Source organism: Delphinapterus leucas, chromosome 10 (genome assembly GCF_059928025.1).
Source record: "Delphinapterus leucas isolate spDelLeu-1000000601 "Yukka" chromosome 10, BTC_Dleu_Yukka2, whole genome shotgun sequence".
NCBI lineage: Eukaryota > Metazoa > Chordata > Mammalia > Artiodactyla > Monodontidae > Delphinapterus > Delphinapterus leucas.
In genome coordinates, this window is record NC_143138.1 from 29,459,265 (window position 1) to 29,587,546 (window position 128,282).

A 128,282-nucleotide genomic window follows, 5' to 3' on the forward strand; every position below is an offset into this window, starting at 1 on the left:
AATCGTCTGCCTTTCTATCAGTTTCTACATCTTTCAGAATTATAAAATAGCCAAAAGAATCAAAGGTATAGACCTCTATAGACTCAGTGCCTCACAGAGGGTCTGCAGACGATACTCAACGTCCTGTTGACAGGGCACCCAGTCATCTTTCTCCACTTTAACGTCTTTCACTATGTTTCTCAACTATTCCATCTTCAGTGGAAGTAATGCCTATTAAGTAGGAGCAAAATTGAGACTCCGTGAAGAAAATTTAAACCGTTGGTTTAAGGAATATCTTTGCTTTATTATAGATCTCTGCATATACTAGACTACAATTAACTGCACAAAACTAGATATTCAGAATAATGGACTTTTACCTTATCTTTATAGATGTTAGATTATGCATCTCCACTACTACAGCTTGTGCTCCAATCCGACAGCCTCAGCTGACGCCTCTCAGCTAAACACAGCCCTTATACATACATGAAGTGACCCTTTGGTTCATAGAAACTATGACAAATGACCAGAATACACGAATACAGGCTCGGAAATTCTAGCAGGAACATTGTCACAGAGCATTTACAACCGTGAAAAGAAAACTAATTTGGTGACTTACAAAATGTTTCCAAATCCAAGCAAAACACAGAAGCTACTTTCTGTGTCCTCACAGCAGCTCTGTGGCACAACCCTCGACCCGCTTCTGCATATTGGGTTTTAGAAAACACCAGCTTGATTTATCAGGGAGCACAGGAAAGGCACTGGGGAGTCATGGAGGGAACAAGGAGTTTCTAGATGCTTCTAGATGAAACGGTGACCTGGAGAGTCACCCCCCTCCATCCCTCTATCCCTCTACCCCACGGTTTCCCAGCCTTTGCTGGACCCTGTGTTTCTTCCCACCTTCCATCTTTACCTGTCTTCCCTTCCCTCCTCCTACATTCCCCCCTCTTCTTTCCCTCTTTCCTTTCCTCTCTCCCATTTGGCATCCCCCCACCCCCTTCTCACCTCCAACCACTTCCCATTTTCCTTCACCCTTTCTTTTAACTTCAGTCCTCCATCCTCTTGGCATGTCCAGAGCTTCAGTTTCTGAATAGAGGTCATTTTCTACTCATAATACAGTCCCTGTAAGAACAGGGACGGACAGCACATGACAAACTGTGGTGTTTTAATAATAACTCCGCCGTATTGCCTGTGAAATCGCTCCACTTTTTCTGCCAGAGTTTAAACTGTAAAACCATAACAACAATCTTATGTTTTCCTCTGAGTCATATGTTTTCCCTTTTTCAAAAAGTGGAGAGCTGTAATTAACAGTGCCTTTCCTGCTAATGCTCACCTTACACAAATAACGCCCTCGTGGGTCCTAGGTCTAGGGGTGTAATGCTGTAATAGATGCCGTCCATGACTTTATGGAATTTATAGCCCAGCAGGAGGCGTGGACAAGTAACAGACCTTCACCACTTCCAGTTACGCGTGTTCCGGGAGAGATAAGCATGGTCGGCTATGGAAGCACACAGAAGGGGCCCAGGAATCAGAAAAGGACTTTCTAGAAGATGTGAGATTCAAAGGATTAGGGATTCGTAGAGGGCATCCTTCAGAGAGCAATTTCCAGGAGAGGATAGAGGTGGAGATGGAGAGAAGGAAAAGGGGGGGTGGAGAGAGAGAGGGGGAGGTGGGCTTTGAGGTCAGGTGCAAGAGGATAGCCAGTTCTGGTCCTGAAGGGGCTGTGAGCCATGCGCAAGCATTTGGCCTTTATCCTTAGGCTACTGGAAGAGTTTAAGCATGTGATAATTTCATGAAGACAGCAATTGAGAGGGTGCTCTGACTTCGGGGAAGAGAATGAATGGGTGTGAGGGTTGGACCCAAAAGCACTCAGAAGACCACTGGTGGGATTTTAACCCAGGGATGTGTTTGTGGCCTGTGCCCGCTTACAACCACAACCCAGCTTTTCCCCCGCTTTGTACCGGCTTCCGAGTACATGGCTCTTCAAAGGCTGACTGTCACCCCTCAGAACAAGGTGGCAATAGTCCAGGCCTCTTGATAACACAGCTTGTTAAAACCAACACGCCCAACCTTCCAGCCTTCTTCCTACTGGAACCGAGCAGGGCCCTATGGGGCCATCCCAGGGCGGACCCCTCCCCCATGACCTCTGCTTTAGCTCCTCTCTGAAGTACCCAGATAATCGTATTTCATGCATATTTCCTGAGTTTTTCAGATGCTAAAAACAACCACCGGATGGAGGAAATTAACTACTTGATGATCATGAGCATGTAGCCCCCAGGACCTTCTGGCACCTAAGGATGGATAATGTTCACCCCTGTGACACCAGCCCATCAGAGAATTGTGCACAAGCTGATCACATACCCTCGGACACCCGCCCCTACCCCCCCCCCGGGCCTCACTCATCTGGCCTTTAAAAATGCTTTGCTGAAACCCTTCGGGAATGTGGGGTTTTGGGGACATAAGCCCCTCGTTCTTCTCGCATGGCCCTGCAAAAAAACCTTTCTCTTCTCCAAACTCCGATGTTTCGGTTTGTTTGGCCTCACTTGTGCATCGGGCACACAACTTGGATGGGCTTCACAGATGTACCACCTACATAAGCCGCAAACAGCCCTGTGCTCAGAAGGGCCCGCACTGGGTTTAAGGATCTGCTGTCATCTAGAAATCCTTAATTTCTGAAGGAGTGACCTCACATTTTCATTCTGCACTGAGCCCCATCAATTATGTAGCGGGCAGTCCTGCTTCTAGCAATCTACAGATGTTTGCCTGTAGAGAATTCTTCAAACCCTAGGGTAAAACGGCCCGAGGACTTGAGGAAGTGTTCCAGAATTAGACACAGACCGTCATCAGCGTTTCCAGAGACAGAGCTGAGAGAGTCTTTGCCTCGGCTGGCAAGCAGACCCTTCTCAGGCCTGTTCTGGCCTGCCTCTTACCAACGGCTCTGCAGCACTGCATCTGGAGTGTGGCCGGAAAATTCTTCAGCTCCGTGGAAGAGGATGAGGACATGCTTGACTTTTGCAGGGTTGAACACTTGCAGAAACTTCAGGAAGAAAGCACTTGGTACAAGGTAAAGCTAACTGGCCCATCAGCCCCCTGCCTGCTGCCCTGCTGATTCTCATTTCCACGATTCTTAGCATGTTTATTCTCTTCTTGCCAGTGGCCAAAGGACACATTTAAATGTCTTATTTCCTCTGGGGAGCCTGGAGAGAGGCAACAGGCACCTACTACAGGAAATCATGTGGAGAGGATCTCTTATTTAATGCGGTTCCCAGACTACTTCCCTTCCCCCAGCCTCCAACCCCCACCTCCAGCCACACCGAGTCACCCAGTTTCTTCCTGCAGCAGAGATTAGACGGCAGTTCACCTCTGCTCCCTGAGGTCCCCGTGAGCCAACGAGCTGAAGTCTGGTCTTGGGCAACCCCACCCTCTCCGCGGCTGTGATTGAAGGGGAGGCCCTTCAGTTTCACCTCCCCAAAGAGGTTCTTGGGAAGCTCTCCAGTACAGGGTTAAACTTCAGGAGGCTGCAAAGCACAGACGAGAAAGGTAGGTTCCTGCACTCTTTTCTTTTGCCTTGTACTGTGAACCAAGCTGTTCTGAAGTGTGTGTCCATATGGCTTTTCCAGTTGGCTGCATGTTTTCAACCTCTGTGTCTGGTTGAGGTTTACTCATTTACAGGATGTGGGGAAAAAGAGTGAGAGGGGAGATGACTCTTGGGGGTTTTGCTTTTGTACATCTTTGGATACAGAATGCCACCCAGAATAGTACCTAGAACGCGAAGCTGATTCTTCTTTTCTTTGGAGGGAAATCCCATTAGAAGCTGCATTTTGGGGGCTTCAGTATATGAGAAAAATGTTTACCACCTGCCTTTCCTTTCCTTTTCAACAATGTAGACCCTTCCCTTGATTTTTTTTTTTTTTTCACTCCTTTCTGTGTTTTTCCTTTCAGTTAAAGATGGCTTAGAGCGGATAGGGTATTTTCTGACAGCAACATAAATAGGTGTTTCTAATTTCGGGTACCTATGAGTTCTAAGAAATGAACAAGCACTGTGTTCAAGATCAGGTGGACTGCCATGTTATTTTCCAGAATTTGCTATGAAACAATTGTTCTTCCTGAAACTGGATCCAAGTGTCTCTCAAGTGATGGCTGAGAAGGCTGATTTTATTTGCTCTGTTGTGATAATTGTCTGCAGGGATGCTGCGCCCCTTAGCTGGCTGCTTTTTCAGTCATTACCGGGGCTAGAGATGACGTGTCCACTGAGACCCAGAGGGGGGTCTAGACTTATTCAAATAACACTATGTGCTTCTTTGACTTTTTTTTGCCTTTATGCTTTCATTGTTTCATCTTCGTCCTCACAAGCAACCTTTCCTCTGGGAGAAATATTTTACAGTGACTTCATAGAATACCAGTCTGCACCTGTTTATTTGAACATTGACTGTTCTTTCCTAACTTTATTTAGTTCAAATACTCAAAATTTCTTGCCACTTCTGTATTTTACCCCAGCAGAGTCTCCCTCCATTCCGTCCTCCATACCCTGCTACAGGGTTCTTCGGAAAATGTAATTCTCTTAATGTCACTCTCTTCACTGAAATATTTCCATTGCATCCCATTGCTTACAGCCTTGCTTCCTAAAGGGTAGTCCAGGGACCAGCTGCATCAGGCATCATTGGGCAGCTTGTTAGAGATGCAGGTTCTCTATCTGCTCCTCACATTTACTGAATCTGCATTTTAACCAGGTCCCTGGGTGATTCACATGCATTAAAGTTTGTGAAGCCCCAACTTAAGGAAGGTAGACAAGACCTTCAAGGTATGGTCCTTATCATACAGCCAGCCTTACCTCTCACCCTCTGACTTTCCAGCTGTACCCAATACCTTCCATTTCCCCAATATGAGAGAGCTCTAATACCTACCTATGTCTGTGTGTATGCTGTTCTCTCTGTCCCCATAACTTCATTCATCTTCTCCACCCAACTACCCACTGCAGCCTGATTGTTCCTCCCCCCTCCCCCCATCCAGCCCACCTTAAACTAAATGCCCATCAAGTCTGGTATTTTATGGCAACTTAGCGAAGTGCTTCTGCCATAGCCCTTAGTACATTAAATGATCGTTGCTAGGTTTATTATTTTCATCCTTGAGGAGTTACTGGAGATTAACTTCTGAATGCATAGCACTTGAACCAATGCCAGGTACATAGCCTGTGCTCAGTGTTTTTGAATTCATGAATGAATGAATGAATGGATGGACAAATGAATGGATACATTGTTTGAAGAGGCCCAAATAATCCCCAGATTGAGGTCTGTAGTTTGAAGTCTTCCAAGGAGATTGCCACTCTCTATAATATTTTCCCACACTCTCCTTTATGAGACTTGGCTGGATTCATTTTTTTCACCAAATATTTTGAGTACCTACCCTGTGCCATACCTTTTCGAATCTATTTCTTTACGTCGCTGTGAATAGTCTCTCCCAGAAGGTGTTTCTCTATCAGTGCCCCTCATTCGCCACCACTCCAAGTCAGAGACTTACTCATCTTTCAGCAAATAGGTACTGAACACCTTTCCCATACCAGTTGCTGTGCTACCTGCTACAAATTCGATGACCAACGACACAAATGCGAGCCCTGCCTCCATGCAGCTCCCCATAGACAAGATGTGCCTTTTCATCCTCTGTCTTGCTTTTCCATATAAAGTCTGAAGGAAAACTGAAAGCCTCATCTTTAACCAAAGCTGCCACATCCAAGTAAAGACAGCAGGAGCTTGAAGGCAGAGTGATTTAGTACAAAGGAAGCTGGGCTGTGTTTCAGCACCTTGATTTAGTCCAGCACCTGCAATTCCCTAGCCAGGTGACCCTGGGTGGGTCCACATCCATTTGCTGGACCTGGATTTTCTCAAGTGGTGAACAAGATGGAGAATTAGAAGGAAAAGAGGCCCCTGCCTTCATGAGTGTACAGAGAAGATAATATCCAGGGAGCCTCTGCACTCACTTCTGTCATGTTACGTGATGATTTGAAGGGCAGGGCTCTGTCGTTCTCTGGGTCAAACTGGCAAAGAGGAGATCTTAAGGGAGACATTTCATGACTATGGCCACGAGCTCAGCTGTGACATTAATGTTGTCCTTTGGCAACTTCCATCAAACACTATGTGGCAATGGCTTCCAGGGAGCAGCGCCCTGCAGCTTAGAGGAATCCACTTGGTATTCACTGTTGGGTGGAGAGCTGGTTTGAAGTAGGGCAGCTGAGGAGAAAGGCAGTGTCATCCTCAGGCAGTCTCTGCTTTTGGAAAGCAGTCAGGAGAAGGGAAGGAAGTAGCTCCACCAAGTCGTGCAGGGCATGCACAGCTGGGAGGAAACAAATACTTTCTATTTGTTCTCCAGATACAACCACCAGGCTGAGGCTGCAGCAAACTCTTTAGGCACTCGCAAGGGTTCACCCTTTGCCTGTCTGAGCCTTCTCTTCCTGCTTCATCATGTGTGCAGCTTCCAAACGAAATGCCTTCCAAACCTTCTGAGTTCCTTCTTGCTTCCTGTTCCTCGTGTATCTCTTTGCCTCCAAATTTCCTGCACACCCACCCTGTGTATAGTTGCCTCCCAGCAGGCAGTGTTTTCTGATGGTCATTTCCTAACTCCTCAAGTTAACATCAATCTCTATCAGTAAGCACACCTTGTAGCAACAAAAAAAAGAGGCTCACCTGCATGGGAGGTTTCTAATGACCTACTGCAGATCTCGGGATGTATCTGAGATCAACCTTGCCTGTACCTGACCAACATTTGTTTTTTCATCAGCGGCATGGAGTGGGCTGGAAAGAGGTAGACCCACTTCTGAATCCTCCATCTGCCATCTCCTTCAATAAGTGGTTGTATCTCATCAAGTCTTAGATTTGTTTCTGAAAATGCAGATAATATTTACCAAGCAAGGTTGTAGAGAAGATTAATTAAAGTACCTAGTATGTTGCCTCAAAAAATACATCAGATCTGAAAAAGGGAGGTTGACCAAGATGGTGAAAATGAGAAAATTGTCATGTGCAGAATAGTTGAAAGAACCAGAGGACATTTGAAGTAAGAAGTAAGTCTTGCAACTCATGAAGGTTGCTTTCAAATATTTAAAGATTGCTCAAGGTGGGAAAAGGGGTCAACAGAGGATGGATCAGTGGCAATTATAGGGTGACAGGTCCTAGCTCAATGTACAGAAGGATTTACCCACCATTTGAATTGTCTAAAACTGGGTGAGCTGCCTTGTGGCAGGGTGAACACCCTGTCCTGGGCAGTGTTCCAGCACCTTGGAAGACCATGGCCAGGGTGTTCCCAAAGGGATGCCCGCACTGGGTGGAGCCTGGGTGATGACCTCGAGGTCCTTCCCACTCAAAGCTACCAAAAGTCTCGTGATGTCAGGGTTCCAGCCCAAGCCACAAAATAAAAGTCTGCAAAAAAAAAGCATCAGACTACAGAGTGATCGGGGCTGCCTTTTGACTAGCTAGCCCTACACATCAGCTGAGATGCTTTTTAAATAGGGTCTTTGCAGCAACAGTCAAAAGGTTGGATTTCCAGGAAAAAGCAAAAAAGAAACGAGAACAATGAGACGGGAAGAGTTCACTCCAAACCGCTCTTCTTGGGTTACTCTTTAACTAGATCGTGGGTTACTTCTTGTGCTGCAATCACATTCCTATTTGATGGAAAACTGCCACATTTTGGTACATTTTCAGCCAAACTGGGATCAAGCAAGTTAACAGCAAGACTCCAAGCTTTGTCCCTGAGTTTTGCTCTATGTATAAAATGAAAACACGACGATATGTCTATGTATTCTTTGCCATCTCGAAATCTAATTTTAAAAAGTGCAAAATAGGGCTTCCCTGGTGGCGCAGTGGTTGAGAGTCCGCCTGCCGATGCAGGGGACACGGGTTCGTGCCCCGGTCTGGGAAGATCCCACATGCCGCGGAGCGGCTGGGCCCGTGAGCCATGGCTGCTGAGCCTGCGCATCCGGAGCCTGTGCTCCGCAATGGGAGAGGCCACAACAGTGAGAGGCCCGCGTACCGCAAAAAAAAAAAAAAAAAAAAAGTGCAAAATAAATGGTTCTACCATCCTCTAAATTACGGGGACTGTGAATGTGGAATTTGACTTTTGGGGGGAGAGGAAAGCTGGCTGCCTCTGGCTGCCTGCTCTGAAGTTCATCAGCCATTGTTTTCCACCCACCTTTCCTTTTCTGCTAAATGAGCCACATGATAACAGCCTCTCTGCCCGCTAAGGACCTGGAGGCTTTTACGAAAGGGATAATTTAGCTTAGGGGGAGAGGGGCCTGCACACATGACTTACTGCTCCAGGTCCCCTCGGAGGCTTTGCTAATACTTCATCCTTCCAGGACTCAGAAGAACTTTCTGGTCTTGCAGTTTGGGACCCTCACATCTTTTCTGCAGTTGCTTGGGCAGCATCTCCACGTGCTTTTCATTTCTTCCATCTTTGTTTTGAAATCTCAGGGAAAAGAAGCTGTCGTTCTTTCAGTAGAAATGGATGTCAGCAAATGCTGCATTTTGTCAAATTGAAACAAAACTACAATATATTTTATTCTCCAGGTTTACCCAGGCTCACTTTCTCGAAAACGAAATTTTTAAAAATCCCTTGAAATATAATCAACTATGCAGGACAAAATCACAGAAACCCGTGCAGACCCGCATGTTTATTTTTAGATGCCGGCCCAGCATGGCAAAGCAGCGGTCTAATGTCCAAACTAAGGCCCTGGGAATTTCCTCTAACAAGCCTGTGCTTCCGCGCATTGTCACAGTACAAAGGGCAGCGGGGGGCTTGAGTGCAAGGCTCCGGGTAACCCTGCCCCCATGAAATCTGGAACTTATCGTTCCCTCGGTCTACATGGTCCTCAGTGCTGGGGTCACCATGCAGGTCGTCCGGCAGCTCTGGGCACATGCAAATGAGTAGACGTGTATGATTATCTCATCTAAAAATATCCCAGAGATCAGTAATGGCATTTCGGAAATAAAGTTTCAGCTTTCTATTTGTAGTTGAGGATCTACTCAACCCTCACCCTTGTCGTGAAGTGGATTCAGGTTTAGCCCAGAAACGGGGTTGTCATGCTAAGATCCTGGGTTAGATTGCAATTAATAAAGGGGTTTTAAAGCATATTATAGTTTTTAAAAAGCATAGGTGCATGTACACACAGCGCCAACACACACACACAGAGGAGAAAAGACACCTGAGTCACCTAGATCTTTCCTATTATCCTAGACCAGTTTCTGATCCTTGATTTATTTATCTACAAAATGGATGCAATAAACCTCACATTCTATTAGTTTTGGGAGAAATAAGGTGCAAAATTACAAATAAACTGACCCAAACTAGACTTTTGCTCAAAGTTTTGCATTTTGGTCTTAATATGCTTTGAGCTCCTTCCAAGAAATTTTTGTAGGAATATTTGCCATCAAGTCTCCAGGGAGGTTTGTTGTTGTTTGGGGGGTTTGCTATTTTGTTTTGGTTTCCGTTAGGTTTGTTTTTTCTTCCTCCTTGCAGAGGAGGAAGCCTAATTTGTTACTTAATGCACACACTTTTCTAGAAGAGGTTTCATGCCTTTGTCAAGCGCTCCCCACTCCTGGGAAGGTCACTGCACTGAGTCAAGGTTGCAATGCTCAGGCTTGCGTCTGGGGGTTACTACGGAGGAGGAAAGGTGGGTCTCAGGTCTGCACACAGTGGTCCATACCCACCCTGTGCGGGGTCTACCATCTGCATCCCAGCAGCCTGCTGTGAAGATGGGGCCCCTGCACAGAGGCCCCAGGGGCCAGGGGGCTTGCACATAGAAACGCCAGCCGTGAGCCTGGACAAGATGGTTGGGCTTTGCCAGCAGGTGGATGACCAGGCCCCCTCTGGGGTCTGCAGATGCAGGAAAAGCTGTTCTAGCCCTTTGGTGGAAAATGTGCAAATGTTAGTAAAAAAACACCTTTATGGATTGTTTTGTTTGCAAGTGTTTATTATCAGACACCCCTCAGGGGTCCACAGGGCAGGTCACATGGGGCCTGGGAATTTCCTTCCACAAAGGCTGTGCTTCCTCTCTTTGTTACTCCTCAAAGGACAAGTGGAAGCATTGCTCCAGATCCTTATTAACCCTTTCTCCCTGCCTGCCACATTGCAGACAAATCCTGCTGCCAGCCTTTGAAGGAGCAGAAAGATTTCAGACTTGGGCTGTGTGTGGGCACCCGCAAGTGCATATGCAGAACAGGCTGTGTGTGTGTGTGTGTGTGTGTGTGTGTGTGTGTGTTGGTGGAGGAGATAGGCAATAAAGCATAAAACTTACTTTTTTTTTTTTTTAAAGCTCTCATTCAATATCACAGCATACACCCAGTCATTGTTCAGACCAGGTAAAATTTCTGCTTTATTTACCATAATAGACTTTTGTACAAAAACTGCTGATGCAATTTCAGTTCCCTGTCCCCAGGGCGGGATCCCTCTAGAACGATAGTTGCTCTTCCCCTTTGGAGTCAGGCTAAAGCAGGGGCACGATGAGTGGAAAGATCTTTCATGAACCAAGTTCTTTATGGAGCACATGCTACATACCTGAGCTCCACCAGGAACCCAGGGAAAGTAGAAGTTCTGCCAGCAAGAAAGTGCAAGCACATCTGAATTTTTATACCTAAATCCAGACACACACACTCATGCGTTGTACGGGAGAGCACAAAGCAGCCAGGGAACAGTGTGATCTAAGTCCAGAAATATCAGAAGAGGCACCTGAGCCCTCGTGCTGCTGGAGACGCTAATGATTCCCAGATACATTTCCCCACCCACGCATGGGGGACACACACACGTACGCACGTGCACACACACCTCACTCTCGGGAGACAGCTTTGCCATCTCAGAGGAAATCGCTTCTCACCACCAACTCCACGAAAGCATCTCCTCCCACACCCATCTCTTCCTCCTCCTTTCCTGCTTCAAGGGAAGAGACGGCCCTTCCCTGCATTCAAAGCTGGCTCTCACCCCCTCCCACCCTCCCCATCACTACGCTCCCCTCTGATTGGCTCTTTCCACTGTCATTTAAATCTGCTTAAGACCGCCTCATGGCAAAACAACCTTTGCCGACCATGCAGCTACTCTTCCATCTTCCTTTCCTCCCCACCAGGAAATGCATGAAAGAACTGTTGATGACATCCTCGTGTCATCATCAACCATTCACCCAGGAAACCATTCTATTCTGTCTCCTCATCTGCCCGACCCACTGGGGCACCTTAGCTGCACCTTGGCACCTTAGTCTTGCCAAGACTCTAACTTCATTGTCTACAGCATGTGACCTCATGGACTACCACCTTCTCTGCTCTTGTCCTGCCACCTGGCTTCCCAACTACTACTCAGTTTTCTTTGCAGGTTCCTTTCCCTCTGCTGTTCCCTCCACTTCCTGATGGCCGCGATCTGGACCACCTTCCCTTCTCCATCTACATCACCACCCAGCTGCAATTCACCTCTCTGTCCAGAGTCCTCTTTTCTCCCTTGTCTGTTAAGTAATCTATTGATCATCCAAAGCCTATTTTATTTTATTTTTTTTATACAGCAGGTTCTTATTCAAAGCTTATTTTAAATGCCACCAGATTACTTCCTTTTTACAAGTCTCTCCATCCACGTGCAGATCTGACCTCTCTTCTCGGAGCCCTCACATTCCTTCGTTATAGTGCTTTTCGTATTTGTATTCTCAGTAATTGTTCCCATGCACTTCTTTCCTAGGACATAGAGACGCCACCTTATTGATCTTTTTATTCCTAGCCCCCAGCACAACACCTGGCACATTGGGTTTTCGATAAATGTTTGATAAAGAGTTGGGAACATCAAAGTGTCATTTAACAAACAGACATTTTGGTGAACTTATCCCTGAGCTTAAATAACATCTTTGCTCTTTGAGGGTAAAAGTACTAGTAAATTTTTATTTAAATACATAATTAAAAATATAAAAATTATATTTAAATATAATCTTTAAAGTTAAATTACTCACATTTAGACTACTAACAATATTTCACTTTTCCTTAAAATCAAAATCACAGTTCCGAGCACTTCCTATCTGAGTGTTCAATCTCTGTTTAGAAGCCGAAAGGAATGACAACTTGATTTCATGTTAAATTTAAATTTCCCCTCAGGGAAGATGTCTGAATGTGTCATGAATGACACCGTATTTTCGTGCACCTGAAGTGGGGTTGCCAGGTGGAACAGAGCTAATATTTTGTCAAGGTTTTGCCACTTCCCCGTGCAGCTGGCATTATGTAAACTTTCCACAGCTGCACCTGCAGGTCCGTTGAAGCCACAGAGATTGATTTGCCGAGTTGTTTGAAGGAGAACCAGGGGGACCCCAGGAGAATCAGCCTGATCACTGAGTCAGGGCTGAATCCACCCAAGGTCCTGTCTCCCGGGAGCACGTAGGGCAGGGATGGGTCTCAGAAGGCAGGGCAGAGAGGCTTACCCAACCCTGGGCGGTGACAGTATTCTGCATTCTCCCAGGGGCTATGAGGAGAAAATAGGAGAATCGCTATTTATGTTGAAAAAGGTCATCCCTTTAAAATCTCTGTTAGGTTTTTGTAATAATGCTTATAAAATATTAGCACAAAACAACAGAAAATGGCTATATGAGAGATACAAAGCATCGTTTGTCCAAGTGTGATCTAGAGATCACCAAGAGGTGAATGGACTGGGGCACTGGTCATTATGCAAATTGCCACGCTCTACCTGGATCTATTAAATCAAGCCTGTAGGGGGAAGTGAGGCTGGGGGTGGAAAGGACATTTTATTACCCATCAGTAACAATATTTAGGAAATGCCTGCCAGCTTCTGTTTAGAAAAGTGTCTACACTGGGCCTCCTTACCCTCGGTGTATCCCACTGGGTAGGTTAATGAGTTGCCATCTGGGCTCATCTTTGCCGCGACATCCTTCCTGCTGAATTTGTAGCCCTTCTCTGGGCCACAAGTTTGGAAGAGAATCCTGTACCGCTTTGTACCATCCTTCACACCATCGTGTGTTTAACTCTTTGTGTATTTAAATCTTGGCAGCTCGTCTCAGAGCACGAGATAGTATAGAGGCAAGAGCTGGGTTTGGAGTTTGGATTCTGCCTCAAATTCTTCCATGTGACCTCCAATCTACGTTGTTTTTTAAATGGGGCTTGGCAAGTTGAGTAACCTTTCCAAGACTCCCTCGAGTGGGAATAGCTAACCAGTTCCCAGATTGTTGTGAAAATTAAATGACATCATGCACACACAATTTTTTTGAAAGGCACTCAGCACAGACCCTGTGCCAGAGTAGTCTCTCAGCAAGAGAGAGCAATTAAAAATAACAAGTAAACAACAAGCTCCCACTGTATAGCACAGAGGACTATATTCAATAATCTATAATAAACCATAATGGAAAAGAATATAAAAAAAGAATGTATATATAAATGTATAACTGAATCACTTTGCTGTACAGCAGAAATTAACACATTATAAATCAACTATACTTCAATAAAAAAATAACAACAAAAGTTTCATCAACACCATCCACGGAGGAACAGAGATGAAGTAATTTGTCCAAACTTACATAGCTAGTAAATGGTAGAGCTAGGACATGAACCCAAGTAGTCTGGTGCTAAAGCCCATGCTCTTAACAGTTTATAGCACCTCTAATAATGTGCCACCTGGGGAGTCATTCCTAACAAACAGTGATGGAGCACCGGCCTACACCGTGTTAGATGCTAAGCACCCAGCAGTAGACAAACAAGGCCTCGCCTTGGCCGAGAAGGTGGGCTCTAGGAGAATCATAGGATAGAGGAGGAGCTCACAAATAAGCCTTTCTAATGCAGTTCAGGAAATGCCTTGATGGAGGGAAGTGATGGGCAGAGATGTACACACAACTAGACAAGAGTCAAAGCAGATTCTTGCCTGGAATGACCTTGACCGGGGCCTTGAAAGACAATGGGTATTAGACCAATGAAAATGGGGCAAGGTGGCAGTTCTAGGCAGAGGCTGGAGGACACAGTGCTTGCAGGGCACTGAGGGGCTACAGAGAGGGGAGAGTAGGAAGAGAAGAAAGTGATGGAGAGAAGTGAAGATGGCTGTGTAGGCAGAAGCTATAATTATTCAGGGTTTTAGCTGAGGTTAGTTGTATGTCATTTTAGAGAGAGGAGAGACTTTCCTCGAACGAATCCAGCAGCTATCTATCTGCCAGTGTTTCTCTAAATGTAGGCAGAGCTTCTGATTCTACTGGCCTGGACCAGGAGACGAGGCATCAGTACTTTTGCAAAGTGAGAACCACCATGGTAAAAATAATCATGCTATATCTCACTGATTAGTAAGCTTTTGTGTGCGTCAGAATCACCTCTGAGAATTTGTTTAAACACTGCTGACTGGATCCTACCCCCAGAGTTTTAGATTCTGGAGGTCTGGAGTGGGCTCAAGAATTTGCATTTCTAGGGAATTCCCTGGTGGTCCAGTGGTTAGGACTCCATGATTTCACTGCCAAGGGCCCGGGTTCAATCCCTGGTCAAGCAATTAAAATCGCACAAGCCGAGCGGTGCAGCCTAAGAAAAATAAAGAGTTTGCATTTCTAGCAAGTTCCCAGGTGGTGCTAAGGCTGCTGGTCTTTGGCACTTTACAGAGCAGAATCTCAGAGTGTGAAGCCAGGAAGCCAGGAACTTAGGCCATAGTATTTGGGTGATTCTTAAGCTGCACTAAAATCTGAAAATTCCTGGGAGGAAGAGTGATTGAAATCTCTTATCTTCTTTGCTGTAATGCTCCTTTAACTTTTTTTGCGGGCCCCTCACTGTTGTGGCCTCTTCCATTGAGGAGCACAGGCTCCGGACGCGCAGGCTCAGCGGCCATGGCTCACGGGCCCAGCCGCTCCGCGGCATGTGGGATCTTCTCGGACCGGGGCACGAACCCGTGTCCCCTGCATCGGCAGGCGGACTCTCAACCCCTGCGCCACCAGGGAAGTCCCTCCTTTAACTTTTAAATATTTCTGTAGCTTAAGAAAATCGAACCCCAATATTCTTGATATTCTGGTTCATTTTGCTCTGTAAATGGTCAAAAAATGGTGACATGTAGGGTTCTTTGGAATTTTAAACATCAGCCCTTTGAAACGTTTGTTTGCAAAGCAGGAAGTCACTTGCTACCCAGGGCAAACACTCAGGTGGAGGGTTTGTCCCTTTGGAGGCTTTAGCTCTGCAGCTTTTGATCAAGTTTCTCTATGTTGTTTTTTGTTTTTTACGTGTGTGTGTGTGTGTGTGTGTGTGTGTATATATATATATATATATATATATATGCATCTATTACCTATCATCTATCTATCTATAGCGAGAGACCAAAAGTGTACTGTATAAATGAATACTAGTAATGCCTGCTGCTCTTAAAATATGAAATATTTAGTGATCTGAACTTGATATCTTGGAACAACAAGCCACCATGCATGTGCTGCACCTGGCCACCAGTGACCCAGCCATTAGGTACGTTCTTGAGGCAGAGACAGCACTTGCATTACAGTAAACAAAACAAATAAACAAACAATAAAATCACTACACTCAAAAATTTTTGTTGATTCCCTGGATAGTTACTTCCTTAAGTTAGCAATAATCTTAATTAATTTGTTAGATTTTATTTATAAATAAGTGAGGAAAAGTAATCCTTAAAGTTCTTGTGATGTTTAATTTTTTTTAATTTTTGAATTTTATTTAATTTATTTTTTTATACAGCAGGTTCTTATTAGTCATCAATTTTATGCACATCAGTGTGTACATGTCAATCCCAATCTCCCAGTTCATCACACCACCATCACCACTGCCCCATTGCCTTCCCCCTTGGTGTCTACGTTTGTTCTCTATATCTGTGTCTCAACTTCTGCCCTGCAAACCGGTTCATCTGTACCATTTTTCTAGGTTCCACATATATGCGTTAATATACGATATTAGTTTTTCTCTTTCTGACTTACTTCACTCTGTATGACAGTCTCTAGATCCTTTTACGTCTCAACAAATGACCCAATTTCGTTCTTTTTTATGACTGAGTAATATTCCATTGTATATATGTACCACCTCCATTTGTCTGTCGATGGGCATTTAGGTTGCTTCCATGACCTGGCTATTGTAAATAGTGCTGCACTTAACATTGGGGTGCATGTGTCTTTTTTTTTTTTTTTTTGCGGTACACGGGCCTCTCACTGTTGTGGCCTCTCCTGTTGCGGAGCACAGGCTCTGGACGCGCAGGCTCAGCGGCCATGGCTCACAGGCCCAGCCGCTCTGCGGCATGTGGGATCTTCCCGGACTGGGGCACGAACCCGTGTCCCCTGCATCGGCAGGCAGACTCTTAACCCCTGCGCCACCAGGGAAGCCCGCATGTGTCTTTTTGAATTATGTTTTTCTCTGGGTATATGCCCAGTAGTGGGATTGCTGAATCATATGGTAATTCTATTTTTAGTTTTTTAAGGAACCTCCATACTGTTCTCTATAGTGGCTATATCAATTTACATTCCCACCAACATACAAGAGGGTTCCCGTTTCTCCACACCCTGTCCAGCATTTGTTGTTTGTAGATTTTCTGATGGTGCCCATTCTAACTGGTGTGAGGTGATACCTCATTGTAGTTTTGATTTGCATTTCTCTAATAATTAGTGATGTTGAGCAGCTTTTCATGTGCCTCTTGGCCATCTGTATGTCTTCTTTGGAGAAATGTCTATTTAGGTCTGCCCATTTTTGGATTGGGTTGTTTATTTTTTAATATTGAGCTGCACGAGCTGTTTATATATTTTGGAGATTAATCCTTTGTCCGTTGATTCGTTTGCAAATATTTTCTCCCATTCTGAGGGTTGTATTTTTGTCTTGTTTATGGTTTCCTTTGCTGTGCAGAAGCTTTTAAGTTTAATTAGGTCCCATTTGTTTATTTTTGTTTTTATTTCCATTACTCTAGGAGGTGGATCAAAAAGGATCTTGCTGTGATTTATGTCAAAGAGTGTTCTTCCTATGTTTTCCTCTAAGAGTTTTATAGTGTCCGGTCTTACATTTAGGCCTCTGATCCATTTTGAGTTTATTTTTGTTTATGGTGTTAGGGATTGTTCTAATTTCATTCTTTTACATGTACCTGTGCAGTTTTCCCAGCACCACTTATTTAAGAGTCTGTCTTTCCTCCATTGTATATCCTTGCCTCCTTTGTCATAGATTAGTTGACCATAGGTGTGTGGGTTTATCTCTGGGCTTTCCATCTTGTTCCATTGATCTATGTTTCTGTTTTTGTGCCATTGTCTTGATTACTGTAGCTTTGTAGTATAGTCTGAAGTCAGGGAGTCTGATTCTTCCAGCTCCTTTTTTTCCCCTCAAGACTGCTTTGGCTATTCGGGGTCTTTTGTGTCTCCATACAAATTTTAAGATTTTTTGTTTTAGTTCCATAAAAAATGCCATTGGTAATTTGATAGGGATTGCATTGAATCTGTAGATTGCTTTGAGTAGTATAGTCATTTTCACAATATTGATTCTTCCAATCGAAGAACATGGTATATCTCTCCATCTATTTGTATCATCTTTAATTTCTTTCATCAGTGTCGTATAGTTGTCTGCATACAGGTTTTTTGTCTCCCTAGGTATTTTATTCTTTTTGTTGCAATGGTAAATGGGAGTGTTTCCTTAATTCCTCTTTCAGATTTTTCATCATCAGTGTATAGGAATGCAAGAGATTTCTGTGCATTGATTTTGTATCCTGCAACTTTATCAAATTCATTGATTAGCACTAGTAGTTTTCTGGTGGCATCTTTAGGATTCTCTACGTATACTATCATGTCATCTGCAAACAGTGACAGATTTACTTCTTTTTTTCCAATTTGTATTCCTTTTATTTCTTTTTCTCCTCTGATTGCTGTGGCTAGGACTTCCAAAACTATGTGGAATAATAGTGGTGAGAGTGTACATCCTTGTCTTGTATCTGATGTTAGAGGAAATGCTTTCAGTTTTTCACCATTGAGAATGATGTTTGCTGTGGGTTTGTCCTATATGACCTTTATTATGTTGAGGTAGCTTCCCTCTATGCCCACTTTCTGGAGAGTTTTTATCATAAATTGATGTTGAATTTTCTCAAAAGCTTTTTCTGCATCTATTGAGATGATCATATGGTTTCTTCTTTAATTTGTTACTATGCTGTATCACATTGATTGTTTTGCATATATTGAAGAATCCTTGCATCCCTGGGATAAATCCCACTTGATCATGGTGTATGATCCTTTTAATGTGTTGTTGGATTCTGTTTGCTAGTATTCTTTTGAGGATTTTTGCATCTATATTCATCAGTGATATTGGTCTGTAATTTTCTTTTTTTGTAGTATCTTTGTCTGGTTTTGGTATCAGGGTGATGGTGGCCTCATAGAATTAGTTTTGGAGTGTTCTTTCCTCCACAAGTTTTTGGAAGAGTTTGAGAAGGATGGGTGTTAGCTCTTCTCTAAATGTTTGATAAAATTCACTTGTGAAGCCCTCTAGTCCTGGACTTTTGTTTGTTTGAAGATTTTTAATCACAGTTTCAATTTCATTACTCGTGATTGGTCTGTTTATATTTTCTATTTCTTCCTGGTTCCGTCTTGGAAAGTTATACCTTTCTAAGAATTTGTCCATTTCTTCCAGGTTGTCCATTTTATTGGCATAGAGTTGCTTGTAGTAGTCTCTTAGGATGCTTTGTATTTCTGCGGTGTCCCTTGTAACTTCCCGTTTTTCATTTCTAATTTTATTGATTTGAGTTCTCTCCCTTTTTTTCTTGATGAATCTGACTAATGGTTTATCAATTTTGTTTATCTTCTCAAAGAACCAGCTTTTAGTTTTATTGATCTTTGCTATTGTTTTCTTTGTTTCTATTTCATTTATTTCTTCTCTGATCTTTATGATTTCTTTCCTTCAGCTAACTTTGGGTTTTGTTTGTTCCTTTTTCTCTAGTTCCTTTAGGTGTATGGTTAGATTGTTTATTTGAGATTTTTCTTGTTTCTTGAGGTAGGCTTGTATTGCTATAAACTTCCCTCTTAGAACAGCTTTTGCTGCATCCCATAGGTTTTGGATCGTCGTGTTTTTATTGTCATTTGTCTTTAGGTATTTTTTGATTTCCTCTTTGATTTCTTCCATGATCTCTTGGTTATTCAGCAACGTATTTTTTACCCTCCATGTGTTTGTCTTTTTTACGTGTTTTTCCCTGTAATTCATTTCTAATCTCATAGCAGTGTTGTCAGAAAAGATGCTTGATATGATTTCAATTTTCTTAAATTTACTGAGGCTTGATTTGTGAACCAGGATGTGATCTATCCTGGAGAATGATCCGTGCGCACTTGAGGAGAAAGTGTAATCTGCTGTTTTTGGGTGGAATGTCCTGTAAATATCAATTAAATCTATCTGGTCTATTGCGTCATTTAAAGCTTCTGTTTCCTTATTTGTTTTCATTTTAGATGATCTGTCCATTGGTGTAAGTGAGGTGTTAAAGTTCCCCACTATTATTGTGTTACTGTAGATTTCCTCTTTTATAGCTGTTAGCAGTTGCCTTATGTATTGAGGTGCTCCTATGTTGGGTGCATATATATTCCTAATTGTTACATCTTTTTCTTGGATTGATCCCTTGATCATTATGTAGTGTCCTTTCTTGTCTCTTGTAACATTCTATATTTTAAAGTCTATTTTATCTGATATGAGTATTGCTACTCCAGCTTTTTTTTGATTTCCATTTGCATGGAATATCTTTTTCCATCCCCTCACTCTGTCTGTATGTGTCCCTAGGTCTGAAGTGGGTCTCTTGTAGACAGCATGTATATGGGTCTTGTTTTTGTATCCATTCAGCAAGCCTGTGTCTTTTGGTTGGAGAATTTAATCCATTCACGTTTAAGGTGTTTATCGATATGTATGTTACTATTACCGTTTTCTTAATATGTTTTGGGTTTGTTTTTGTAGGTCCTTTTCTTCTCTTGTGTTTCCCACTTTGAGAAGTTCCTTTAGCATTTTTTGTAGAGCTGGTTTGGTGGTGCTGAATTCTCTTAGCCTTTGTTTGTCTGTAAAACTTTTGATTTCTCCATCTAATCTGAATGAGATCCTTGCCGGCCAGACTAATTTTGGTTGTAGGTTCTTCCCTTTCATCATTTTAAGTATAACATGCCACTTCCTTCTGGCTTGTAGAGTTTCTGCTGAGAAATCAGCTGTTAACCTTATGGGAGTTCCTTTGTATGTTATTTGTCATTTTTCCCTTGCTGCTTTCAATAATTTTTCTTTGTCTTTAATTTTTGCCAATTTGAGTACTATGTGTCTCGGCATGTTTCTCCTTGGGTTTATCCTGTATGGGACTCCCTGTGCTTCCTGGGCTTGGGTGGCTATTTCCTTTCCCATGTTAGGGAAGTTTTTGACTATAATCTCTTCAAATATTTTCTCGGGTCCTTTCTCTCTCTCTTCTACTTCTGGGACCCCTATAGCGAATGTTGTTGAGTTTAATGTTGTCCCAGAGGTCTCTTAGGCTGTCTTCATTTGCTTTCATTCTTTTTCTTTATTCTGCTCCACAGCAGTGAATTCCACCATTCTGTCTTCCAGGTCACTTATCTGTTCTTCTGCCTCAGTTGTTCTGCTAGTGATTCCTTCCAGGGTTTTTTTTCATTTCAGTTATTGTATTGTTCATCTCTGTTTGTTTGCTCTTTTATTCTTCTAGGTCTTGTTAAACATTTCTTGCATCTTCTCGAGCTTTGCCTCTATTCTTTTTCCAAGGTCCTGGATCATCTTCACTATCATTATTCTGAATTCTTTTTCTGGAAGTTTGCCTATCTCCACTTCATTTAGTTGTTTTTCTGGGGTTTTATTCTTGTTCCTTCATCTGGTACATAGCCCTCTGCCTTTACATCTTGTCTATCTTTCTGTGAATGTGGTTTTTGTGCCACAGGCTGCAGGATTGTAGTTCTTCTTGCTTCTGCTGTCTGTCCTCTGGTGGATGAGTCTATCTAAGAGGCTTGTGCAAGTTTCCTGATGGGAGTGACTGGTCTCTCTATGTTTTTAGAACAACTTGAATCTGGGTTTTGATGGAATGGTCTGTAAATGTAGAAATGTGAGATGTGGAATGTAGAAATGTGGGTGTCTTTGAGGGTAGCCATGGCTAAGGCCAACATGTGTCCCAAGGGTTGTTATTTCTTCCTTCATAGATAAGGCAGGAAGAGGCTGGGAAACCCAAAGTCACCTTGAACAAGAAAGGAGGGGGCTTCCCTGGTGGCGCAGTGGTTGAGAGTCCGCCTGTCGATGCAGGGGACACGGGTTCGTGCCCCGGTCCGGAAGATCCCACATGCCGCGGAGCGGCTGGGCCTGTGAGCCATGGCTGCTGAGCCTGCGCGTTTGGAGCCTGTGCTCCGCAACGGGAGAGGCCACAACAGTGAGAAGCCCACATACCACAAAAAAAAAAGAAAGGAGGGAAAGGATAGATGGGGGAAAAGAATCCTGGATGTTTAATGTTTCCCCTTTGCCTATAAAAAACAGAACCCCCCCCCAAAACTACCATTTTTTTAAATGTCATGGTCACAAACTAAATTTCTCACACCAAAGATTTAGAAGAAAATATTCATGTGACCAAATTAACAGTCTTTAGTACAAGTGAGTGGTGAATCAAAGCAAGGGTCCCTGGAACAGAAATAACTACAAATCATAAAAATCCAAGTTCCTCTGAGGGTTTTATTACCAGTCTGGTATCTTAAACTCCTCTGTGTGGAGTATTGAAATGCAAATGCCATGCTGAATATCTGGAAACATCTCTTTCATCCAAAGTAGGATCAATTCTATTAACTATCTCTGTTTCAAAAGGAAGAAAAGGGCTAAGTATATGCTTTAAGACTTCTCAGTACTACACAATGTTTCGCCTTCATTTACCAGGAAAATTAATTAGTGGAGTTCCACATTCTATATCCTACAATAAAATTCAACCTTTACTGAAAGTCACTTTGGAGTTTTGAAACAATGAGGTCAAAGGGAAGTTACTAAAAATAATCGGAGTGAACTGTGATTGTATGAAAAGGAAATAAGCAGAAAACTACTTTCATTGAGTCCAAGAAACAAACTTTTATTAACTTGCTCTTTCCCCTCATTTGTTTAATTTTCACCTAGGGATTTTAGTGGAAGTCCCCCAAATATACCAGTCTGGTTGTCTAGTTACCCTGTGCCTCCCCAAGCTCACAGGTGCCCAGTGCTCTCACGTTTCCTGATGTCTCCCCCACACCTTTGAACTCACCTGGGTTCCAGCCCCAGCTTAGCCCTGTCTGCTTGTGTTCAATCTAAATGCCTGGAGCTTGGCCACTCGGCTGACCATGTTATGGCACGATTCCTACACATAGAAAAGAATCCCTAGTTAAACGAGAGAAGAGTGAGTCTCTTTTGCTTTGCAGTCATCTGAAAAATGGGGGAAGAAAAGGAAAAATAAGGTGAATTGGGGGGAGAGGTAAAGGCCCCTGCAAAGCCCTTTGTGGTGGAACAGGGTGGGTGGCCTCTAGGACAGTACTTCTCAGAGTTTAGTTTGCACAGGAGTCACCCAGAGAGCTTGTTCATAATGATTCTGGACCCCACCCTGAGATTCTGGTGAGAAGGTTGCAGGCAGGACCAGGAAGTCCCGGTCAGTGGACCACGTAGGCGTATTAAGTGCTGAACGGTACCCACCAAGAGGTTCCCTCATATGGTGGGAAGAGCAGTGGGCCCCAAGATCTCACCCATGGATCTGAGGTGCAGGGGAGGAGAACAACAAAAAATAGAGAAATAGATGAGCGTGACTTGGCAGTCAACAGGTGGTGGAGTCTAAGGCCAGCAGAAAGGCAGGGCAGGAGAGGAAGATACTTTGAAAGCACCCTGAGCATTGTCCTTTTTCTAGCAAATAGTTTGCAGAACAAGTATTGGAATTTGTTCTGTGGGCTTTCCATGGTTGAAGAGTGTACAGGCTTCCCAAACACAGAAAATTAAACTATAAGTCATGTTGACTCACAAACTACATGTCATAAAAAACATTTCTGTTAGTCGATAATTTGTACTATCACCTCGGAACTAGGATGGTAACCGGTGGAAGGCACTTTGCTTGGGAAATTGGGATACACATTTGAAGGCTGGCGCTGTCATAGGCTGACCTGCTCTGGTTAATACAGATAAGAAAAATTGAGGACCCAGTGGAAAACCCAGTAACGTGGGATTTGAGCTAGTGAGGCTGGGGACGGATGTGGCGAGGGTTGGAAAGGGGATTTCCAGTAACTTGTTAGAAAGAGGGGCGTGATGCCACCTCCACCAACACACGTGAATACACACACATACTCCTTACTGCCTTTATGTTTCCATATAGCATTTTTGCTCATCTGGTACATAACTTATTTGTTTGTTTATTGTCAATATTACTCTATCAGTCAAGGCCACACCAGGAAGGAAATCACTCTCAAAGGTTAACTGAAAAGGTGAAGGCATTTTGTCAACAAGCCACTAGCAGTACCAGGAAGCCCTTGATCACCTCCCGTAGGGCAGGAAGGGGCCAGATGTTTTGGGTGGGGTGTCAGAGGAGCCTGGCAAGACCTGTGGATGTGGGAGAGGGGGTCCCCCAGAATCCATGGCAATGAGGCCATTGCCAAACTGTAGCCCCAAAAGGAGGGGGGGGGAGTACATCCCTGGCTCCCCTTTCCTCCCATCCTACGATCTCCTGCTGGCGTCTCCTGCTCTCCCAGAGGACAAGGCACTGCAGGGTGTGGGGTGGGTCCCCCGGGGCACAGAGCACGGCAGAGAAGGTGGAGATGAACCGAGAGGCCAGCCAGCATGTTCCTCCAGCTGGAATGAAACTCCTCGGGGACAGTTGTGTTAGTTACTGCTTCTCTCCAAGTTCTCCATTAGTGTCTGGTGCACAGGTTTTCAACAACATTTGGTGAAGGAATGAATGATGCATGACTTGGAAGAAGAGGCATATTGAAGAGGCAGAATGTGTGATGCAAACCCCCCACACCGTCCCTATTATGATACTTAATTCATCCTTGCTCACAATGTTTTCATGCGAAGGGATATTTTGAGGGGCAGGTACAGCAGGAAGACCTGGATGTAAGAGTGAGAAGATGCCCGGCATCTGATGATACACATATTATACTAATAAGTTATCAAGAAATTCACTTTGCCCATTTCCTTTTTTTATGTTTTTAAAAAATTTTATATTAGAGTATAGTTGGTTTACAATGTTGTGTTAGTTTCATGCCCACTTCTCAGTCTTGCTCTGTGAGCAGCCAGACTTGATTCACTCTAATAGATGGGCCCCAATGCTGTACATCCAACAGCACAACAGCAGGTTGTGAAGGTTCATGCTCTGGTTTCTACAGATGCTAGAGGCATGGGAGGGTTCACCCCCAGCCAACCCTACCCCAGGCAGGACAGATAGGCCTAGGACATGGGCTGCTCTTGTTCTATCTTCGCCAACTCAGAGGCTCTGAGGCTGAGCTTTACAGACTTCCTGTAAAATGGGGATGACAATCGTGCCCCCCTTTCAGAGATGTGAGGCCCAGCTGGATACTGACCCACTGCCTGGCAGTATGTAAACACTTAGTAGTAGCCTTAAGGATTGTTTCTTGTCTCTGCTCCTGGGAGAGGCGTGGGACATGCGGCAGAGGCTCTGTTTTCTGCACTGGATCCTTGATCAGGGAGAGGGTCAGGAGGGAACAGGATAGCCCGTCCTGGAGGAGGTTTTGCCCAATCCCCAAAACAGGGCTTCCTGCTTCCTTCCTTCAGGATTAAGTGGAGCAAAAGCTGCTTTCCCTTCTGACCCCCAGTCAGTACCACACACACACGTTTTTGTTTTTTTGTTTTTTTCCAGGTGGCCTAGGGTGGCTTAGAAGTGCACTGAGAAAGAGACTGTGCAGTTCTTCCTTCCACAGGGTCAGGGAGATGTTCCCAGAGGGAGCTGAAATGAGGAGCAGGTGGGGGACTCTGGGAAGATGAGCTTCCCTTGGAGAAGATGGGCAATGCCTTTAGGGTCTGGGGGTTCACGTGGTCTTCCTTTGCCAAGGGCTCTCCACCACTTACATTTGCTGGTGGCAAGCCCTTCCTCCACGCTCTTCGGGTCTGTATCGCTAAAATGACTGCTCCAAGCTGTTACAGTGGAGGATTACTGGACTGAATGTCAATATTATGACATAGAAAGAAATATATATATATATGTGTGTCATCTTGGGCATGTTGCTTAACTTCTTGTTTTATATGTAAAATGGGATAGTAGTAGTAGTGTTGGGAAATTATGTGAGATAGTATATGTAATGTAGAGCACTTAGAATGGTATATGGTTCAACCAAAGACTATATATGTGTTTGCTTTCTCCATGGTATTTTATTGTGTATATGCAATATAATTAATTTAGCTAGTTTCCCATTGAAAAAAAAATGACTGCTCCAAGTTAAAACAGAGGAGGCTGATAAAGAGAAAACGAGCTACCCTTTGACACCAAGGTCTCCTGTGGTTGCGTGACAAGCTTACAAGAAACACTCTGGAATCCGGGGCACGAGGGTTGGTGGTGGGGAAATGTCACCCCGGCTGCAGGCAATAAGGTGGTACATGTCTGGAGAGAACTTAAAATCAATAATAAAACCAACTAAAAGTCTTTTTTTTTTTTTTTTTAATGATCACCATGCAGTGGCAATTCCAAACAATGTCAGTGGCAAAATACTCTTCCAAAAAAAAATTTTTGTTGGTCTAAGTTCTAAACAATTGCTGTCATCACGGGTGAGTTTCAGTAATAGAATCTAAGCTGCTAGTTACCATATTTGTATTACTTATTTTTTATTCATTTTTATCAGAGTATAGTTGCTTTACAATGTTGTGTTAATTTCTGCTGTACAGCAAAGTGAATCAGCTATACGTATACATATATCCCCTCTTTTTTGGCTTTCCTTCCCATTTAGGTCACCACAGAGCAGTGAGTAAAGTTCCCTGTGCTATACAGTAGGTTCTCACTAGTTATCTATACGTAGTAGTGTATATATGTCAATCCCAATCTCCCAACTCATCCCACCCCACTTCCCCGCGCCCCCCGTATCCATATGTCTGTTCTCTACATCTGTGTCTCTATTTCTGCTTTGCAAATAAGTTCATCTGTATCATTTTTCTAGATTCCACATATATTTAATAAAGATTGTGTTCTACATAGAAGTTGATTCAGAAAACTCAGTCATATACTGGCTCCCGGCACAGAGGGACTCCACTACATGTTCGCGTTCCAAGAATAAGTTCCTAATGGTTTGGAACTGTCTGAGGTTGCTTCAAGTGACTCTATCTCCTGGGGCATGACATATCCCTGCATTTGAACAGCAGGCTAAAAATAAGTAACATTAGCACAGTAATTGTATAGACAAATAAGCGGAACAAGAGTTGCTTCAATTCTGTCATTCTATGGGACTTCATAGAGTTTTGATTTGTGTTTAAAATTGAAAACAGTGAAGGAGAGTACTACCCGCATGGTGTACTCTTTTCATTTGACAACTACACGTTTTAGCTCACACCTCAATGTTTTACCGAAAATTAGCATTTAAGTGAAAATTTTTTCTCTTTTTTAGTTGTTTTAAATCTAAAGAATTAATCAAGAAAATAAGGACTATTACTGAAAATATTGTTCTCATATAAAAGAGGGTAGAGTTGATAAAAAAGATCTGGTCCAGATGTCAAATATACTAGATGCTTCCATGGTCCAGAATTATGAGTGCAAGCTGTTGCCTTCTTCAATCGGATTTTACAATGCAGAGAAGTGAGTGTGTGAGAGAGAGAGAGAGAGAAAGACAGACAGAGACAGAGAGAGGGAGGTGAACACATGCATTCGTGTGCCCGTGTGCATGTGTGTATTCATGGGTGTAGGGAACCAGTTTTCACTCTTTGTCGTTATGTGATTCCTGGGAAATGTTATGATGTCAACCATAGAAGTATACTTAAATATTGCTCCTGTTAGTATACATAAATATCCCTGATCAGGCATTTGTTGTATAAGGTGCTTCTGGCACTTAAGAAGGGACGATATGGGAACATTTCTCATGTAGACCAGTAAGTGATCCAAGGGCTGGAGCTCATTCATAAGAGTGCCCTTGTTTAGTGAGGGTCCAGCCGGTTCAAATAAAGAGTCCTAGGAAGAGGTACGTGTGTGAATATCCCACTGGGTAAAGCACAAAGTCCAGATCTCACTGACCCTAAGTAAAATGGAAAATGGAACATTTGAGGAATTCAGGAAAAGACTAAAAATATCAATATATGTTGTTTTCCCTATCTTAATGTTCCAGGTCAGACAAGGTAAACTGAAGGGGTGTGGTCCTGGAATCACCATGTAATTGTTAATAGGTAGCTATGTTTTGTGTAGTATGCATCAGGTCTAAAAATAGCTCAGTGGTCCCAAGAGGCCAGCTTTGAATTATAGGTGGTGATGTAGTTAGGAACAGTCTTGAACTTGGAAACCTGGACTCATTGTTCTGGGATAGGTGGTGGAACTGTGGGGAGCTGGGCAACTTCCATGCGGCACAGTGACGGTTTGCACAGTGCTGGGCCATTGCCAAGGGCTGTAGCAGCCACTGTGTACACCTTTCCCTTCATCTCTTAACTCCGTCTGTCCCTGAAACACTCAAAAAGTACGGGCTAGAACGCAGGGCAACTACACTTTGGGTTTACCAACTTGATCACCAAGCACACTGGAAGGTCAGACAGGGTCTCAAGAGTTTGCCATCATGGTATGAAATGGAACAGACCAGTGAATAAAGGAGATTCCAAAGAGATGGCTTATGCACAACTTAGATTTGGGGAGACAGAATTTCATAAACCTATGGGTAGGGCACTCGAAGTGAACAACTAATGCTTTTCCTAATATTAAAACAAGCAAGTTGTTTTGAACAGGAGCTAGTTTACTGAGTAATATGTGTAGTACCTGGAAAGTGTGTGCCTTTCCATTTTCTTTAAAAGATTCACTTCAGGTAAAATCAAAAAGTGGCCTAACAAGGTCTTACTAATGATGGAATGGCTCGTTTCTCCAGGGCTCAATTACAAGCTATCTGGTTTTCCAGCATTCCACATCTCTAGGCTTTTAAAAGCATTTCCTGCTCCCCAAGCAGCTGAACCTCAGAAATGTTGATTCATTCCCATTTGTGCTTCATTTCCCATTCTCACCACTGTTCTCCCAGCTTTCTGCTTCTCCTCGGCGAGCTTATTTTAGGCCCCTTCTTGGGGCTGGAGTTCAGAACCATTGCTGCTCACGGACACAGGCATCAGCCCAACCTTTTCTGAGTTCTTTCTCAAACAAATGTTGTCATTGTGCCCGACATAGTATGTATTCTTGAAAGAGCATTTTCAAAAGAATACATCATGGCTCTGAAGAACTGAGGGAAGTGGTGGTGGAGGGACCCCACTCTTAAGACGTGAAGCAGGAGCCACGGAGCAGGGACTCAGGAGGGAGGTGGGATGTGTCCCTGGGGGACGGGGAGTGGCCATCTTTAGCACAGGGATGGCCTTCGCTGGTTGACCAGAAGGTGATACTGATCTAGTAGTGTTACCTTTGTATTGTAGGTCTTGGGAAATTTATTGAGCACCTCTTACGTGTTGGGGATTTCTAGCTCTACCTTAGAAGTTATTTTCACTCTTTGGTTAAGATGGTGGAATACCTCCCCATCTATGTAGGGGGACTCCTGCAACCCTACTGGGGGGCCTTGGTGGGCATGGTGTGTTAGCAGCCATAACCACGCCGTGACTGTGCCCTTGAAAGCACTGGATTCTCCTGACGGTATAGACATCCTGGCCCCCAAAAACGGGATGAGCCGTAAAACAAAATCTCCCCTTGATTCAGTCATTAAAAATGTATTCGTTGAATACCTACGATGTTCCTTGTCACAGCTACTTAGTATTTTCATATTTTCTATTATAATCTCACCTCCAAATTAGTCATTTTTAACTAATAATTTAAAAAACTAATAGTTAAAAAGTAGATTTTAAGTGATCAGTTCTTGAGTGTCCATTTTCCTTTCTTAACTACATTATCTTAAGTTCATGGGCGTCACATGAATAAAATTTGGCGGTGCGTCCACAGACCTGAATGGGAAAAATATATTTTTATTTTTACTAACCTCTAACTGCAGGTTAGGATTTCCTTTAATTAGGAACCTAGGTAACAAGCCACAGCAGTATTAGCAGTACCTATGACTTTGTCGCCAATAGAAATCACAGATCATTACTATGTTGCAGACCCTCAAAAATCTAGTTTATTCCCATCACCACATGAAATGTGTGATAGTCATTAAAGCTGCCTCATTAAATTTTTTAATTGAATAAATTAAGAAAGAAGTAAATATATTACTAAATCACATTGTTTTAATATTTTGATAACTATATTTCAATATCATTATTTTCTCTTGTAATCCTATGTATTTTGTTCTATACATTTAAAAGCGCTATTCAGAGAAGGAATCATAGTCTTTGCCAGATGGCCGAAAGGGTCCATGCCCCCAAATCATTTTTTTTTTTTTTTTTATCCTACAGTCCTTTCATCCAGGGCCAGGGAGATACAAACTCTTTCAGTCTTTATATGTCTAGAAATATCTTTCCTTTGCCCTCATCCATGGATGTTTTTTCAAGTGTGGAACCAGGTGAGGCCACCCTGGAAGAAAGTACAGGTGGAAAAGGATGGTGGGACCATGGACAAGGCTTGGGGCAGGCTACATTTAGAGGGCAGGTAGAGAAAGAAAGGGCACCAAGGGGATTGAGAGGTGGGAGGAACCCATGGGGTAGGAGGAACATCAGAAGACTGGATGCCAATGGGATTTCAAGGAGGCAGGAGCAGCCAGCTCTGTCACATGGTGCTGCAGAGTCAAGGAGGATGAGAGCAGCAAATGGACCATTGACCATGGTGATGTGGAAACCATGGTGACGGTCATGAGAGTCGCTAGTGCAGAGCTAGGGAAGGAAGATGGATTTGACTGACTTGGGAGCCAAAGAAGAGGGGTGAAGAAGTGGAGACAAAGTCAATGTGTTCAGCTCTTTGGTCAAGAGTTACTGTAAAGGGGAGCAGAAAAATATTGCAGTCAATGAGGAAAGAGACAGATGTCAAAGGCTTTTCAAGAGAGATTCTAGAACATGTTGGTGTGCTACTGGGACTGATCCAGTGCTGAAGATGAAAGAGGAAATGGCACCCAGAGCCGAGTGGAGGAAGAGGCAGGTCGTCGGCAGGAGCCAGGGCTGAGTCATCCTCTCAAACCAGAGGGCAGTTCAGGTGCAAGAGTGTGGGAAGTTTGCACATAGGAAGATGAGCGTTTGATTGATTCTGTTTTCTCAATGAAGTAGGAGGCAAGACTACAGCCAGGAGTGAGGAGAAAAGAGAAAATGTGAAATGGTGATTTGGAGGAGTGAGAAAACCAACATAAATAAGAGGATTGTCAGGCCACGTGATTGTAGCAATTCCACCAACAATTAGCAGGATAATTTTAATAAATAAGCTGTTTGTCTGCTCTCAGACACAGATAAGAACTGCTCTCTGAAATACTCCCCCCTTTCCACTATCCCCCACTTCTCTCTAACCCCGTTGCCCTCTTTTTAAAAAATTTTTTATTGGAGTGTAGTTGATTTACAATGTTGTGTTAGTTTCAGGTGTACAGCAAAGTGACTCTGTTATACATATACATATATCCACTCTTTTTTAGATTCTTTTGCCATATAGGTCACTACGCAGTTTTGAGCAGAGTTCCCTGTGCTCTGCAGAGTTGATCCTTATTAGTTATTTATTTTATGTATTGTAGTGTGTATATTGTCAATCCCAGCCTCTCAATTTATCCCTCCCCCCCTTACCCAATTGCCTTCTTGTTATTAAAGCCTCTCTGATGACTTAAACTGATTCATACTTACATGCAACTCATTGGAAATGGACAATATATCCACCTTTCAAAGGCATGTGAGTCAGAGCAGAGGTTGTTCCTTCGCTTAAAGCAATTTGTCTCTAAAGGTGTAAGTTTAGGAATTAGAGGCAGGTGGACATAGGTTTATCTATTGCTTCTCAAATCCTCCCACAGAGGCGACAGTCTACACTGCTGATGTTACCTGGCGCCATATTTTTCAGACCACTATGGTGCCCTTCACTACACTTTCAGTTCAACTGTATCCTAATACAATAGAAAGAATCATTTAACCTTCTTTCTTGAAAGGATATAGGCTTTGGCATAATTTACTTAGAGCATCATTTCTGGCACTAATTAAATTGTGGACCAAGCATCATAAAGAAAAGACTACAGGTTTAACACAAGTTTAATACTGTCTCTCTCTACTCAGAAATCATCACTGTATCTTAGGCATTAGGTATAGGGATCAACCCCTACCTGTACCTGGGGAATTGTCTTAATTTAGAGGTAAGAAGAAAGGGTATCTGAGTATCCAGAGGGGGTTGGGGCAGGCGCCAAGGCACAATGTTAAGAGTCCTGCCTGGGAAGACAGGAGATATCAATTCTAATTCTGGTTCTGACACTAATGGGTGTTGTGGCCTTGGTGAAGCCTCTCAACTCCCTCTAGCATGGTCGCTGGAATGAATGATCACCAGGTCCCCTTGACTCTCAAATCCTGTGACTCTGACTTTTCTCTTGGCATGTATGACTCTTCAGTTCTCATTTGTCTGGTGCTTTTAGCATCATGGCTATTCACTCATTGGCTTGATAAATTCTGAGGAAATCACCTCTCCGATCAAAGGCAAAAATGGGGGAACCTTTGTTTTGGTGGCAGAGGAAGTGTTGAGGCCCTGAATCGGGATGGAAAGTGCCCTTATGGGGACTAGGGATGTTAGCAGATGCCCTCACTGCTGCCTGAGGCATGTGACACCTGCCGATGCAGAGCACCTGCACCCAGGACACACAGTGAAGGAGCAGAAGTTAGAAGAGGAGCGACCACCCACGTTCACGTACAAAGGAACTTGCACACTTGAGACCAGATTCAGCTTCCTTCAAAACAGCTTCCTTCCCAGACCAAGACAAGAAGGAATGCCCCTGTCCTCAAATACCTATTGGCTCTTCTCCATGTTGCTGAAAGTAAGGGTAGTGGGGATGGGGGCGGGGATAAAGGAGGAGGAATCAGTGATACATGTGGTCCATCAATAACTCTGACATCCGTGCACGCCGAGGCTGCAGCATGTGGCTGACATATGGGCAACAGTATGCTCTTCCTGCTGCATGGATGGGCTAGTGGGTCACCTGTAAGAGCCAAAGGTGGAATCCAAAGGCTAGGGATGATTGCCAGGCCACTGACGGTCAACCCTGCATAAGAAAAGGTCAGCGAAGGCCAAGAGAAGGCTGTTGATGTCACCTCTACAGATCTGTGTCCTGCATCTGTCTCCATTTTCCCATATGCTGTCTCTCCCTCTTCCAAGAAAAGGCAGGGAAGGTAGTCTTGGCCGTGGTCCAAAATAGGACTTCACTTGGAGGGTGCTTTGGATTTCTGACCGAAGCTAGGACCATCACGGGAGACATAAGAAGGTGGGTAGACTATGGCAGTCAACTGTATCCAGTTGGTCCAAAAGATGGAAAGCTTTGGGATCTACCACAGCAAAATAATATAAGTATCTGAAAGATACTTATGCCAAGAAGGCATAATAAATCTGTCTATCGGTGGAATGGATCCAGTAACAGCAAATGCAAATAAAACCTGAGAGGCCGCCGCTGAGTACAAATATGACCAACCCCAATTAGCAGAGTCTCTGCCAAGATACGCACACAAGATAAGAATAAGACCATTTGTATAACATAAAACCCGCCCAATTTTCTGTCGGTTTCTTCCTTGCATAAGGACAGGTCAGTGCCAGAGGGGAATTTTCCTGGCCTCGTTATAGAAATAACAAAGGAGAGCTGACCCTGAGTCACACTGGGTCAAAAGTGTTACCAACATCTGGTTGTGGATTAAAAAAGACAAATAGGGCGTATCCTGCCAAGACGTGGAAGTGTGAGTGTTTTACAAGTAGAATAATTATGGACTTTGGTGTATACCTCTGCTGTGTATATACTAACATCGTGGCATTCTTACCTTTGCTTTCATGTTACACTTTCAAATATGCTTCTTTAATGAACCAAATAGGCATCTCCCCTCAGGGAGCTTACACCCTAGTGGAGGGTTAGAAGGTGGAGACAGCCAATAAAATAAATAAGTACATTATAGTGTATTAGAGGTGATATGTGATATGGAAAAAATTCCTCAGGGAAGGGGGTTGGGAGGACTGAAGTGTGACATATGGTGGTCAGGGAAGGCCTCACTAAGGAAGCAATGTTTGGGCAAAGGTGGGAATGAGGTGAGGGAGTGAGACACGAGGATATCTGGGCTAAAAGCATCGAGGCAGAGAGAATGGCCAGTGTCAAGACTCTGGGATGGAACAACCTGGCTCACAGGAAAGCCAGCATGGCTGGAGCAACGTGGAAAGAAGGAGAGGAATTAAGGGAGGATATGGTGGGAGGAGCAAAGCTGCCAATGGTCTAGACCTTCCAGGCCACTGAAAAGACTTTCACCTTGACTGTGTGAGATGAGAGCATGGCTGAGCGCAGGTGAACATTACATAGCTTAGATCTTATGAAGATCATTTTAACCGCAGTCTTACACAGAGACCAATTAGAGGTAAAGATGATCATCCAGGCAAGAGGTAATGATGGTTTGATAAGAGTGATAGCAGTGGAAGGGGTAAGAAATACCCAACCACGCGTGTATTTTGAAGCTAGACAGGATTTGTTGACAAATTAAAAAGTGTGCAAGGGAGGACTCAAGGATGAGTCTTCGAGTTTTAGTCTGGCTAACCTGGAAGGATGGAGACGCCCTTTACTGAGATGGGAGAGACTGTTGGAAAAGCTAGCTTGGGAGGGAAGACCAGGTTTGTTTTGACATGTTAAGTTTGAGAGCCTATTGAAGATCCAAGTGGATTTATCAAGTGAGAAGTTGGATGTACTGGTCAGATATGCAGGAGTGAGGTCTGTGATTGAGGTAGATGTTTGGAAGTCACCAGCACAAAGATTTAAACCACAAAACTGGTGGAGATCACCTGGGGAATAAGCGTCAACAGAGAAGAGTTCCAAAGACTGAGCCATGGGACATGCCAGTGTTAAGAGGAGAACCCAGCCGTGGAATGAGATGAAGCAGTTTCCTTATGTTTGCCTTTAAAAAAAAATTTTATTGGAGTATAGTTGAGTTAGCTTCAGGTGTACAGCAAAGTGACTCAGTTGTACATATACATATATTCATTCTTTTTCAGATTCTCTTCCCATATAGATATTACAGAATATTGAGTAGAGTTCCCTGTGCTATGCAGTAGGTCCTTGTTGGTTATCTATCTTATATATAGTAGTGCGCATATGTTAATCCCAAGCTCCTAATTTATCCCTCCCTCCCCACATTTCCCCTTTGGTAACCATAAGTTTGTTTTTGAAATCTGTGAGTCTGTTTCTGTTTTGTAAATAAGTTCATTTTGTATCATTTTTTAAATTAGATTCCACATATGAGTGATATCGTATAACATTTGTCTTTCTTTGACTTACTTCACTTAGTATGGTAACCTCTAGATCCATCCATATTGCTGCAAATGGCATCATTTCATTCTTTTTTATGGCTGAGTAATATTCCGTTGTATATATGTACCACATCTTCTTTATTCGTTCCTCTGTCACTGGACATTTAGGTTGCTTCCATGGCTTGGCTATTGTAAATAGTGCTGCAGTGAACATTGGGGTGCATGTACCTTTTCAAATTATGGTTGTCTCTGGATATACGCCCAGGAGTGGGATTGCTGGACCATATGGTAGTCCTTTTGTTTGCTTTTATGGAGCAGCTAGGACATGCCAGCACCGAGTGAGGAGCTGGGCATACGATAAAGAAGATGGGGCCCGGCCCTCAAGGCACTTACAGTCAATGCATTAAGCATTAAAATGATCATTTGAGTGCAGTCTGGTACCTGCAGAAAGACACATACCTGATAGTTTGGGGTCAGGGAGAGGAAGCACATGGCCCAGCCGGGGAGAGTTAGGAGGGTCCTTGGAAGAAATGACATCTGCAATTTAACTGGACATTAAAAGTTAGCCAGATGAAGAAGGGGGAAGGGCAGAGACGTGACACAGCCTGGAGCATGCTGGGAAAGACACATTTATTTGGTGCTGACATTTCTGCCTGAGCAAATAGCTCTGTCTCCAATGAGGTTATCCCCTCAAGCCCTAAGAGGTGCCTCATACTAACGCAAACATAGATTAACACGACTAGTGAATTAGTTTCTCAGGCTGCACCATCGCAGTCTGGTTGAAGTCTGGGTTCAATTTGCCACCAACTACAACATCTTAGGACTCAGGAGAAGGGCTCTGTCCCAGCCAACGGCAGGGCAGCTGTAGCTGCGACAGGGCAAAGTCTTCCCATCAGCAGTGAATTCCGGGTTGCAGCCGAGACCATATGGTGGTCCCGTTTTCTGTTTGTCTTTGTTTTCATTGTAAAGTGAGTGCCACGAGCACAGAGTGTTCCTAGCAATAAACAGGACTATGGATGAGACAGGAATTGCTCTTCAGTGAGGCAAAGGGACAGCCACCTTGACAGCGCCCTGTCCCATGTCAGAGTTGATGGCGTCCCACAAACCAACGCAAATAGGGAAAAGACAGCGCTTTCAAAGAAGCGTTAACCCAGGAGCTGACTGACAGCAGGGTGTTTTTTAAGACAAGATGCATCTGAGTCAAGGTCCCCCACGTTGTCACTCTTTTTTGAAGTATCAAGGTCTGCAAGCTTTCCTCTCCCGGAGTGGGCGATCTCTGCCACCAGACATTTAGTTCTCTCTTACAATTACTTTCCAAAGCCGTCAGCCTGCAAAGTTCTTTTAGTGTGCTTTACCCCCATGATAACGTACAGGTTCCTCCTACGTTTTCTTCATTCCTTCCAACACAGCTGGTGTCATTCATCTACATCTATACTAATCCACTCAAGATACCCCCAAAGGAACCACATCTCATGACAAACACAAGAAGGTATATTTTAGAGGCATCTTCAAAGTGCCCATCTGTACGGAACCAGAGGCAAAGCCAGCAGAAAACAAAGGCAAAGACAGTACCAAATCCCTACATGATATTACAACAAAAACCTCTTTTCTGCAGAAATAGCAATAGCTAACACACATGCTCACTAAATGCCAGGCACTGTTATAAGCCTTTATACATGTACGGAACTCATTTAATCTTCCCAACAACCCTGAGGTAGGTCTTCTTATTAATCTGATTTTACAGATGAGGAAACTGAGGCACAGAAAGATGAAATAACCTGTTAAGTTTCTGAGGAGCTACTAGTGGGCAGATCTGGTGTCCACATGCTTAACCCCAGGCTACTTTGCATTCTCAAGACTCAGGTGTTCTCTACTACTTAAATTTAATATTATAGGTTTTTAGTATAAAAAAGAATTTGGAATGTCTTTGTCCATTTCGTATAGAAAAAGTCAATACCACAAATATTTAGTGTAAGAAATTTGGAATACCTTTGACCCTTGAACAGCGTAGGGGTTAAGGGCACTCCCCCCACCCCCGCACTCAAAAATCTGTGTATAACTTTACAATCAGCGCTCCGTATCCTGGTTCCACATACAAGGAGTCAACCAGCTAACTGTGGATCGTGTCATACAGTCATGTGTAGTTAGTGAAAAAAATCGGCATGTAAGTAGACCCAAGCACTTCAAACACACATTGTTCAAGGATCAACTGTATTCTAAGACATGATTTAAGCTGTTTGCCTCTGTGTGTATGTGTCTTAATATTTTTCTTATTTATTTATTTACTTATTGGTCAAGGGTAGTATTTTATTTATTTTTTATAGAATTATTTTTTAAATTGAAGTATAGTTGATTACTATGTTTTTTAAAAATGTATTTAAATTTATTTTGAAATAGAAATTCACAGTTCTTGTTTGTGGGTAAGATTAGGCCATGTTTTCTTATCTGTAGGGATGTTATTTTGCTCCTTCTTCTTTTTTAAAAAATTTTTTATTGGAGTATAGTTGCTTTACAATGTTGTGTTAATTTCTGCTGTACAGCAAAGTGAATCAGCTATATGTATACATACATCCCCTCTTTTTTGGATTTCCTTCCCATTTAGGTCGCCACAGAGCACTGAGGAGAGTTCCCTGTGCAATACAGTAGGTTCTCATTAGTTATCTATTTTATAAATAGTAGTGTGTATATGTCAATCCCTATTCCCAATTCATCAAACCCTTCCTTGCCCCCTTGGCAACCGTGTTTGTTTTCTACATCTGTGACTCTATTTCTGCTTTGCAAATAAGTTCATCTGTATCATTTTTCTAGATTCCACATGTAAGCAAAATTATATGATATTTGTTTTTCTCTTTCTGACTGACTTCACTCTGTATGACACTGAGTATTTTCTATAGAATCAAAAGATTTATTTTTTATAGTGATTCACACTTTACTATAGGTAATGCCGTTAGAACTGGATTAAATAATAAGGCCCTTTACTGTGCCACTGACAGTAAATCCAGAGGTAAAGTACATCCACAACGTGCCACATGTCCAAGCACACCCAGGGCCCGGCAAGGAGAATGACATCACTGTGATTTAAACCTATCACAATGCACCCCCTGAGCACAGCCAGGCCCAAGCTGGCAGCAGGGAGGAAATGGAGGGTAAGCTGTCAGAGGGCAACCAACAACATCTTCCACAATGGCATGGAGTGGGCTGGAGGATACAATTTAGAATCAGTACCGAGAAGTAGAATAATAATATTTTGAAGTTTCATCTTCTTTTTGCCAAAATACTTCACCATTGCCCCCAGCCTGAGTACGACTGGTGGTTGCGATAGCTCTGGCTGGAAAGGAAGGCTGGTGAGGAGGGAAGGAGACGGTGTGGGACAGGGAAGGCCCATGAGCTTGGAGGATTCGAGCCCAGGTCTCCAGTTCTGGAGCTCTTCCTCTATGCCAGGCTTTTACCAGAGCCTATAGAATATACTGCCTCAGCAGTATTATTATTCCACTTTCACACATAATAAAACTGAGTCTCAGTGAGGTCTCATAACATGTCCAAGGCCACAGAAATAGGAATCAGTGGCCCTACGGTTTGAACCCCTACAGTCTGACTCTGGGGTCCTGGCACTGACACACAGTCCTGACACTAGGAGGGTTTCTTTCAATGGGATCTGGGGACGGCCTGCGTCAGACTTACTGGAGCACTTACAATGCAGATTCCTGGGCTCTAGAACAGGAGCCATTCATCAGACTTTCTGTGGGCAGCGTTTTAGAGTAGGAAATTGAAGATCATTCCTCATGCTGAAGTTTAAGAACAATTAGATGACCACCTATTACTTCCCATCTGTGTTCTGACCTTGGGCAAGTCATTGTTTCTCTTTGAACCTCAGTTTCCTCCCTTGTAAAAACAGGATGAGTAAGGTCACTTTCAGCTCAAAAACTCTGATTCTGATTCTAATTCATTTAAAAAAATTTTTTTATTGGAGTATAGTTGCTTTGCAATGTTTTGTTAGTTTCCACTGTACAGCAAAGTGAATCAGCTATACGTATACGTATATCCCCTCTTTTTTGGATTTCCTTCCCATTTAGGTCACCACAGAGCATTGAGTAGAGTTCCCTGTGCTATGCAGTAGGTTCTCACTGACTATCTATTTTATACATAGTGATTCTAATTCATTTTAAACCCAACCACCTGACTGCAGCCTGCCAACCTGCCTTTTTCCAGGTATCTCCTTATCTTTAAACATTAGTGTTATTGAGATGATATTTTAAGTGTTATAGAATTTGTAGTTAGATGCACAAATATTCATAGAGTTTCCCTGGAAATCTGGGAGAACTGGATGCCCCTGAATGTGACATATTTGAAGTGCAACCCTCCCTTAAGCCCAGGGCTAGGACTAAACAAACTCACTAGGTCTTCTCGTATTCAAGATTTTTTTAATCTCTGATTTCTTCGTGCCACTAGAAATGAAACTCATTGATAATTGTAATTTCCTTTCTGAAAGTGCAATCTCACTTAGTGGACATCTTTCAAAGGTTTAAACGAGGCATCCTACACCAGCCATGAGCTCTAACACATTTGGGGTTCTCTCTGGTTTCATTTTCTGAACTTTTTCTTGGAGAAAGGAAAACAAAAACTAGGGCATTGGCCAAACAAGTCCGGCCGCTCAGTGAATAGGTTTCTAGATAAGAATGACCTGAAGGACTTCCCATGGGCGTGAGGGAAATCGCATGCGCCATCCAGGGAAGAGGACCAGAAATCACTTCTTGCTTTCAAACAGCGGCTAGCCACCAGGGATGGCCCTGTGAGGCTCGGAGGACCACGGCAGGAAGGCCCTGGTCAGCAGCGAGACTAAGCTCGGCTTGGAGCTGCCGGACCTGCCTGAGCCCTCCCGACGAGTCCTGCTTGACTCTCCCTTCACCGAGCATGAGGCTGTGGGGTGAATGGCCTCATAGTGGAGACCTGGAAGTTTGTTAGACGTCTGATCAGAGCAGGAGCCGGCCTGGGACAACGGTGCTGGGAAGGTAACAGGCATTTCTCCTAATGGGGGTCTGTCTCCCTTTGTAGCAAGATCTCAGGGGCAGCTAGGTCACTCTGACACTGCTTTAAGTCATCTTTCAGTTACGACCCTCTGCCTGATTTTCTTTTCTGTAGCTGTGACATGTATGTAGGGAGCACAGAGCATGTCTGGTCAAGGGCATTTTGCATGCAGGCTGTTGGTTAAGTTGGTGACACTGTGTTTAGGGAGACTGAGTGTCAGGCAGTGAGCTGGGATGCTTTTAGGATTTCCTCTAAAATAAAAAAAGCTTTCCTTTTCTTTTTCTTTCTTTTTAATGAGGTTTCCCATCCCTGAGCCAGAAAATACCTTAAAGACCAAAGCATTTTTGAATTGCTATGTGAGTGTTTCCATGCCAGGCAGCAGGGGAGGCTACCCCGAGTGTAGCAGGAGAGGCACGGGTATCCTCAGGTCCCAGGCAGTCCTGGGAATGTGAAATGTAAGATGCTGCCCCACCCAGACTGAGGGGAAAGGGGTTTGCAGGTCAGCGCTGGGAAGGATGTCAGGAAAAGTGCTGGGATCAAGAGCAGGCAGGCTTGTCTTCAGTGTTCTAGAAGGAAGGAAATGCCCTATGATGTGTGGTTTGCTTAAACCATTTTTTTTTAACATCTTTATCAGAGTATAATTGCTTTACAATGCTGTGTTAGTTTCTGCCGTACAACAGAGTGAATCAGCTATACGTGCACATATATCCCCATATCTCCTTCCTCTGTGTCTCCCTCCCACCCTCCCTATCCCACCCCTCTAGGTGGACACAAAGCACGGAGCTGATCTCCCTGTGCTATGAGGCTGCTTCCCACTAGCTATCTATTTTACACTCATGCCACTCTCTCACTTCGTCCCAGCTTACCCTTCCCCCTCCCCGTGTCCTCAAGTCCATTATCTATGTCTGCGTCTTTATTCCTGCCCTGCCCCTAGGTTCTTCAGAACCTTTTTTTTTTTTAGGTTCCATATATATGTGTTAGCATACGGTATTTGTTTTTCTGTTTCTGACATTTCACTCTGTGTGACAGACTCTAGGTCCATCCACCTCACTCAAATAACTCAATTTCGTTTCTTTATATGGCTGAGTAATATTCCATTGTATATATGTGCCGCATCTTTATCCATTCATCTGTTGATGGACACTTAGGTTGCTTCCATGTCCTGCCTATTGTAAATAGAGCTGCAATGAACATTTTTGTATATGACTTTTTTTGAATTATGGTTTTCTCAGGGTATATGCCCAGTAGTGGGATTGCTGGGTTATATGGTAGTTTTATTTTTAGTTTTTGAAGGAACCTCCATACTGTTCTCCATAGTGGCTGTATCAATTTACATTCTGATCCACAGTGCAAGAGGGTTCCCTTTTCTCCACACCCTCTCCAGCATTTGTTGTTTGTAGATTTTCTGATGACGCCCATTCTAACTGGTGTGAGGTGATATCTCATTGTAGTTTTGATTTGAATTTCTCTAATAATTAGTGATGTTGAGCAGCTCTTCATGTGCCTCTTGGCCATCTGTATGTCTTCTTTGGAGAAATGTCTATTTAGGTCTTCTGCCCAATTTTGGATTGGGTTTAAACCATGTTTTCTTGTACTTTGTAGAAAGCCAGGCCACACCACTTCACTGCAGCTCAGTTTTTCCCTTCATAAAGGGCTAATGTTTGGGGCCTTTCATTTTTGAATTACACAAGTAATGCATGACTATATTCGTACTATAATAGACTATGCCTAACAATTTTTCAAGTCCCGCACACCCGATATGCATTAGTTTTTTTCCCTCCCCAAAGTTATCCCATCAGTTGTTTGCTGTGTATGTTACCAGTTAAATGACTTGTTTTTCTGTCTTCCCAGCTCTTAGGACAAGTCAGGGCACATAGGAGTACAAGAAATTCGCATTGTCAGATCCATGTATTGTTCTTTAACAATACCTTCCTCTCACTGGAAAGAAAAACTAATACATGGGGAATGTGAACAGCTCTTTTAATATTTAGAAAAGTTTGGAAGAGTTTTATTCATTTTCAGCATTATTATTTTTGTGTTGGTTTTGACTTTGGCAACTAATAGTATTCATAACAATTTCCCAGGGATTAAATTCTAGATTTTTCAACTAGTAGTTCGGGCCTCTCTCCTGAAGGCCATCAAAGGCATTCTGTTCTGGAAAATAAAAGAAAAGAAAATTAACCTGATAGATAGATGGATGGATGGATGGATAGATAGATAGATGATAGCTAGCCAGCTAGATTAAGTGGTTGGCTCTGGGAAAATGGGGAGAGTGTGGGAGAGATTCCCTTTACATTTAGTGGATAATAGTTGGGTTTAACAGATGGGTTCATTTTCTATTTCTTTTAGCTTTCTGTAAAAAGGTGGCCTTTTTTTTTTTTCCTTCCATACATTATTATGAGACAAGTGAATAAGAAGAAAGCACAGTGAACTAGTCGGTATGGGTCATGGAGAGAGGATCTGGAATGAAGTTGCATGAGCAACGTCCAGTCCAAGAATAATCACAAAATACTTTCAGTTGCTAGTTGGCATCTTCTTGCCCTTCCCAAGGTTTCTCTACCCCAAACTAGAGGGCCAGCTGGCCCTGCTGATTTTGGACATTCTCTGGTGCTTTCTTGACCATCCTGTTAAATTTGCCTGCCTTGACTCTTTCTCAGGGTAATTCAGTTAATCATTTCACCCTACTGCACAGTGCTAGCCCCTGATAGAGAACGCCTCATCCTCCACCATGTCATAGGTAAAGCAGGTAGCTTGTTCGCATTTTATGGAATACAAAAATGAGAGGCTCAGAGGTTTCGTTGTTTGCTCAGCATCTCACAATTAATCTTTTGGGGGCACTGAAATAAAAAGAAGCCCAGATCTCTGCCTTTCCAACATAAGGATAAAAGTCATGTGGAATAGAGAATGAATGGGATTGGCTAGATTCTATCAACTTGGTAGCAACATGGACTCCCAGTTGTGCTGGAAGTCTGTAGACAGATTAAGCTATTGCCTGGTCCAGATTTTAGCAGATTCTAATGCCTTCTGTCCATTGGTATCACCCCCAGAAACTTAACAAAAAGAAGACGTTGCCCAGACACTTCCCTGGAACAACTGAGTCAGAATCTCTGGGGAAATGGCTTGGGCATGGTTTATTGTGTGGTTCGTTTGTTTTTAAACCTCCAAAGTGATTCTGTTATGCAGTGAGGGTTGAGAACCACTGAGTCCAAACTGTAAGAGATAAAGTCTAAACTGAGAAGCAGAAGTGATAACCGCTTCATGGAGCCGAGAAGTTGGGGGCAGAAATCCCAGCAGCTGTGAACATCATGGATTAGGATTCTGGCGGCTCCTATTTATGAGAGGAACAATCCCGTCTCGCGTCTGCAGGTGAGAATGAAGAGGCATCTCTACTCCCCAGACAATGGCACTGCCTTTCAAGTTTAAATCAGAACAACCCCACTGGCTTCCCTGCAGATTCATGGGCTCCCTGTTACTTGCAGAGTTTACAAAATCAGATGAAATGTTCTAGGTAAACAGGACGTGCTCTTCTGCCGCCAAATGACTACGGGGGTGGGGGTCATCTATTCTACTCAGTGTCATTTTAACATGTGTCTCAGTTCCCAGAAAAAGAAATACTAATTATCCTTTGCATGATCTGCCACTTTCTGGATTGATCTATAGATGGACAGACAATAATTCAGAGCTGTTTGGTTTTTTTTTAATAGATTTTATTTATTTACTTATTTATTTTTGGCTGCGTTGGGTCTTCGTTACTGCGCGCGGGCTTTTCTGTAGTTGTGGCGAGCGGGTGTTACTCTTCGTGGCGGTGCCTGGGCTTCTCATTGCAGTGGCTTCTCTTGTTGCAGAGCACGGGCTCTAGGTGCGTGGGCTTCAGTAGTTGTGGCACGTGGGCTCAGCAGTTGTGGCTCACGGGGTTAGTTGCTCCGCGGCATGTGGGATCTTCCTGGACCAGGGATCAAACCTGTGTCCCCTGCATTGGCAGGTGGATTCTTAACCACTGCGTCATCAGGGAATCCCCAGAGCTGTTTTTTAATCAGAAGATGTGTCCCTAGAAACTTCCTCGCTGACATTTCTCAGTAAAATCCAAATTAGTATCACTCATCGCTGTAATCTTTGTCTCCTTTATAAGGGGCACTGGGTGTGGGGGGGGCTCTCAGCCTCAGTTTCCCCAGGTCCTGGGAGTTTCAACACAGAGTAGGTGCTGCAGGAAGGCTTGTTGGGTTAAATATCTGTGTTGAGGCGCTATGAATTCACACGTTATTTACCAGCTCAGCATTTCAACTCACGTTGTCTGATTCTAGTGATGATGGTTAAAGTAACTGGCGTCTTGCCTGTTTCCTAAAAGATAATCACAAAGGTGAAACCTTTAAAGTCACAGCTTAGTGGAAGCATTTACGGTGATAGGTGTGCAAAGAGCTGTGGAATTACAAAGACAGAGAATCCTTTCCTTTAATCAGCTTATACTCAGAATGGGAGGCAAGGCACAGGCCTTGGGAATTTTAATAATAACAGGTAATATTTACTGAGTACTTATTATGTGCCAGGCACTGTGTTCAGTGCTTTACAAAGACTGTTAAGTCATATAGTTATTCCAATAATCCAATACCTCAGGTACTATTATAATACGTACTTTATAGACAAAAGGACACAGAATTTTAAGTAAGTTGCCCGAGGCACACAAAGCTGGCAAGTAGGGAAGTTGGGATTCCAGCTCAGGCAGTCTGACTTACCAGTCCAGAGGCCTAATTACTATGCTGTGCTCCAAAAACCACAACAGTGCTGCAAAAAAATCCAAATGCCAGGGCCAGCAGAGTAGCGGAGGAAAGAAATGCAGTGTATTCCAAAGAATGATGTATTGCTCGAAAAGACAAGAAAAGAGGCATGTGCTATAAAGGGTAAGAGCTCAGATTCGGCAACAGAGTTGGCTACATACTGTGTGACTTGGGGGGTGTGATTTAATTTACCGAAGTCTCAGTTTCTCCATCAGTAAAATGGGGATATTGCTACTTCAAACAATATAGGATTTAAGGATTAAATGAGCCTAGTACATGCAGAGCGCTTAGTCTAATGCCAGCATATAGCGAGGGCTTGATAAATGATAGCAATTGTTGTTACTAAGGGAATAAGCAAGACCTGAAATAATGAGTAAATCTCAGAAGGGAGGAATGGGTCATTTCAGCTGCCAAGAATAGTGTGAGAAGAAGCTAAGAGCTAGCAATCCATTCAACCAATATTTGTTGTTAATATTTAGGACACATTTTGCAAAAAAAGGTACAATAACAGCTTGTGAGTAGGTCAGCCTGTTCTGTATCCAAGTGTCATGGAAGAAAAATGTAGCAGGGCTGGGTTTTCCTTAGGTTGCGGTGACCATGCTTGCCAGGTGAATTAGTCCAAATATTCTCTGGGCATTTGAGAATGTTCAGAGTACTTGAATGTGGTACAGTAGCAATCTATGAAAAATAGTGTTCTAGGCAAAAGAATCAGGTGATGGTATTGGATATTGGACAGGGAGGAAAGGAGGGAGGGTTCAGGAGATTGCTGCAGTCATCCCGGTGATAGTGATAATGATGAGATGGTAATGTCCACACCAATATGGAGGCCGAGGAAAAGGAAACATGGCAGTGGAGGTATTTACAGCACTTAGCGAATGGTTAAATTGCTCCCCCAACTCCTGCCCTCGATTCTTGTAACCAGGAATACCTGTGGGGTTGTGAGTCTGTGAAACTGAAGAATGAAGCCAGCAGCTGGCAAACCTGGGAAGAGGTGGGTTAGGAGAGAAGAGACACATTAGTTCTGGATGAGCTGAATTTACACCCAGGTGGAAATAGTCCAGTTGGAAAGATGCTCCTAATATTTAGCAAAGAGATCAAGGTGGAAATAAAGTTAAACTGATAATTGAAACTATAGCTGTGGGCTTCCCTGGTGGCGCAGTGGTTGAGAGTCCACCTGCCGATGCAGGGGACAAGGGTTCGTGCCCCGGTCCGGGAAGATCCCACATGCCGCGGAGCGGCTGGGCCCGTGAGCCATGGCCGCTGAGCCTGCGTGTCCGGAGCCTGTGCTCCGCAACGGGAGAGGTCACAACAGTGAGAGGCCCGGGTACCGCAAAAAAAAAAAAAAAAAAGGAAATACTTTTTTTTTTTTAGAACATCTTTATTCGAGTATAATTGCTTTACAATGGTGTGCTAGTTTCTGCTTTATAACAAAGTGAATCAGTTATACATATACATATGTTCCCATATCTCTTCCCTCTTGCATCTCCCTCCCTCCCACCCTCCCTATCCCACCCCTCTAGGTGGTCACAAAGCACCGAGCTGATCTCCCTGTGCTATGCGGCTGCTTCCCACTAGCTATCTATGTTTGGTAGTGTATATATGTCCATGCCACTCTCTCACTTTGTCCCAGCTTACCCTTTAGAAAATACCTTTCATAATAAGGTGAGGACTAAAGTCAGACTATCCAGATTAAGGAAGTTTTGGAATGGCCATGACTTCTCAGGGTACTGTATTTGGGGGGAAAAATAATACTTTTTTCATTTTAAGTAGCACACATACATACATTATTCTTAAAGTCTAACAAAATGGAAATTTAAGAGAAGTGAAGTCACTGGCTAAGGACACCAATGCCTGATGTCAGAGATATGGAGTGAATGGGGGCTGGGAAAGGAGGGAACACAGAGGGCTAAGATGGCCCTGCCAAATATTAAAATGTTGGAATAATTGAAACCACAAGGTAGATAAATAACTACTGTCCCGGGGCCCCTGGATTGTCCGAAGTGCCCCCTCCCACCTCTGCCTCGGTCACCCAGTTGCTTGCCTTGGACCCTTGCACAGACCTCCCCACTAACTGGCAATGAGGGCCCTGAGGCCTCTGCTCTTGCAGCGACCAGGGACTGCTCTGATTGGGCCACTATTGTTGTTATTAGAATACTCTATTATTTTGAATCTCACCTCGTAGAGAGTAGAACCACGGAACTGTAAAGGTTTGGACCAACACCCAAGTCCCCTGAGGCTCTATACAGCCTGGCAGCCAACCCCAGGGCCACCCTCCATGGCAGTCGAAATGCATTGTCTTGCCAGGGCTTAGGGAAACCCCTCCATGTGGTAAATGAAAGGAGCAAGATGGTTGAGATAAGAGCAGAGTTAGGAACTTAATGTTTTCGTGGAGATGGCAATCTCTTGCTCAAAGGTTAAAATCCTCCAGTGATTTACAACAAGGAAAGAAGGATAAAAGGTTATCAATGCCACACACATGTGCAGTGTGTTTTAGAAAGCTTGACCCCATTGTGTACAAACAAATGTTCCTCTGTAATCTGATAGGACTGAGCTACCCTGACACAATGCTACTGCAGGACTTTATTTTAAGGCAAAGGAAAATTAAATAGAAAAAAAAATTTCAAGGCTGTTCTTTCATTGGTATTGTGTTTCGTGTTTGTGTTAAATAAATATTTAGCTTATAGTTCTGCATGTGTGACGGATGAATCATCTCATTAGATAAGGTCAGCAAAGGTAAGTTTTATCACTTCTGTGTTTGAAAATACAGATCTGTGAAGGCGGGCTCTTAAAGCAGTCCTTGAGGACTTTTAATCTGCACTTCTGCAATTCAGGAGGGAGGTTATTGATGACATCCTGTCTTAATTGCAACCCTGAGCAAAGAATAATAATCTCAGTCAAATTTGCAATGGAAGTCCTGAAATTTCATACTACCATTCATCACCTGCCATCAGGAGGAACTCTGCTTTGAATTATTCTCTAGTAGTAGCGTAATATAGATATATATACTAGTATTCTCTAGTAGTATTCTCTAAATATAGATATATGTGCCCCAGAACATAGGGAACGGGCATAGGAAGATATACCATTGGCGTTTTTAAAGGATACAATACCTGTCTAGTTAGTTACACACAGGCCAAGGATTAGTAAGGTGCATGGCTTCCCCTGTTAGTGTCCTAGCATGCAATGCAATTCTTCCTTTCTTAAAAAGAAAGCCATGCATATAACGTCACCTTCTGTGCATGACACAGAAACCAAGCAGTTTACCTATGGGAAGAATCGCTACTCTCTCCTCCACTTTTTAACCAAATACCTTGAGTTTTACGTGCCCACCACATTCACAAGTCCTGACCTCCCATTTACAGCTGAACAGAGCAGGGAATCCCCAACCAGGAGGCAGTCATATGCCTGAGCATTAAAGGGTGGATAGAATTTGAATATGTGGTGATTATGTTGAGGCGAAGGGACAGGAAAACAAGGGAGACCAAGAAACCAAGTAAATGATGACAGGATTACTTTCGTTTTGCCAAACACTGAAAAATAGTTTGACCATAATAACTACCCTTCCCCACTCCCAGGATTAAGTTTCAAAGATTAATGTTCATATTATTACTTTTGCATGAACACTGGGAAATCTCTTGCACTATTTTAAATTATGAAAAAGCAATCAGCTACAGTAGTGAAAATATGATAGGTGCTTATTAAATAAGCCAGCTCCAGGTCATGAGGCCTTCAGCATCGGCAAAAGCCATTGCCTTTGTTCCGAAGGCAGCTGGGAGCTGAACAGAGGTAACACATGAGAAGAGCACTTCCAGAAGGTCTATCTTGCATCCACATAGGTAGGTGATGCACAGAGAGGAAAAGAATCCAGCCATTGCAGTGGTGCATGTGAGGGGCAGTAAAGGCCTGGACTGTGTAGTCACCCAGAGATGTGAGAGATAAGTGCAAGAGATAGTTACGATTAGGCTCAGAAGCCTAAGTGAGGTTACAATGGATTTGAAATAATTGTGAGAAATTTTGGCACCTTCAGAGGACAATTCCTCTACCCCAAATTTGAAATCACCAGGGGCCATCAGCTCCCTGGCTTTGCTGAAAAGAAAACTGAGACTCAGAGAGGTGAAGTGACTTGCCCCACTTCACGAACCAATCAGTGCCAAAGTGAGGCTAGAATTCAGTTGCCTGGTCTAAGGTCTATATAGAGAAAGTTTTTCATTTATTCTTATTGATATCCCACTGAGAAGATCTCATAGGCCAAATGGTACCTTTTCCCAATGGAATAGATTGCAAATTTTATAATTTTGTCACTACCACATATCAACTGTGCAATCTTGGTGAGCTACTCATCCTTCTAACCTTCCATTTCCATTTTTGAATATGGAACAATTAGGGATAATTTAGTGGTATCACAGGATCATTGAGAGGGTTAAATGACATAATCCTTGGAGAGAGCTTAGCACCATGCCTGAAACAGATCCAGTAAGTGACAGGGATCTGTCACCATCAGCATCACCATCAGCATCAGCATCACCATCATCACCATCTTCATTGCTGGTAATTATTCTCCACCATCCTATCACAAACAACTTGTCTGACTGTAGGACAACATTATTGTCTATTGATAGAATTTTAAGAATCCTTGGTTGAGTTCTTCAGTCCTGACTGACTCAACCCCTAGCTGCCTTTGAGACACATAGCCCTTGCCGGGCCCTAGTTTTCTCATCTAAAAAACTAAGAGGTGTGTGTGTGTGTGCATGTGTGTGTTAGTATGTGTGTGTGTGTGTTTGTAGAGGGCTGGCAAGAGTGCTTGAACTAGAGATGAATTCTCGTTTGTTTTTCAATTTTAAACTGTGTATGTTTTATGCTCTATTCAGACACACCAATAATCCATTTTTCAATTTTCATAAAAACATTCCCAGAATAAATAGTAAATACTGGGCAGCAGACCAGAGGGCCACACTCACACTTTTTGAGTGATAAAAAATAAAAAGAGGTATCATTTTTATTGAATTCTATATTAGTTTGCTAGGAACACTGTAATAAAGTCCTGCAGATTGGGTAGCTTAAACAACAGAGATTTATTTTCTCACAGTTCTGGAGCTTGGAGGTCTGAAATCAAGGTGTTGGCAGAATTGGTTTCTTCAGAAGCCTCTCTCCTTGGCTTGTAGATGCTGTCTTCCTCTGGTGTCTTCATGTGGTCATTCCTCTGCTGGGTCTGTGTCCTAATCTCCTCTTATACGGTCACTGGATATATTGGATTAGGGCCCCACCCATATGACCTCATTTTGATGCAATGACCTCTTTAAAGACCCTGTCTCCAAATAAGGTCACATTCTGAGCTGCTGGGGTGTTGGAATTCAACACATTAATTTTGGAGGACACAACTCAGCCCTTAAGAAATTCAGCTGTGACTAGGTTTTCTTGTGCTTCGTGGGCACAATCTCTAATCTTTACAACAGTGCTGCAAAGCGGGTACTGTGATCCTCATTATTCACATCAGGAAACTGAGGCTCCATGGGGTTAAGTGTCTCACCAACAGTTACTAAGTGATGGAGCTGGAATCAGAACATAGGCCTGTTTTGCATCAAAGCTAGTGCTCTTTCCACTACAGTCTGTTATAGGAAGGAGAGAATCACTGGACCCCTAATGTCATTACATTCATTTTCTTTCCAAGTCAGAGCAAAAAATAGCTCTGCCTTCTCCGTTGATGGTGATTGCTCAGGAGAGCAATGCACACCCAGGGACCGTGGCTGAGTCTTCATCACAGTGGCTGGACAAGCTGACCAAGGCAACGTCCACAAGGAATTCAAGGGAAAACTAAACATCGCCCTTTGGGCTGCTTTGTTCCCTTTAAACAGAGACAAGGGCCTCTGCTTATGCTCTCCTCCTTTGCCTGGGATTCTCTTTTCTTGCCCCGTTTTACATTAAAACATTACCCATCCTTCAGGGTCTGGCTGGCGACCTCGGTCACTCCCAAACTCACCCAACTTCCCCCTGTCCAACCTCCTCCAGTCATCTCATCCCTTCACACTGCAGCTCACGTTGGAGACAGACCAAGTTGGGGGCGATTCTCACTCTGTTCCTTACTAGCTGGGCGGCCTGGGTCAGTACGGTAACCTCTCTGAGAGCCTTCACGCTCTCATCTATGAATTAAGATTAAAACACCTACCTCACAGGCGTATTGTGAGAGGCAAATTGAGTGAATGAACATATTAATCGCACTGAGGGCTGTGCCTGGTAACCAGTAGACGTTTAGTAAATAGCATCTTTTAAACTTACATTTTTTCTTCCAGTCTCTGTTTCATGCCTTCCCGATGAGATTGAGAACTTCTTAGGAACAAGGACCATGACTCATGTCAATTCATGAACGCGTGGCACGAATTTACGCCTACAGAAAGATCTCAATGTTTGTTGGTTCGTAATTGTGCACCATGATTGATTCTATGTGAGATATATAATACAACCTCAAATAACAGACTTGGCTGCTTAATTGCATCAAAAACTATTGGTAGATCACATTTGAGTCCATAATCCCATGAAACCATTCATTCATCCACCATTGACTGACTGTCTCCTAAATGCATCCCCCTTAAGATTCTGTTTCTGTATAGTTTCTTTAGTAGACAGAGGACTATAGGCTGGTGATGGAAAGTGACAGGAGTGTGGATAGAGCAATGGGATGCTGAAAATGTGGACCTGCAGACCTCAAACCTCCCTCTGCATCAGAAACAGCTGGGACAGATACAGATGCTCAGCTCCCTACCCTGCCAGAAATGCTAATTCAATTGGTCTGGCATGATATTAAAACAACAAATAAACAAATGAAAAGAGGAAAAAAAAACAAAGAGAAATTCCCCAGGTGCTTGTTCTGACGTGCAGCCAGGGATGAGGACCATTTAATCAGATGATGCTCAAGTACTCTTCCAGGGTGGTGGTACCCAGGCAATGTTAAGGGGAGGGGCTGTGCTCAGGGACCAAGCCAGGGGCAGAGCCCTGGACTGGAGGAAGGATGAGGCACCTGGGCAGAGGCTGATCAAATGTGGGCTTGCTTTCACCTCTTGCCTTCCCTCTCCCCAGGGGGAGCCAAGGAGAGTATCAAGGCTGGGGTCCCCAGGGCAGAGGGGCCGAGAACACCAGAGAGCACAGGAGGGCAGAGCTGTGTAGAGCTTAGGAAATCATTCCCAGAACGAGTCTCAACGATTGCCCTATTTATACGGAGCTTGGAATCATAAATTGATGATGACATTGGGTCATCAGACCACACAGATGTGGTCATTTCAAGAACAGGCTTCTAAACTTGCAAGGTGTACAAGCCTCTTCACTCCTGCTCCCACCCCCTCCATCAAATCGCGGCAGCTCAGGGCTGATGAAGGGTTTCCTGGAGACCAGCTGATCTGAAGCACTGGTTGTTTAGAAGATTTGGGAGAACCCTTCCCTGATGTGTTTCAGGTCAGTTTCACAATGAATGTTTCTGGTGCACATCCCTCCAAAAGAGAATGCTGTTAAAGACTGCTCCAAGGAACACAGGCCCTCCTCCTCCAAGTGCAGTGATGCTGAGAATCCTGGCGACTTCTTCCTGGCATATGAGGCTTATGATGTCAGGGTGCTTGATTTCCCTCCCCCTCTTTCTAACTTCACAGACAGGAAAACAGAGTCTGAGGAACCAGGAAGTTGCTCATCTCCCCAGGGTTACTCCTGAGCATGGGGTCATATCTCCCAGCTTTTTCTAAGATACAGCAGGCTCATATAGGTTGGTGAGTTTTAGTAGACAGTGTCCAGAATTTATAATGTGAAAGGAGAAAGAAATTGGAAATGACATCAGATATGTTTCTTTCCCTTTCTGCCTCTGCTTGTCTCTGAGTTTCTTAGTTGTGCTCTGCCATTTACTCCAGCAATTTGGAATAAATGTAAACTTCTCAGGGATTTACCATTAAAGGGGCCCTACTGAAGATATATTGCCTTGACGTGGGGTGCTACTCTGGGCTCTTCGTTGGATGGATTTGGATTCTCTTCCCTGTTAGCCAAGTTAAACAGCCTCCACTAGATTCCTCACTGATGAGAAGAGCTGGACGGTTACTGAGACGTTATTGGTATAGGTGAGAATAGTGCATCTTCAGAAGGCTCTCCCCACACATAGCAGGAGCCCTAAAAACTGAACTGATCTTCAGTTGCTATCACTGTTCAGATTGGTCAGGCTCGCGCCATATTGGTTGTCAAATATTTTCAATATTACCTCTCCCTCAAAACGTATGGCCTTCTTCCTTCAAGTGGAGGACCTGCCCTTCACCCTTACCATGTAACTGATGCCTGTATGTAGCTGTTTTCTTTCTTCTGTATCCAGAGAACATCCCCTCCCCACAGTGCAGTCCTTCTTATATCCGTATTTCTACTGAATTGTGATTTTGTGGCCACAAAATAGGCCAACAGAGAAAATGATGTCAATTTCATCAAGAGCTATGTCCAGGGAGGCTGGGGGAAGATGGGGACAGTGGACAGTATTGGCCAGTGGCTATTATACAAAAGGACCAGACATGACCATTTAGGTTGTGACCATTTATTTGGTCATTATCATGACCAAGATAATCCTTGCTAACTCTGACAAAGGCCCACATTGGGACAAGAGAAGGATGTGGAGTCAGCTTGAATTCCTTTAATGCCTGAGGCCCTCCATGGCTGTCACGTACTAAGGGAGGCTCATTAACTATTCAGTTACTAGCTCTCGTCTCCTTGATTAACTGCCTCAAAATGGAACCAGCCAGTCCAGTGCACTAAGTCAATGCCTAAAAAGATTAAATTCCCTCCAAAATACCCGATTCATCCCCAAAACAGTTGTTATCCCCAGGCTAAATCAGCCTGCTCCACACTCACAAAAGCCTACTCCCTTCAACAAGGAATGAGTGGTTATGCTTTCCCTGCAGTAGATGCATCTGGTCTTAAATATCTATTCCTGTAACCTAAATTGCAAAGCGTTTTCCAAAAGCCGTTGAGTTGTAGAATTTTAAAAATGTATTTGATTGCCAGATCTGCAAATTGGCTCAGTTTTCCAGGGCCTTATTCTTCCTTCTTTTCCACTGGGGAAGAGGAAAAGGAGACAGCGACAGCTGGTGATTGAAACACAGTCCTCCCTGGCATGTAAGTCTTGGCTGTCTCTCAGTGTGTTATCCTGGCCAGGTCCCCTGGTGCCCCCAGCAACGCCTGGACCAAGGGCTGTCCTTGATGGCGGCTCTCTGGATTCCACTAAGGTCAGGGTGAAACCATTGCAGCCGGCATCCCTGGAGCTCTGCACGGCTTTTAGTCACATCTGAGCCTCAGAGAAGTCTGTGAGAGAATTAGAGGAGGTCTAAGTATCCCCATTTCATAGATGAGCAAACTGGATGCAGACAAGTGTCAAGGATGCAATTAGTTTGTAGTCATCCTGGATCCTAACCCATATCTCCTTAGTCAAGTATTCTTTTCACAAAAACACATGGACATAAAAATGTCAGTAAGGAAAGGAATCTACACAAAGTAGTTTGTCATGGTCCTCAGACCCATGAGAGGTGGGATTATTCCACGTGATACTCTAACTTTCAAACGCAACAATGATTAATCTGGTCGCTGAAAAAGTTTGTTTTCATTACTAGCATTGTAAAGAGATAGCTATAAAAATCAGTATATTGAGATATATTATATGTCAATGTTCCATATTATACACTCTAAAAATCTCTAAAATACAACTTGTATTTTTATGACTGAGTCCAGAATTTTTCATACTAATGGGTCATAGCCCATTAATGTGGGTCATAAAGTCAATGGAATGGTTTACTGCCAGAATTCAAAGAAAAAAATAGTGTTAGATAATAGAATAGAATTGAAAATATCAGACTGTGTTGCACATAGCAAAGGAAAGTACTGTTTTCTTAATCCTATTGTTCATATGCTATGTATTGAGCCACAAGGTTAAAAGTACTTTGTACTGAGTAGTCTCTCCCTTTTTCTTGCTTTCCCTCTCTTTTCTCTTTCTCCTTTCTCTTTCCTTCCCTCTCTCCTTCTCTATGTCTCTAGGAAAGGTACCCAAACATCTGCCATCTTTGTGCTGTTTGCGGGTACCATCCCCAGCCCTCCCAACCCCCATCCTCCCTAACACCATCCTTCCCTCACCCCGGGGTCTGGAGCAGACACTGTTCTCTACATTTGATGTATTTATGCTTTTTCCTTTCTCCCCTTTACTGAAAAGGTCCTTTTGTAGTGCAAACTTTGAGACAGGGTTTGCTAGTTCTTTCTGTGTTTGATAAATGAATCTAAACCATCCTATTTCCATTTCAGGCAAGGCAACTCAAACTTGAAGACATGAAATCCCCAAGGAGAACCACTTTGTGCTTCATGATTATTGTGATTTTTTCTTCCCAAGCTACACTGAACTTGAATTTAGAGTCTATTGTTTATCCTTCGGTGAGTAAATCCGTGTCTGCTGTATTTTCCCTGTCACATTTTTCTGATTTCCTGGGAATGTCACAGACGGAAATTGCTTTAAACAAATGTTTAAGGTCTTTGAGAAAATGTGACAAATGGTGGGAGGGGGTGGTGAACATAAATGGATGTTAAGGTATCTACTGGGCTGCACCTTGCCACACTCTGAAATCAGTGGTAGTGTCAAGGGAACATCCTCCTGGCTTCCCCCCTTAAAAATTTGCCACTTCTAGGCCTGAAGCTCCAGCCTGTGAAACTGACAACAACACCTATAAAGCAGGTTTTGAGGACTGAGCAGGACCTATGTTCTCAAAGTATTCACTTGAACACGAGCATCAGACTAGAACACATTTCAAAAGGTGTTAATTTGTGTCTGTGTTATAATCACAGACTGATATAGTTGAAAGGGCCATAGATATCATCCAGGCTTTTTGCTAACAAATTAGCCAAGTCGTTTACCTTTGGGAAGTTAATGGGAGTTTAGCTCAACTCAAGAGGGTGATAAGTACCCCCTTGTTCCTTGTGGGAATCCTTGGGATCTTCTTTCCTTAGGCTACTCCATGCACCAGAGACAGGGCATGTTACTGGTTATGAAATCTCACAAGACTAATGTGATTCTGTGTCTCAGTTTTCTCATCTGTAAAATGATGAAAATAAGAGTATTTATTTACTGATCTCTATGAGAATTAAATTAGTTAATATTTATAAGATGCCTTAGAACTGCGCCTGATACATTTTTTCACATCCTTATTGGAGTATAATTGCTTTACAATATTGTATTAGTTTCTGCCGTACAACAAAGTGAATCAGCTATACATGCACATATACCCCCATATCCCCTCCCTCTTGTGTCTCCCTCCCACCCTCCCTATACCACCCCTCTAGGTGGTCACAAAGCAACGAGCTGCTCTCCCTGTGCTATGAGGCTGCTTCCCACTAGCTATCTATTTTACATTCATGCCACTCTCTCACTTCATCCCAGTTTACACTTCCCCCTCCCCGTGTCCTCAAGTCCATTCTCTACGTCTGCATCTTTATTCCTGTCCTGCACCAGTTTCTTCAGAACCATTTATTTTAAAATTCCATATATATGTGTTAGCATATGGTATTTGTTTTACTCTTTCTGACTTACTTCACTCTGTATGACAGACTCTAGGTCCATCCACCTTACTACAAATAACTCAATTTCATTTCTTTTATGGCCGAGTAATATTCCGTTGTATATATGTGCCACATCTTCTTTATCCATTTATCTGTCGATGGACACTTAGGTTGCTTCCATTTCCTGGCTATTGTAAATAGTGCTGCAACGAACATTGTGGTACATGACTCTTTTTGAATTATGGTTTTCTCAGGGTATATGCCAAGTAGTGGGGTTGCTGGGTCATATGGTAGTTCTATTTTTAGTTTTTAAAGGACCTTCCATACTGTTCTCCATAGTGGCTGTAGCTATTTACATTCCCGTCAGCAGTGCAAGAGGGTTCTCTTTTCTCCACACTCTCTACAGCATTTATTGTTTGTAGATTTTGTTTTTTGTACATTTTTTGATGATGGCCATTCTGACGAGTGTGAGGTGATACCTCGTTGTAATTTTGATTTGCATTTCTCTAATGATTAGTGATGTTGAGCATCCTTTCGTGTGTTTGTTGGCAATCTGTATATCTTCTTTGGAGAAATGTCTATTTAGGTCTTCTGCCCATTTTTGGATTGGGTTGTTTGTTTTTTTGATATTGAGCTGCATGAGCTGCTTGTATATTTTGGAGACTAACCCTTTGTCAGTTGCTTCATTTGCAAATATTTTCTCCCATTCTGAGAGTTGTCTTTTCATCTGGTTTATGGTTTCCTTTGCTGTGCAAAAGCTTTTAAGTTTCATTAAGTCCCATTTGTTTATTTTTGTTTTTATTTCCATTTCTCTAGGAGGTGGTTCAAAAAGGATCTTGCTGTGATTTATGTCATAGAGTGTTCTGCCTATGTTTTCCTCTAAGAGTCTTATAGTGTCTGACCTTACATTTAGGTCTTTAATCCATTTTGAGTTTATTTTTGTGCATGGTGTTAGGAAGCGTTCTAATTTCATTCATTTACATGTAGCTGTCCAGTTTTCCCAGCACCACTTATTGAAGAGGCTGTCTTTTCTCCATTGTATATTCTTGCCTCCTTTATCAAAGATAAGGTGAGCATATGTGTGTGGGTTTATCTCTGGGCTTTCTATCCTGTTCCATTGATCTATATTTCTGTTGTTGTGCCAGTACCATACTGTTGTGATTACTGTAGCTTTGTAGTATAGTCTGAACTCAGGGAGCCTGATTCCTCCAGCTCCGTTTTTCTTTCTCAAGATTGCTTTGGCTATTCAGGGTCTTTTGGGTTTCCATACAAATTGTGAAATGTTTTGCTCTAGTTCTGTGAAAAATGCCATTGGTAGTTTGATAGGGATTGCATTGAATCTGTAGATTTCTTGGGTAGTATAGTCATTTTCACAATGTTGATTCTTCCAATCCAAGAACATGGTATATCTCTCCATCTGTCTCTATCATCTTTATTTATTTATTTATTTATTTTTATAAATTTATTTATTTTTGGGTGTGTTGAGACTTTGTTGCAGTGCGCGGGCTTCTCATTGCGGTGGCTTCTCTTGTTGCAGAGCATGGGCTCTAGGCATGTGGGCTTCAGTAGTTGTGGCTCGTGGGCTCTAGAGCACAGGCTCAGTAGCTGTGGCACATGGGCTTAGTTGCCACGCGGCATGTGGGATCTTCCCGGACCAGGGATTGAACCCATCTCCCCTGCATTGGCAGGCGGATTCTTAACCACCGCCCCACCAGGGAAGCCCTCCATCTTTAATTTCTTTCATTAGTGTCTTATAGTTTTCTGCATACAGGTCTTTTGTCTCCTTAGGTAGGTTTATTCCTAGGTATTTTGTTGTTGTTGTTGCAATATTAAATGTATGTGTTTACTTAATTATTCTTTCAGATTTTTCATTATTAGTGTATAGGAATGCAAGAGATTTCTGTGCATTAATTTTGTATCCTGCTACTTTACCAGATTCATTGATTAGCTCTAGTAGTTTTCTGGTAACATCTTTAGAATTCTCTATGTACAGTATCATGTCATCTGCAAACAGTGACAGTTTTACTTCTTCTTTTCCAATTTGTATTCCTTTTATTTCTTTTTGTTCTCTGATTGCTGGGGCTAAAACTTCCAAAAGGATGTTGAATAATAATGGTGAGAGTGGGCAACCTTCTCTTGTTCCTGATCTTAGTGGAAATGATTTCAATTTTTCACCATTGAAAATAATGTTGGCTGTGGGTTTGTCATATATGGCCTTTATTATGTTAAGGTAAGTTCCCTCTATGCCTACTTTCTGGAGAGTTTTTATCATAAATGGGTGTTGAATTTTGTCGAAAGCTTTTTCTGCATCTATTGAGATGATCATATGGTTTTTTTCCTTCAGTTTGTTAATATGGTGTATCACATTGATTGATTTGCATATATTGAAGAATCCCTGCATTCCTGGGATAAACCCCACTTGATCATGGTGTATGATCCTTTTTATGTGCTGTTGGATTCTGTTTGCCAGTATTTTGTTGAGGATTTTTGCATCTATTTTCATCAGTGATATTAGCCTGTAGTTTTCTTTTTTTGTGACATCTTTGTCTGGTTTCGGTATCAGGGTGATGGTGGCCTCATAGAATGAGTTTGGGAGTGTTCCTCCCTCTGCTATATTTTGGAAGAGTTTGAAAAGGATAGGTGTTAGCTCTTTTCTAAATGTTAGATAGAATTCCCCTGTGAAGCCCTCTGGTCCTGGACTTTTGTTTGTTGGAAGATTTTTAATCACAGCCTCAATTTCATTCCTTGTGATTGGTCTGTTTATACTTTCTGTTTCTTCCTGGTTCAGTCTCTGAAGGTTGTGCTTTTCTAAGAATTTGTCCATTTCTTCCAGGCTGTCCATTTTTTTGGCATATAGTTACTTGCAGTAATCTCTCATGATCCTTTGTATTTCTGCAGTGTCAGTTGTTAGTTCTCCTTTTTCATTTCTAATTCTGTTGATTTGAGTCCTCCCTTTTTTCTTGATGAGTCTGGCTAATGGTTTATCAATTTTGTTTATCTTCTCAAAGAACCAGCTTTTAGTTTTATTGATCTCTGCTATAGTTTCCTTCATTTCTCTTTCATTTATTTCTGATCTCATCTTTATGATTTCTTTCCTTCTGCTAACTTTGGGGTTTTTTTTTGTTGTTCTTTTTTCTCTGATTGCTTTAGTTGTAATGTTAGGTTGTTTATTTGAGATGTTTCTTGTTTCTTAAGGTAGGATTGTATTGGTATAAACTTCCCTCTTAGAACTGCTTTTGATGCATCCCATAGGTTTTGGGTCATCGTGTTTTCATTGTCATTTGTTTCAAGGTACTTTTTGATTTCCTCTTTGACTTCTTCATTGATCTCTTGGTTATTTCATAATGTATTGTTTAGCCTCCATGGGTTTATTTTTTTTACAGTTTTTTTTCCTGTAATTAATATCTAGTCTCATAGCATTGTGGTCAGAAAAGATACTTGATATGATTTCAATTTTCTTAAATTTACCAACGCTTGATTTGTGACCCAAGGTATGATCTATCCTGGAGAATGTTCCACGAGCACTAGAGAAAAATGTGTATTCTGTTGTTTTTGAATGGAATGTCCTATAAATATCAATTAAGTCCATCTTGTTTAATGTATCATTTATAGCTTGTGTTTCCTTATTTATTTTTATTTTGGATGATCTGTCCATTGGTGAAAGTGGGGTGTTAAAGTCCCCTACTATTATTGTGTTTCTGTCCATTTCCCCTTTTATGGCTGTTAGCATGTGCCTTATGTATTGAGGCGCTCCTATGTTGGGTGCATAAATATTTACAATTGTTATATCTTCTTCTTGGATTGATCCCTTGATCATTATGTAGTGTCCTTCTTGTCTTTCGTAATAGTCTTTATTTTAAAGTCTATCCTGTCTGATATGAGAATTGCTACTCCAGCTTTCTTTTGATTTCCATTTGCATGGAATATCTTTTTCCATCCCCTCGCTTTCAGTCTGTATGTGTCCCTAGGTCTGAAGTGGGTCTCTTGTAGACAGCATATATGCGGGTCTTGTTTTTGTAGCCATTCAGCCAGTCTACGTCTTTTGGTTGGAGCATTTAATCCATTTACATTTAAGGTAATTACCGTATATATGTTCCTATTATCATTTTCTTAATTGTTTTGTTTTTGTTATTGTAGGTCTTTTCCTCCTCTTGTATTTCCTGCCTACAGAAGTTTCTTTAGCAGTTGTTGTAAAGCTGGTTTGGTGGTGCTGAATTCTCTTAGCTTTTGCTTGTCTGTAAAGGTTTTAATTTATCCATCAAATCTGAATGAGATCCTTGCTGGATAGAGTAATCTTGGTTGTAGGTTCTTCCCTTTTATTACTTTAAATATGTCCTGCCACTCCCTTCTGGCTTGCAGAGTTTCTGATGAAAGATCAGCTGTTAACCTTATGGGGATTCCCTTGTATGTTATTTGTTGTTTTTCCCTTGCTGCTTTTAATATTTTTCCTTGTATTTAATTTTTGATAGTTTGATTAATATGTGTCTTGGAGTGTTTCCCCTTGGATTTATCCTGTATGGGACTCTCTGAGCTTCCTGGACTTATTTCCTTTCCCATATTAGAGAAGTTTTCAACTATAATCTCTTCAAATATTTTCTCAGTCCCTTTCTTTTTCTCTTCTTCTTCTGAGACTCCTATAATTCAAATGTTGGTGCGTTTAATGTTGTCCCAGGGGTCTCTGAGACTGTCCTCAATTCTTTTCATTCTTTTTTCTTTATTCTGCTCTGCTGTAGTTATTTCCAGTATTTTATCTTCCAGGTCACTTACCCGTTCTTCTGCCTTAGTTATTCTGCTATTGATTCCTTCTAGTGAATTTTTAATTTCATTTACTGTGTTTTTCATCATTGTTTGTTTGCTCTTCAGTTCTTCTAGGTCCTTGTTAAATGTTTCTTGTATTTTCTCCATTCTATTTCCAAGATTTTGGATCATCTTTACTGTCATTACTCTGAATTCTTTTTCAGGTAGACTGCCTATTTCCTCTTCATTTGTTTGGTCTGGTGGGTTTTTACCTTGCTCCTTCATCTGCCGTGTGTTTTTCTGTCTTCTCATTCTGCAGATTACTGTATTTGGGGTCTCCTTTTCACAGGCTGCAGGTTCGTAGTTCCTGTTGTTTTTGGTATCTGCCCCCAGTGGCTAAGGTCGGTTTAGTGGCTTGTGTAGGCTTCCTGGTGGAGGGGACTGGTGCCTGTGTTCTAGTGGATGAGGCTGGATCTTGTCTTTCTGGTGGGCAGGACCACGTCCGGTGGTGTGTTTTGGGGTGTTTGTGAACTGAGTATGATTTTAGGCAGCCTCTGTGCTAATGGGTGGGGTTGTGTTCCTGTCTTGGTAGTTGTTTGGCATGGGGAGTCCAGCACTAGAGCTTGCTGGTCGTTGATTGGAGCTGGGCCTTAGCATTGAGACGGAGATCTCTGGGAGGGCTCTCGACAATTGATATTACGTGGAGCCGGGAGGTCCCTGGTGGACCAATGTCCTGAACTCGGCTCTCCCACATCAGAGGCTCAGGTCTGACACCTGGCCAGAGCACCAAGACCCTGTCAGCCACACAGTTTTTAATTCTTCTGATTTCCACAGCTCTACTTCCCATCTGTGTTTCAGCCAGTCGCACAGCTGCTAGTGTTGAAGGGTCTCCTGCTGAGGTGGGGGGTGGCTGTGGCTCACTGTGGGGACAAGACACTGGCAGCAGAAGTTCTGGGAAGTACTCTTTGGTTTGAGCCTTCCCGTAGTCCCGATAATGTAGTTTTTATTTTTGCAATAAATCTTTTCAGTAGCAGTGAGCAGAGCCAGGAATACGCTTGCTCAACAAAATAATGTTGAGCACAGTCCTCGTAAAATCTGACTGCAGCATCAATAAAAGTAAAATTATAATGATGGAGCAGAAAAAGAAATTATAAAATAGAATTTTGGAGACAAGAAGACAAATAGTCAACTGGCAATCAAATTGGAAAACTCAAGAAAGCTGAATCTTAAGCCAACAGTGGAGAAAGCTAACTTAATATTCATCAAAATGTTCAAGAATTGATGAAACCCTCTGAAAGTGGGGCATGAAGAGAATGCTGATACAAGGAGACTGGTTGAAGGATGTGTGAAAAGTGGTTGGGTCCCTATATCCCCTCTCCCATGCCATGAACTTGGGCAAGCTGCCCTTCCTCCACCCCGGCAGAAATCTGGAAGTTTATTCTCTGGAGAGGGTAAAATGCAGGGTCTCTTTATCTGATACACTCGAATATAGCCACAGATGTATTCTCCCAGAAGCAGAAACACTCACGACTGACTCACACAGGTTACATGAAATTTTCTCCAACAGGCATTCGGAAAAAAAGAAAAGAAGTATGAGTCCTGACTGCCCTCCATCTCCTGACCCAGTAAACTCCCTGTGCCTGATACATTTTTTAAAAGGCTCTATCAGTGTTTGCTATTATGATTTCTCTTCTTGTAATAGCATTTTTTCTACTGACTTTTTAAAAAGATACTTTAGTGCTACTTTATCCAGTCTGTCACTATTGTTAGAGCTTCACTGGTAGATTTTACCGTGAAAAAATGTCTCTTTTTGCCCTGCTTGGTACTTTTCAATTTTAATTCTTTGTCTTATATTCCAGTGGTCAGTTCTGTTTTTTATTTGTGTTTGCCTGATCTTTGTTCTTTATTTTTTGTTTAGCTTTCAGTATATTCCTTTGTTTTACTGGTTCTCTTATAAACAAGGAATGTTTGAGGTTCTTTTTTTTTTAATCTGACTGTGATTTGGGGAGTATAATTTATTCACATTTGATGTCATATTCAAAATGCTTGCTCTTACTTTCAGGATTTTTTTAATGAGTTTATGCATTTCCTTCCTCTCTTCTGTTTTTGTGTCTTTCTTTGTTTGGACCTAGGTTTTGTCTTTTTTATTTCTCTCGTGCCTTGGGAGGTATACCTTGTATGTCTTCTTCCAAACTCTGCTATGTGAGATGCAGCCCATGCAATTATATGCAGCAGCTTGCTTTTATAAATAGAGGAGGGAAACATTACTTTTCCTGTGAGTTTGCACGGTCAGTACAGAGCTCTACTTTCCCCAAGCATGTGGGGAGAAAGCCGGAGCCTGAAGTGATCTCAGCAATGGGGTCAGCCTTACCTCTGTTCCAGAGTTTCCCAGTGTTCCTAGCTGCAGCAGTGCCCTCCCACTGTGCCAGCTCGGCCCTCATCACAGCATCCTTAACAAAGCCCCTCCATCTGCCTCGTGGCCCAGGCTGATCAGGGGATAGGTCTCCCAGGACTGCTGGTGGAACTTTAAATTTGTCTTCCTGAAAGCTCCCACCACCATGCCAAAAGGCCCCAATTGGCCCCCCCTGGATCTGCCTTCAAGATATAATATCTTCGTCCAGCCTAGAGGCTGAAGACCTCCCTTGGAGAGGTGCCCTTGAACCTGTCTTATCAGCTCATGCTACCTAAGCTACCACTCAGCCCCCACTTCTACCATTTTAAAAGCAACATGGGGTGATGAGCTTTTAAAAAAAACTGTGGTAATACAAAATTTACCATCTTCACCATTTTTAAGTGTATAGTTTAGTAGTGTTAAATATATTCACATTTTCGTGCAGCCAATCTGCAGAACCATCTTGCAGAACTGAAACTCTGTATACAGTAAACAATACCTCCCTAGCTCTGCACCCCCTAGTTCCTGGAACTCACTGTTCTGCTTTCTGTCTCCATGATTTTGGCTACTCCAAGTACCTCATACAAGTGGAATCATATAGTATTTGTCTTTTCATGACTGCCTTATTTCACTTAGAATAATGTCCTAAAAATATATCTATGTTGTAGTATGCATTAGAATTTCCTTCCTCTCTTAAGTCTGAATATGGATCCATTGTATGTATATCCTACTTTGTTGATCCATCAAATGGATCGTATGGTAGTTTTTTTTAATTAATTAATTTATGTATTTATTTTTGGCTGTGTTGGGTCTTCGTTGCTGCTCGTGGGCTTTCTCTAGTTGTGGCAAGCGGGGGCTACTCTTCGTTGCGGTGCGCGGGCTTCTTATTGTGGAGCACGGGCTCTAGGCGAGCGGGCTTCAGTCGTTGTAGCACGTGGGCTCAGTAGTTGTGGTGCATGGGCTTTGTTGTTCCGTGGCATGTGGGATCTTCCCGGAGCAGGGCTTGAACCTGTGTCCCCTGCAGCGGCAGGTGGATTCTTAACCACTGCGCCACCAGGGAAGCCCCTAAAAAAGCAGTTTTCTTCACCCAATTCTAGATCTGCTAAATTGGATTAGGGGAGGGAGGGAGGTGATCCTTATGCCCACAAAGATTTGAAATGGTCTGCATGAAAGGATTGAAATGTACCTTGATTTTAACCCACAACTGCTGGCAGCAAGTCCTTAATTTTTTTAGCACCCCTGGAAAATGGGAGAAATGAAATCTCAGCTTGGGAGAGCTTCCCAGAAGTAACCACCAGTAGTCACCTTCTCCTGGGCTGAGTTCCCCAGCAGCAAGCCACGGAGAGTGGACAGAGAAAGCTTCCTGGTGGCTCCCCTTCCCCAACCCCAAGCCCCAGGGAGGATGGAGACAGCAAGGCAGCAGAAGAACTCTTCCTTCTGCCCAGGCACAGAGCCAGAGAAGCCTCCAGGGCAAGCCGCACAGGAACCAGCCCTATACATTGACTTTGTTATTTCTTGGCTTCTGCACATTTCGGTAGACCTGAAATAATCTCACTGCAAGCGAAGCAGCACCCAGGGCTTTGGAAATTCTGATCATCAGCCATCATTCCTCTGTTCATTTCTTCAAGAACATTTGTGAACTCTCAGGTCCTTCCGCAGTTCCTGTGGACGTGAATACTAGTCATTGAAAAGAAGGAGGGGGTGGAGGAGACAACAGAGAAAGAAAGAGAAAAGACACTAGTTAAGAGATACTGGGTCACCGGGGGGAAACCAGCTCCCCCACAGTTTCCGGGGTATCTCCTGATAAGACGATGCCATACCTATGTGGATAAGCGCAAACTTAGGATGCAGGCTAGCTGGGTTTGAGTCCTGATTCTGCTGTGTGACCTTAGGCAAGTTATTTGACCTCTCTGAGCCTGTGTTTTCTCATCCGTGAAATGCAGATAATAACGGTATCTACGCCTTAGATCGTCACGAGGATTAAATAAATAAGCACACACCAAGTGTGCCTGGCACAGGGTGTTGAAGAAGTCTTAGGAATTATTGTTTTTGTTATCATTATGATGCGAGATAACTAGGAAAACATGGTAGAGACCACAGATGGCAGAGCTGTCTCTCTCTCGGGGGGTGTTCATTGGTGCATGGGGTTCATCGTAAAGCACGCACCCTGGAGGGCAGGGGTTATCTGGCTCCGCTACTGAGACTTAAGGAAGTTTGGATTGGGAAACACATCACAGGAAAATTCACTTGGAGGCAGGGATGAGCTAGGAGCCCCATATCAGGTCGAGGTAAGGTTATAAGCTACGGAGCTGGCATTGAACTCAGCAGCAAAGCCAGTCCATGTCAGCTCTTAAACAAAGGAGCCACATGATGACAGGAGATGAGCTTTATGGAGATGAAGCAAGTGGCAGTATGCAAATGGGGGGGTCCATGTGAACGGTGCCCCCAGGACAGCGTGATGCCCTGTCCCAGAATAGCACTTACTCTGTCATCAAAACTATTCTAGTGTTTTTCATTGATTAATCACTTGATCCTCACAGCAACCTCATGAGGTAAGCTATTTTTATCGCTCTACTTTAGGTGAGTACTGAGGCACTGAGAGGTTAAGTAACTTGCCCAAGGTCACACAGCCATTTTATGGCAGAGTTAGGATTTGAATTCAATTTCTTCAGAGTCCTTACGCTTAATTATTGTACTATGTGATCTAACTAACATTTATTAAGAGCTTACTATGTTCCACGTTGCGGTTGGCTTATTTCTCATAACAATTCTATGAGGTCAGCACTGTTATTATTCCATTTTACAGAAAAGAAGACTGAGGCTCAGAGAGGACGAGTAACTTCCTCAAGGTCGCGTAGCTAGTAAGGGCCTGTACCCAGGCATTCTGGCTCTAGAGCTGGCTCTCAAAGCCCCCGCCTCAGAAGGCAACCATCGAACCATCTAGGAGAAAAAGGGCCAGAGGAGGAGAAAATAATTTCTAAGCATGCACAATCTAAACAGCCCTAATGCTGCAGAAAGATTAGGGTGGGGACAGGCTGAGGGTGGAGGAGAGGTCGTGAGACTCGTCTAAAAGGTCATGCGAACGACTCAGGGTTCAAGTCTCAGTACAGTGGAGGACAGCGTCATTTATATTTCTTGACAGGCCTCAAGCTGCAGGAACTCTGAGAAACTCAGAGAGGCTGATTTCTTCCGCTCCTGCATCTAGAGACTGGCCTATAAAAAGTCGATGCCCAGATCATACCACAGAGACGAATCCATTTCATTTCCCCGACCCTTCAATCACTGGTTGCCCACCATCCCCGGGCCACAAGGTGCTGACCCAGAATCTGCAGCCCTACCCTCAGCTTGAACATCCCGGGGCATGTGAAACAGAGAACCATTGTGAAAAGACTTCTCTAACACTCACTGACTATTTTCTAAAATGTTCTTTCAGCTTCTCCATGAATATGAACTAGCAGGGGAGGACCCAGTAAGGCAAAAACGAGCCGGTATGTAACCCTTTGCTTGCCCATTTTTCTAGTAAATCCCATCAAATGACATTTGTTGTAACTTTTTGAAACACTGGGATCCACATAATTCAGTCTCTGAGCACCTCAGTGTTCAATTTCTAGACGTAACTGCAAAGGAATTCCATTCTCTATCAAACGACGTTAAAGGGGTCTTATCGGCACATTCAGGGCTCGTGTCTGTCCTCTCCCATCACCTCTCCTCAGAGCCTGAAGATTTCCCCGAGGCCCCTTCCTTCAGCTGCCCTCCGCCACCACCAAAAAGGCTGCTTCTCTCTTCTCAGCCCAGCAGCCTTGCCTTTTTTCTTTTTCTTTTTTTCTTTCAACCTCGTCTCCTCTCACTCAGCACTTTATTTTGTGGATCAATTGAATCGCTAGACCCAAGTCCTTTTCTGCCTGCTACTCCAGTTTCCCACTGAATTCCCAAGAAGCTGTTTGGAAAACACAGGGCTCTGCCCTTTGGAGGGTTGGGGGCAGGTGAGAGCTGTGAACACCTGCATGGTGATGGTCAGTGTCTCCTCCCTCGTGTGGGACCCTGAGCAGGTGGGTACATCTGGAGGCTGCATTTTCCAAGGACCAGCTCCTCCCACCACAGCAACCTTGCAAAAGCATCAACCTGATTTTCTCATTTCCCTGCAGAAAATCCTTCAAGGGCTGCCAATTGCTTTGGAGATATAATCTGATTATCCGCTCACTGGACCCTAAGTGCTTTGCCCACTCACTCTCCTTCTGCTGCTTTTCACAGAGTCAGTATCCCACTCACCACACCCCTTTGCTTGTCTGGGGGACTCAGTTCACATAGGCTCCTGCCCTGGAAGGTCTTCCATCAATTCCCCACACAGGGAGGGGCTGTGTTCCTGGGTTCCCCTTACCCACAATACATCCTCGTAGTCCAACATTTATCCCAATGCATTGTAATTCTTTTGCTTCCTGTTTGCCACTCCCAGGAGACATGAGCTCCCTTGAACCCTCTTCCTCTCTGCAGCCTGGCATGTAGCCCAGTATCCCAACAGATGAGTGAACAAATAAAGAGAAGGCATGTCTCTGTCATAGCGGCCCCTGTGTGAGTTCAGAGGATATGTTCCTTTTTGCTAAGAGTCTGCCGGCTTCGTGGCTGGACCAGCCGTCTAGAAACGTCTTCACTTGTAACATTGGGACTGAATCCTTTTCCAAGCATTGTTGGGACTTGGTCTGTTCAGTCTGGTGGTCTAAAAGAGACTTTAGGCTGCCAGAGGGAGCAGGCTTGCCCCAAGGGCAGGATGAAGGCGTCCGGTAGAGCCCCTTACAGGGCCATAACAAGGTCCGCCTGCTGCCCCGTGCGTGAAATGAGAATTCAACGAGTGCTCGCCGGAAGTTCACGCCATTGGTCCTCTCTCCTTCCCTCCCTTCCCTTTTTTTTCTATTTTAACCTTGTTTTATATCCCTATGGGATTCTCACTCGCCCTCCTCTCCTTCCCTAAAGTGATCTACAGCACAGACTGTACTTTGTACTTCCTGTGCTTTAAAACAAACATTATCACCTCTACCCACCCCTCCCCCCTGACAACCCCTTGAACCCTCCCACCCCCATGACAGGAACAGGACCAGAGATGTCCCCACTCAATATTTTGAAAGACTTTTCTTCTTAAAATCAAACCACTTGAGTTAAGTTCCAGCTCCAGGTCCTGCCAGCTTCTTCTAGGGCTCAGGCTGCCACCTGCCTCGGAACCAGTTGGTGACCCTACACCTGGAAAAGTAACATCTTTCTGCACTTCCAGTCCTAGCTATTTGTGATCCTTGGTGCCAGCATGAGAGGTTAGCCCTCAGAGAGGAAACCACTTCCACTTCTAAGGATTTGACATTCCAAAAGTTTTCCAGACGTGCTTTCATTAAAAACAGTCACGAAGATGATAAATCACCATGAAAACATGTTTTCCATTTTTTATACATGGTTTGGGCCTCTAGGGTCATTTTGGAGGTGTTAATGACTCAACCCATCATCTTCAGAAGAAGGATTGGCCTTGGTACTTGTGCAAAATCACTGAAGTAAGAAGTGGTCATGGAAAGGCCCAGGCACTGGGCCGCAGATGCTCAGAATATAAGTTGCAGTTAAGAGCATCGCTCTCCAGGAAAACTAGGAAAGCAAGCAGTAGGAAGGTTACCTTCAGCAGGTGCCACACAGAAGTGTCTGTGTTCCGGAGCCTTCATGCCAGAAAGTGGCAAACAAAGTTTCCAAGAGAAAGAGAATTCTCAAAAGGAATTTCCTTTTGAGGCACTGGACCAACTCTGTAGAGCTTTAAAGTTTGATCCTTTAAAGGTAGGATCAGTACTCACATTTATTCTCAGAGCTATGGACTTCTTCCTTTACCACATCTTATGTATCACAAATGTATGACACACATCCAAACACACACACATGTATATACATACATACAAATATATATTTACTGTACAGGGTTGTTGAGAGGATTAAATAATAGTATGTACGTATTTTTTAAATGTTAATATAGTTATCTGGGGGGGGTATTTGATGTTTTTGTTTGCTTTAATGGTTTTTAAAATTAAAAACAAATTTAATGGACTTATTTATAAAAATATTGCAGTTGACAGAGCCTGAAATATACCTGGTACAGAGAAGGTTTTGTAGAACTACTGAAGGCAGGAGGTTGGATGCCACAATATTAGCATTTTAGGAAAACTATCTCAAAACTCTGTGGGGGCAGAGAAACCTTCACCAAAAACTCGGAGGCCAGGGGCAAGAAGAGTATGAACCTGCTTGTTAGTGGCTATTGGGGAGCAGAGGGAAATTAAGCATCCGTCAAAGCCTCCAGAATTCTGTCCTGATTCCACCAGGAAGTGGATTCTAGACCAGCCGAGAGGCTGGCACAGAGAAGGCATTGGTGGAAGCCATCTGAAGTGAAAATTTGCCAGATGGTTATGGTTGAAGGAATTAGATGAAGAGGTTAGTGCCGGGAGACCAGCAAGGATGCTCAGCAGTGTGGACTGTCATCGGCCCTGGTACCTGGAATGACGTTAGGAAAGGAACATGGCAAACGCTTGTGAGACATTTGGAGAATTGGGTCAAAAGGACTTGGGGACAGACTTGACATGGGGGTGACAGGGAGGGATGATCTATATGATACTTGGGAGTGCACAGACCCGGGTGACTGGGGAGGTGGAGGCTACGGGTAGAAGCCGGAGCTGGAATGAAAATCTTATTTTGGAAGTACAACAGTCAGCGGGAAATTTAGTCTTAAGGGCAATCTTCACAGGGGACTGAAAGCAGAAGTTTCTTGGGAATTCCCTGGGGGTCCAGTGGTTAAGGCTCCATGCTTCCACTGCAGGGGGCACGGGTTCGATCCCTGGTTGGGGAATTAAGATCCTGCATGCTGCATGGTGCGGCCAAAAATAAATAAAGTGCCGGGATGCACTGATTTTAAAGGTTTTTTTTTTCTAAAAAGAGGCTTCTTAGGTTGGAAGTAACGCAAATGTGTCCTCAGCATCAATTATGAAGTTCCCCATGTCAGATTTCTGAGCAAAACTGGGAATGTGTCTTGGGTCCTGGGCTGAAGAGTCCCCACTGGTTCTTCTTTGGTTTCAAAAGGAATGGCTGGTAGGAGAAAGGGAGACCCAGGGTGTCCTAAGCCCGAGCTGGAGGCACTTACATCTTCACAGATCCAGTGAGAGCAAGGTTCCTACCAGATTGGGTTGCCAGCTGCCAGCTCGGAAATCCTGACCTTTCTGCAGATCTGCAGCCCGGCCGGCTGTGCTGTCTCCTTTTGATCTGTGTTCAGGAAATGCTGTGCATTCTCCAGGCTGAGAAACACATTTGGGGATTTTCCTGGCTTTAATCTTTCTTATGATAACTTGTGGCATTTCGTGCTCTGAGCAGGCAGTACTGGTGGCAAAGTAAGAAGAGAAGGCTGGTTCTCTCTGCCTGCTGGGTTTTTTTTACGCTTACCTATCTCAAAAGTGAGACCTGATTGGAAGAGAATTAGGTTTAGTTGACCTACCAGCAGATGGCTGCATAGATGATAATCCGTACACTTATTATGATCAGTATTATTATTTCCACACGCTTTTTTAGAACGGCTATTATATGCCAGGCAATTTGCTAGGGGTCTTCATACCCCAATTCCTTAACAACAAATTCTGCAGAGAAAATAGTGCTCCTAATTGACAGATGAGCAAAGCGTGGCTCACAGGGGTTCAGTAGCCTCCCAGGTGAGAGGGCATTTACCCCAGCTCTCTAGGCTCCAAGTCCTAGCTCATAGTTAAGAGTCAGAGTTTTCAACATGACTTTCTGGATCTTGCCTATGAGATCCCATGCCATGATTTTTTTTTTTTTAGCGAAGAAGTGTTTTTAATATTTAATTAGTATACATTTATTAAGCACCTGTTGGGCACAAAGAACATAAAACATGCTGACTGCTGCTATCAACTTTTAATCTGGTTGTAAGGATAGGATATGCACGCACCATAAGTTAAATTCAAATTCTGTAATATCAAAAGCAGAGTCATCCCATATTGGGAGCCTGAAAAAGGCAAAGCTACTGGCTAGAAAATGGTAGGAGCTACAGAGAGATAGGTCTGGGCTAAATGTAAGTTTCTAACAGAACTAACTAAAGGTGGGTTGGACCGTCTTATACGGAGGTGAGTTTCATGTCATGCAAGGTATTTAAGCCAATCTGAAGAAGCACCTGGCAGGAATGTTTATAGGGGGCATCATGGCATCTGATGAGTGGTTACCCAAGATGATCTTCAAAATACTCACACAACTTCACGATGCCTTGATTCTGTGAGTCCTCAGGTCACTGAGCCCGCATAGGCTCAGAGAGTGACCAGGAAAGAATTGATTGAGGTTGAGGCATGAAAGAAGGAGCAGAAATGGGACAGAAGAAGGGAGGGAGGAGGGAGCTCCAGGCAGAGGGAATACGAGGAGATTCTTGATGGTCTGGGGCTTTTTCTTACGCATATATTGCAGAAGGAAACTGTGTTCTCGCTGACCACATTTAGAGGAAGTTTACGCAGCTGTGATTCTCGGAGCAGATTTGTTGAGTGAGGGGCTCTAGCATCACTTTACGTGGGGCTGACTTTGATGATTTGGGTGTATGATGAGCTAGTAGAATTGATTCTTTTCTCCAGGCCTCACAGACCATTGTTTTATGCCACAGTGCTGCCCTCCCTCTCCCCCATCCATGCCTGCCCCCCAGACCATAGCCGTAGTGTGAACAAGCCTTTCAAAACCTAAAGGGAGAACGGGATCTTTGACTCTCTCCTGACAAAGGTACAGCAGATCCAGATGACGCTGCCAAATTGGTACCTACGAGAACATGTCAAGAGAAAAGCAGAGCAGGTAGCTTTTAATATTTACCTGCTACAGGACTAAGGGGGAGAAACAAATTCAAATCTTCAGTGATAAAGAAGCATGGGCCCCTTTGGTCAAGAGAAAACCACATGAACCTCATTTCTCCTGAGTGATGTCAGCAGGCCCCACTCTCTTGCAGGGGAGAGATTCATTTATACATTGACTTAGGCCCCGACTTCTTAGAAGCTGTAATTACCGGTAGAGTGGCCAGGCAAAAATAGTCTTGTTTGCTTAAACAGCTGTGGTGAAGACCCAGAACTGCTTGTCACAGTTTGTGGCCAACTTTCCAGAAATGTCTCTATAAGATAAGTGCTGTGTGGCAGGCACTGATTAATGGGAAGGGAGAGGGGAAATCCTGGTTGGTTTGTGCCTCCCAGGCCAGGGATAAGCCTGCGTCTGTGACACTGATGACCCCTGGAATGTGCTACCTTCCACTGGGGCATCGGTGAGTCAGAAGAACTCAGACAAACAACACCAGGGCGAAGGAGCCCGAGGCAAAGAGAACACATTGAACTGTCTGGAATCAGGTGGTCCAGGGGCAGCAGAGAAGCATGGAAGGGCCTCTAAAATACACACTTACACAGAGTGGGAGGAACCTTCCTGTTCCTCCTGGGTCCCTTGTAGCCTGGGGCAAGCCCACCAGGATCACTTTCCGAAGCTCTGAAGTCCTCAGGTTTGGAGGAGGTGAGGTGGACAGGGCGTGGCCTTTGGACCCCAAATCTTGGGCCCCTGACCGCACCCTACACAAGTCATACTAATTCTGAGCGTCTGGGCTTCTTCCGTTAAACTCAGATGCTCTCTCTGGGCATTACAGGGACTGGAGGCCCAGTGGTGTTTCTGTGTTCTGCTTGCCCATAACACCAGGATGCTTTGGGTTCAGGGCCAAGTCAATGGTCACTGGTAGGTCCAGCCAAGCAATCTCTATCTTTGAAGATTTTAATTACTGCACGCCCACCCCACCTCCAAAACATCCTTTATTCTCTTTTCCTGAGGAACACATGGCACCATTAAGGGAGAAATGATTCTACCAGTCACACTGTCAGAGTGAGGTAATGGAAAGGACCCCGTTCTAGAAGTCCAGAGATCCAAGTTCTGGTCCTGTGGACACCACCAGCAAGCAGCAGAAGCTGGGGCAAGTCATTTACTCTTTGGGGGAATCGTTTTTCTCATGCCTAAAAGCAGAGATTTCTGGGACTAACTTATAAAGAGTCTACTTTGTCTCATCTGGGTTGAGGCTCCACAGTATCTGTGTGTGTAGAATCCCTGCGTGTGGATAATCGTCAGTCAGGAGTGGGGACCACGGGGATAGATGATTGCCAAGGGCAAACCTGTAGCCTTCTGAGTTACTATGGTGTTTTTGAGCCTGTTTTGAAGAACTGACCATTTTCAAGAAGACATTTCTTTCTCTATTAAATGTTTCCCATCCTTATCAGTCTCTATGGAGAACTGATGCTCAGACTGAGGGTTATTCTGAAACTCCCTTAGAAGTTGTCAAGAACATAAAAGGTGGCTGAGGGGAAAGGGGTCTTAGAGGCTGGTGCTTCAATTAATATTTGCACAAATGCCATAGACTAGAACTCGCTAAAGTCACAGGAACTGTCCCCTTAGTCGTATTTTAAGCTTTTGGCTCAGCTCCTTGTAGGACCTCAGCGGAAGAACTACCTTGACTTCAGTGGGGAATGATGACATCCGGGAAGCACCATGTGCTCTTCAGGCACATGCTCATTCTCCAATTACGTCTGTAAAGAGCAGAGAGAGGTGGGCTCAGGGATGGGTGATACTAACGACCCTCAGGCAGGCATTGAAATCATGCTGGGATCAGACCCTGGGAGGCAATAATGCAGGTGATGGAGTGGGTGATATGGAATTGTTACTGACCTCACTCATCTCAAAAGCAGCTACCGTCCAGGAAATCCTGTTTACATTCATTCCTGGCAGGAGAGTAGACTGACCACAGCAAAGAGGATCCTGGAGCTTCTGAATCCTCCGGAGGGTATAAACATTGCCGCATTACTTTTCAGGAAAAAGAATGTGCTCTAAAACAGAGCTTATAAATATCATGCAGCCGCCCTCCTTGCAAATGTTCCCAGCAGGCCACATACTAGGTCTAGGTTTAGGGTCACTCAGATTAAGATTAGCAGTCCTTCCAGGAAGCTTGTTTGCATCACAGAACCGTTTGCAAATCAGAAAGAAAACAGGAAATTTCAAGCAATGCCATAATATCGTGACAAACTGAGATTCCGCACTGGGTTTTAAAAGTCACTGTGTTCTACTTGTAAATACATTTTTATAAGGAGGAAACATACCGCAAGATGCATTCCTAATTTTAAGAAAATGTGCACAGACATTTTTTACAGTTTGAGTTAATTACAGCACGTTGAAGGATGCCAAAATGAAATAATTCTCAACAAGGTTGATAAGTAAAACCAAACTCCTAGACAAACATAGTTTACAGCTGTAAGTGGACAAATATTACCATTTTCTACAATAAACATTTATCAGTTGGAGTTTCCCATAGTAAACTTACTCCATTTTAGTGTTTCTCATAAATAATCCCTGGAATATTTAAAACAAATCTTGTGATATTATGGGGGAAATTCTTTGTCATTTTAGAAAACAGACATAGAATTTTAATGTTATGGTTTTATATATATACATATATATGTATATATATGTATTGTACTTCCAGATTTTACTTATATTTTAAAGTAAAAGTCTTGCAGGTATTCACTAATCTTTTCCTTATTTGACTGACAAGATAAAATAAGCCACAACTTGTCTTCTCAAGGCATCAGTATTAAAAATTCTCCTATTTTTTGAAGGTTTGTCATTAGCTACTAACCAAGCCCATGGCTTCTCTCCAGTTATATATTTCAACCAGGAATGAGCCAAAGATTCTGGCCATGACTGAAAGGTGAATCTGTGACTCAACTCAGAAATCACAGGTTTATCAAGAATTGATTGGATATGAACTTATTATGTGCTGGGCTGCATGCCAGATGGAGTGGGTACGGCCATGAGAAGTAAAAGAAGCAGTTCCTGCCCTTGAGAACTTACAACCAACAGCCCAGACATGACGTAATAGTGGTAATTATGCAGGAACATTCCAATAGATCTATTGTCTGGCTTGCCTGGATTGGGAAACAGACTCATCTAGAATGCCAGCCGGGCAACCAGTCTTGAGACAATTTGGAAGAACAATGAATTGCTGAAGATCTCTTTTATTTTAATTTCCAATTTGCCAATTTTGCTTATGTTGAGTACCTAGCATGTGCTGAACACCAGAGATACAGAGTAAGAACAAAGAGCCCAAGCTTTGCACACAGGCTAAGAACAAAGGGAATTAACTACATGACTTTTCCCAGAGGTCTTCAGGCCGTGAGTGCATCCTTCAGCTCTCAAAATACATGCATGACCACTGAATGGTGTCAGAAACATACTGACTCATGCTGGTGAGTCAGGACCATGGCTTTTATTGTCTAGATGGTTGCCGAGCCTCCCTGCCGGGTCTCCCTTTTTCTATTCGTGTCCCATTCGAGTCCATTTTCCACACAGTCACCCTTGGCCTTGGACACCAAGGGGGGTGTGGGAATGGAGAGGATGGACAAGTCCTCAGCTTGGCCTGTGAAGCTCTCAAATGGCCAGAGACCACAGCGCTGATACAAGCTAGATCTGTTTCCTTTCTTCTCTAATATAGCAGAGTCGTAGAGAGGAAGAATCATGAAGGGAGGGCTTGGTGGTTATCAGTAAACAAACGTCTTTTTCTCTAAAAAAGTTCATTAGAAATTCTTAAAGGGTGATGTGTCCAGCATCCACATGTCCCCGTCATTAGCTTTTTTTTTTTTAATTTTAATTTTTATATTTATTTATTTATTTAACTGCACCACACAGCATGCAGGATCTTAGTTCCCCGACCAGGCATCGAACCCATGCCCCCTGCAGTGGAAGCGTGGAGCCCTAACCACTGGACCCCAGGGGATTCCCAAGAAACTTCTGCTTTTTATTTTATATTGGAGTCTAGTTGATTTACAATGCTGCGTTAGTTTCAGGTGTCCAGCAAAGTGATTCAGTTATACACGTACATATATCTCTATTCTTTTTCAGATTCTTTTCCCCTATAGGTTATTACAGAACACTGAGCAGAGTTCCCTGCGCTATGCAGTAGGTCCTTGTTGGTTATCTATCTTATGTATAGTAGTGTGCGTCTGTTCATCCCAACCACCTAATTAAAACGTCATTGGCTTTAAGCGCTGAAAGGTCCATCACGTTCTCCGTCTGCCCACCACAGTGAGTTCTCACAGCCTTCATATGCTTTCGTTCCAGTTGCCGTGAGTAGTCCTGCAGCCCAAGAGTTCACTGTCAATGTTGAGGTCAGTTTTGAAGATGCCTCCTTCCTGGAGCCTAGCAAAGCTTACTTGAAAAGCCTCAGTTTTCCAGTTCAAGGGGATGACACTGACCCAGCTACCAGCATTTTGAGCATCGAGGTGACAACAGGTGAGTAAAAGACCCATTGCTTGAAATAGGAGGATTGGGCCAATCAGGAGAAATGTTGCTTTGAGCCCCTTCCTGTTAGAGGGGGATGTGGGGTGTGGAGGGGGTAGCCTGGGGAGAGTTGACCTCAGAGAGGAGGTAATGGGATGGCTGGGTAAGGAAGATTAGACTTACTGACCATGATACTCATATCTAAGCACCCCAAATTTTCTCCGTTCCCCTTTTCCTGTGCCTCCCCCACCGACTCTTCCAACAGCTTATCTTATGATCCTTTCAAGAAAGGCATGTTTTTTAATCAAAATTTTTAAATTGGAGTATAGTTGATTTACAATGTTAGTTTCCGCTGTACAGCAAAGTGAGTCCGTTATACATACACATATATCCACTCTTTTTTCAGATTCTGTTTCCATATCGGTCGTTACAAAGCATTGAATAGAGTTTCCTGTGCTATTCAGTAGGTTCTTATTAGTTATCTGAAAGGCATTTTTAATCAGTACACAAAACCGAGGATTTTTATGGCCAATGTGTGTCAAGCCCTAAATGCAGTAGGTGGTCCAGGGGTGGTCGCTTCCGCCATCCTCTTAAGGCACATTTGTATCTTACATGGAGTCAAAAGTTCTGCTAATATCACCTCCACATCCATCTCAAAAATAAGTAAATGAGGGCTTCCCTGGTGGCGCAGTGGTTGAGTGTCCGCCTGCCGATGCAGGGGACACGGGTTCGTGCCCCGGTCCGGGAAGATCCCACATGCCGCGGAGCGGCTGGGCCCGTGAGCCATGGTCGCTGAGCCTGCGCGTCCGGAGCCTGTGCTCCACAACGGGAGAGGCCACAGCAGTGAGAGGCCCGCGTACCGCAAAAAAAAAACAAAACTAAATGAAAAACAAATAAAACAACCAAATATTTTTTATAAATATTTATTAAAAATAGTTACTTTTTATAAAAAAAAATAAAACAACCAAAGAAATGCTTTTCACGTCAGTGGGAGAGAGATTTTGACAAAGGGGATCTTGTTGGCTCCCTTCGAATTATCCCCGGCCAATGTCCACCACACTCACCAGTAGCCTTGACTTCCTCCATTCCTTCTGCTTCTCCTTCACCCCCTCCTGCTGCTGGAGCACAGGACGGGAGCGGTGTCCAAGGATCCCAGGGGACTTGGTTGTCCCTCCTATTTCAGGAACAATTATTTGACGGCTTTCCTTTGGGTGGTCACTCTGTGGGCCTTTGCCTAGATGCCCACCCGCAGAACAAACAGCTCACAGCGACGTGACTTTAGTCCAGTTTTAGACATAAATTCCAAGCCCTCTGTTTTCAGAGCATTTTTCAGTGTCAGTTTTTAATGGGATTGGAGTCTGTTTGGGCTGTTCACATTTGACTTGAAATGTAAAAGGCACCAGTTTAGAATTTTTCCTTATACTCTACATTTGTTATCTATTGCTGCGTAATGAATTACTCCCAAACTTAGCATCTTAAAACAACAAACTCGGAATTCTACATTTGTTATCTATTTGTTATCTATTGCTGCATTTGTTATCTACATTTGTTATCTATTGCTGCGTAATGAATTACTCCCAAACTTAGCATCTTAAAACAACAAACTCGGAATTCCCTGGCGATCCAGTGGTTAGGACTCTGCGCTTTCACTGCCGAGGTCCCCGGATTTGATCCCAGGTTGGGAAACAAAGATCCCACAAGCCGCACAGCATGGCTACAAATGTTTATTACGTCACACAGTTTCTGAGGGCCAAAAATCCAGGAAGAGCTTAGCTGGATAGCACTGGCTCTGGAGTCTCTCGTGAGGTGGTTAGTCAAGCCGTCAGCCAGGGTTGCAATTACTTGAAGGCTCAGCCGAGCCTGGAAAACCCACTTTCAGGCTCACGCATGCGGTCGTTGGCAGCCCTCAGCTCCTCACTAGCTATTGGCTAGAGACCTCACTTCCTAATCATGTGGGCCTCTCTATGACGTGTCCTCATGCAGTGCAGCTGGCTTCCCCCAGAGCAAGTGGTCAGAGAGAGAGAGAGAGCGAGAGAGTATAACCAAGAGGGAAGCCACAGTGTCTTTTATAACCTAATCTCAGAAGCGATGCACCACCACTTCTTTCTATATTCTCTTGGTCACACAGACCAACCCTAGTACAGCATGAGAGGGAGTTATAAAAGGGTGTGAGTACCCAGAGGCAGGGATGGGTGGTGCCGTCTTGGAGGCTGGCTGCCATACCCTCTAGTCCGGAAATCTGTTTAGCCCTTTATCATTGTAGGCAGCCCCTGGGATAGTCAGAGCTGTCATCTTTTAGATGGCCGTGCCTAACAGCAAGGTGACATGTACGGGAATCATGAGAATCTCATGCAGAACTACTGAACTTCCCAGAAGGGCAATATGAAGTGGAGTTAGCGTTTCCTACAAGTATAAATACTTGACGTCTATAAACACAAAAGCGGTGACTACCTTTTCTCTCCTCATTGTTCTGGTTGATGTCAGTCTGCAGACCTACTGGAAATGAAATCTGGTGCTCCTGTGAGAAAGGCTATAAGTGGCCTCAGGAAAAGTGCCTCCACAATCTCACTTGTCAAGGGCATGATGGCCCCCCTTCAGGGCATCATTGCAGTCTCCTTAAGGGACTGCCTCCCAAGGGACCTTTTTGCCAGCTCCAGGGAGGTAAGTAACTGCTCACTGAATGTTTGTTTGTTGAGTGGCTATTTGATATCAACTCAACCAGATGCTTCTCTGTCCTGTGTGTACTCAAATGCTGACATGGGATTTTAAAAATATTGCCCTGTGTTCTTCAGCAGATATTACTCTGCGAATGTCGGTCAGACTCAATGTGGGCTTTCAAGAAGAACTCAAGAACTCTTCCTCTGCCCTCTATAGGTCCTACAAGACTGACTTGGAAACAGCGGTGAGTTTTGGTCCCAGGAGGCTCTTAACCAACAAACTCTGAGCTGAACTGAATCTATCGCATTTACAGTGGGTCGTTTGCTTGAATCTGTCAGAATTCATGAATGTGAATGTTGAAATTATTTCTATACCTCTGGGACGACGAATTAAGAAGCGCTCAAATCAGACAGTGTTCAGGGGATGATTGGACATCATCTTGACCTATAGGTGGAACTTCCTCCCAGGATAGAATTGATTCACATAAAATTTGGCAGCATCAACTCACAGAAACCTACTAAAAGGTCCAAGAACCTGGTCTAGAAGCACCAGATGGTGCATTTCTATTCATCTTCGCACATCACATGGGTGAAACCCCTAACATCTTTGTGCAGACCAGCCCGAGTCTGGCACAGAGGATTCCACTCTCCACACTGCAGGTCCCAAGGCATTCACACTTAAGGCAGATTTAAATTTACTCATGTAGATAGGTTCATTTGTGTCGTATTGTAGATTCCACATAACAGAAACAGACTCATAGGCATAGAGAACAAACTTGTGGTTGCCCAGGGGGAGTGGGGGAAGGGGCAGGATGGATTGGGAGTGTGGGATGAGCAGATGCAAACTATTATATATAGGATGGATAAACAACAAGGTCCTACTGTATGGCACAGGGAGCTATATTCAATATCCTGGGATAAACCATAATGGAAAAGAATATGCAAAAGACTGTATACATATGTAAATTTACTCATGCAAAAAAAGAGGATATTCTCTCATTGTAAACTGTGGGCCAGACACCATTCTAAATGCTGTACATTGGATTAATTCATCTAAACCTAAATGCTTTGCTGAGTCAATTCATTTGGAATAGAGCTTCTCAACTGGTGTGGTACAAATTGCTACAGGTGGGCTGAGGTAATGACTCCCCTTAACCCTCTGGGCAGCCAACCCTCTGCCTCAAGCCAGGAGCAGCCTCCTGCTTACCCAGTCAAATATTACCATTGTTCATGGGTGCCATGATGAAACTCGGATACAGAAGAGCTGTAGGATATCTGATTTGCATATCCGACATGTAACAGTTCTGCACAGCATGAGAATCCTCCTCATGCACAAACATGACACACTAAATTATACACTTTTGAGGAAAAAAGGAGAGTTACACATTAATCTTTGGATCCCACCCATCCAGCTACTAACACAGCACTTCGTACACGGCATCCGCCCTGTAAATATGACTTGATTCCAATTGAATTTCCTGTGGGGTTGGAATTCAGGGAAACAAAATGAAGTAAAAGCATCAGTAAAAACCACATTGGCTCAACCAAAGCTGTGATATGTTAAGTGAGGGATCCGATCCGGCAGTGTGGCAGCCCCAAGAAGGCACCTCGAAGATTTCCGACTATAGGAATTGCAATTGATTGGGGGCCCGGCTGCTGCCGCATGGCAGGGCTGGCTGCCTGCTGCTAGTGAATGAGCGGGGCGGGTCTGTCTAGCAAACGTGGGACTCCTTTGAAGGCTGTACTGAACCTTCCCAGGCTCAGTCTAGGATGATTTCATCCAGCCTCTCCTGCAGTTTCACTCGGGTCTGATGACTCTCCCTGTCTTCCCCACTGCCTTCCTATTATTTTCCTCTAGGCATTCCCCTAAGTAAATTTTTTGCACATTACTCTTGCACATTTACTTTTTGCACATTTACTCTGGTGTTTGCTTCCTGGAGAACCCAGAATGACCTAGGTAGATAGGAATCACTTCTTCAAAGATCTGCCAGTGCTAGCACTAACAAAATATACAGGAGAGCATTTTACCCAGGGTGATAAGAAATAGACACTCTTCACTCTGTTTCAAATTGTTGACCCGTCTCTCAGTGGACCTTGATCCGTGACACTTGTCTTGCTTTATTTTCCAGCTCTGGAAGGGTTACAGTATTTTACCAGGCTTCAAAGTGGCGACAGTGACAGAGTTCAGGTAAGAATGCTATAACTGGGTCATTTTTATCCAATGGCAGATACCAAAACGTTAGTGAAAAAGCAAAAGCCCGTTAGAAGGGCACCATCTGGGATGCCCAGTGGGGGCAGTTTGGTAAAGGTGAAGACAGTGTCAGATTTCCAGGGCTTAAAGTGAAAGGAAATACTGAGAATAGTAGCTCACTCCTTAGAGATGTACCTACTTAGAAGGAAGGAAAGAAAAAGACTTGTGTTCGTTCTGTGCATGCAAAAATTTTGCAAACAAAGATGTGGGATACATTTGCCATCTAGGGAAGTCAGAAATACAAAAATGAAATAAAGTCATACATGCAATGACGCCTTTATTAAAAAAAGTGAGCCAGCTAGCCATGGCCACAGAGTTGCACACTGTCATGTGAATGCATCCCTGTGGAGCTAGGCACCGGGCAGCCCTAAGTGTGTTTGCACAGTGTTTCAAAAAGTTAGTTGCCAATTAAAAAACGAAGAATGTTTACAGAAACGTTGAGGATTTTGGCTTCACTGGATATTCAGCATAGCTGGTAACCTGGGCCAGCAGACTGTGTGACAACAGTCTCTACCTTGTGGCTTATATCCTTTGACCCATTTGTAGGATTCAATTCACTCCGCCCCATCTGGCTCTTCCAGTCATTGATGTTACCCATCTGCAGACACTTGAGTGTTCGAGCCCTGCCTCAGGCTTTCAGCTAGAGCTTAGAAACGGGTTGGATTTCAGTGGACCCTTGAAGATAAAGTCCCCAGGCTCTTCCTGCCATTTTGTTTTCTTATGCAAATAAACCATAAGGATCTAGACTCTTCCAGATCACTTACTGCTTTGCTGAACTGAGTGGTCTCCATCCAGGCCTGGAAGTGTGGTTGTGATGTATGAAGTCACTACAACAGCAGCGTCACCTGAATTGATGCGCAAAGCAAACGAGCAAGTAACACAGAACCTCAGTCAGACCTACAAGATGGACAGCGGTTCCTTCCAGGTTACTTACAGCAGTAAGTAGAACATCGCTACATTTTTCCAATATGTAGCTTCTCCTTAGATATGGTAACGGCGTTTATCATGATGCTTAAGCCTGGGAAATCACATTACAGTGTCCTCCGTGGAGAGAGACTCTCCAGGTCCTGGCATAGAGTTTTGGTACCTTCTCCCCATCTTAGGCCTGTTCAGAGCCTCCTTACGCTGCTAATATCACTGCGACTGGGGAAGTAGGGGGCGGATCCCAGGAGGGAGAGATTTTACAAGGGGGCCACAGAGCCATCTGGGTTTATGGATTTTTTTCAAATTAACAGACCCAAAACATCCAAAAAAGTAGAACTAACGTTGTGGCGGTGGAAGTGGGGGATATTCGTGAAATGCGTTGATATTGACTAGGGGGACCATTGTTACTTTAGAGCAGTAGTTCTCAAAGTGTGACCCCCAGACCAGCAGCATCAGCAGCATCTTGGTACTTGTTAGAAAAGCAAATTCTTGGGGCCGCCCCAGACCAACCCGGGCCAGTCTGTGTTCCGGCAAGCCCGCCAGGTGATTCTGATGCATGGAAAGTTTGAGAAACACTGCTTTGGATCAGCTGTAGCAGTGGTGAGAGTCCTGGTATTGTAGATGTTCTCCCTCATTTTACAAATGGGGTATAGAGTTGAGCTCTGTTGTGTAATTAGGTGGGTGGATCGATTGTTCCTTGGGGGATAGAAAGGGGAGCCAACTGAGCAGAGATTTGATGGACCAGTACTGGCCGGTAGGTGTTCTGTCTAACTCAGGTCCGTGGTTCCAGAGTGAAGGTGACTCCTCTTTGGAACAACACAGTTCACCATGGGGAGGGCACTGAAGGGATTGTCTGAGGCACAGCTGGAAGGAAAAGTGCCCCTTCTCAGGAGTCAGACCATCCTTACAACAGGTCCATACTCTTTCTCTCTACATTCGCTGCTAATATTTTTAGACATTGGATCATTTTTTAAAATAAAATATTGAAAGGGATATACACAACGGTAAGAAAGTGCTACGACATAAGAAAGAGAAAAACAGCAAGATAAAAATTCAGAATGAATAAGGCAGCAACCACATAGATGAAAACTGAGAAATCCAAGGCAGAGAAATAAGTGGCCTCCAGGTGCGGACTCACATGGAAGTAATCCCAGCATCGCCAACCCCTTCCTCACCCCTAATGCCATCCCACCAACCGGCAGATGCTTTGGCCTGAAAAAAACTTTTTTCTTTATGGTTCCGAGGGCACAGGAGAATAGCGAGCTCTAGCATACATGAGCTTCAGTTATGATGACTCTTTCCCCCAAATTTCAATTCTACTGAATATACTCAGCCATTTACAGGAATAAGTATCCAGCAGTTTTCCTGACCGGTGGCTGACAGTCAGTCCAAAACCACAAAAGTGCTCTAGTGTCTGTGGCTTATTCTTCCAAAGAGCCATGAAGTTGTGAGTGACACTCGATGCCCCTTTTTGCAAGAGAATCTACATTCATCCCTGTCCTTGCTATGCACAGCCTTAGACAAATGACCATGAACTATGTCACATGCAGTTCCACCCCCGGGAGCTTAAATACCAGCCTGCTCTCCATAGGGTTAGTGGGGTTTATCCAAAATACAAGGATCCAAAAAAGTCAAGTAGCTGAGTAGGTTTTTTTTTTTTTTTGGCCGCGCAGCATGTGGGATCTTAGTTCCCCGACCAGGTATCGAACCCACGCCCCCTGCATTGGGAACGCAGAGTATTCACCACTGCACCGCCAGGGAAGTCCCTGGGTGGGTTTTTCTTAAATTATAATTTTATCTGGGGGCAAGAGTGAGGGGTGCAGGGGAGAGGAAGAGAAAAAGAAAGAAAAATGCTGAATGAATGAGGTGGTATCAGGAAATGATTTTTAAGTCCATCTTCATGAAACTATTTCAGGAAAGGCACATGGCAGTCTTCAGAATGGTCCCTTTTAGTTTGCCATATATTAATCCTCTAGTGATGTTTGACCAATCAGCAGGGTCCCTTAACCAGAACGCCCCTTTCTTTCATCACTCCCAATATATTTATGATCAATTCCACATAACCACGGAAAACTGGCAGTTTTCCGGATCCTTGTAACTAGCAATGGTGCTAATGAAAAGCGGGCACGGTTATTGTACCTTTTCTATGTTAAACCCAGTGTTTTACACATTTTTCATCTTCATACATCCTGTGAGGTAGATACTATTATCGCCATTTTACAGGTGGGGAAATGGAGGCTTCGATTTAAATCATTTGCTCAAGGCCACATAGTAAGTAACATAAGTTTCTGTGCCTTCCTGGTCAGTTCACTACAGGAAATATTCACAGATGGCCTTGCTTCCTAATAGTTGAATGCAATTTTCTGAAATCTTATTTTATCCAGGAGCCTATAAAACGGGATAAGAAATATTTAGATACCTTGATATTTTGACCAGAACATCACAGCGCCCTAAATTAATTGGATGGTATTTTAGTCCCATGTTTACAGTACAGACAGGGTGTGGCGTGGGCATAAAGAACCTTCCAAAAGAGGAGTTGCCAGACCTCCTTCCCCAGCTCCTCTGATTTTCTCAACACATGGAGCTCATGAAGGACATAGCACAGCTTAGAGGGAAAAATCTGTATGTTGTGTAAACAAGGGACAGCCATAAAAACACACACAAAAACAGCAAATACCATGTTTTCATTTCTGTCTGTGAAATGGCTTAATACCAGGGTTCCCCAGAGTTTTACTGTGAAAACAATAAGAATAGTTACTATTCCTCCAAATCACCTCCCGTGGTAGTGCTCACTGCTCCTGTTTTCCAGACAAGGGAGCTGAGGCTCAGAGATGCTAAGCAAGTTCCCCAGGGCCACACAGCTATGCCTGGTACAGAACCAGGATTCAAATACAGACCTGTGTATCTCATAAGCTCCCACTCTTATGGGCCCATGGGTGTTAGGTCTTTAAAAACATTCTTATTTCCCAAGCATACTTTATTGTAAAAAATTAATTATTTTCCCACTCTTAATTCATCAAAGACAGAGGACAGAGCTTTCAGTCAGCATGAGGTATCAGTTATCAGTAAGAAGCAGTTGATATCTTTCAAATCAGTAGCAAAGAAACTTGATGTTTAGGTTAGCTGGGGTGGCTTTTTCATAAGCAAATGTGCAATTTTCTACCAGACTATTTAAAAATTTTTTTGCATTTTTATTTTGTTTTATAAATGGTATTGAAGTATAGTTGATTTACAATGTTGTGTTAATTTCTCCTATACAGCAAAGTGGTTCAGTTATACATATATATTACACATTCTTTTTCATATTCTTTTCCATTATGGTTTATCACAACTATATTGAATATAGTTCTCCGTGCTATACAGTAAGACCTTGATGTTTATCCATCCTGTATATAATAGTTTGCATTTGCTAATCCCAAACTCCCAGTCCATCCCTCCCCTCCCCCCCACCCCCTTGGCAACAACAAGTCTGTTCTCTATGTCTGTGACAGATTATTTGAAATATTGAAAATAGCTTTGGGATACCCATTAGCACCACTGAGGACTGTTAAGTGTGCAAAGATCCCAAACTGGGAACCATGTCCCTAGTAGCTGGTAGACTGTCACTCTGGGGCCTCAGATCCCAGCTGCCCAGGGGTGGAGTGAGGAAGACGCGTTGCCTCATTCATCACCATGGAGACCTCTCGAGAACCCCAGTGGTGGTGGCCTTCAGGGAGTAGCATTAATTCCATTTATTTGCTTTGGGACCCTAATATCTTTTGTTTGGGTTTCCAGATGAAACGAAGTTCTCCATCACCCCAGAAATCATCCTTGAAGGGGATACAGTAACTCTGATGTGTGAGAATGAAGTTTTGTCCTCCAACGTATCCTGGCAGCACGTGGAAACAGGCTTCGACATCCAGAACAGCAGCAGATTCTCCATCTACACCTACGTGCTCAACAACATGACCTCCGTGTCTCGCCTCACCATTTACAACATCACGCAGGATGACGCGGGTGGGTTGCCATCCAGTAACCAGGGCGAGGAAAGGAATGAAGGTCTAAGAAAGAATCAGACCGTGGTGGTGTGTGTAGGTAGCCTTTTCCTCTTCAAAAAGAAGTCACCAGGCTCAACTTTTCAAAACTGAAAATTAATCCCATGATGAATGAGCCAAGCAAATTTAGCCTTGGGAGACAAATATAATTTTCCACATTTACTGAAGCTTATGAGTTGGAACCTAAGACAAAAAGTAAACTCCTTTTTTTAACATTTAAAAAAAATTTAGAAGAGCCTTGTTGAGGTAGAATTGACATAAAATAAGCTGTACATATGTGAAGTGTATAATTTAATAAGTTTTGACATGTGTGTACACCCGTACAACTATCACAATCAAGGTAGTGAACATATGGGTGCCTGCTCTCCTCCCCCCCCATTTTCTTGTCCTCTGTTTTAATCCCTCCCACTTGTCCCTCCCCAGCAACCACAGAAGCATAAGTTTTGTACCTGACATTCTAGAATTTAATAGCCCCATCGTAACCCAGATGTCAACAGGAGCATCTCTTTTTCTCTGAATGAGAAACTGGGCTGCAGACACATGGGTTCTCTCGTATGTTTGTTGACTCTGACCTGCCACAGAGTTAAATAGGATGCCAAAATTATCCATGATCTCCTGATTCTCCAAGGTTTTCCCATTTTCCCTTTCTACCTCTGAAGCATCCCCACACTTCTTTTCTTACTAGCGAGGACTCAGATTTCTGCTCTTTCCTGAGAACAGCTCTCTAATCTTTCACCTTATGGCATCAGAAATACCTGCCTTGACCTTCTGCACTTCCTGAATGTTCCTTTAGGGTTGTTTAGACCAAGTCTCAGATGCTTTTGAAAGCCATGTTTCATGAAGTACCATCATGACACGTGAGATGAGGCTATCATTCTTCTAAGGAAATAGACATGTGTAATAGTAATAATAAATGCCTTTGTGTATTCGATACAGGTGAATATATTTGCAAACTGACATTAGATATTTTTGAATATGGGTCCAGAAAAAAAATAGATGTTACATCCATCCAGATTTGGGCAAATGAAGACATGAAGGTGATGTGTGACAGCAATCCTATGTCTTTGAGCTGCTGCAGTGAGATGACGGCGAATTGGAGCCAAGTTGAATGGAAGCAACAGGGGTCTGTAAGCATTCCAGGTGAGACTGTTAGAAGCCCTTCTGCAAACAGGTTTGTGCCTCTTGGCCAAGTAAAAATGGGAGATGCGGTCGGTGAAAGAGCAAATGTCAGGTGGCTGGGTTTTTTTCCAGACTGAAAAAGTATGAGGTTTGATGCCAGCTCCAGCTTAGCCGTTCTAAAACAAAATTCCCAAAATATACACACACAAGCTTCATGCTTGGGTTGTAGACAAGATTCTGGCAGAGAAGACACAAGAGGGAGTGACGGGATGATGCAGGTGCATGGTGTCTTGCCTACAGACAAGACAAGCTTGTCCCCACCGCCCTCTCCTTTCCCTCTTCAGCAGAGAGCCGAGGATGAGGTCATTGGCTTTGCTTTGGGGTCTGACTCTGAGAGTCTCATTCCTGTGTCTCTCCTCTTGGTGTCTGTCCTTTCCACTTCTCTGCCTTTGTCACCATGTATCTTTCTGTATTATCTGACTCCATGCCCCTGGTTTTATATCTTTCTCTGTCAACCTGTGTGTCTGTCAACCAATGTCAATTTCCGATCCTGTTTGCAGATCTATCACTGGAAATTCCCCACCTTCCAGTTTATACTGGTGAATGACAAGAAGAAATTAAAATAGCATTGGTGATTCTGTTTTGTATACTAGTTTATGATCAACCAATTTTTAAATTATTTATTTATTTTTGGCTGTGATGGGTCTTCGTTTCTGTGCGAGGGCTTTCTCTAGTTGTGGCAAGCGGAGGCCACTCTTCATCGCGGTGCGCGGGCCTCTCACCATCGTGGCCTCTCCCGTTGCTCAGCACAGGCTCCGGACGCGCAGGCCCAGAGGCCATGGCTCACGGGCCCAGCCGCTCCGTGGCATGTGGGATCCTCCCAGACCAGGGCCCGAACCCGCGTCCCCCGCATCGGCAGGCGGACTCCCAACCACTGCGCCACCAGGGAAGCCCCGATCAACCAATTTTTAAAAGATATGTTATCACTTTTAATCCCACTTAAACTTGACCACAAGTTTGAAGCTAGCATTTTTTTGCCTCCCATTTTCAAATAAGGAAATCGAGGTTCAAATGAAATGACTTATCCAAGATTGTCATAATTAGGAAAAGAAAACAATTGGGACTCATCTTGTTTCACAGCCTTCGCCTTGGTCAAACTATATCACACATGCCTGGTGAGCCAGCACTAGAGTGACTTGATCCGGCAGAATTTGTATTGAAACAGAAGACTGTTTTCTGCCTAGAAACCTCACATAACAAGATCCAATCTTTCCCTTAAGAAATGACAGTATTATTTGCTCACCTTTTTTTTTTTTTGATTGTTTGTTTGTTTTTTGCGGTACGCGGGCCTCTCACTGTTGTGGCGTCTCCCATTGCGGAGCAGAGGCTCCGGATGCGCCGGCTCAGCAGCCATGGCTCATGGGCCCAGCCGCTCCGCAGCATGTGGGATCTTCCCGGACCGGGGCACGAACCCACGTCCCCTGCATCGGCAGGCAGACTCTCAACCACTGCGCCACCAGGGAAGCCCTTGCTCACCTTTTTTAGTAAAAAATCCTTAAAGGAAAATGTGGCTTTACCCATGAAATACATCAGTGTGGTGGAGCTTTTATTTTATAAAGCCACTGCTATCAGACATTATTAAATCATAAATAAAATAAGGATCAATCTGGATGTAACGTTTTCTGAGCACATCTAGTTTGAAAAGCACATTTGTTTTCTACCTTAAAGTGCTCCAGAGAATGGGAAAAGCATCTGGTAACTGTTGAACATGTTGACATACGGTCCATTTAGTCACTTCCCTAATTTTTAAGGAAGAGGAGGTGTAGACATCCTGGAGGAACTGCCAGATGGGAGAAGGACCTTGCACAGTTCCCGGAGAACTGACTTAGACGCTTTCAACTGTGAGAGGTGAAAAACCTCGCCATCTGGCAAGAGAACCAGGAAGTCTGCTGTACAGATGCTCAGGAACCTCGCTGTGGCCACCGCTGCTACAGACATTCGTAATGCCCAGGGTGGGCTGAACCGACTGGCAGAACAGTGGATTTCCTGCCACAGGGCTTGCCGCCGGGGGCCTGCAGGGTTGTTTCTCTGATGAATTTAGCCCCTGCTTTCAACACCCTGCCCTCCTTCCGTCTCCCTTGCCGCCCCCTCTCTGCGGCAGTCTTTCTCCAGATTCCACCAGTTCTTCTATCACCCGTTTTTCCAGCTCAGCAGAAAGCAGTCTAGCTAGATAATTCACCCCAAAGCATCTAGAAGTGAATGTATTACATCTTCTCAGAAACGGTTGCACTGGATTTTCAAAGCACTTCCGGCAAAGGATAAGACAGAAAGGAAGTAATCTGCAGTGACAATTTCTAGCTTTAAGAAGGCGGTCTTTTTCGAAGAGGGAGGGCTTTCTGAGGCTATTTCAAATCATGGGGCATGGGGTGATGATATAAACGGTAATGGTAACAGAAGTAATAGTGTTAATAGTACTAGTAGTAATAACAGAGGTACTAATAGTCATTAGTGCAGCTTCTGGTTCGCCTGTACTTAGCGCTAGCTTTGCCTGTACGGGAAGGTACTGACCACTTGGGGAAATTTAAAGGCAACAGCGTTTGTATCCTCACCATAGCTCTTGTTATGTGATGATGAAAAAATAACAGTCTAATTCCCTCTTTGACAGAACAGTTTCCAGACGAGTTCGTCAACAACTTCTTTGCCCTGCCTACCACTGACATTTTTTTTTTTTTTTTTTTTTTTGCGGTACGCGGGCCTCTCACTGTTGTGGCCTCTCCCGTTGCGGAGCACAGGCTCCGGATGCGCAGGTTCATGGCTCACGGGCCCAGCTGCTCTGCGGCATGTGGGATCTTCCCGGACCGGGGCACGAACCTGTGTCCCCTGTGTCCCCTGCATCAGCAGGCGGACTCTCAACCACTGCGCCACCAGGGAAGCCCTAATTGTGTGTTATTATTTATGCTTCTGTGCCATCTGAAATGTTACGTTTGTAGCCCAGTAGGACATAAGTAAGAGATAAGTGAGACTTTTTTTTTCTTTATTGAGCAGAAATCGGCCTTGTGGCCTTCAAGTCACATTATAAAGGGCCGCTAGAAACAGGCCTGCCTCGGGGGCTGAGGCGAGACCTAGAGAAGCAGCTAGAAGTGGCAAACAGCCCCGTCAGAGGCGGCCTCTCCCAGCCTGGCTGCCCCTCAGGGTGTCCACAGTTGTCTTTTGAAAAAGACCAGCTGTCAAGGTTCCTCCTGAGAGCCACTTGTTCACAGTCTCCACGTTTGGGCTCCAGGCAATTTAATTTTCTTCAGTTTCACAGGAGATGTTATTGTGAGAACCACGGATTTCATCCCATCCCTCATCTTCCACATGAGGAGACTGAGGCTTTCCGTGAGCTGCCCACCATCTCCCCGAGAGCACCAAGGGTCCCCTCCTCACCCACTGCTCTGTCTCCTACCCCTCTGTGCCTCCCTCTGTGTTCCTAATGGTGCCGTAGACAAATCTGATTTTAAATAGTGATTTCTCTACTTGTAGGAATGCACACAAAATTGGGCTTAAAAAAGGAAAAAGAAAAAAAAAGAACTTGAGCCCAGTCTTCTACTGTAGAAAAATTAGCCTTACAACCCATGCTTTCCAGTAAGACAGAATCTGGTCCTGAAGAGCTTTCATTCCAGCTCTGCCCTGTTCCTACTGCAGAGCAAATTGGGTCATCTTGACTCTGAGAACTTCATCTTTTTTCTTCTTTTTTTTTTGGCTGCGCCGCACAGCTTGCGGGATTTTAGTTCCCTGACCAGGGATTGAACCTGGGCAGTGGCATTGAGAGCACTGAGTCCTAACCATTAGATCGCCAGGGAAGTCCCAGACCTTCATCTTTTAAATAGTGACAATGGTACCCACTTTGCAAGACTTTTGAGAGGAGGAAAAAAAAGAAGATAAATGTCAACATTTAAAACAGAGTTGCATACTTTGCATCTGCCACAATAACTGCTTTCTGGTAAGGATGAAAGCTTTGCAAACCATGCCTTTATGTATCCTCAGTGTCGTGGGCAATTTTCACTGGATATTATTTAACCTTGAGCCGCTGCTCGGTTAACTGCCTACCAGCTCTACTCCAGAAAACAGAGCGCGAACTTATAGGCTGCATTCAGTAACTTCCATTGTTCTGCAGTCAAGGGAGAGGAACGATAAAGGATGGAGTGAGGTCCTGGAGGAATTAGAGAAAGTAGGTTTTCCAAAAATAAGTAGAGGGGTGAGCCTTGGAGAGGAAAGGGACATTTGTACCTATGAACTAGCAGGTAACTTACTCAAGGTGGGAAATCAGTTTTCTGAACAACCATTTTGGGGACTGGGGAGAAAAGCTGGTGACTTATCAATCAAAATATTTTAAATATCATTGATCATCCAGCCAAGGCTGGATGGAGTTCATCAGAAGGGTTTTTTTTTTCTTTAATTTTTGGAAGATAGCCAGTGTTTGAAGAATGCCTGGCAGAAGTACATTGCAGAAGGCAGGGCTGGAGGAGAGAGAGTGAAAGAACCGAACCAAAAAAAAATGGCCAAGAGGCTGTTATAGAGCCACAGGCAGGATGGCTTGGAGGGCACAGCGTCTTGGGAATGGAAAGGAAGATAGCGAAGAACAGCTATTCTGAAGGGTAAATTGCTGTTACCCTGAGAAAGCATGACGTTGAAGCTTCCACTAAAACATATATACTAATAAGAAGGAACAAGTTATGAAAACAGGTCTCAAATGAGATGAATATCAGAGTCCGTGTCCTATTTCTTCCTCCTTTCAACAATAATAATAGTCAGAATAATCTGACATTTTGTTCCTTCCAGTTGAAGTCATATCCAAACACATGGCTTCCTTTTTTATTTTTCACACTCCAACTACCGTCACGAAGGGTCTTTGTTAGGGGTCGGCCCCAGCCAGGCACTGTTCTAAGTGTTTACACAGTAACTCCTTTTACCTGACTACAATCCCAGGTCACAGCTGTTATTTATTCTCATTTTACATCTGGAGAAACTGAGGCACAGAGTGGTTTAGTGACTTTCCCAGTAACACCCTACTGGTAAGTAGTAACGTCGGAATCTGCAGCCGGGCCACCTGGATCCTGAGGTGGCAGGGCTAACATTACACCATCCTGCCTCTCCATTCAAAGAGAAGAAATTGAATGAAATAAGAATTCTTTTTCACTGATTTGACTTCTTTGCTACCAAATCAGACAGTCAGCCAACTGTGACAGTAAAAAAAACCTCTTATGTTGTTGCAGGAAGCCCTGAAACAGACACAGACCCTCGCTGCAGCAGATACACCCTCATGGCCAATGGCACTCAGTGTCCGAGCAGATTGTCTGGAACGACAGTGATCTACACGTGTGAGTTCATCAGTGCCCACGGAGCCAGAGGCAGTAAAGACATAAAAGTGACATTCATCTCTGTGGGTAAGGACTCTTTCACTAGAATTTTTTGCCTTGCACTTCAAACTAAGGGCTGCCAATCAACTGGGAATATCCATGAGCAGTAAAGCAGGGCCTTCCATGGTAGTGAGAGTGTGATTGGGGTCAACCTCAGAATGGGATTTCCATCTCTGCCATTTAAATCCTTACGAAGTCTTTAAAAGCAGGAAGGGTAGGGGTAAGAAACAGCGGTTGCAGGGAGGGAACAGCCTGCAGTGGATGGGAAGTAGGGTTTCACACTCAGATTAGTCACTGAATGAGGATAACACCGCTAATTTCCCACTTTTTCCTCCCATAATCCCATTCTGCCTCCCTTGAATTCCAATAGCCTGGCTCACTCCCTACCATCCTTCACCCCCTCTTTCTCTCCCATTTCATCTTTTCCAGAGAGAATGCTGCGGGAAGATTTAAGAGTCTGGTATTTTGTGATTATTTTACAGTTGTTACAAATGGGTTTTTAAAAATATTTTAAGTAATTCTAGGCCTCTTAAAAGTATCATTTCTTCTGCTCATATCATAAAGCATTATAACTTCATCCCTATCTGCCAAAGTGGGGCAGACAAACGTGTTTTTCTACCCACACATCATACAAAAACAAACTATTGTATTTAGATAAATCCTCAGTTCCCCTTTCTGAACAATTTGGAGAAAGGACTGAGATAAACATACTTGTTACTCTTGTTTCCATTTTCTACTATCGTGACTTAGCACTTTTACAAAGATCAAGATTAGATTTATCTGAAACATTATTACTATAGAAAAGTTCAGGGTCTTTTGAGGTATTTGCAGCTTTCTAGAATGAGAGCAGTTATACTCTGCAAGTTTTAACTCTGAGAGTTGTGTTGATTCTGTGGGCTTTTGGCTGTCTCAGGGGTATGCTTAGTCTTCGCTGAAAACCACCGGTCTGGTAGTTTGATTCTCATCTGGAATCAAGAGAACCAGACTGAGGCTTCCATGCGCCTTTTCCTTTCCACCCTCAGAAACAACTCAGCCTTAGAAAACCATCTCAAGATCTTTATAGCCAGGGAGGGCAACATGAGGGGCATATGAATCCCTTCTCTGTGACTTTGGGGCTGCATCTGAACATTTGAATCCCAACTTCTGGAGGGTACTATGGAAAGTCCTGATTTCTTTTGTTTATGACTAAGAATAAGATTTCACACTGATTGGAAAAGCTGGCCAGCATCTGTGGGCTCAAGGTATCACATTGTTCACGTAGAGAAGACAGAGTGAATGGCATTTTGAAATGACAGCTATGCTCAAAGAGGAGTAGAAAGAGAACCAGAGGCAAAACCAGTAGAATGTTCATAGAAGCTTTTATTTATAAGGGTCTTGTTAACAGTTTCAGTGACTAGTTCCTCATGAACTTACAAGGATATTCTCAGAAATAGGAGTAAATAGGGACGTAAATAGGGTGCCTGTACTTCCCAGCCCAGGTATAATTATTTGGGCAGTAAACGCTGTGATCCCTGTACTTAACATGTAATTCCAAAAACCACTCGTCTGCTTGGAAAGCACTGGCTGGGTACTGGACCCAGTGCTAATGCTGGGGATGTGAAGACGCAGATGAGAGGGTCCTACTCTTAAGGGGCTCACATTTTTATGGAGAAGAGATACAGAAGAAAGAAATTAAAATACAGTATGGTATTTTTTGAAGTTATTTTAAAAGAGTAGAGAATGGTGTGGTTATAAGAACTGAGCCATTGAGTCCCCCTTGAGGCGCCTGGAAAAGGTTGGAGGGGAGTTTGGGTTAAGTCGACACCGTAGTTTACAACCTTTTGCCCTGCTGATCATTAGGAGATAATTCCAGCCACAAAGGGGAAGTGCGCGAGTTCCCAAGGCATGTGATGGAAATGGGTACAGTTCAGAGCACCACCGAGAACAGCCTAGAAACAAGTAAAGCTCCGGAGCAGCAAGGTACCAATCCCACATTGACCCTAGTAGAGTCAGGACAGCCCATGCTTTCTGTCTCTATGTGAAATTTCACTCAGGTGTTGATGTCACCGGAAAGACTAAACATTTTACTTGTTATTGGTTTTCTTTTGTCTGTTTTGTTTGCATTCTTTTAGCCAACCTAAAAATAACCCCGGACCCAATTTCTGTTTCTGAGGGACAAAGCTTTTCTATAAAGTGCATCAGTGATATGAGTAACTATGATGAGGTGTACTGGAACACTTCTGCTGGAATTAAAATATACAAAAGGTTTTATACCACGAGGAGGTATCCTAATGGAGCAGAATCGGTGCTGACAGTCAAGACCTCGACCAGGGAGTGGAACGGTGAGTGAAAGCCCAGATACACTGGACCCTGATACCTGGACCCCTGGAAACACCCTGTAATCATTGCCATCCATGGAAGGCCTGCCCTGGGCCATGCCTGTGCCAGCCACTCTATATGACATATGTACTCACACTAAATGCAACAGCCTTCCGGGGGAAGATGTCACTATTCCCATTTTACAGATGTGCAAAGTGAGCCTAGGTTTCCACAATTTAAGCTGTAGAGCCAGGATTAGAACTAGTCTCTTTGATTCTAGAGTCTGTGCTTTGCCATTAAGTTAAGAGGATTTTTTTTTTATTGAAGCATAATCTACAATGTGTTAGTTTCAAGTGTACAGCAAAGTGATTCAGTTTTATACACACACACACACATACACATATACTTTTTTAGATTCTTTTCCATTATACGTTATACAAGACATTGAGTATAGTACCCGCGCTATACAGTAGGTCCTTGCTGTTCATCTATCTTATATACAATAAGTCCCCTACACATGACCGAGTTCCGTTCCGAGAGCGCGTTCGTAAGTCCAATTTGTTCATAAGTCCAACAAAGTGAAGCCTAGGTACCCAACTAACACAATCAGTTATATAGTACGGTACTGTAATAGGTTTATAATACTTTTCACACAAAAAATACATAAAAAACACAAAAAATAAAGAGAACATTTTTAATCTTACAGTACAGTACCTTGAAAAGTACCGTAGTACAGCACAACAGGCATACAGGGACAAGTTCGCATCTTTGAAAGTTCACAGCTTAAAGGTTCGTATGTAGGGGACTTACTGTATTAGTGATTTGTACATGTTAATTCCAAACTCTTAGGAGGGTTGTTTTTTTAAAGTATTTTTACCAGACTCTTGTGTTTCACCCAACTGAGGTATAAAAATTCTGCCTAAAGATTTTATATGCCTAGTTCCAAAGGGGTAAAAAACACGTTTTTGTTTTCTACTTATCCCTAGACATTGTTTAGGTTGGGAGGAAATGCAAATTTTTGAAAGAAAAGGGAATTTGATAGAATTGCTTCAATAATAGCTGACATTTCTTGAGTTGTTGCTATGTGATAGATATTGTTTTACGTATTTAAGTGTATGAATTAATTTAAAACAATAAACCTAGAGGAGAGTGCTATTATTTATTTATTTTTTTGTAAACAGTCATTTATTTGGATTCATAGTTTTACAAAGGGAATTCTCTCCCACCTTGTAGTGGCAGAATGATATAGTCCCATTTAGATTGTTATATAGGTCAGCCTTCTTTAGGGAGATGTTTAAACATATAGTATATAACTTTAAAATGCTGTAAAGTTACCACAAAAATAAAATAACAAAACTACCTAATCATTCTACCTCTCTCTCCATCCTCCCTGCCCCTGTACACCTGGGTCTGGGAGATTTGCCTTATCACTCAAAAAAGTGTCAAGAATAATGGTCACAGCTTAGGTCGCATGGGTAAGATTACAGCCAGAGATGAAAAGACCACACATCTATAAGAAGCAGTATCCCAGTCAGGCATCTGAAAGGGCAGAGAGGTGGCTCTGTGCAGGCTGAGTAGCAGGCTCTTCAGTGGGGAGATGAGCACCTGCCCTGCCTCCTCCGTGTTCACCATAGACTCATGCAGGGAATATACCAGCCACCTGCTCCTCAGGGAGGGGCACGATGCCAATCATACTGTCTCAACAAGCGGCACCACCCGCTTCATTTACACAGAGGAAATGCTCAATAGTAACAGCATCATCCCATGCCTCCCTCCCACCCAAGATCATTCTCCTGAATGACCTTCTAAAGCAGAGGTCTTACATTCCCCTACTCCAATATACTCACCTCCTGAAGATACTTTGTTATATGTCATTTCAAGATACTTCTAGAACCAAACCCTCACAAAGCCGTTTAGACTTGGTGCCTGATAACTTGATTACCTTCAGAGTGCTGGGTAAAGAGAAAATCAGGCTGCAGATTTAACTGAGTGGTCCTATCCTGGCACTGAGCCCAAGGGCTGTTAGGAAGCTGTCCTAAGCCCTGATTCCGGTCATTGGTTACATCTCGGAAAGGAACTCTAGAGTTGTGGGCAATGACCCACTGGCCCTGAGAATCCTCGGTGCAAAGCTGACTCCAGGAGTCCTTGTCATTCTTTTCGCTGTCCCAGGAAAACACAGGAATAGGACAAGGGCTTTGCTTCACTGCTTCTTTGTTTGCTCCACTCCAGGAATCGAGAGTGCTATTATTATCTCCATTTCACAGATGAGGAAACTGAGGCCCAGTGAGGTTAAGGAAACTACCTGAGGTTATACGTCTAGTAGACAGCAAAGTCAAAGGGAAACAGAGACTGTGTTGCTACAGAGGCCAACTCTTCACTATTCTGTTCTAAAGCTTTTCATTCATTGTAAGCATAATCAGTCCAGATCCTGTGAGCTCTTTACTTTTTCATATAAGGCCCAGGCAATACTGTAGAAATAACTACTTATTATCTGGCTGGACTTGGTAGATACAATCAGGAAATGGGAGTCTTTTTCTCCTGTGCTGAACTCACACAGGAGAGTTGCTCTGCCCAACTGCCCTTTCCTACTATCAGGCAATAACTTAGGAAGAGCTGTGGCTGTTCTGGTCGCACTGAACTATTAAACAGTCCCAGACTCAGGTGCTAAAAATCATCCATTCTCATCTAAATCAACTACACTTTTATTTTATATTCAATGTAAATGTCCCCTCCCTCCCAATGGGAATCAGAAAGCGTTTCCTCTCTGTTCTCGTGTTTTCCCTCTGGCTAGCAGCGACTCTGGCTCCTCCAGAGCCGGAGTCGGGGCAAAGAGAAGGAATGTCAGGGACATTGAAAGGTCCTACTTAACTGTAGATGCTGTTATCATCCTCCACCGTCCCGACAGCAGTTGATCCAATGGTGGTTCATCCTCTGATGGGCTCTGGTGTGAAGTCCCGTAGGAAAAGTTCCTTTCATAAAGCTCAACCCAAGCCCTGTCCACAGTCCGCTCTGCTTCACCAAGCACTGGGCGTGCAGGCAACTCCTGCTGCAGCCTTCTCTTTTCACTCCTGCAAAGTCGGCCCGCTCTCCTCTTTAGACTTTTCTAGATAAGAGTCAGACATCTAATCTCAGAGTCCACAGACCAAGCTCTCCCAAGAACTCACAGTCAACCTCTCTCCCTCCCTCCCCACTCCCTCCCCACATTCCTTAGTGGTGCCATGAGGTCCCAGACCAGAGGCACCTAACTCCCTTAAAGATGGGGAAAGGGGGCCTCGCAAGACCACAGTGCTCTATTTCCCTCTCACTGGCAACTTTCTTCAAGGAACTCCCCAGCCCAGCACACACCAAAATTCGCATTCCGCCCCCGCTGCAACCCCGACTAAAGAAAGAGCCTTGGAGTAGGTTTTGTGAACCAGATTTGAAACTCAATTCCACCCCCAACAGGCTATATGACTCTGGATACGCCACTTGATTTTATTCGAAAGTAAGTGAATATTTAGGTGGCGATGAGCTAGTTCTTCAAATGCATAGCAAACCCAGGAGGGGAACCTATGGAGCATTTTCTAGTCCAGGGCCCAGGAGCGGGTGCTGTGCCTGTGCCCCAGCTTGACAAGGAAAACCAAGCCTCTTCTCAGCTTGCTCAGCAAATGTCTATTTGGAGCGATGACTTCGTTCCATCTCATCTTGGCTTCCTTCCACTCAGGAACCTATCACTGCATATTTCGATACAAGAATTCATACAGCGTCATGGCCAAAGATGTCACTGTCCACCCGCTGCCCCTGCAGCCCAATATCATGGTTGATCCTTTGGAAGCTGCCATTCCATGCACAAGCTCCCGTCATATCAAGTGCTGCATTGAGGAGGACAGAGACTACAAGGTCATTTTCCAAGCTGGTTCCTCGTCCTTTCCGGCTGGTAAGGTGCCCACTGCTGAATTGTAAGGACACATGATTCCATATATGTCGAGTCTAAAACTTTACTCTTAAAATAGGGGTAAAGAGACAGAGAGGGATTGCTTCAGGGACATAATGTAGCAGAGGGAAGCCCATGAGGCTATATTGCCTTCTATTTTGCTATGTGACCAGTGGCTCATTGGTTTGTGACAACATCTGGAGAGTCTTTGAGGGTGGAGCCCACTGTTTTTAGTGACAGCTGTTGAAGGTAGTGTTAAGTTACCGTCACAAGACTTCTACATGCTCAGTAGACTCGATATTCTGATCACCCCTCCCTCTATGCTATGAATCAGCACGCAATAAAAGTATGGCAGGGGCTTCCCTGGTGGCTCAGTGGTTGAGAGTCCACCTGCCGATGCAGGGGACACGGGTTCGTGCCCCGGTCCGGGAAGATCCCACATGCCGCGGAGCGGCTGGGCCCGTGAGCCATGGCCGCTGAGCCTGCGCGTCCGGAGCCTGCGCTCCACAACGGGAGAGGCCACAACAGTGAGAGGCCCGCGTACAGCAAAAAAAAAAAAAAAAAAAGTATGGCAAAAATCCTTTTAAATGCACAGTTGAGCAGGCAAGAGAGTAAGAGAAATAACCAAGGGTCAAAAACATAGAAGAAAAGAAAAATAGAGGTAATGCTTTAGCTAATGCTGGAGTTTCCCTGAGGGCATCTGCCAATATCAGAAACCTCAGAATCTTTTTTTTTTAAATTTATTTGTTTATTATTTTTGACTGTGTTGGGTCTTCGTTTCTGTGCGAGGGCTTTGTCTAGTTGTGGCAAGCGGGGGCCACTCTTCATCGCGGTGCGTGGGCCTCTCACTATCGCGGCCTCTCTTGTTGTGGAGCACAGGCTCCAGACGCGCAGGCTCAGTAGTTGTGGCTCACGGGCCTAGCTGCTCTGCGGCATGTGGGATCTTCCCAGACCAGGGTTCGAACCCGTGTCCCCTGCATTGGCAGGCAGATTCTCAACCACTGTGCCACCAGGGAAGCCCAGAAACCCCAGAATCTTGAATTTGAATTTGAAGGCTCTGAAGTGTATGAAAGAAAAAGCCTTGCTCCCAATGCAGTAACTAAGGCAACCTACCCCATCAACACAATGTCAGGACCCTCAGACAATGATATGCTCAGCAAAAGAAGAAGCTAGAAAAACAAAATTCATCTGCCAGAGTTAAGAGCCTCAGCGCTGGGTGGGCAAGAATTTCCCCTGAGAAGTATAACTGTCCTGCCTTCATTCAGATTTGGGGCTTGAATTTATACAACCTATGTGGTCCAATAACTCCAAGCTGAGGAGTAATTAACTTAAAGTAGTCCGTTAGTAGCACTCAGTGGTACCTGGCCAAAAAATTTAAATCCTCTCTGGTAGAATGTACCCTCCATCCAGATCCCTCAGGATTCCTGTAGATTAAGGTCAACCAAATATGAACTCACAACCACAAATCGTAATGCATGGACACCTTCACGAGGGATTTATAAGCTCATTCATACTTTCAAGAACTGTTCTTTGGGACCTATGCTTAATACAAAACATAACAGTAGGCAATGAAAAGGAGACAAAAGAAGTGGGGCATATATATCGATATCTAGAAGGGCATATGTCGTAAAAGAAAATACATAGAGCATTAACTATACAAAATGAGCACTACAGATAGAAAGAACAATGGAAGTGCAGAAAAATGGGGATCCCATAAAGACTGGACAATTTAGAGAAGGCTGCATGGTAGGGGGGATATGAAATCAATTTGGGTACCGACCTATTTAAGCGTTTTAACATTCTGTGTTCAACACGCGTGCATTCACTGCTACTTCTAGGCTAGAGGCATTTTGAAAACCACATTAAAGTGAATGTGGCACATTCTTGGGAAAAGTTTGGACAAGTTTATCCACATTGGATGATTTTAACAAAATTTGTGCTTTGAATACTAATGCTGTGACTTCATTCTTTCATTTTACCTTAGCAAAAGAAGTTAACGGAAAGCAAGTGTGCTACAAACACCATTTCGTGGCAAACTCAATTTCCTGTCCAGAAAATATGGATGTGTTTTGTCACATCACCAATACCGCTAATAATTCAGTCCGGAGCCCATCTATGAAGCTTAATCTGGTTCCTGGTGAGAGCATTTTAAATTATTTTAAAATGTTATAGTCATGAGCAGGGATTCATGTATTCATTCACTCCCTCATTCATCCATCAATAAATACATGTTAATCACTTTCACGTAGCAAGCGTTGAGCTAAGCATGGGGCTTTGAAAAGAAATAAGCTATGTTTCTTGGCCTCAAGCCTAGGGGAGAGATAAATGTGATTTTAAAATGTTATCACATATAATGTGGTAGATTCTAAACTAGAGACAGTTGTGGGTGGTTAGAAGGGGCTGCCTGGTTTAACTCTGCTAGTGATTAGGTGGGGAGAAATTGATCAAGAAAGCCTTGCAGATGAAGCCATATTTCCGTACGTAAAAAGAATCAGAAAGTATGTAAAAAGGGCTGCGTAAAAAGAATCAGAAACTGTCTTTCCCATCCTTTGTCATCACTGAGCCAATATCCCCCTAAATACTATTTTCAAGGTAAAAGGTCGTGATTTGTGGAGCCATCTCTGTAATAACCCATACCGAAGAGCTCTCCTCAGTAGCAACCGAGGGGCAAGTGGCTAAAGGATGCTCCTGGGCTTGCATCATAAGCAGTCCCCTCCCCGCAGAAATCTTCTCTCTAGTAGAACCCGCGATGTCTGTAGGATCCATGGCTCCATTACCAAGCTTGTTTGAGTTTACTGAGGGATTTGAGATCCTTCTCAACATCTGTTGGTATCTGAGTCCTAGACAACAAAGTAGGAAGAAACTTAGAGCTCCCTGTCTCTCTGAGTCACCGTCCTCTGGACCCCACCAAGCACACCTCTTCCAGGGGGCAGCCAAGGTCATTTCTCCACTGTCCCTCCATCTTAGCCTAGACATCATCATGTTTTATTCACTTACCTTTGTTCTGCTCTTCTTTCTTCATACCAAGTCTGATTCCTCTTCTTTTTCCTAATAGAACATTACCTAGGTATTCTAAGATTTTACACAATGGCTAAGAACTCAATTCATGCTAAGTGTAAAAGGTGATGAGAGCGGGGGTCTGCTCCTCAGAGAGTCAGGGTCCCTTGGAGACTAGAGATTCTACCATAAATGCCATTTTCCCATTCAAGTCTGTCTTGAGTCGAGGTGAAGAAAAGTCATCCTTACGGGAAACCAGAAGGAATAAATGCTTAGGAATATTGCCCAGAATATTCAGGTCATGGGTGCCTGGGATTCCTACTACTAATTATATCCTTGGATTAAGGTGGTGCTTCTCAAACTTGGCTGCACCCTAGAATCACCGGGGAAGCTTAAAAAAACTGCTGATGCCTGAATTCCAGCCCAAGAGGTTTTGATCTACTTGGGCTGGAGTGAGCCTGGACATTGGTATTTTCCAAGCTCCTCGGAAGATCCTAATACACCAGAGCTGAGAACCCCTTGGATTAAGTCATGATGTCCCTAAGACCCTTGTTAACCTGGCTGTCTTTCATCTGGACGAGTACACGTCAAGCTCTCATTATTTTCCATGGCTTAGGTTTTACAGGCATCAGAGAGAAGATTCCTGGAGGTCAGAGGTGGGAATGGGGCACTGAGGAAACAAATTCTGTTAGAAAATGCCAGCGCAGATTAGAATCGGATTTGCATGCAAAGCCCTAAGGGGCTTTAGAAAATCAGGGGCAAAATAAAGAAATTGGGCAACTCCGAAAAGGTCACTGAAAGGAAAAAAGAAGATGAGTTCAAAGATCAAAGCTCTACCTGAGCCTGACCCTATTTCCACTATCTTTTCTCCTCTCTTCAATTGTCCTTTTTATGTCCATTTTTCCAATGCAGGGGAGAACGTCACATGCCAAGATCCTATCATAGGTGTTGGGGAACCCGGAAAAGTCATCCAGAAGCTTTGCCAGTTCTCTAATGTTCCCAGAATCCCTGGGAGTCCCATTGGCGGGATCATAACTTACAGATGTGTGGGCTCCCAGTGGAAGGTCAAGAAAAACAACTGCATCTCTGCCCCCATAAATACTCTGCTCCAGCTGGCTGAGGTGATTCTTTTTTTTTTTTTTTTTTAGAAGATGTTGGGGGTAGGAGTTTATTAATTTATTTTATTTATTTTTGCTGTGTTGGGTCTTCGTTTCTGTACGAGGGCTTTCTCTAGTTGCGGCAGGCGGGGGCCACTCTTCATCGCGGTGCGCGGGCCTCTCACTGTCACGGCCTCTCTCGTTGCGGAGCACAGGCTCCAGATGTGCAGGCTCAGCAGCCGTGACTCACGGGCCCAGCCGCTCCGCGGCATGTGGGATCCTCCCAGACCAGGGCTCGAACCCGTGTCCCCTGCATTAGCAGGCAGATTCTCAACCACTGCGCCACCAGGGAAGCCCCCTGAGGTGATTCTTAAACACTTGACTCTGAACTCTTGGGGGGGAGATGTGTCTAGCTGATCCTATTTCTCAGCACTTAGGAAAACGGGCTTTGAGCTCCTTGCTGTTGCTCTCAAAGCTATACTTATTTAATCCCAAAGAAGACGCAACCCTAGAAATGCTGAATATTTTGCTTGAATCCAAATCTGGAGGCAGCGAAATACGTGTTCTGCCCTAGGACCAGCTGTACAGCGTCACCTTGACTTCTTAATACCTTGTTTCCATTACCGCCAAGATGGAAGTCGTGTTATCCCCTCTAACTGCTCTCCTTTGAAGAATTTTTATATCAAGCTAATAGCACTAATCTTTTCAGAGAGGGGAGCAACACAAAAAGTAAGGTTCGTCAGTCAAAAAAAAATAGTTGGGCTTTACACTTTCACAAGTCTGAGATTTCCTTAATCCTTAGAGGTAACCTATAGTTATAGAAGGGCCTAGCTGACCTCTCTTACCTAGAATAGAGGTTACTGCCATGTGGTAGGAAAAACATGTTTCACTTCATCAAAATAAATATAAATTACCTCTCATACTTAAGTTGCTGAAAGTTCGAGACGCCTAAAATTCCATGAGTTACAATAAATGAGGCAATTAGTGGGGTTATAGCTCATGGTAACATCTTCAGACCGTGAGCTATATTTGGAGCTAACATCTGGTTAGCTCTAAATCCTTGAATCCTGGGAAGAAGGACTGAGAAAAAAGCGTGATACTGGTTTGCATTTTATCTAATTACCTCTTGTCTCACATCAAATTCCTTAAAATACCGACTAAGTATAAAGCATTATTATAGGTGCTATCAGGGTAAAGAGGCCAAATCAAAACTTGACCTCTGATTGGATATGGAATATAGATGTTATATATGTATTAATTGGGGCTAGGATAATCAGGAAGTTCTGCCTGAAAAACTTGGCATCTGAGTTAGACCTTGATGGGTAAAGCATCGGGAATATAAACTATCCCAATTGAGGAAGATAGAAATTATAATTTGAACTCAACATTGGGCCCTGGTCCCAATTCTAGACACTACATACCCTTTCAATGGAAAGGGGGCATGCTGACCTATCATGCTCCATCTAATTTATCCATTCAACGTATGTTCCTACTACATACGAAGTTAAATGACTATGTTAGGGGTTATGGGATATGAGAAAGATATAAAGAAATGCAACACGTGGTTCCCATTGTTAAGGAGCTTATCATTTAATGGGAGAGAGACAAATTAAAACACAGGATGACATTGGTAGAGATGTCACAAATGTAAATTCCGTTAAGTAAAACAAATACTTCTGCATTCAGAGGAAGGAACTCCCCTGGGTTAGAACACTCACCAAAGTTCTTTATGGAGAAGAGACCAACCTTTAATTCATTCTTTAATTATAATGAGGAATCAGGTAGTTAGAAAACACAAATGTGATTATTATAGATAAGGTGACCATATAATTTATCATCCAAACCAGGATACTTTTTGCTTTTTGTTTTTTTTGTTTGTGTGTGTGTGTGTTTGTTTTATTAGAGTTAATTTACAATGTTGTGTTAGGGAAAAGAATCTAAAAAAGAATATTTCAGATTCTTTCCCTTATAGGTTGTTACAAAATATTGAGTATAGTTCCCTGTGCTATACAGTAGGTCCTTGTTGGTCCTAATTTACTCTCCCCCCGTTTCCCCTTTGGTAACATTAAGTTTGATTTCCATGTCTATGGGTCTATTTCTGTTTTGTATATAAGTTCATTTGTATCATTTTTGAAAATAAAAGAGGACACTATTTATAATTACACTGGGACATCAGATATAAACCAGAACTGTCCCAGGAGATTTGGGATAGAAACGTCAGAGTGGCAAATGTGCTTTCATACAGACAATCAAGTGACAATTTCATGCAACTTTAATCTAGTTCTCTAGCAGTCATATCTACTTCCCTTCCTTTTTCTTTTCAACTAGTCATCAGGTTGACATATGCTCTATTGTTCCCCTTCTATGTGTGAGGTCTCATGTAATATTCCATTCTGAAGAGCAAGCACAGTTTAAGAGATAAGTACATTACCTTATGGGATATACTTATGAGAATGGAGGAATCAAAAAGGAAGCTTAGATGTGAGAGATTTTTGTCATGGATGTATCAGCAGTATTTGATGACTGATGGGCAAGTTTTTTGTTTTTTTTTCTGTGTCGGCTTTTGTTTTACTAGGCTTTGATGAAGAGCCCCTCTCAGGATGAGAAGCTCCCTTCATACCTAAAGAATCTTTCCACTAGCACAAACCAGGTGAAACTTGAAGTCAACTCATTTCCTGGGAGCCTGGGAGCCATTATTAACATCCTTGATTTGCTCTCAACAGTTCCAACCCAAGTGAATTCAGAAATGATGATGGTGAGTTTGCTTAAGCCTTGCAGGAGCTTGGGGTCTTGTCTTTTCATCCCTCAGGACCTGGGGTCAAGAAACATAACTTCTCTCCACTGCAACTTCTCTGTCTTTTCCTGAACAACGCTTTGCCAGCTCTGGCTTTTAGCATATCAGTGAATATTTTCAGTGTACATTTTGGGATCTTAAGATTTCTTTAGAGAAGGTCTGTTTTAGTTTCTTCATTAAAAGAGAATGAATTCTTACCTGCTTTCTAAGAAAACTAGGAGTGAAAGGTTTTCAGAACATGTACGAGGTGGGATTCTCAATGGTCTCTCACAAAACATGATCTTTGAAGCAATCCGCATTCTGAGAGGAAAGAGAATTCACCTACCAGAATTCACATGAGGAGACTTTAATGAAGGGATACTTACAGAGGTAAAACCAGGAATTTAAAAAAAAAAAAAAAAGGTGTAAGGCACCCAGAGACCAGCTACATTTAGAAGCCCTTACTACCCTGAGGATTAATGTGGGAAGGAGAGGAAATAGTGCACCCATAGCGTTGGAGGAGGGATCACTGAGCAGGAACTACAGTATTGGAAGCATGTAACTATCACCAAAGGTGTGGTGAGAGTGAAATGAAGGTGCAGCGGGTAGCAGGAAAAATATATCTCAGCTTCTTTCTTCTCTCACCCTCTCATCTCCCGCCGATGCTTCTCATTGGCCAAACCCAACCAGAGGTAACTGGCAAGCAGCTTGGGTACCAGGAGTCTAAGGAGCTTATACAGATTTCCTAGGGCTGCTGTAACAAATTGCTTCATTCTAACCTCTGGCTTTGTCTTCACATGACCTTCTCTTCTTCTCCATTTACCTTCTCCTCTTCTGTCTCTTATAAGGGTACTTGGATTTAGGGCCCATTTAGGTAATCCAGGTTGATTTTTCTCTCAAGATCCTTAATTACATCTACAAAGATGCTTTCTCCAAATAAGGTTTTCTCCAAATAGGGGCCACCATTCAACTAACTGCAGGGTTCGTCATTTCAGAGAACAGAACAAGGCAAAGAAGGGCAGAGAGAAAAAGCCACTTCTCTCCATGGAGAGAAGCCACAAATGACAATTCCAAGTTTATGGGAGAGAGAATCAAAATGTTGAGCTAAACAGAAAGATGCCTTTAACAACACTCCCATGGCGTATTTGATGCTTAGCATTTGAGAGGGTCTTCTGAGACTACTTCACCCTTGCTGGTGAGATACCACCCACCCAAAAGCCTTTACAGGCTTGAGATTTAAAGTAAAATAAAACAATTAATAAATATCTCTGTCAGCCTGCTGAGTCGACCTTAGTGAAAGGTGGGGGCAGTTCTCACCGTCACGACTGCTAAATGTTTAGTAAGTCTCGCAGTTGTGAGGACCCATCCCCTGCTAATTCCCTCCATAAGAAGGTGGATCAGAGTCCTCCACAGCCTGTGATGCTGCATGTTTCTCTTCTATTTTCTTCTTCCCTGTACCCACTTAATGAGTTTCCAGGGAGATGTTCTCTTCTTCTCTCTTATGATTGAAAACATTCGGTTGGTTTGATCCCATGCCTTGTCAATTACAGCACGTCCTCTCCACGGTCAACGTCATCCTCGGCAAACCCATTTTGAATACCTGGATGATGTCACAACAGCAAAAGACCAATCAGAGCTCACAGTTACTGGATTCATTGGAAAGATTTTCCCGAGCCTTGCGGTCAGAAGATAGCACCATCTCCCAACCTAATGTTCAGATGAAGAGCATGGTCATAAAATCTGGCCACCCCAAATCCTACACACAGAGCTTTGTTTTCTTAGACTCTGAGCTCTGGGGCAATGTGACCATTAATGAATGCCAACTGGAACACCTGCAACCAGATTCATTTATCGTCACCGTGGCTTTCCCAACTCTCAAAACCATCCTCGCCCAGGATGTTCCAGGGAAGACTTTTGCAAACAGCTTAGTGATGACAACCACTGTCAGCCACAATCTAACCACGCCATTCAGGATTTCGATGACTTTCAAAAACAACAACCCTTCGGGCGGGGTACCGAGGTGTGTCTTCTGGAACTTCAACCTCGCCAACCACACGGGGGGGTGGGACAGCAGTGGGTGTTATGTTAAAGAAGTCACCGAGGACAGTGTGTCCTGCACCTGTGACCACCTCACATCCTTCTCCATCCTCATGTCCCCTGATTCCCCGGACCCTGATTCTCTCCTGAAAATCCTGCTGGATATCATTTCCTACATCGGGCTGTGCTTTTCCATCTTGAGCTTGGCGGCCTGCCTCACTGTGGAAGCTGTGGTGTGGAAATCGGTCACCAAGAACCGGACTTCCTCCATGCGCCACATCTGCATCGTGAACATCGCGGCCTCCCTTCTGGTCGCCGACGTCTGGTTCATCGTGGCCGCCGCCGTCCACAACTACCGCTACCCGCTCAACCAGACGGCCTGTGTGGTTGCCACCTTCTTCGTCCACTTCTCCTACCTCAGCGTCTTCTTCTGGATGCTGACTCTGGGCCTCATGCTCTTCTACCGGTTGGTTTTCATCCTGCATGACACGAGCAAGTCCATTCAGAAGGCCATTGCGTTTTCTCTCGGCTATGGTTGCCCTCTGGTCATCTCCGTCATCACGGTGGGGGCCACCCAGCCCCGGGAGGTGTACACGAGGAAAAATGCCTGTTGGCTCAACTGGGAGGATACCAAGGCCCTGCTGGCCTTCGTTATCCCAGCACTGATCATTGTGGTGGTCAACGTGACCATCACGGTCGTGGTCATCACCAAGATCCTGAGACCTTCCATCGGGGACAAGCCGAGCAGGCAGGAAAAAAGCAGCCTGTTCCAGATCACCAAGAGCCTTGGGGTCCTCACACCGCTCTTGGGGCTCACCTGGGGTTTCGGTCTCGCCACCGTGTTCCAGGAGAGCAATGCTGTCTTCCATATTGTATTTACCCTCCTCAATGCCTTCCAGGTACGTTCTGCAGGGCAGCGCTCTCAGGAAGGATCTATAATGATAGAAACACAAACAGGCGTAGGAACGGGGAAGGACTTTTGTTCATAGGAGGCCCTAGCCCTAAAGAACGGTAATGACAAGAAGTCAGTGAAATAGAAAGGGCGCATTCCTCTGCTCCCATGGAACCGCATGCCTCTTATCACCTGCATTATAATTTAGTTGCCTATGCACCTCTCTTCTAAGTGCCCTGATAATACAAATAGGAGGAAAGTCCCTTCCCTACACTGGATTTTGCTATTTATCTAACATTATCTTGATGCCGTTTATTATCTCCTAAATGAAAATACCACCGTTAAACCAAACAATCTCTCCAGTTAATTTCCACTAGCATTAAATGAGCTCTGCCTTGGTGAGGTCAGGGGCAGCATCTGTCTTATTTATCAGCACATTCCTAGTGCCTGCAAAGACCTTGGCACAGACTAGGTGCTCAGTAACCATTTGGCAAATGAAATGAAGGCTCTGTACCACATAGTGGGTTCTCAGGAAACATTTTTCTGAAGGATGAAAGAATGAATGCTCTATGTAAGGTAGACATTTTGCTCCATTATGTGAAAATGAAAAAGACATTCTCTTTGCTCTCCAGCAGCACGTAACTATAATACAAGCCACATTGTAAGGTGGGCTTTAGCAGAGGTACAGACAACAAGCCTTTGGAGCACAAGGAAGGGGATGCTTAATTCTGATTCAACCAGTAGATCAGTGGTAGGCCTAGGTCCCCATGAGCTGGTGAGGATCCAGGGCATCTGGAGGTGATGCCGAGACATTGCCTTAGATGCTAATGCCAAGACCATGCAAATTCTAACTTCTGCTACTGGACCCATGGCTCCAAACTCTAAGGCTCATGTCTAATGATGTTTATAATATGCCTTGACTAGAAGGGACTGATTATCCCGCCTCATGCCCTACGTTCTCATCACAAGAGGGCTACTGTAGACATACGAGGTATGTTTAATAACATAACCAACAGGATCTCCAGTGCACAATTGGGTGGAAATAGGGAAGTTGAAAATACCCTTATGACATTATAACATCAAAGGTCCCTTGGTGTGGACCTACTACATCATTGTCACCTACTGGACCATAAATGCAGATGTGGAAAGAGGTAGTACAAATTCTATGGCAGGTGAACAATACTTCCTAGTTTGCTAGACTAGAATATGATTAATTTAATTAATATGATTAAAATGCACTTCTTCCCAATTCTTTTTTCAGGGATTATTCATTTTACTCTTTGGATGCCTCTGGGATCAGAAGGTAAGAACAGTGACAGTCATGATTCTAGAAAAGTCTAAATTGCAGTGACATGTTGAGTTGACAATGGCTTCTTTTAAATGGTGCAGGTACAGGAAGCCTTGCTGAATAAGTTTTCACTGTCGAGATGGTCTTCACAGCACTCAAAGGTAAATACTTCGCTTGTAGAGACTTACACAAACCCCTCTCTCTCCACTACCAATTATAACATAGATTATTCCACTGTGTTTTCTTCTTACCTGATTCTGCCTATTAAACATAGTCATGGAACAGAACTAGCATTAAGATGCTGTCCCCACATCTTTAAATAGAGGTTACAAATAGCACAGATAATATCAACTGGAGGTTAAAACCAAATTTCAATGAGAAGCACTCTTCTGGGGAAACTCAAGGCCATAAAGAACAAAATTTGAAGAATAATGAATAGAATTTTCTGTAGTTCATCTTGGAAGATAACTATTGCCCTTAAATATATTTGCTTTCCTATGTCAGAAGATAATAAACCCTATCAAACAGTAAAAAATGTATCTGGAAGCTATTTCCCTCCTACTGGTGGTGATGTTACAGTGTTTCAAAAGGTGGCTCCCCTGCTTAATTTGTCTGAAATAGAAATTCATGCTCATCCAGGCTCTCTCCTTAAAGTGAAATGAAAGATGCAGTCAGTGACCACCGGCAGGCAGCAAACGAATCATCCTACAGATCAAAACTGGGCCTTGGTCTAACACGTTTGCTGTGTAATTCTTTTTTTCTTTTCTAGTCAACATCCCTAGGTTCATCCACTCCAGTATTTTCTATGAGTTCTCCAATATCAAGAAGATTTAACAATTTGTTTGGTAAAACAGGTATGTGCTGACCTCTAGATGTTTCCTGGCTTGACCTAAACATATTTGCCCTGGGGGGAATCTCACACCCCTACTGTCCCACTGCCCACTTCATGGCATTGACCCATAATGGCCTTATTTGGGGCAGAGGTTAAGTACTTGCTTATATTTTCCCGAACACCCAAGGGGTTGGTACAGAGGGCAGTTGCCTTCAACCTGTGGAGAGCTCTCCATAAAAACTGTACCCACCATAAAACTGGGAACTGTAAATTGCTGACCTGGTCAAACACGGAGTTCTCTTCTATTCCTGTTATATAATAGGTAGGTCATGTTTATGGGTTACAGGGCAGCAAAGAATATATTTAGAGAATCCTACCATAGGATCCCATGCTGTGAGTTTCATTTCCCTTTTTTTTTCCCTTTTCTTTTTTTGGAGTGTGCTTCTTTTACACATCGACATTTATAAAACTCTGCATACATATGAGGGATCACCCAAGTTAGCTGTTCTATTAGGGGCATGGCACAGTGAACATTTCCTCCTTGTAGACGTAAGATAAAGAATGTTAATGACTTTGGGCAGTGGGTCTCAGCTACCCTGGCAAGCTGAAACTCCTGTCCCATGTCACCACCACCTCCTCCCCTTAGGAAAATAGGCACCAGACTTCCTTTCAGCTCCTCAAAACTGAACAAATCTCACAAATGAAGAAATGTATCAAATGTATCAAAAGGCTTCCTGACTAAGGCTTTTCATATAAAGCAAATTTTGAGAATGCCTATTAATTATTGAAACTCCGGAGAACTTGGTGTTTTGAGCTTCATTTTGATGCGTTACTCGTGAAACTGGAGGACCTTCACTTTTGATTGGACCTGTTGTGAAATGATCAAATCTCCAGGGTATGTTAGAACGATTCCCTTTGGCCAGCACTGTCCCTGGATCATGTTTATCGTTTGCATTAAAGCAAGAACAGTGAAAACTCCAAGAAACGATTCTACAGAATCAGAATTATGCAATATGTAAGGGCAATAAAATGTGTTCATTGTTTCTGAACCAGTCAGATCAAGAGTTGGGGTCCTGTTCCCGAGGTCCCGGGGCCTGAGAGCCCCGGCCATTGCCACTTAGCCTTTCAGGGTCATTAGTGCAGATCCAGGTTGGCCTATCTGAGGGTTCCATAATCACTGTAACTTTGGTTTGTGTTGTCAGCAGCGACAAAGGGCCCCCCAGGCAATGATGGAAACCTTGTTAGCCGTGGCAGTCCGCCCATCTGATGGTAGGGTGGGGCACTGTGTCGCTTCCCCTGCCCAACACACAGCCCGTACCGTCCCCGTGTTCAGTCCCCACCCCCCTGCTGACACGAGCCTGTGCGGTAGCTCGCGGGCCGCCCGCCCTGCTACCCTCACCCTCAGCACTCTTGTTGGCATTCTCTGACTCCTGCTGCTTTTTCGGGCCTGCCTTTTCTTCTCCTGTAATTTTCTCTTTTCTCTCCTTTCCCCAGCTCAGTCCCCAGGCCCCTCCCAAGAGCTTCCCAAAGTCACACCAACCCAAAGGGACCAGGGATATTCCCTCCTACGGATGCCCCCAAGCCAGTGCATGTGGTGGCATGCAGAGGGCTGCCCCTGTCGCGATCTCCCTGTCTTTTGTAGAAATCTGGCTGCTGGTATGATGTGAAATAGTTAGTGCTTGTCTTGTCGGCCGCCACGCATGCTTGAGAACAGCTTTGTTTGTTCTCCAGGACTTCTGGGTCTGGGGAGGAGGGCGGGCATGTGTTCCTATCCAGACATGGCCTGAGCTTACCTGTCTCCTGGAGTAGAGCGCCCCCTGGTCCATTAGCAGAGGTTCACACCCCAGTAATCATGAAGACTTGGCCTTCAGCTGAGCTGCTGTTCTGTTTTTCAGGAACATACAATGTTTCCACCCCGGAAATAACCAGCTCATCCCTGGAAAACACATCCAGTGCTTATTCATTGCTCAACTAAGAACAGGAGAATCCAGCCCATGGAACCTCTTGGGGAACAGTGGACGTTCTCTGAAAAAGAGATCCTTTCCAAGCCATGGATAAAATGTTTTCTCCGCAGGCTTCAGGGAACAGATGCTGAAGAGACTTTTTCATTAGGGAAGGGGCTTTCTTTTGTAAATACAGACTAAAAGGAATTGTTACATTTATGTTGCAGCCCTACCCCCACCCCTTGTGTGATACCGAATGTGTATAGTATTTAAGTGAAACTCAAGCCAACTTCTCTGTCTATATTGTAAAATAGAATTTCAGAGACATTTTTACTTTTCACACCCTGGGCCCAAAGATAAGCTTTGATTAAAATAATAAGTGAAAGGCTAGGACCTAGGAAATACTTCAGTGAATTCTAGGAAGGAAAGAAGGAAGGAAGGCAAGAAGAAAGGAAGAAAGAAGGGAGAGATGGAGGAAACTAGAAGGAAAAGAAAAAAATAGAGAACAACATAAGGACCATATTCTAAGATTTCCATGTTAATGACCTAATACAATTGCTTCTCAGGTGCTGCAACACCGAAAATTCAAAAATGACTCCAAAATGGAAATGGAAAATTAGCCGTGGAAAAACTTCAGTATCTTCCTGGTATTTCCTTAGTTAAGAGGGACCAAAAAAAAAAACAAAAGCAATGAAAAAATTAGGGAGGAAATTATGTCAAAGATGCTTTCAAGTGGATGATAATATTTACAAGAAATTCATGGAAGAAGACATGATTCTCCTGATGCTAAACACATACATATATGCTACTGTATGTTAAGGTTGGAGCTAAGTGGAATGAATAGACAGAGGAAGTGTGATGACCATGCCTTATTAGATCACAGCAGACCAACTGCTGGTTACACTTTTATAGGTTAGCAGAAAAGGCTTATGTTTTGCTTCCACTTTTTGAAAGCAAAAAATATATATTTTTACATCCATTCATTTCCAAATGTGATATATTGCACTGAACTACAGAACCCCCCTCTACTGTCATATATGAACAGCTTTAACCAGGTACTTTCCTGTGCATGATAGAATAGATTTTCATGACCTTACAGCATTGTATATTATTACTGTTGTAGTTACTGTGGATTTAGGGGCCCTGGGTGTGTTGTATAGCTCTCTATGTATTAATTCTTTCAGTTCCTAAGTTCCTAGACCAATATACATTAAGAGTTTTCTACTGTCTAATTTGTGTTTATTTCAACCACCTGGAAATCTTCTAAAAAGAAATTTTACAACCGGCTAGTCTGTGGTTCTGATGACACTTTACCTTGATGAACAGATGGTGAAGATTGTTTGTGAATTATGTGCATGTGTGTATTTTGCTTGTGTGTGTACATTTCATAAAAATACAAAGATTAAAATAGCATCCTTGTCAAAGTTAACCATGTAATGCCGTGGAGCAACTGAGCCCGCGCGTCACAACTACTGAAGCCCGTGTGCCTACAGCCCGTGCTCCGCAACAAGAGAAGCCACGACAATGAGGAGCCCGCGCACCGCAATGGAGAGTAGCCCCTGCTCCCCACAACTAGAGAAAGCCCGTACACAGCAACAAAGACCCAACGCAGCCAAAATAAATTAATTAATTAAAAAAAAAATGTTAACCATGTACTGTAGCCACAGCAACCGTACATTCCAAATCAAAGTCGGATCCCAGGGAGACAGTGAAACAGAATAAGAGTGTGGGGCTTCTCTGAAAATGTGGGTTATGTGGTCTTCATAAGGACAAATTTAAACGGGTCCAACCACCAGGAAGAAAGGCCAAAAGAGTCCGAGATTCAGCAACCATTTATTTATTGAGGTTCGAAAGAGTATTCTGTAAATGTTTTAACTCTTTAAAATCTCTTCCGTTCATTTTAAATTTTAAATTCTATTTTCATCTCTCTTTTCTTTATGGAGAGGGGGAGGTGAGACAGAAGTCCTAATGTTTCAAGGAAATGAACTCTTTTTTCATACCTATTCACAAACGACGCAGACATCTACGCCTGCATTTGCCTGCAAATTGTCACATCATTATCCCAGCCAAATAGTTCATTATTTAAAGTCCCTAAAGGAAATGATTGTCAGGCTTAACATTTTTCAGGGAATGATCAACTTTGGGCAGAGTTTGGTACTTAGAAGACAGACCCAGAGGTTAGGAGGATGAGCTGAATTAGATTTAGCTACTAGGGAAAGCATGGTGTTGCTGATGGGGCGTCTGGGGCTCTATCAGTGCGGACTGAGGCAGGGTTAGACAGTACGTTAGCACGGCCACCTTGATGTGATCGGCCAAGGAAAGCACAGCATACTGGAGGCTGTGGGTCTCGTGTTCAAAACCACAAAGTGACAAGAAACACTGACCTTCCACCCACTTCTGTAGGGGTCCTTTGGGGATCGTTGTGTTTGACTTTGTGAAGGGGACCTCTGTAATGACAGGAGCCTTCAGCAGGGCTCCCCAGGACGTGGATCTGGCTCTCTCTCCACGTTCATTACCGTGGTGGGGGGGGCACGTTCACTTACCCCCAACACACACACACACAGGTGTGCACGTACCTCCCACCTTTAAAGTCACAGCGCCGGATCCAAGTCCCAGGAAAGCTATACAAACAAAACATTGGAGAAATACAATAAATGCTGGTTTTCTGCTCAACTGCAAGACACATAGTTCAGCCACTGCTCTTTGCCAAGAAGGTCCTAAAATAAGCAACAGAATTCAAAATTGTAAAAAATAGTGGTCCGTGAATCTGTAAATTACATGAAAGCCGGAGCTGTGCTTGGCCCCAAGGTCACCAGTTCTCAATCAGCAAGGATTCCGAGGCTTTTCACAGCCGATTTCCGAGGGAAGGGAGAACATGGGCTCTGGTTTTGATACAAAGTGAGATATGGGGTCAACTTCACTTGGAAAGTGGGCAATACTTCCCCCACGTCCCTGAAATCTCTCAGTGTATAAAGTCGGTTCCATGGGCCAAAACCTTGCATTAAGGGATGTCCTATGAAGTCAGTTTCTTGCAAAGGGATCTGTGCTAATGCTTCAGAGGTTGTGAGGTTGGAGCATTCACCAATGAGCAATGAATTATAAACTACAGAAATATTCTAAGCCCAGTATAATATTCTAAGTCCAGTGCAACACATCATCTCTTGAATGAGTCATGTATCTGCCATCCTCCTTCCCATGCCTTACTGTTTACTTGGAGAAAGAGGTAAATACAGGTCCATGGGGATTTCAGGATGTAGGTTGCTAAGGCCAGAAATTAAGAAACACTGTGGGAAGTCATAGCCCTTTGTGGTTTATCTAGAGACCTTCAGAGAGGTTGGAAGACTGAAAAAAAAAGTTTCATGGAGACGAGAAAGATTATAGCAACCAGCAAGAACAGAGGTGGGGGAAGGAGTTATTCTGAGGCAAGTGGAACAGAAAGTCACGACCATTTGAGAAAACAAAAGGAAACAAGTGTGGTCATAGAAATGCCATGTAGGTGGAATGCATTTTATTTGTGGCAGGTGAAGGTGATGTCAAATGGGGCTCTGCACCCCTAAGAGAAAGTCAATAACACAGGCCAACAGAACTCTGATTCCCTGAGTGTCCAAAATAAAGGAGGGGCTTTCAGTGGATCTGTCTCTCTCACGTATTTTTTGAACTCCAGTGAAAATAGTGTCTCATCATTTCAAAAATGTTAGCTTTGGAATGAGATGCTACAGGTTTCTAAATTATGACTTGGGATTTTCAGCCATGTCTTAATAGCATGCCAGCATACAGCTCTGTGTCTTTTCTGTGCTTATAACAATAAAAATCTAACAAGATCGAGTGAAGTTTTCTTTATATAAATTGTCTGTGCTCTTGGAATAGGCTACTGCTGTTGTTTCAGGCTTCCCCACGTCCACCAGAATTTAATTCTCCAGTGAATGGTCACATCTATTCTCCAGGTATGGGGGCGAGGGTGAGGGGTGTCAGAAATTCACAGCTGAGCTCAGTTGGCTGACAGAGCTGATGTCTGTCTGCACACCATCCACACTCCCACTCAGCATGTGGAGTCCAGAAGCTTAAGAGGCTTTAAACAGGGGACCTGGAAGTAATGCTTTCAGGACCTGACTGTCTGGGAAACAAATAAACAAATGTCTGTTCTGACATTTGGATGTGGCTTGGTTGGAATTTTCATGGACAGCCAAAAACAGAGCCCCACGGGTTCTGTTAGCAACAGATATTTCTGCAACACGGTCCTGTATTTCCTGTATTCGTTTTCTACTGCTTTGTAACATACTACTGCAAACTTAGAAGCTGAAAACCACACCTATTTGTTATCACGCAGTTTCTGGGCATGGCTTAACCTGGTCCTCTGCTCAGGGTCTCATCAGGCTGAACTCAAGTTGTTGGCCAGGGCTGCGGTCTCATCTGAAAGCTGGGGTCCTCCTCCGAGCTCAGTGATTGCTTGGAAGAATTTTATTCTTTGTAGTTAATAGGACTGAGGTCCTTAGCTCCTGGAGGCATCCAACCATCCCCTGCCATGTGGTCTTCTCCCAATAAGGCAGTTTGCTTCTTCAAAGTCAACAGAAGAGCTTCTATGCTGCTTTGAATCTCTGCGACTTCTTCAGTCTCTGATCTCCAGACCCTCTTTTAAAGGACTCACCTGATTAGGTCTGGCCCACCCACGATAATCTCCCTTGAGATTAACTCAAAGCCAGGTGATTAGGGACCTTAATTACATCAGCAGAATTCCTTCACCTTTGTCCTGGGATGTAATCTACTCATGGGAATGACATCTCGTCAGAGTCACAGGTCCGGTTCCCAGTGCAGGGGAGAAGACGATACAAGCTATTTCTTCAGATTGTTTAAAAAAACAAAGTTAGGGATTTCCCTGGTGGCACAGCGGTTAAGAATCCGCCTGCCAATGCAGGCAACATGGGTTCGAGCCCCGGTCCGGGAAGATCCCACATGCCACAGAGCAACTAAAGCTGTGCACCACAACTACTGAGCCTGTGCTCTAGAGCCCGTGAGCCACAACTACTGAGCCCGTGTGCCACAACTACTGAAGCCCGCGTGCCTAGAGCCCATGCTCCACAACAAGAGAAGCCACCGCAGTGAGAAGCCCGCGCACCACAACAAAGAGTAACCCCCGCTCGCCACCACTAGGGAAAGCCCAAGCATAGCAACGAAGACCCAACACAGCCAAAAATAAATTAATTAATTTAAAAAAAGTTAAGGACCCAGCACTGCTCTGTAGAATCTGTATGAGGCCTAAGCTGCAGATATGTGACCTGCAAACTTTCCTTTGTCCATAAGAGTAATCACACTGAGAAGGGTCTCTCTGGCAGTATCAGTAATAAGGCTTGTGTGCTGCAAATATGTCAACGTTATTCTGTCTGCTGAATATGCAAATGTGACAGAAGGCACACCCTTCCCAAGGGGATGGCTTCCAGCTGTGTGGAAATTCAGGGAAAGTGCCGCCGTGTGGGAAAGCTTGATTTGTCCAGATGAAAAGAGGCACACAGCTCCGTAGCAGACAGCCTTCCCCACGCGGTGTGCGTCTGGTGTGGCAGGTAGAGTGAGCCCAGGAGCTCTAATGTACTCAGTCTAAAGTACGTTTGACATTTAGGCCAACAGGGCAGAGATCTGAGTACACAGGTGCTGGCCTGTTCTCTAAGCTTTTGTTCATCTGACCTCCCACTCCTTAAAAACCAAGTAAAAATGCTCCCCCTATGCTGGGCACTTCTCATCCTTAAAGTTTCCCACCCCACCCCCACCAATGACATGCTGCCACCTGCAGCCCGTGCCTGGAACTGGAAAAGTTTTCATACCTCAGGAGACGCATCCCTCTCTCATGGCGTTAACCTGCCATCACATGCTTGCATGGGTCACAGGACTTTGTCTGGAATTTTATGCTCTTTTGCCCTGATGTTTTTCTTTTCTTTTGTTTTTGTGTGTGTGTGCATATTTTTACATTTATTTTTTGGCTGCACCGCACGGCACGCAGGATCTTAGTTCCCCGACAAGGGATGGAACCCGTGCCCCGTGCACTGGAAACATGTTATGGTCCAGCCATAACCACTGGACCGCCAGGGAATTCCCTACCCTGATGTTTTTCTTTGAAAGATAATGTATACAGCATTTGGAAAGGAAATCGTTTAGTTTTGTATTTTGAAGACCTTTCCCCCTGGCTTTATGAAGTTTATTCATATAAACAGAAAGAAAAGCATTCTTCCTACGAATACGTTATGTGAAAAGGAATGCAGCCGTCTTTGAACTATTCAGGAACGCTGGGAGCGCTGCACGGTCTGGTAGAACGCTAAGTCACGTGTACTTTTCATTTTTAAGGAGCCACTTTACAAAAAGTAAGTTGATAAAATGAATTGCAGTAATACATTTGACTTAACCCAACAGATCTAAAATCTTAGCATTTCAAGATGTAATTTATGTAAACTTTTTTTTTTTTTTTTTTTGCGGTACGCGGGCCTCTCACTGTCGCGGCCTCTCCCGTTGCGGAGCACAGGCTCCGGACGCGCAGGCTCAGCGGCCATGGCTCACGGGCCCAGCCGCTCCGCGGCATGTGGGATCTTCCCGGACCCGGGGCACGAACCCGTGTCCCCTACATCGGCAGGCGGACTCTCAACCACTGTGCCACCAGGGAAGCCCTGTAAACTTCTTAATGAGATATTTTACATTCCTTTTTTTTTTTTTTAGTACTAAGTGTTCACAATCTAGTGTGTGTTTTACTCCACAAGTGCCCAGCACATTTCCAGGGCTAAGGAGCCACATGTATCTAGAAGCTACTACACTGGGAAACACATATTTAAAGCACAAATCATAGATAAATGCGTTCTGCTATTCTGCTTCCTTTCTCTATATGAACAGCAGGGTAGGAAAATGAATTTAAAACAGGCCTGTACCACATCATCCGGGCTGGTCTTTGCAGAGATGCTTACACATATGGGAGGTGGAGGGGGCATAAATCTGTAAGGCCCCAAATACTTCTCTTCCATATAACTCCTGCCCCTCCAAGCTGGCCTGAAAGCCACACTGTCATAAACTGTCCTTGGAGATTATTGACAAGCACGGAGTATCAGCCCCAGAAAATTGCAGCCTCACATCTTTCCCAGAAAGGAGGAAGGGCCGGGAGAACCGCATCAGCCTTCTTTCTTGGAGGACGAGCTTACTGTCTCATTGGTGTGGCGTAGCAGAAAGAACACGGCTCCCAGAACAGAAAGACACCTTTCCTCACTCCCCTGGGCCCTTCACTAAAGTTCTCTGGTCCTTGGTTTGCTCATCTAGAAAATAGGGATCATTCTAATTACCTCTCAAGGCTGTTGTCAGGCCCCAAAACCATAGTTTATAGGAACATGTTTTGGAAACGAAGTATTATGCAAATAATACATTACCTCCATTATCTCTTTGAAAGGCAGAGAGAGGCTGACCACAGGGGAGCCTTGGGGAGGGGACAGTAAGCTCTGATGACCCTAGTGAGAGTCCAGGGGCATTCTAGGCCTGGGTGTCGAGGGTCATCAGGAGAGCCCTGAATTAGGATGGGTAGGGCACTCTTCATCCCGTACCCATGAGGGAGTGAGACGGCACTCAACAAATGGTTGGCTTTGAAGATTTCCTTCAAGCTAATCCTATATGTGACAAGATGATTTTTCTTAAGAGGCCCAAAGCACACATGCAGGTTGGCAGTCTTTGGACAATGTTGCTCCAAGACATGCCTTTACATGGACCTTCTGTGCTTCCCAAAAGGGTCCAGTGCCTCTTCTGGAGTCCCGGGCATGACTCAGCCCCTGGCACACACAGCCCAGTGGGCATATATTGGGCCTCTGTTGCCCAGCAGTGTAGGGAGGACCTTGAGAGGCCCAGGCCTGCTCTACGACCCCAGGCGTCTTCAGAACCCTCCTGCAGGTGGGGACACCCTGCAGCTCAACTTCCAGCTGTGACTACTTCAGGGCCCTTTGAGCTCAGGTCCCAGAAGATGAAAGTCTGGGGAAGTGGGAGAGCCTGTGATGAGTGGGTCCCCAGGGGAGGCCTGCTCTGAGCACTGTCTCCCCAGCATCAAATGCGCCCACATAGCAGACTTCAGGTGCCCCTCCTTCCAGGAGCAGCAGCGTCCCTCACAGGCCACCTGCCCCTCCAGAGGTTCATCGCAAACCATCCCTTATCTCTGCCGGTGTCAACCAGTGGCCAAGAGGAGAGAATGGAATTGCCCCCTGGGCCAGGCCTGTAACATAGCCACCGCCACCTCCAGTACCCGTGGTACTGAAGGAAGTGACGATGAAGCCCCTGATTACTTCCCATTTACCAACCTCACCACCCCATCTTTCCTTCTGTCCTGGTGGACAGATGTCTAAGTCTATCCTCTGGCACATTCTAGAGAGGAAACAATTTTCATGACTCTATTCTTACTGAATATGGAGCAGACAGAAAAAGAAAGACGAAAAGATGGGCACGATTACTAAAGCCCGCCCTGTGCCAGACCCCTGTTATTTGTCTCCGAATACTATTTTCCCATGTGGGCTGTGTGTGGTCTACTTACAGGCATCTTGCCTATTTTTAGAATAATGATCTAGACATCTATTCTTTCCGTTTCACCTGTAAACTTTGAGATGAAGAGTTGAAAGGTCGTGAGTGTTCCCCCTGCAAGAATGGGCCAAGGATGGGGGTTACTCAACTCCGTTTCCACCCCAGGGTTTTTATTTTTTAATGCAGAGCCAAGTCCCAAAGGAAGTATGCTGGTGACTATTAGAAACTAAATAGAACAAACCCAGGAGTCCAGAAAAAAAAAAAAGGCTTTTTCTCGGCATGAAAAGAAACAGGAACTGACTGGGCAAGTCCTGGGCAGACTGCTGTCACAGCCCACTTCCCAGGATCCAGGGATGACTCTGGGCCCCGCCTTCTTGGGAACTAATTTTAATGGGTACCATCCGCGGTCCTCCATCTGCCAAATCGCCCCAACCTCCGGCAGCGGTGGCAAGAGGCGTTTGAGTTTGATTAACCGAGGAAATTCGTACATCCCTTTACTGCTTTTCTGGAACTGTGAGCGCTTCCCATGCCCAGAGGCGCTCTGTTGACAGCTGTCCTGGTCAGGGCAGCCCTGACGGGATGGCCAACTGGGCTGATGAGTGACAGCTGGCCTCCAAGCTCCGGCTCCTCCCCAGCAGTCCGCCAGCTTCTCCTGAGGCTTGATCGCCATCTGGTGGTCATTAGAGGAAGCGCCTCCCTGAGCCCCTTGACAGAACCTCAAAGGTGTGCAGCTACTGTGGGCCCGTGGATGAGAGCCTGGAGGGCAGCGTGCAGAGGAAAAGTAACTTGGGACTATGAACAGAATGACAGAAACCAGGCACGAAAGAATCACTCTCTGTCCCCACCTCCTAACACTTCTATATCAATATTATGGGACTTCCCTGGTCGTGCACTGAGAGGACCGCGTACCAAAAAAAAAAGGACCATGAATCCAGGATTAAATTCAACTTCACAGCAAGGTAAATTAAGTGCCATAAGCCAAATCCAACCCCTGTCTGTGAATGTACTGCCCACGAGCTAAGAATCGTTTTTACACTTTTAAATGGTTGAAATGCAATCAAAAGAAGAGTAGGGCTTCCCTGGTGGCGCAGTGGTTGAGAGTCCGCCTGCCGATGCAGGGGACGCGAGTTTGTGCCCCCGGTCCGGGGGGATCCCACATGCCGCGGAGCGGCTGGGCCCGTGAGCCGCTGAGCCTGCGTGCCCGGAGCCTGTGCTCCGCAACGGGAGAGGCCACAACAGTGAGAGGCACGTGTATATATAAAAAAAAAAAAATGTATGATACTTGCAGGAGGAAAAAAATGATGTAGAAAGAGATGTCAAGGTATGGGGAGAGCCAGCATTCCAGGCACATAGTTCCAGTAGGTGTGATGGGTTTTACTGGCAGGTGTACATTTCTGCGAGATACTAGCCAGGATAGCTCCCTCCTTCTGTTTTTTCTCCTTCCTCACGGACAGAATCTTATTTATAGACCTAAAGACAAAGCTAAAAGCAGCCCCAGAAATCACCCAGTCCCCCCATTCCAGACAGGAGTGTGGAAGGTAGTTTGAGAAATAAACATGGGTGCCTTCCATGTTTCACAGGACCCTCACACTTGCCCATCAATGCACCTGCAAGAGGATGAGCCAGGACGGTCTTATTCCCTTTTCTCATTCACCCACAGAAACCTACTGCCGGGCTGAGCTTTCATTTTCAATCTGTGGTGAATCCGCTGCTGCCCTAGGGCTAAGTGACACGCCAGCCAGCAGCTGGTAAGTTTCTAGTCTAGTCTCCAGACACACGATGAAGAGGAGGCTGCTAGCTCTGCCAGCTGAAGTGTGATCCAAGAAGATTCAGGAGAAGTAAACAGTACCACCGCCAAAGGGCTGGCCCTTAGGGCAGAGGGACAAGCTGACCTGGGCTTGCATAAGAGGCATATGACTTCTGACTGCGGGAGAGTGTCATATGCCTGGGATATTACTCATACCCTCAGGATAGCTCTCAGCCCTTCTCCCTAACGTGGGACACCCCTCTAACAGAAAACAAAATCACAAGGAGAGATGAGGCTTAACATGTACCAGGCTCCAGGAGAGGGACACAGCAAATGACATGAAATTTACCCTCCACTGAAAATGGCTGTTAACTATCTATATTAACTAACATTTATTGAGTTCTTACCATGTGTTTGGTGCTGTCCTAGAATCTCATTTAAGCCTGACAACAAATCCTTCTAGGGTTGAGTAAATATTCTTTTTCTCTTTATTTTACAGATGAATAAACTAAGCACAGAGAGGTTAATCACTTGCCCAGGGTCACACAGTTCAAGAATGGTAGAGTCAGGTGTTGAATGCAGAATGTCTGACCTAGAATGTGTGCACGTCACCACCACACTGCTGCTTCCCTGCGATGCACGCAGACTCCCATGGCAGGGAGAGCTCCGAGCACAGAAAATGAGAGAGGGACAACGTGGTGACAGAAAGGATGGAGAACTTAAGGCATCTCCAACCTTAATCCTGCTTTATAATTTCATCTCAGGGCAGCCCAGGGCATAATGGCCAGTGTTCTGGGCAAACATGGAACTACTTCCTTTTCTGGTCTCTGATGGAGCATGAAAGGATGCCAGCTATGTTGCTTTATTGAAAGTAGAGTTGCTCCACTATGGGAAATAGCTACATTGACCCTGGATGAAGCCATGAAATGGAGCTTTTGACTTTGCCACATCTTGCCCTGTCAGTAACCCAACTCCTAAGTGTTCGTGGCCCACAGTCTGCCCTTACCTGTCTGGAGAACCTGTCAAAGCACCTCCATACCATCCAGACATTTTTAGCCTGTGTCCCAGTGTTCTCAGGACCACATTAGCTGGCCGATATTTTAGGGCAATAATTAATTTTAATTCATCCACAAATAACTTAAATTTCATAAAGGCCTCTCAGACACACCAACACAAAGGCATGTTAGCAATCTGGGGGCAGTTACGCCTCTGGCTCTCTTCAAATTACATGCCATAGGACATGGCTAATACTTTGCACTTCTACTTTGTTTCTTATATTTATCTCTTTCAGATTTCATAATAACTCTCCAATAAGAAGCCAATACTTGGAAATGATCAAAGATTTACGTAAAGACACAGATAACTAGAACCAATTTTAAAAAAAAGAAAGTAGATCCCCCATTAGCCAACTGGTCGACTCCCCAAAGGGAGCAGCTTGACCGTACCTGCCATGTTAATCTTTACTCTTCATGCAAAAGAGTTTCCATGCGGTTCCACTGACCAGTGCCCCTATTTTTATTCTTGCCACAGACAGAGCAAGCATTCTCAGAATGCTGGATGCCATTTAGACACATAGGAGGAAAATACGATTTCCTAGGGATGAAGCGTATTCCCGAGGCTGTGTCTGAACACACGTGGACCAACTGACATTGGTCCTAATCAACTTGGCTACATCATGATTTCCCGTATGATGGGCAGACTGAAGCAGTAGCTGATTTGCTACTTGGATTCTTTGAATTCTCAGCTTCAGTTTGCAGCGTGAACACATCGTGTTGTTCGTTAGTGTTGACTGACGGCCGATTTGGTTGCATAAGTGGTGGGGAAGAGCTTGTGCTCTGGAGCCAGACCTTGTGCTTTCCAATGGTCAGCCCAGCGTGTCTTAGCTTTGCGACCTTGGGTAAAGTCTCTTGTGACTCTATTTCCACAACGCAAAAGGGGATAATAACTGGACAGGTCTGACAGATGGTTGTGAAGAGTTGCTTCTTATAAAGCCCCCAGAAGAGTATCTGGCACACAGTGACTGTTGAATGAATTTAGCCATGATTATTTTGTATCAAACTGTGTGTATGTGTTTAGAAATTACACACACAGGAGGGAGAACCCAGATTTAGATACAATCTCTACTCAGGATCAAAATACATACACCCTCCCTATTTTTGCATTTAATTCATCATTAGGAGTTTTTGAAAGTAACCCTGAAGATACATGACATCCAAAATCATCATTTTGCCTAGGTTTGACTTTAAAATCATGCCCATTATGAAGCCAGAAAGGAAGAATAAGTCACTGAGCAAAATAAGGGAGGCTAATTAACTCACCAGCATAGGCATCTCAATCAAGTTTATAATCTTATGTAATATAAGATTTTATTTAACCTTAGGCTCATCCCAGTCATTTCCTCTCTTTACAGATGAGCCAATTATGTGCTGCAGCAGTTGAGTCACTTAAAGATCTCTCTGGGGCTTCCCTGGTGGCGCAGTGGTTGAGGGTCCGCCTGCCGAGGCAGGGGACACGGGTTCGTGCCCCGGTCCGGGAAGATTCCCACATGCCGCGGAGCGGCTGGGCCCGTGAGCCATGGCCGCTGAGCCTGCGCGTCCGGAGCCTGCGCTCCGCAACGGGAGAGGCCACAGCGGTGAGAAGCCCGCGCACCGCACACACTAAAAAGATCTCTCTGTTACAAACGATGAAACCACAACTCAGACTAGTTGAAGCGGGCGTGGACCTTTATTAGCTCCTGTAACTGGGGAAGATACTGGATTGGTACACCTTCAGGCTCAGCTGAATTCAGGGGCTCAAACAATGCTCTCAGAGTTCTTTTTCTCCCTTTGTGGCTTTGTCTCCCTCTGTCTGTTTATTTCATTCCAAGACAGATCTTCAAGGAAAAAAATCTATGGGGCCTATGAACCAGAGTCTCAGATCTAAAAGGAAGAGAAACTCTTTTCTTCCCCATTGGTACATGTGTCTACAGCAGAGCAAGGAATTGTGATTGAGTTAACCTGAGTCATGTGCCGACCCCACAGAAACCATCTTAACAGTGAGGACTACGTCTTCTGTGAGCAACACAGATTCAAAATCATGGCCACTTAAAATTCAAGTTTATTTCTCTAGCCAAAAAAAGCGTGTAGGTAAGCAGTCCAAGACTGCTATGGCAGGCTCAGATCCACGTAGTTCTCAGGGATTCAGTACTTCCTGTCTTTTTGTTCTGCCCTTCCCAGGGTAAAACATAGCCCCACATGGCAGGATAAAGAATAGGGTGGGGGAAGCATGAGACATTTTCAGACTTTCAAACTACTCTGATTCAGGCCCACTACATAAGGCCAAGGAATCCAAGTACCCACATACAGAGAGGGCTTCCCAGTTTTTCAAATTGCTTAGCTAAATCCCAAATCCCACACTGCCTAAGGATGTTGAAATGCTTACTTCTCTATCCGCCTCCCCATGACAGATGCCTACTCATCCATCAACAACTCAACTCCTCAAAAGAATAAAGTATCTGCTAATCCCCCTGGTATGATGGAGAACTTCAGGCTCAGAGAAAAGCTAAATACACTGTCTGATCTATGATGAGCCAGATTCCTAATCAATCATGCAACCAACAGGGCTGACCATACATCATCAATGGAGATGAATTGAGATGGTGGGTATGGTGTTGGTGCTGAGAAATATCAAAATGTTTTCCCCTCAGCCTGGTACCTCCTTGTCATTGTTTTAGCAGTTTTAATTTCTAATACTAGATCAAAATTCTAAGTTACCCTTGACATTTGGGCTTCTGCTTCCTTCAGAGAGAACTCAGGTGTACAGGAAATGTTGTCCTCTGTTTAGGATGGGACCTCTCCTCTGAGCTGGACCAGATCTAAGCCAGGCATGGCCCAGAGCACATTTCCTTCGAATAAAACAAAAGAAAAACCATAGTAGCAACCACCGTGCCTGGAGCTCCCTTCTGAGGAGAGACGCAGGGGTGTGGAGGGAGCACCTTCTCCAAGCCCAGCCTTAAAGTCAGTTGTGGATTTGCAGGGCTGTGAAGCATGTAGAGAAGAAAAGCTGCAGGTTATTTCCAATTTGGTTTTTGGAGATGAAGGCTGGCTGGGTGGCCGGGTAGCTTCTCATCTACTCTGAAAATTAAACAGCACACTTTGCATATACTTTTCACTCTAGCTTCTTATCCATAATCCCATTTTATTACTCTGCAACCCTGTAGATGTTAAAGTGAGCTGGGAGGAGCTAGTCAACTATTACTTTCGTTTGACAGATGAGGAAACAAAGACCAAGAGCACGTGTGACTTTATGATAGTTGCAGAGCTGGTCAGATGGCCCTTCCAAGCCTGCAGCCAGGGAGCCTGATGTCCAGACCTCCTTTCTACCCACTAAAGCAGCAGTTCTCAGCCTCAGCATCACCTGGGAACCTGCTAGAAGTGCAAATTCTTAGACCCTGCCCCCGATCTACTGAATCAGAAGTTCTCAGGGTGGTGCCTACGATCTGTGTTTTAACCAGCCCTCCAGGGGATACTGATGCACCTCAGGCTGGAGAGTCAGTGCTGGGACTGGAGGTTGCATGTACTCCAAACTCTTCTCACACCTTTGCATTAAAGGGACCCTTCTTAACCCCTCGCGTTTATTTCCAGAGTGGTCATGAAGTATGTACTTAGAAAGCTGGTAACTGAAAGCCTGGACCATTCAGGCTCCTTGAAATATTTTCTTTTAGTAAACTTCTAGAGCCAGCTCCCTGTGAGGCTTGTGCTGATTAAGGATGGAAATCTCAGCTTTCCTTCTTACTTGATCTCTCTTGGAACTTTCTTGCCTCGGGTAGTTTTGTCTCCTAGGAACCACGGAAAGAAAGTGTGTCTACAAATACTCCCTTTAAATTCTCTTCTACCTGATACTTTCAATTTGTTAATAATTTTATACACGAACAGTATATAAATATACTTTATTTTTAAAATATTTATTTATATTTTTGGCTCCGTTGGGTCTTAGTTGAGGCATGCGGAATCTTCGTTGCAGTGCGCGGGCTTCTCTCTAGTTGTGGCGCATGGGCTCCAGAGTGCGTGGGCTCTGTAGCTGTGGTGCATGGGTTCAGCAGTTGCAGCCAGGCTTAGTTGCCCCGCGGCATGTGGGATCTTAGTTCCCCGAACAGGGATCGCACCTGCATCCCCTGCATCGGAAGGCGGATTCTTTACCACTGGACCACCAGGGAAGTCCCTTAAAATGTACTTTAAAATTTAAAAAGATCTGAGAAAGAACTTTCCATACACACACACACACACACACACACACACACACACACACACAAATTCACATGCAATTCTGGACCCCTTGAAGGTACTGACGAAATAGTTATTGAATTTATTAAAG

At 43.9% G+C, this 128,282-nt stretch overlaps 1 protein-coding gene across 2 annotated transcripts; it reads left to right on the forward strand.

The window, feature by feature from the left end:
• Positions 1 to 39,034: 39,034 nt before the first annotated feature.
• ADGRF5 (adhesion G protein-coupled receptor F5) lies at positions 39,035 to 117,107 on the forward strand. 2 transcript variants are annotated; one of them, XM_022582065.3, is made up of 22 exons: positions 39,035 to 39,413; positions 54,501 to 54,626; positions 66,308 to 66,362; positions 76,051 to 76,221; positions 78,694 to 78,870; positions 79,002 to 79,111; positions 80,996 to 81,054; positions 81,913 to 82,055; positions 85,816 to 86,037; positions 87,012 to 87,215; positions 92,450 to 92,620; positions 94,433 to 94,552; positions 94,705 to 94,914; positions 98,595 to 98,807; positions 100,789 to 100,941; positions 102,714 to 102,922; positions 105,474 to 105,653; positions 107,222 to 108,607; positions 109,862 to 109,903; positions 109,990 to 110,049; positions 110,658 to 110,742; positions 112,616 to 117,107. In XM_022582065.3, exons 2-22 carry the CDS (start codon positions 54,525 to 54,527, stop codon positions 112,693 to 112,695), a joined length of 4,152 nt encoding a protein of 1,383 aa, XP_022437773.1. In that variant the 5' UTR covers positions 39,035 to 39,413; positions 54,501 to 54,524; the 3' UTR covers positions 112,696 to 117,107. The 2 variants fall into 2 exon arrangements, with proteins under 2 accessions (XP_022437773.1, XP_022437774.1); XM_022582066.2 differs by lacking the exon at positions 39,035 to 39,413 and having other exon boundaries at positions 45,548 to 54,626.
• Positions 117,108 to 128,282: the final 11,175 nt, after the last annotated feature.

Coding starts and splice junctions, on each gene's coding strand:
- ADGRF5 (XM_022582065.3), top strand. CDS start 54,525: ATGAAATCCCCAAGGAGAACCACTTTGTGCTTCATGATTATTGTGATT. Junction 102,923..105,473: donor CTCTGCTCCAGCTGGCTGAG/GTGATTCTTTTT, acceptor TTGTTTTACTAG/GCTTTGATGAAGAGCCCCTC. Junction 109,904..109,989: donor GATGCCTCTGGGATCAGAAG/GTAAGAACAGTG, acceptor TAAATGGTGCAG/GTACAGGAAGCCTTGCTGAA.